The sequence below is a fragment of the Malaclemys terrapin genome, chromosome 9 (assembly GCF_027887155.1).
Source record: "Malaclemys terrapin pileata isolate rMalTer1 chromosome 9, rMalTer1.hap1, whole genome shotgun sequence".
Taxonomy (NCBI): Eukaryota; Metazoa; Chordata; order Testudines; family Emydidae; genus Malaclemys; species Malaclemys terrapin.
The window spans coordinates 51,332,745-51,476,923 of NC_071513.1; the positions used below are offsets into that span (position 1 = coordinate 51,332,745).

General features: G+C 47.4%; 1 protein-coding gene across 1 annotated transcript; it reads right to left on the bottom strand.

Annotated features, from left to right (window-relative positions):
- Window positions 1-277: 277 nt before the first annotated feature.
- SLCO2A1 (solute carrier organic anion transporter family member 2A1) lies at window positions 278-85,503 on the bottom strand. Its single transcript, XM_054038844.1, has 14 exons — window positions 85,198-85,503; window positions 61,096-61,233; window positions 52,394-52,556; window positions 38,266-38,481; window positions 27,983-28,081; window positions 24,609-24,742; window positions 22,130-22,211; window positions 20,595-20,759; window positions 19,268-19,457; window positions 11,447-11,606; window positions 5,727-5,896; window positions 3,584-3,648; window positions 2,301-2,421; window positions 278-1,290 (listed from the first exon to the last, which is right to left on the bottom strand). Exons 1-14 carry the CDS (start codon window positions 85,291-85,293, stop codon window positions 1,170-1,172), a joined length of 1,920 nt encoding a protein of 639 aa, XP_053894819.1. The 5' UTR covers window positions 85,294-85,503; the 3' UTR covers window positions 278-1,169.
- Between the last annotated feature and the right edge of the window lie 58,676 nt (window positions 85,504-144,179).

Below are 144,179 nucleotides of genomic sequence, written 5' to 3' on the forward strand. Positions count from 1 at the left end.
TTAACATCAATAATAATAATTATTAATATTATTAATTAATTAAAATTCAATAAAATTAAATTAAGTTGATAAATTAAATCAACACTACTAACACACCCCAAAACAGGCTACAAGGTGGGCCTGATCCTGTGAGGTGATGGGGTCCTCCCTTCCTATTGACTTCAGTGAAAGGTGCTGCTCAGCACCTCCCAGGATCTGAGTCCATCAGCACAACAAGCAGAGCCCAGGGGAAAGGAAAGGAGATCTCCCACAGGGCATTCAATAAAGCACCCGAGAGTAGTAAACGTGGATTTTATTTAAAAACGTGACATTGCACAGTAAACTACTAGCAGTAACTTCATACAGTTCATCTACCTGTGTCCACGCTGGCCTGCGTGTGAGGGGGAGGGGAAAAGATCTCTGAGCAGAGACTACATTTCTTTGATTGCTAATGCCATGACTGGCCCCCACTCCCTCCTCTGGTCCCCCCGACAGGCCAGGTATAGCATACATGGCATGGGATAGAATACATTGGACTGAAGCAAGCTCTTTAACAGACACAGTGGGTGGACAGGAATTTCTGGAGCGGTGGGACAGGGCTCTCGATCCTTGTCCCTCTTCCCCAGCCTATACACACGGCTTTCACAGCTGTAACAGCTTTACCCCAAGTAGAATTTTTCCTGCATGTTCAAAGTCTTCCAAGAGGATAGATGCTCTTGGGGCAGTCCAGGAGCTCCTCCTCACAGGCCAGACCCCTCTTCTATTTCTCCTTTGGAAAACAAAAAGAACATCCCCTTTTCTTTGGGGATGTGTGACGCTCTGCCGGAGAACACCTTGCTCTCAGATCCCAAATGGGTTCTCAGCCATCGGCTCTTCTTTTCCACGTGTCCTAGGAAATCCACACTGGCACCCCTTGAGGGCACTTTGCTTTGTAACACTGAGTGGCCATTTATGGTAAACGGTTGGCCCCCGAAAGCCCAGTTTGTTCTCCATTCTCTCCTCGGAAGTGCAAAAATGTCTGGCCATGGTCTGCATAGCTGGGTTACAGAACAATTTGCATAGTGGAGCTCAGAGCTCAGCCGCTAATATGGAGTTGTTTTCTTACAAAATACAACTAAAAGACTAAGTACTGGTAGTAAATATGGACAGGCTAGGAAGGGTGCGCTTGTGGGTCCGTTTGCAGGGCATGGCTAGACCAGGCCAGCTGCCTTCTCTTGCACATTGTATTCCTTGTTCTTCTTCACCCGCCAGTTGATGATGACTAGCAGCAGAATGCCAAGAAGTTTATACCCTATCTGGAGGCCTATGTATCTGGCAAGAGAAAGAAATAGAGAAAAAGAGCAGTGTGAAACTGTCAGGAACAAACTCCGATCTGATGGGGCCAGTCCCTGTGCTTGCTAAGATGGCCCTGCTGCTCTCTTGGAATGAGCCCCGAGCTCTGCTGAACCTTTGGAGTCTGCAAGCTGACCGAGGAGAGGCAGTGCAGTGCCATAGCTAGGGCGGTGGCTTCCTGGCTCTGCCACTGAGTGCTGTGACCTCGGGCAACTCCTGGCTCCCCTGTTTGCCTCTCCCAACATCTGTGTGTTTAGCCTGGAAGCTCTTCAGTGCAGGGACTTTCTCCTGCATGGCCAGCACCTACCACAATTCTGCCCCATCTCGACGGTGGGTTTTCAGACCTCCTGGGACACCAATAACACCACTAACTGTTCAGCTCTGATAGTTAGTTGTGCTGCACGGGGGGCTCTGCAATGAGACCGGCGCTCTGTGTGTGAGAGAGGGGTCATCCTAACTCGGAGCCCTCTCCTAGCTACACTTTAGCCTATCCTAAAAGAAAATCCCTCCAGCTAAAATATAACCCAGGCAGGAGACAGGTTACTTGCCTCACATCTAGCAACCCAGCGAGGGAGGAACATCTCTACACTGCTGAGGGGTAGGGTCTTTGGCTTATCCCACTATTTACAGTAGCGGCAGTGCTCAGACCATGCTCACACATGCCCTTCCTCTCCCATAGTCTCCTCTCAATCCCCTCCTTTGGTCTGGTTTGCCTGCCCCCAAGTCCCTGGACTATCTTGAGCATGCAGCCAGTTGCCTGATCGCCCCTGCTGACGTCTTTCTCAATCCTCTGAGCCAACTGAAAAGAGAAAAACTCTCAGGAACCCCCTTCCCAATGCCGCCTTCTGCCACCGCTTGGCTGTCAAAATGGACTCCCCAGGGCCTGGTGCTCTGAAGGCAGTGGGAGCGTATGGCTCCCTGAGAACCACCAGCCTGACCCATTCCGAGGTGGGGATGGGCTTGTCCCCAGGAGAGCTGGCTCTGAGTACCTGCTACGAAGGAAGTCGTTGTTGTAGTAGGCACAGAATCCTCGCTTGCTGCATTGCTTATTCCAATGGAGGCAGGAGGAGTCAATGATGACACCAAAGAGAGCTGGAGCAGGCAACCAGGCTGCCATGGCCAGGGGGAGAAGGGGAAAAAAGCATGTGAGACCAGTGTCACACTCCTTGCCCCACAATATAGACATAGCTGCCTATTTAAATTCCCTCTCCTGTTTGCATGGAGGGTGTTTCAAACCCAGCCTGGAATCCTGCTCCCCCTGAGGGCAGGCCTGATACTTTGCATCTGCTTTACCCCATCTGGAGCACCCTTTCCATTATAAGCCAACCCAGCTGCTTGGGCGCCATGCCAGGACTCTCCCATCGTGCCTATGCTTTGTCTGGTCCCTGTAGCTGGAACTCAGTCAGTGGCTTACTGAGGCTGTATGCAAGACATGCGTTGCAGGCACCAGGACTGGCTGTGTTCATGGGGTGATTCTGCCCGACCCTTGGATGCACAAACAAAATGGCATCCTGTGCACAATGTGACCTTGCGCTCCCTGTGCATGCCAGGTCATGCCACAGGGAGGACGTCATTTTGCATGCAAGAGTACAATTGCACGCCTGACTAAAAACATCCCAGCATGCACTGGCCTCAGTCCCAGTCACTCTCTCTTCAGAGCTCAACTTGAAACCTTCCTCTTCACTTTAACCTGTCACTGAAATTGACCCCTCCATTTTTGCTTTTCCCCAGCCTTCTGTCAGTGGCTACCTACTTCGCACCACTAATGGGGCCTTGAAACGGACATCAGTTACACTTACACTCCCCTTACAGCTGCTTGACGTTGGTGGGAGAGATCCTCAGCTGAAGTCAAGGGAGGTCTGATGATTTCCACCAGCTGAAGATCTGCCCCCCACAGCAGTGTAAAGCAGGGTCAGTGTAAAAGAGAATTGGGCTCTACATTCCTTTCCTGGCTGCATGATAGCGGCTGCACCTTTTTATAATAATAATGGAGATATCCTATCTCCTAGAACTGAAAGGGACCTTGAAAGGTCATCGAGTCCAGCCCCCTGCCTTCACTAGCAGGACCAAGTACTGATTTTGCCCCAGATCCCTAAGTAGCCCCCTCAAGGATTGAACTCACAACCCTGGGTTTAGCAGGCCAATGCTCAAACCACTGAGATATCCCAACTAAATCATCCCAGCCAGGGCTTAGTCAAGCTTGCTTCTTTCCTCCCAGTTTGTGCAATAATTGGTGGCTTGTACAAGGAGCTCGAGTCAGACAGACACTCACCTAACAGTCTCATCAGTAAGAATTGGACTCCAATAGCAAATGACTTTTCATCCTGGTTCACCAACCTGTAGGGGAGAAGTTAGAGAAGATCAGATCCAAAAGCTGGACTCGTCATTTTTGATGTATTGCCCTGTGCAGATAATTAACAGGTTGGAATCTGCATTCTGGTGGCTTGGGGCTCACCACATCTCATGGGATGTGCAAAGCTTAAAGATACAGTCAAGCCAGATTTCTCTTGATATGAAAGATGTGGGGGAAAGGGATGTTTAAGTAATTCCTGAGGGAATTGGCCAGATTCAGAGGGGACGTCACTGGTGATTGGAGCTGGCTGGAAAATGGTAAGTATTTTCTGTGAAAAAAATCAAAAGAAAGGAGAAATATTTCCCCCTAAATATTTTGCAGAATTTTTCCATGAAAAACTGAAAACGAAGGGCTGAGAGAGGATCTGATTGCTGTCTATAAATTCATTAGTGGGTAAACACCTGGGAGGGAGAAGAGCTATTTAATCTAACAGACAATATTGGCACAAGAACAAATGGGTATGAAGTGGCTGTGAGTACAGTTAGGCTGGAAATGAGAAAGTTTCTATCCATCATAGGATGGAGGTTCTGGGATATTCTTCCAATAGGAAGAGTGGGGGAAGCAACCTAAGAGAGGGGGAAGCAACCCAATTATCTTTAAGATGGAGCTTGATAATTATATGACAGATTACACGTCTGCGACAGTAGGTGACTGGACTGTGGCCCAAGTGGTCCCTCCCAGTTCCATGTTCTATGAAAACCCAAAACCTGTTGGATCTTGAAAACTGAAGTATTTCTGGTTTTCAGAAACCTCACCCCAAACAAACATTTTCCAGTTTTTGAAATATTGGTTGTTTTTGAAAACTGAATTTTTTTCCGTTTCTGTTTTTTCATAAACCCCCTCAGAAAATGTTATCCAAAACAAAAAATGTTTGCAAAACTTGGTTTAGAAACAAGGCGGTTTTCTTGTTAGAAACCTGTTTCTAAGACAAATGCTGCTCAGCTCGCTGGTGATGTAAGTCACTCCTTGGCGGTGAGTGGAAGGAACTGATGTGCTCAAGGACAGAAAGGGGAAGTAGCAGGAAAGGCAGCCAGCAGACGCGATGAAGGTAAAGAGTGGGAGGAGTTCCACAGCCTCTTGGTTGATTTTACTGCTGCATCCACTCAGTGGAATGTAACTTATACCACCACTTACATCACATCTGAATTTGGTCCAATGACTTAGTATATTCAGATATCTAACAAGCAAGTTCCATTGGGGCCATGCAGCAATTTCACACCTTCCTTGAGCATATGAAGGACACTATTCTTTTGGAAATCTGGGTCTCTGGACAGGACTGGAGGAGATAGGTGAGTTCTGACCTGGTGAAGAAAGTAGCTTTGGGCTGAAGAGCATGCAGCGGGGAGATGGGGATGAAGGGCAGAGGAATGAGAAAGAGGCAAGGGCTGCTGCATTCAGCTAGGAGGAAGAGGCTCTTGGGGAGCCCTGTGTCTTAAGGGGGTCCAAAAAGTTGGTGGATCTGGGTTGGGTTTAGTCTTAATTCACCTCTGCTTGCGAGCCTAAGAAAATACAGGGCCAGATCCTCAGCTGCCATAAATCCATGTAGCTCCATTGATATCCCTTAGTTCTGATATTGACTTCCATGGAGCTCAGCCAATCAGCACCTGCTGAAGACCTGGCCCATACTTCCTGGCCTTTCTTTAAAAGACAACATACCAAACCCAGTCTCCTAGTTGCCTCTTGCCAGTGATAGACCTAGGCTTTGTGACTCATGCAGCCGCATAAAGTCTAACTCTTTCAGAGCCCCCACCACACACAGACACTCACCCCACTAGCCGGAATAGCATCCCCAATTCCACATCCGGCAGACCACATCAGAGAAAGAGTTCCCCAACTGCCCTCCCCGGGCTCCAATTCAAAAGTCCATGTAGGGGTGCCACAAACAGTCACAGACTATTATACATGGGCAAGGAGGGGTGTGTCACCCCAGGCAGTCAGGAATGAGGCAGCCCATGTGGAGAGAACAAGGAGAAGAACTGGTCATAGATGGGGAGGAAATTTGCCAGTGCTTTGCATGTGATACTTCATATGAGGTCCCATGAAACTGAACTTTGTTGCTTACCGTAATACCATCATGTAGAGGGGATTGTGAGACAGGCAGGCTATCAGCGCAGCACACGAGATGAGGAATATGACAGGAAGAAGTAAATGGGAACAGCTGACCTGACAGGAACCTGTCTTTGCTGAGGACTGTCCATTCTTGGTGTGGATACAGGAGCAGTTCACGTAGATCTGTTTAGGGCATTAAAAAAGGACAGTAAAACATCTCCTGAGATCAGTGTATCTGGAGCAGAATTTCTGGGACTCTAACCATCCCAGTTCTCTTCTCCCACCAGTTTTCCATGGAGTAATGGCACTGGCCTCAGTGGTAGGAGTGAGCAGAATATGGCCAATATTAAAAAAATAATATTGTGAAGTCATCATTCAGTGCTTAGTGATGCTTGCTCAACAGGAACCTGGCATAGCCCAGGAAGACCTAGATCTCACACAGTTACTAAAAGTCCTACTGAAAAACAAAACACCTAAAAAACATATCCAAAATGTAGGCTACATAAAAAAGCCACAAGAGTACAACAGTGCAGGAAACCAGCAGCAGGGCAAGGGGCTACCCAGTTTATTGTGTTCAGAGCAATATGTATGATTATCTGCCTTGTGGGCAGATGGCGTGTGTGTGCATGCGGTACAGGAAACTCATGGCTCTCAGAGAAAGAGTACAGGCTCTGAAGGCCACAGTGGCTGAGCTGGAGGAGCATAGGAGGACAGAGGTTCAGGGAGGAGACCTCCACCTCCTGTCTGACAGCTCGTGTGTCAAGGAGGATGAAAGTCACAGGGCAGGAGATCATAGAATCATAGAACATCAGGGTTGGAAGGGACCTCAGGAGGTCATCTAGTCCAACCCCCTGCTCAAAGCAGGACCAATCCCCAACTACATCATCCAGCCGGGGCTTTGTCAAGCCTGACCTTAAAAACCTCTAAGGAAGGAGATTCCACTACCTCCCTAGATAACCCATTCCAGTGCTTCACCACCCTTCTAGTGAAAACGTTTTTCCTAATATCCAACCTAAACCTCCCCCACTGCAACTTGAGACCATTACTCCTTGTTCTGTCATCTGCTACCACTGAGAACAGTCTAGATCCATACTCTTTGGGACCCCCTTTCAGGTAGTTGAAAGCAGCTCTTCTGCAGACTAAACAATCCCAGTTCCCTCAGCCTCTCCTCATAAGTCATGTGCTCCAGCCCCCTAATCATTTTTATTGCCCTCCGCTGGACTCTTCCACATCCTTTTTGTAGTGTGGGGCCCAAAACCTGGACACAGTACTCCAGATGATGCCTCATCAATGTCAAATAGAAGGGAATGATCACGTTCCTCGATCTGCTGGCAATGCCCCTACTTATACAGCCCAAAATTCTGTTAGCCTTCTTGGCAACAAGGGCACACTGTCAACTCATATCCAGCTTCTCATCCACTGTAACCCCTAGGTCCTTTTCTGCAGAACTGCTGCCTAGCCATTCGGTCCCTAATCTGTAGCAGTGCATGGGATTCTTCCGTCCTAAGTACAGGACTCTGCACTTGTCCTTGTTGAACCTTATCAGATTTCTTTTGGCCCAATCCTCTAATTTGTCTAGGTCCCTCTGTATCCTATCCCTACCCTCCAGCGTATCTACCACTCCTCCCAGTTTAGTGTCATCTGCAAACTTGCTGCGGGTGCAGTCCACGCCATCCTCTAGATCATTAATGAAGATATGGAACAAAACCAGCCCCAGGACCAACCCTTGGGGCACTCCGCTTGATACTAGTTGCCAGCTAGACATGGAGCCATTGATCACTACCTGTTGAGCCCGATGATCTAGCCAGCTTTCTATCCACCTTATAGTCCATTCATCCAGCCCATACTTCTTTAACTTGCCGGCAAGATCATCAAGCTGGAGCAGAGGGACATGATCCCATAGTTGAGACTCACCTTCCGGATGATGTCATGGTATCTTCTTGCACTGAGGATATCCCTCCAGGGCAGGGAACCCAGTTATTAAGATAAGACAGGCCATAATAGTACCAGAAGCAATTATTAGAGCCATAGATAGTTGGATTTGTGATGACCAGGAGAATGGCATGATGAACTGCCTACCGGATGTGAAAGTAATGGATCTCATGAGACATCTAGATAACCTTATAGGTAGTACTGGGGAGGAGCCAGTGGTCATGGTACATGTAGGTACCAATGACATTGGGAAAGGCAGGAGAGAGGACCAGGAGGCCAAATTTAGGCTGCTAGGTAAGAGATTAAAGTCGAAGGCCTCCCTTGTAGCATTCTCTGAAATGCTTCCAGTTCCACATGCAGAGTCAGTAAAACAGGCAGAACTGCAAAGTCTAAATGCATGGATGAGACAATGGTGTAGGGCGGAAGGATTTAGGTTTATTAGAAACTGGGGAACCTTTTCAGGAAGGAGGAGCTTCTACAGGAATCAAAACGTAACCAGATTGCTGGCATGTAAAATTAAAAAGGTTGTGGAGAATTTTTTAAGCTAAGGGCTGGGGCAAGTGGACAGGTGCAGAGGAGCACCCGGTTCAGGCGGAGACATCCCTCAGGGATGAATTCATTAAAGTGGAAACTCCATAGCCTAGTAAAGAGGATAGGAAAGAAGTTGGCAAAGTACAGGTGGAAGCTAGTGAGGAACAGTCAAATGTAGAAAAATCCATTTCAATATAACCAACTGAATATTGATAAAACATACAAATGCTTATATACAAACGCAAGAAGTCTACATACTAAGATGGGTAAACTAGAGTGCCTAACATTAAATGAGGCTATTGCTACAGCAGGAACCATGGAAACTTGGTGGAATGAGGATAATCAATGGGACACAGTAATATTAGGGTATAAAATATACAGGAATGACAGAGTAGGTTACTCTGGTGGGAGAGTAGCACTATATGTTAAAACAGCATAAAGCCAAATAAGGTGAAAATCGGAAATGACTCGAACAGAACCATAGTATCTCTGTGGACAGAGATTTGATGCTTGAATAATAAGAGTCTAGCAGTAGGAATATACCATCGACCACCTGACAGGATGGTGACAGTGACTGTGAAATGCTTAGGAAGGTTAAAGCTACAAAACCAGAAAATGTCATAATAATGGATGATTTCAACTATCCTCATAGTGACTGGGTAAATGGCACCTCAGGACATGACGCAGACATGAAATTTCTAGACACCATGAATGACTGCTTCTTGGAGCAGCTAATCCTGGAGCCCACAAAAGGAGAGGCAATTCCTGATTTAGTCTTAAGTGGAGCACAAGATCCGGTCCAAGAGGTAATGATAGCTGAACCACTTGGTAATAGCAACCATAATGTAATTACATTTAGCATTCCTGTAGGGAGGAAGTACACCAAAACCCCCACCCCAGTGACATTTAACTTTAAGAAGGGGAACTACACAATAATGAGGATGCTAGTTAGATGGAAAATAAAGAGAGCAGTCAGGAGGGTAAAATGCCTGTCATAGCTGGGTCATGGGCGGCAGACCTAGCAGTCAGAACCAGAGTCCACAGTCACAAGACAGGGGTCAAGAGCCAGCTGGGTCAGGACTTCAAGAGGTCAGAAGCAGGAGACAAACGGGAGATCCGACCCACGTGTCAGGTACCAGGGGCTCAGAGGCAGGTGACAAACTGCAGGTCAGGAACCACAAGACAGATGCCAACAGGCCAGGTGGGTCAGTAGGCCAGAAGATCAAGCCAGGGACACAGGAGCGGGAAGCAGGAAGCACAAGGCACAGAGTCCAGAGCAGGGTGGAGCCCACTAGTTCAAATAACTTCCTGCTGCTGGCTCAAACGGGGCCAGCAGGCCAATCAGCCATGCTGGGATGCTACCAATCAGACCTCAGGGGCAGAACCTCATGTGTCTCAAGTGAGCTATTGCTAACATCCGCCAGGTGAAGAGTTGGGGCATGGCTGCTCCCAGGCAGACCTGTAGGTTGTAGCAGCAGGCAAAGTACTTTAAAACACCATAATAGAGGCTCAGACTACAACAACAAAAGTAAGTAGATCAGAAGCAGGAAGCCTGCCAAACAATCAGTGGGGCCACTGGACGATCAAGGTGCTAAATGAGCGCTCAAGGAAGACAAGGTCATCACAGAGATGCTAAATAAATTCTTTGAATCCATCTTCACTGCACAGGATGTGAAGGGGATTCCCACATCAGAGCTATTCTTTTTGGACAATAGATCTGAAGTATTGTCAGAGACTGATGCGTCAATAGAAGAGGTTTTAGAACAGACTGACAAACTAAAAAGTAATGAACTTCCCCAATTTATTAGAATTCTTTGAAGGAGTCAACATGCACATGGAGAAAGGTGATCTAGTCGATATAGTGCACTTGGATTTTCAAAAAGCCATTGACAATGTCCCTCATCAAAGGCTCTTAAGGAAACAAAGTAGCCATGAGATAAGAGGGAAGGTCCTCTCATGGATCAGTAACTGATTGAAAGACAAGGAAACAAAAGGTAAGAATAAATGGTCAGTTTTCACAATGAAGAGAGGTGAATAGCAGGGTCCCCCAAGGATCTGTCCTGGGGCCTGTGCTGTTCAAAATATTCATTAATGATCTGGAAAAGGGGGGTGCACTGTGAAGTGGCAAAATTTGCAGATGGTACAAAATTGTCCTAGATAGGTAAATCCAAAGCTGACTGTGAAAAGGTACAAAGGATCTCACTAAACTGGGTGACTGGGCAACAAAATGTCAGATGAAATTCTACATCGATAAGTGTAAAGTAACGCATATTGGAAAACACAGTCCCAACTATACATATATATGCAATGATGGGTTCTAAATTAGCTGTTACCACCCAAGAAAGATGTTGAAGTCATTGTGGATCGTTCTCTGAAAACTTCCACTCAATTTGCAGCTGTGGTCAAAAACTCCTATAGTATGTTAGAAATTATTACGAAAGGGATAGAAAATAAGACAGAAATTATCATAATGCCTCTATATAAAGTCCTGGTGCGCGCACACCTTGAATACTGTGTCCGGTTCTGGTCGCCTCATCTCAAAAAGAACACAGAGGAACTGAAAAAGACTCAGAGAAGGACACTAAAGATGAACAGGGGTATGGAATGGCTTCCATACAAGGAGAGAATAAAAAGATTAGGGCTGTTCAGCTTTCAGGACATTGGAAATGTCTCCATTTTTCATTGCTTTGATTAAAACTTTAGACATTTTTAATAGCTACACAATGCTTGTTTGAGATGTATCGCTATGCCAAGCAGAATTTGTTCAGTGTTTAACCTGGAACCGATAATCCAGAAGAACAGGCATCCATGGTGATAAATCATGTTTGGTGTGAAGAGGAAGAAAGTCAAATGATTGCAAGCCTCATCAAAGCTCTTCTTTTGCTTTGAGGCAAAATTAATTATACTTGTCCAAGTGTTCCGTGATCACCTTATTCCAAACATGAAGCTCTGGGGAAAGTCCTGCGCTCAGAGAAGTATGCACATGCTACTGGTGAGTCAGAAGCTGGCATGGCAATACCAATGCACACTTAGAGAGAAGTGCCCTTTGTTGGGACTGTTTTGCAACCCGCAACAACGTCACCGCAAAAGCACCGTGGGTTTTGATTCTGAGAAAATGACCACCACAGCTAGAGGTGGCTCCTGACACCTGATCTTATGGGCTTCCAGAAAACAGTTTAGATTCCAGCCCATCAATGTGACTTTGTTGGCCAGATGGCTCAGCAGTGTGTCATCTCCCCAGCCCCTGGAATCCAAGTTGCCGCTACTTACCACGTGCTTGGGAGTGGAGGAATTAACAACGGAATCCGTACAGCCAGCATCGCAGGGAGAGATATACTCCACGTTATTGTCTCCACAGACTGGGTGAAAGAGGTTCTCTGAGCAGGAGCACCCAGTGGGGCACTTAGCTTGTGATTGGGAACTTGATGTACTGCCAAGAAAATGGAAAAAATAAAATAAAATAAAATAAAAAAGGATAGGGAAAAAAACCCACCCTGTTGAATTCTATGCGTGGTTAACCAATTTCCCTGTCTCTGTTTGTGTTGGGCCACTGCCATGCAGTAGCCTGGCCTTGTGCCTGATTCCTATGCCCCGGCAGGTACTGCTAAGGTTTACAGTGAACTTAGCAGTAATTACTCACATGTGCACGCAAACAAACATTCACACACTTTTTTTTGGTGGAAAAATAATAATCAGATAGCTAGAAATTTAACTGGGCTAAGGCCTCCGTCTGAAACCACATAACACTCAAATCGGAAGTGGGGAGGGGGGAAATCAGTTCAATCAGAATTGAAGCTGGAAGCATGCTAGCTCGAACACACAAATTGAGGCAAGGGCTGCATTTAAACTTCACAGGACAAAAATCCCTACACTGATTTTTCTTTCCTTAGCACTACAGAGGAGCAGTAAATTTCTGCAGTAACATATGACCCAGTAATCCATCTTCAGGGATTACACTCAGTCAAATCTGGGGCGTGGTGGATGGCAGGAGAGACTGCTTATGCTTTACTTCCTGCAGCAAATAGCTAACAGTCACCTGGGACTTTCCAGGTAAAGGGATTTTCCACTGCTCATGGGCTGCTGGCACTGAGGTGGGGAAGATTTCCAGAGCAATGTAAGGCATCGGCCAATAGACATCAGACCATAGAAAGAGTTTGACTAGCCTGATTTGACCCAAGCAACCTGTAGGGGAAGGAGAAGAGCAGGTTAAGGGAGCCACTGGGGAGAAGAGACAGTATCTGGAGTGGCTCAAACAATAGCCAGAAAGTGCTAAGCCCAAACCTTGCCCTGGAAGTGGATTGAGTTCACTGGGCCTTCATGATGAGGTGGAAGGGGGCCTCTCTCTCTCTCTCTTTAGAAACAGTCTCCAGTTAAATCCCTTCTCCTGGCCCTATCTGACCTGTAGGATTTTGCCCTCCCCATTCAAAGTGACAAGGAATGTGGATTGTGGGTCCCTCCACTGCTGCCAGCTAGGGGTTCTGTGTACAGTGGATCCCTACAATCAGCAGTGGGGAACTCACTTACTACCTGTCCTGCCCAGGCTGCTTAGACATGGCAGCAAAGGGGCAAATGCCTGTTCTCCACTGTTGCATCTGACGAAGTGGGTATTCACCCACGAAAGCTTATGCTCCAATAAGTCTGTTAGTCTATAAGGTGCCACAGGACTCTTTGTCGCTTTTTACAGATTCAGACTAACACGGCTACCCCTCTGATACTGTTCTCCACTGTAGTCTCCCAAGCTGCCATCTCCTCCCATGCAATTGTAACCCACACACCTCCTGGGTGTAGTGCTCTGTCTCAGCTAGTGGCACCATGACCACTGAGAGACAGAGATTAGAGTCTGCTCTACAGCTGTAGCTAAGGGCCATATGGCTTTTAGCTCATGCAGTAGAGGCTCATGCATTTAGCTCCAGAGGTCCCAGGTTCGATCCCGCCCGCTGACGACTGGAGTCTGTCAGTGTTACACAATTATCAGAGAAACTCCAGCCCCACGCCTTCAAGCTGGGGAGTGACAAACGTGGTCTCAAATTAAATCATAAAATTAAAAACGACCACCCGGCAGTGTATTGGAGTCCAAGGGCCACGTTCCCTGACCTCGCCCCAGCATTTCCAAGGCAGGAATGAGGTAGAGTCAGACTTTAATACACAGCATCACAGTGTAAAGGGACTGTTGCCCCCTTACTAACATTCAGTGGGGTGTTTTGGTTGGCTAGCTCCCAACACTAAAAGGGGAAGGGTCGATGGGAAATCAAGAGCCTGAGACTGACAGTCCCCAGGGGCAATGGGGAGAGGCCAATGCTCCAGGTCAGCCTGATTGACAGGGTGGGCAGGCTAATCAGGGAGTCAGGAGGTCAGGGGAGTCCTGTCCTCCGTGTGAACTGGAATGGCCTGGGTCAGACAGAGTGGGGCCGAGCTAAGGAGAAAGCAGGGGCCCGAGCTAAGCTGCTGGAAGCAGAGCTACAGCCCCAGCCCCAGAACCAGAGCACAGCCCAGAGAGAGCAGATCCTGTACTGGGAGCAGAGATGCAGTCCCGGGGCCAGAGAAGCAGCCCAGGGAGCTGAAGGCAGAGCAGCAGCAGCAGCCATACTGAGGCCGAGTGGAGCTGGAGCCGGGGCTGCAGCAGTCTGGATCTGGGTGCGGTGAGCAGCTGGGGAGAGTGAGGGGGACCCTGGGCAGTGGGACCAGTACAGGGAGACGCCTCAGCCAAGAGGCTCTGCAGGCCAGACTTGGAGGGGGATCGTAACCCTGACAGGGTGGGGGCGACGCTGGGAAGAAGGGTCCTGCCACCTAGAGCCTGAGAGCTGGACACTGCCAGAGCAAGTGTCCAACTTGCAGCGTCTCTGTAGCACAGCCAGGGCCTGAGAAGGAGCCTGGGACCTACAAGGAACAGACTGAACTGCCCTGACATTCCAGAGACACTGTTTGCAATGTTCCCTGCCACAGAGCAGGGTGATGTGTTTTCCTTTAACTTTTCCCATTTTTCCTTATTTTTTTTTAAATTAATTGTTAATTAAACAACTTGTATTTGCTTTAAATTGTATGAAATGATCAGTGGGTCAGGGAGGTGCCCAGTGCAAAGAGAGTACCCCGGACTGGGGACACCCTAGCCCCTGTCCTGGGTGACCACAGCAGGGTTGGGGGTCGAGACCCCCAGGAATCCCGGGCCCAGCCTTGTCAGGGTTTACGAGGACTCTGCCAGACAGGAGAGTGGAAGGGGAGTCCTCAAGGGCAAGGAGGCCTCTGGGTAAAGGAAGTGGGAGTGAGGACTCAGATCCTTTTGCTAGCCCACTTCACCGGGGTAGTGCAGAAGCCAGGAAAGTTCCCCACAATAGCGGGACCATTCCCCCGTGTACAACAGCATGCAGATATCTCTCAGCAGTGTGGCACCTGCTCCCTGCATTCCACCAAAACACAGCAACTTGTCAGCAAGTGATGGGGGCAATTCAACCCTAGGGCCTGGTCAGCAGACACTGCCCCTGAGCTGATTGCGCCCCTCCCCCCCAACAGCGACCGGACATACACAAACATCTTAGTGAATTCTGACACCACTAGAGGGCACAGGTGTGCTGACCCATAGCTCCAAATGGCATCTCCAAAGAGCTTGCAAGCCCCAAGTCTCTGCCGCTCTGCTTCGCTTGTCCAGACTCTGATCTCAGACTGCAAAGAAGGGTGAGTGGCCTGGAACTGCAGCGGTAATGTGCTCAGAGACCTCCAGGTAAGTTACCAGCCCCTACAGAGTAGCCTGCTCTCTTCCTTCAGAACAGCGCCACCGCAATTAACACACAGTGTTGAACTCTAGGCTGGGAGGAATTCTTAGCTGGACCGAGGCTGATGGCCTGAGCTCCTGAAGCAAGCAGTCAGTCTGGCTTCAGCAGCAAGAGAACAGTGCTGAATGAAAGCACGGCCCGTGCCTTACAAATATTGGACACAAAGCTTTGTGCAGCTCAGTCGAGGGGCTGTCGTGACTGGTGCCTTCTAAATGTCTCGACTGAAGAACTGAGCCAGCTATGGCATGGGCCTTGAGGCCTTTGACGCCCTGCCTGCCTGTGAGAGGCAGGAATGGAAATACCGAGTTAGGTACCCGTGCCCTGAGGTGACTGGGATTCTTTTGCAAAGGATTTCATTCTAAGTCCTTTCACTCCTGTCTCTGAATCCTGGCCTCTCCAAGTGGGAGGTGCCTGAGGAAAGCAGCCCAGATGGGAAATACCACTGAGTGCTGGAGGGGGCTTTCAGGACTGTCCCACTAAAATCCTGCCATCAACTGAAGGGAGAGTCAGGGGAGCTCTTTGCCTCTGATGCGGGTCACTCTCTCTGCCTATGGCTAAATCTGCCCTGCCGGAGATCCCATTAAAAACACTTGCGAAGAGGGAATTTTTGGTGTATGGAAGCCTGCGTCACAAGATCCAGCCTTACCCTACTAAGCTATGAGCCGGGGGTGAGAATCTTGGCAGGACAAGCTCTTCAGAGAAGTAGGCTACAAGTGAGATTCCCTTTCCTAATGGGACCAACTTCCAGGATTCTCCCCTTTTCTTTTAGCTTCCTAGCAGGAGCCTGGAGCCAGCCAGGCTGGTGCCTCAGGCCCAAGAGTGAGAATCCTCTCTGTCTGCTCTGTGCAGGGAAGCAGAATGGCAGGTATGTGCTTTTCCCCATAGGAATGAATCAGATAGCCCCAACGGGCAGGAACTTTCCCGAGAGAAGAGTATCTTCTCCAATCTCCCCATCCTTGCAGTATCTGAGTAGCTCATAATCAGTAATAGATTTATCCTTACAACTCCCCGGGGACGTAGGGAAATGCTATCATCCCCATTTTACGTCGGGGAAACTGAGGCACGGAGCAGTCTTGTGATTTGCTCACAGTCATACCGGGAGCCTGTGGCAGGGCTAGAGAATGAACCCAGGACTCCTAGTCCCAAGTCAATGTCCTAACCCACAAAACTCCTTCCTGTCTCCTAGATCCTTTACCAGCTCCCCCACCACCACCCCACAATACAGGCTGAACATTGTGCTGTATGGCTAATTAGAGCTCCTCCACACATGGACAAATATTTTGGGGATCATTAGTAGATTTTTAAAATTGCCAACACTCCCAATGACTATTAACCACCGCTAACGAAGTACACTCAGTGCAGATCTTGCGAGCACCGTACAAATACTGCCAGCCATTTCCTAGAGTTTTGTTTGCCGAGCGCTGGTGTTGCTTTCCTTGGTTAGAAACATGTAAGCGTTTTTGTTTTAACTACGGGAGGATGAAGGGGGGAGAATGAATGGATAGAGTGGCCAGCTCCTGGCCCCTCCTGTTTGCAAGCAGCGCACCCCTGGGACAGAGGGCTTATCACAGGCCAAGAGAAACATCTGTGTGGAAGCCCCTTCATAAGATATTGGCAGTATGCTGGGAAATGGTCTGATTAAGGTGAAACTGACGAGCTCGGGATGGAGACCAAGTGCAACTTTATCTTAAATAAGTAAAAGGAGACAATAAGAGCCAAGAGTTCCCTCTCACACAGCCAGAGAGGCTATTCTCCAAGAGAAGGAGTGTGAGAGCCGCCTGGCTGTACTAACAGCCTTTAGACTGGGCAGGTGTTCCGTTAGCCAGAGCCCCTCTCCCTTTTAGAAATGTAGGGGTGAAATTTACAGAGGTAGCTTTGATTGATGTGGGAGTTGTGACGTTATTGATATAATCAGGGACTATATAGAACATGGTTGCAACCAAGGTCCTGTAGTGGCACCCAAATCTTGTATAAAGGGGGTCAAATGGGGTGTCTAAGAGAAGGTTATGGTTTACTGGTTATGATTATGCTGTCTGTGTGTGTATCAATTTTGTAGTTGAAGTTATGAATATTGGCTCTATACTGTCTGTATTTCAAACTTAAGCTGTGCTTCTGGGTGACATCCCAGACAAGCTGGTGTTAGCTCTGCTTAGCCTGCTTGATGGCCCATTAAGGACCATCAGCTATACAATGGACCCATTGAGAGAAGGCAAATATGCCTTGAGACTCAGCAAAGTATGCAGGAACTGGCCCATGTGACTCCAGACTCCATTTTGCTGTAATTTTCCACAGTAAGAACAAAGAGGTTCTTACACCTGGAAAAGACTATATAAGGCTGATGCCTCATCTCCATTTTGTCTTTAATCCTGCTTCTTACCTCTGGAGGGACTTTGCTACAAACTAAAGCTCTGAACAAAGGACTGATGACCCATCCCAGCTGGAGATGTTCCAGAGACTTGATTTGAACCTGCAGTTTATTCTATCGCTGCTGCAAGTCTGAACCAAGAACTTTGCCATTACTGTATGTAATTGATTCCATTTAACCAATTCTAACTCTCATCTATATCTTTTTCCTTTTATGAATAAACCTTTAGATTTTAGATTCTAAAGGATTGGCAACAGCGTGATTTGTGGGTAAGATCTGATTTGTATATTGACCTGGGTCTGGGGCTTGGTCCTTTGGGATCAAGAGAATCTTTCTTTTATTGGGGTATTGGTTTTCATAACCATTTGTCTCCATAACGAGTGGCACTGGTGATGATACTGGGAAACTGGAGTGTCTTAGGGAATTGCTTGTGTGACTTGTGGTTAGCCAGTGGGGTGAGACCAAAGTCCTCTTAGTCTGGCTGGTTTGGTTTGCCTTAGAGGTGGAAAACCCCCGGCCTTGGGCTGTAACTGTCCTGTTTTAAGCGTTTTGTCCTGAATTGGCACTCTCAGTTGGGTCCCGCCAGAACTGCATTGTTACAGGAGTCCATCAGGTAAACATTATGACTGCACTTGTTTGGAAAGGGGTGCTCTGTGCTGTATACCCTCTCTGTTCTCTGGCCGGTATATCTAGGCCCAGCAGGTTGGACATAGATTAAAGCCAGAAATGACCATAATGATCATCTGGTCTGACCTCCTGTATAGCCCAGGCTATAGAATGTCACACAGTTACCCCTGTATTGAGCCCAGTAACTGGTTATGCTTATAGCCAGCAACTGCAGAGATTAGATGGGAAATGATGCTGAAATAGATCACATGCCCAACAGACACAGAGACCATACTCTGATGAGACTCCTGGAAGGACCACCTCTGAAAGGCGGAACTTCCCAGGATGTGCTAACCCTGTCAGCCAATCAGCATTCAGAGTGCCCTTTTGAAGCTGATGCCATTGCACAGTGGCACCCCCTGGTTCAGAGGCAGCCAGGATACTCGCCCTTTTCCAAACACTCTTCTGCTCGGTCAGTCCTGGGGGAGCCCACCGAGGGGAGGTGTATAACATTCCTCTTCTAGGTGGTTGTGAGACTCTGCGCCGTCACAGCAGGGACATACAATTGATTTGGCTCATTCCAAAATATGCAATCTCAAGGAGCAGAAGGTAGCAAAGGGAGCAACGTGGAGGGTTAGTGTTGCCTGGCAAACGAGTATGTCAATGCTATGGGGGCTGCATATGTGAGAGCCTGCATTGGAGATGGCCTGGTTCCCTCTGCACCTGGCTGACGTGAGCGAGTGAGGAAGAGAGCCTCCTGCAACTGCTACAAGGAGAAGCAGTGAGTGGCCAGGCCTGATTGGAAGCCAGTGTGTGGTATGGTCTGACTATGGGAAGACCTCACTGTGCTCTCCTCATCATGAACTCCTGAGTGGCCCGTGGCAAACATGAAGTCCATAGGTGGCCATGGCCTTGTATGGTGGAGTGTCTGTGGTGTGGTCAAACTGTAGTGTGGCTGGAGTATAAACATACAGAAGGCTGTGGGCTCTGTGTGATCTGTAACTGGGCCAGGGACTGAGTGAGGGGAGAGGAGGGCAAGAAAAAGAATTGGCCAAAGAAGGAAGGGAAGAGAAAAGTAGAAGAAGCAGAGTAAGGGAGAGAGTGAAGGAGAGGTGGAACTAATCTGAGTACTTGGTGGACATTAATTCCCATTCTGCACTTTGGGGCTTCCTCTAGTGTAAGAAGATAAGAGTCTTCTACTGCTGCTGCTGGTTAACAGATTAACTCCTTTGGCTAAAGTTGGAGAGGCTCCTGCTTTTAGCAATGAAGGTCCCAGGTTCAAAACCCACTCTAATGGCCCAAGCAGGATTATAGTCTCAGCCAGCCTTCCTCACTGGCACAGCCCTGTATTACCTGGGTGGATAAATCCCAGCAATGGTCTGTGTAGGGCAGCCCATGAAGAAGAGGGGGAGGCAGCAGAGGATGGAGATGAGGAGCACCACCAATGCAAACCGTGGGATGGCTTTGATGGAGAAGCCAAAGCGCTTCATGATAATTCCTCCTAGAAGCATCCCCAGTGCGGCCGCGGGCAGGTTCACAGCTCCTGCAATGAGAGAAGAGGCAGCAGCCATGAGTGCATGTGAAGAGCTCCCCTGGCCAAGAGCCATTCAGTAGGGGGGAAGGATAGCTCAGTGGTTTGAGCATTGGCCTGCTAAACCCAGGGTTGTGAGTTCCCTCCTTGAGGGGGCCACTTAGGGATCTGGGGCAAAAATCAGTACTTGGTCCTGCTAGTGAAGGCAGGGGGCTGGACTCTATGACCTTTCAGGGTCCCTTCCAGTTCTATGAGATAGGTATATCTCCATATTTAAAAAAAAGAAAAAGCACTGACATTCAGAGGAGCAGAGCTGGCTAGGTATTTGTTGTGGGAGGGGGAACCACAGACCCTTCAATCTCCTGAGGCCAATTAATTGCCACAGTACCTGGTGTGCACTAGTGACCCCAGGCTGGGAAGTTTCATTGTGATATCACATCTATTTTTCATAAACCCTAAGCAGCACCTTTGCACCAATTTGGCCATGCCTCCTTCTTCCCCAGCTGTGATCCTAAGTCAGGGGCTGCAAGGAGGACAATGTACAACCATTAGGCCAGCTCTGTTCCTCTGAGGGATGCTCTCGAGGCTGGGGGAATTCCTAGGTGGCTTGTTAAACTGGCTTGACAGCCCGTTTGCTGTAGCATGGCAGAGGATCTTACCCATGGCAGGGAGATTACATTAATTTTACACATCTACCGAATGTCAAATTTGGTGTAAGATACTTTTCCACTGACGCACTTTCTCTAACCAATTGATTTGAAACAACTACCTGACTTTGCCCTGCCCAAGTCAGTAGGTTGCATGGTGTACATGACAGCAGCCTCTAACAGTAAGGTCAACCATGGACAGCCCAACTGATGAGGTCACCATGGCCTCATCCTCACAAACATTCAGGGCAGGAAAAGGGAAATGACTTGTATTGGCTCAAGACCAGAGAGGTGGAGGTCTCTGAATCTTGCCTACATCCTTCCCCAGCTGCAGTGCCAGGAGAATGTATTTCCCATGTTTTTCCTCTTTATATTTTAAAAAGCTGTGGAAATCATGGACTGGATGCCCCCCATCTGTGAATGCATTTGCTGCATTTCAAATCTTCCCTTTGAATTCAGGGTCATTTGCCTCCTTTCACGGGGACATGGACATGTGTCTTACCAATGAGGAAGTTGGCATAGGAAGAGGTGGTGCCATACTGTTTCTCCAGGAACTTGTTGAGGAAGGTGGCGAGACCAGCTATTACTGAGGAGAAGCTGCACTGAGCCAGGACCAGGAGGATGAAGAGGGGGTTGAGGAGCAGCTTGAGAAAGATCCGAGGGAATTCTACAAGGAAACAAGAAGGAAGAAGTAATTTATCAAGGAAGAGGTCATGCCAACAGCTCGTCCCATGAAAAGAAAGCTTAGAAACAGCCTTTCTATGATGACTTAATACAGGAACCTCTGGAGCACATGTGGGTTCTGCTATTGGAGACAGTTCCCAGAAGAATGGTCATATTGGAATAGGGAGGTGAGCAGTGCTTAATTTGTAATGAAAGAGGTCCCGGAGCTTAAGCAATTATTTTACATTCATAACTGATGCGGCAAGCCTAGAGGTGCTGGGGCTATGAACTGCTGAACCTAGATGTGCCAGGGCTCAGCCTTGGCAGAAATTAGGCCCTGCAGGTAAGGCTGCCTTGAGCCCTACCATCGACCTCTTCTTTCTGTGTCTTTGTTTTTCTGAATTTGGACATCCTGCCCTTCTTGTAATATTGTCTAGCTGTGTCATGCTGACTTGTTAAAATGTGGGCCAGATCCTCAGCTGGTGTAAACCAATGAAACTCCATTGACTTTAATAGAGCCATGCTGATTTACACCAGGTGAAGATCTAGCTCCTGGACTCTGCTTGCAAGGAAAATTAACTGCTTGTTCATTTGAATAAATGACAGAGTGTAATTTATTATTCCGAAAGGCCAATATGAGATGACCTGCATCAGACTGGCCAGCCTAGCGATATGCCACAGACAGCTGACTGACCCCAAGTTACTCATGGACCACTGTCATTCTATTGATCACCTCCTTAACTTTCACCAGCTTTTTTTAGAGGCAATTTGTCAACATGAGGAAGAGGAAACATCCTTGTCTGGAAGCTCCCAGGCAGCAAAGCAGTGGTGCAGTGTGCTACCCCAGGGGGAGGGTGGCACATCCTCTGCTAACAACGTGTAATTGCTATGTGTCAGAGTGCGCTTGTGTCCCTGAGATCCCTTTCCTCTGGAGAGAGTTACGTTTAAACAGGCTGGCTTAGATCGCAGTTACAAGTTTGAAGGTAGACCTAATGCCTACTGCCATTAATCTGCACCTTGTATCCCCTGCAGAATTTGGTAAGAGCAACATGCTGGGTACTATTGTCCAAAGTGCCGAAGTGACTTAGGAGCCGCAGAGACTTGGGCCCTAGGAGCTTAAGTCCCATTGACTTGCAGCCGGGGAGACTAAAGTCACTTCTGAATATGAGTCTTGGGCACACTTTGAAAGATTTGTCCCTCAGTTCCAGATTAGACTAGTTGCGAGTGCTGCCAGCAAGGCCTGAGGAGCGTAGGCAGCAATGTGCCCAGGAAGTTACGCAGTGCCTGCCTAACTGTGTGAGTCACTCCAGTTCCTGAGCGCACTATCAGCTACTCAAACAGTTAAAGTGAAAGTCTAGAACAGGAGCTCTTTACTTTTAATGAACTCCGTCAGGGAGACTTCTTCAGCCTTTGCCTTCTCCATCTTCTTCAGCATGTCTGCCTCAGCACCCGCATCCTGGGGAGAGCAGAGAGAAGAACAGCTTACTCCGAGAGGCACTGGCAGACAGTTGGCATTCTCCAGGTGAGTGATGGGTGCTGGAAACTACCCCATAACTGTATCAGAGAGACAGCTCTCATGCAGTTGTGGTCACGCACAGAGGCACGGATGGCAGCATGACAATCAAGAAAGCTTAGACGCCCCCTTCCAAAGCACTGGCTGGCCTGCTCCGACACAAGAGCCAACTCAGCCCTTGTGGTGCTCAGTGTAGGGAGTGCCTCAGGGTGCATAAAGGGGAAGACAAGGAGATGTGCTTCTCTGGTGCAGCTGGACATTGCCAGCTGTGTCCTGGCATTCCACCTGCTGGAGCCAAGCTACTCTTTGATCTTTCGCCAAGGTTGAGGCACCTGCTCAGCCTGCGGCAGTGAAGGAGTTAATTATCTGAGCGGCTTCTCAAATCTGCCCCCGTTAGGCGCCAGAATAGAGCTGGATGAGAAGCAGTTTTCCTGTCTGAGAAATTTTGAGAGTTTGAAAAAAATTCACACCCTAAATTGGGATGAAAAGTCAAAAATCGCAAAAATTGTCATAAACCAAATATCTGGGGAGGGGGGAGATTCCAGTTGGGTCAGATGAAAGAAAATTATGAAATGTTTTGTTTCAATTTTGATTTTTTTTTTTTTTTTTTACTATAAATTAACTTAAATTTTGAAATGAAGAGCCGTTTCAAACCAAAAAAATGGAACTTTTCATGTCGAAAACATCAAAACAGGACATTCTGACAATTTCAAACCTTTCTCTACCGCCCATCCCCCCAAAAACTGTTCTCAAAATGGGGAATTTGTCCAGACTGGCCCTTTCCGGCAAACAGTTTAGATGAATCCGCATTTCTGACCCAAAAAAATTTATTGTGGAAAAAATTCCCAACCAGCTCTGTTACACAGCTTGGTGTGGTGCTGGTACCCCACAGCAGAGCTCCACTTTGAACAGTTACCCCTGGGAGCCCTGTGCTGGTGTCCCTGTTATCGTTAGAGATAATGATCTTGGAGAAAACAGGACAAGGATGGGGGTGGTGATGCAACTGTAAGGGGAGGAAGAGAAGGGGCAAGAAAGCACGGAATGCCAAGGTGGCTATAGCAGGGAGATGGGAGGAAAGAGGCTAACGAGACAGGTGCAAGGTGCAGTGAAACCTCGATTCCTACGGAGAGGATAGTGTCTTACACAAAAATACAACTAAGTGAATGCAGTGGTGATAAAAGACTGACAGCCTTGGTGAATGAAATAGGAACATAGGAAATGCAAGCAGTCCATCGACTCCAGTATCTCGTCCCCAATGGTAGCCAGCACCAGCTGCTTCAGATGGAAGAACTCCTGCCATGGGCAGTTATGGGTTAACCTGCTTCAAGCCAAAATGTCTTCCTGAAGCCAAGCATTTTGAGCTTGGTTAAAGCCCTGAAGAAGGAGGGCTTATGTCCCTGTTTTCTGTATAGCTCCAGATATTCTCATTATACACATAAATGACCCAAATCTAGGGAGGTTCAAGATCCCTGCCCAGCTAGTGGGATGACATTGGCACCCAGGTGCCAAGTGTAATGGCTGAGTGTGGACTGAGATCACTAACTCGTAACATAGTTTGGTAATCAGATATTCATGCATTGTAAGCTTTAGTTGTAAAACAAGAGGAACCAGTGCAGTGTAGGGTCCCTTACATGTGGGGAAAGAAATCCAATTATTATTGTACATTATTTGTATTACAACACCTGGTAGTAGAGACAACCCAAGCCTGCCGATAGTGTGTGTGTGGCGGGGGGGGGGGGGGGGCAGAGTGAGGGCAGCCAGCTTCAACGGTGTTACTGAGCATGCTCAGTCTGTGTGAGCATGCTCTATACAAGCCAAACAGCAAATCCAGGGTGGGGGGGCATGTGACCCCACATGCCCTCCCCCACGTCGCCTCTGCCTGGGAGCTCCAAGCAAGGACCAGGGCTCCATTGTGCTAGGCACCATAGCGATAAGTAACAGAGAAGACTGTTCCTGCCCCAGAGAGTTCCCAGTCTAGTGTGTGAAAGGATTCACCAGGTGGACAGAACGTACAGACAGGATGGAGTGCAGGGAGGATGAGTTAACCAAATGGACAGAGTAGCAGACAAGAAGTCGTCTCAGCTTGCCACCTGCCTGCCCAAGGCCAGTTCTAGTTTTCTCCTCCGTCCAGGTTAATTGCAAGAAAATGAAGGAGTCTGTCCCTTATAGATTCACTTGCCAAGATTCACAAGCACATATCAGAACGGCCAACATGCTGTCCATCTTCCCTTGTCTCCTTTCCCATAACTGCCCTGGAAGGAGACATGTATCACCACATAAAACACCACAAACCTGCTCTGAGCAAGATGATGTTCTGCCCCTACAATGCCTGGGTCTTACCTGCCCTTTGAACATGTACCGAGGGAAGAAGAAATAGGGAATGGAGGTGAGCAGCAGGCAGCCTGAAGAGATGAGCAGCCCCAGCCACCAGGCTCCAATCCAGCGTTGGTCATGTGGTGTCAAATTCATGAGATCTGAAAACACAGGGCGGAGTGAAGTTACCCAGTGTCCTCATACAACTACCGTTAGCACAACATGACTTTGTCCCCCTAGGTGGCTACACTATATATAAAGATATATGAGTCTGTAACTGCCTTTGACTCACCAGAGCTAGTCTTTTATCTCAGAACCTAGGGACTCATGTTTGTTAGTCTCAGGTTCGATCCCCGTGCATGGTTGTCCTAATTTGTTCTTATTTTTACACATTCTTGGCCCAAAATAAAAGCAAAGAGAAAAAAATTAATCCACTCCAACCCACTTCCTAGAGGTTTGAGGAGCAAGAAGGTTTATATGAAGCCTCCTGTGAAATAGACTAAGGGCCAGATCCCCAGCTGGGGTAAATGAACGTAGCTCCATTGAAGTCACAGAGACATTCTTCATTGAAGTCAATGCAGCTGCATAGATTTATATCAGCTGAGGATCTGTCCCTAAATGTTTCCACACCACAGGTCACTGCTCATGGCCAGCTGATCCTACAGGGGGAGCCTTGCCCCATACACTCCCCCTTTCCTACCAGGAGCTAGTTCTGAATGGCCAAGGCCCATGCTGGAACACTTCCCTCGCAACCACCCCCCGTTATCTGAATGTAGGCAGCAGGGCCGAGGGGGTTCTCAAAGCCAACACATGAGGTGAGGCATTGGAGCCCATTAATCACAGCCAACCAAAGGCAGTGTGCTGACTGGCCAGAAACCCCTCCCAGGGAGTGCGCTCAACAGCTCCGCACAGCCTCATTAACGCAAGCACAGCCAGGCTCAGACTTCGTCTGCCTCCCTCTCTCTTAGGAGTAACAGACTTGGTTGGGGGGTCCAAGCAAGGCTGCGTGTCCAGCTGGTCCGTGGCACAGCAAAGCTGGCAGAGGAGTTGGACATGGGCTTGAGGGTTCATGGTGCTCTGCCTGCCTTGTGTCATCAGCAAAGCAGCTGCTGTCATTTCTAGCAGAGAACCCCCTAGCACCATGACTGTATCTATTCCTGGTGACTGGTGGGGTCCCAAGGCCTGCAGTTAATCTCCAGGCCAAGGCCAGAGTCTGTGCTGGGCTTGCTGTGAGCCTGGGATCTATCTGATGATCTTGTGCCACTGAAGGAAACAGGAGCTCTGTCATTATTTGTAATGGATGCAGGATCAAGCAATAGCAGTGCAAAATGCAGGTTTAACCTTTCACTGTTACTAGAAAGAGCCCATGATGTAATAGAGATGAGCCTAACCGAGGACTCCATGTCCGAACAGCCCTGCACTCGGGGAGTGCCTGGAAAAGTTACATCATCATCTAACTATTCAGGATTCAAAGTTCTTCCCAAGAAGCCACTCAGTGGTGAAGGAGTTAAAGAAGTCTTTATTCCATCATTCTTTGCCTTTGGGTAGATGGCATGCTTGGAATCCAGCTAGACAGAAGGATTGTAGAGTCAAGAAGGTGACTGGAAATTTTAGTAGCCACTTTCCTGGAAAGAATCCCTGTTCCATTGTTCCCAGGTTTGGCAACTTTCTGCTCACTGAGCTTAAGGGAAGAGCCCGTCACCTCAGCTAGCAAAGAGAGAGCCTTAATGAGAGCGATTTCCGAAGGTATTAGCTTCACACCCTTCTCCAGGGACCAGAGGAGAGACAAGAGGGTCATTGCACTTCCAGCACAGACATCCTTTGGCCGGGCAGCATTACTCACCCAAGGTCGAAAGAGCACTGGGGTTGGCATGGAAAGTGCATCTCTACATTGTTAGGCCTTTATGAGTGGAAAAGGAACAAACAGCAGGCTTAAGTGTATGCTTCTCAGCCCAGACTTCCTGCCATCCAGGAATAAACCAGGGTCCAGTGCAAGCAAAGCCCACACCCAGCCAGAACAATTGCCTGGCTGCCCTGACCAGAACCAATCCATTCCTGGGTGGGTGATGTCATCAAGGAGCGACCACAGAGAGGATGCTAAATCTGTCTGTCTCCACGGAGACCAAGCCTAGCTCTTCTAACACTTCCTGCCCTCGACTGATTTATTTTTCTTATCTGGCACCTCACAAAAATGTCACATGGCCCAGATCTTTCTGAAGAAATGCAGGAAAAGCCACACTAATGATGGAGTGGTGGAGAATTTGCTAACAATAGATCCCACATGTACAGTAGATAAAGGACTCCCTGCTGCTGGAAGCTAGACGAATTGGAGGGAACTGGGTTCTCGTTCTACCTTTACTTTGCTGTGTGTAGCATCTCTTCTCAATAGATGTCTGCCTGGCTGGCTGCAGCACTGTGGAAGCATATGATTAAACCCCAAACCAACAATATTCCAGGCCACATCCCCGCACAAATTGTCTTTTTTGTTCTGGGTTTGTACAGCACCTAGAACAATGGGGTCCTGGTCCATGATGAGGGCTCCTCAGTACTACCACAATACAAATAATAATAATCATCTTTGTTCCAGTAGTATCTGAAGGCCCCAGCAGAGATTGGCACCCCATTGTGCTAAGCCCTGCACAGAGACAGTTCCAGCCCTGAAGAGTTTATGATCTAAATAGACAAGGTGGGAGAGGATGTGACTTGGGTAAGGCACACAGCAGATCACTGGTAGAACCAGGAGTAGAAGCCAGGTGCCCTGAAGTCCAGCACATAACACTATCACCTAACCCTGCTACCTCCCCAGCTATACAGCAAGTAAGTGAGCCTAGCCTGGCCCATCCTATGCTGTTCTGGGAGTGGAGTGGACCTTTCAGAAGTGCATTTGCCCCTACCTGCTCAGCTGGGGTAGAGCACCACTCAAGCAGCACCCTTGCTGCCCCTGAGTCTCCACAGTGCAATAGATTCTAGAAATCACTACAAATATTTTCCATTCAGCAAATCAGTAAACCACACAGAAAGTCTACAGATGGGCTCTGGCTCAATACGCTCTTTGCCTGTCATCAAGTGTTATGCTAATCTATCGGCTTTCCCCAGAGAGTGAATCTCGTTAGTGGCCATAGGCCTTAGAATATATTCTGTGTGGCTCTTCCAGACCCAACCTTTCAACTGGAAAAGGGTTTCCTGATTCACTACAGCCAGGGCACATGTTTCAGCCAGCAGGCCTATCAAAGTGACCGTTGTCCTGCTGATGCAGAGAGGAGCCTTAGAAAGTCCAGTGCTACTTGTGGAATACTGCATCTGAAGAAGTGGGTTTTTTACCCACGAAAGCTTATGACCAAATAAATCAGTTAGTCTTTAAGGTGCCACCGGACTCCCTGTTGTTTTTGTGGAATACTCACTCACGTCAGGTCTCCCAATGTCCACAAACAGCCGCAGCACCACGGACCCCAGCAAGTATCCAAAAGACGGGCCGAACACAGCAATGGAAAACAGGATTGCTGAAAGCAAGAGTGGGAGAGCACCAGAGTGAGTGGCAGATTACCGAGTAATTGCTTCATTGCTGATTTGGCATTTATCTTCCCAAGTGAGGCAGGAAGGGTGTCACAACACACAGGAGAGAGAAGTCATCTCTTACCAACTGACAGATAATTAATGCCTCTTCTATTGCTCAGCTGTTATATGCACTGTTTATTCAACAGATGCATTAGAGATGATAAAGGCAGCTGCCATTCAAAAGGATCCCATCCAAACTGTCAAAATCAAGGCCTTGCAGATGCATTTCAGTGTTGCAATCAATGCTTATTGCTACCCTTCGTGCATCACCAGCCACTTATCACAGTGCTATGAAAATCTGCAGTGACGGAAGCAGTGATGAATCATCCCTGTGATTGTGCAGTGCTGAGCACCCTCCGCTCCCATTGCAGGCTATAGGAGTGAAGGGCTCTCAGCACTTCGCAGGATCAATAAGCCAAACCACATGTCAAGGTAGGCAAATAGCCAGGTATCTGCAGGCACCAGGGCCCAGATCCTCAAAGGTATTTGGGCACCTAACTCTCATTGAAACCAATGGGAGTTAGGCACTTAAATACCTCAGAGGATCTGTATCTAGGTACATTGTGGGTTCATGAGACTGAACACCATGTGCCTTTGGCTTCCATTCAGGAAAGCACTTAGCCCCATCCCTTTTCAACAAAGCACTTAAGCACCATCTTAACTTTAAGCATATACTCAAGTCCCATTGATGTCAAGGTGGCTTGAACACATAGTTAAGTGCTTTGCTGAACTGGGGCTTCCATGCAGCGTAGATGTGAAGGTATCTGACATAACCACATTGCTTCAAGTGTGTTACTCCTTTAAAGACAATAAGACAGAGTATTTATTCCTAAAACATAACAAGCAGATTTTTGAAGAGTAAGGCTATTAGGAATAAGATTTGCTTTTATTTTATTAATCATTAGACTGTGGAACACAGAAAGTCATTGAGCCAAAAAATTTAGCACAGTTCAAAAATGGATTGGACATTTCCGTGGATAACAAGAATATCCAGAGTTATAATGTTAATGTTAACATAAATTCTATAAGGAATATTAAACCTTGTGCTTCAGGGTTAAAGCCAATCTCAAACTATTGGAGATCAGGATAAGACCTGTGGTGGGGTTGGCAGGGGCGGCTCTATGTTTTTTGCCACCCCAAGCACGGCAGTCAGGTGGCCTTCGGTGGCACACCTGTGGGCGGTCTGCGGTCACGCGGATTCGGCGGCGTTTCTGCGAGTGATCTGCCGGTCCCGCGGCTTCGGCGTACCCACCGCCAAAACTGCAGGACCGGCGGACCTCCCGCAGGCACGTCGCTGAAGGCCACCTGACTGCCGCTCTCCCAGCAACCGGCAGGCTGCCCCCCACAGCTTGCCGTCCCAGGCACATGCTTGCTGTGCTGGTGCCTGGAGCCGCCCCCGGGGGTTGGGGGGGGCAGATTATACCTCATCTTCTACTGTTGCATTCTTACCCCTTCCTCGGAAGCAGTTGTGGCTTGTCACTGTCAGAGATGATACTGGACTGGATGGGTCTGATGCATTCTGGCCTATGTTCCTATAATCATGGTATACATCTAAATGGTCAATTTAAAATTGTTTAAAATAAGAACAATTTTGTCTCTGACGTGAAGGACTCCAGACTGTGGGATCCAAAAAGGTACTAAGGGCACTCAGTCCTCAAGTGCTGGCTCCTCCTACGGAGTGAAGTGAAGATGAAGGTCGTTTTGTGCATGCAACTGAGCCCTAAATCTGTAACTACTAATTAGACACAGCCCCTTCTGGCCAGCTTTTCAGCAGAGCTCAGCACGTTGGGTGCATGTGGGTGCTGAGCTCTGTGGAGAAGCTGGCCCCACAGGTGGGTACTGAGCACGTGAAAATCTGCCTCTGAGTCTGAGCTCTTCTAAAAATCTGTCCCTTGTAGTTCTCAGCAGGCAGCTGCCATTGAGAGCTCTTGAGGACCCAGCTGCTGCAGCCCCTGCTCCCTATAGGAGACTTTTCTAACCTTTTTGGCAAAATGGGGATGGAGGAAATAAAATCAGAGTATTTAAAAAAACCAAACCCCAAGCCCCTTCCCTTAATTTTGCCCATTCCACCTTATTTTCTACAGAAAGTTTAAGAAGCAGGGATTGCCTACAAGAACCTATGGGCAATGTTTTCCAGAGTGCCTATGTCTACGCTGCAACCTTCCACCCCCTTACGCAGCAGCAAGTGTCAGAGTCAGGGTCAACTGATTCGGGCTTGTGAGCTCCAGGGCTGCCCAGGCACCGAGATCCCTCTCCCACTCTGGGTTTCTGAGCCTGGACTCCAGCTCACATGGGAAGGTCTGCACTGCTGTTCTCAGCTGCATGGTGTACACCCCACAAGCTGATCAGTTGACCCAGGCTCCAATATTCGGTGCTGTGTGGGTTTGTTTGCAATGTAAATGTACCCAAAGTGATTTGGGAGCCTAAGCCCAATTTTTTTTTTCAAAAGTGACTTAGGCACTTCTGGTCTGACTTACACAGATATTTAGGTGCCTAAGGAAGCAGATAGGCACCTAGTGAGATTTTCAAATGCTTAGGTGCCCAACTCCCATTGGACTCACACTCCAACTGAAATCAATAGGGTTTAGGTGGCTAACATGCTGAGGCACTTTTGCAAACCCTACTCAGTGCCTACCTGGGTCTTTAGGTGACTAAATAGCTTTGTGAATCCAGCCCTTAGGCGTCTAAGTGCCTGTTATTTTTGAAAATGTGACTTAAGCTTCTAAGTCACCTTGGAAAATGTTACCTCGAGACCCAGCTGAGCTCCTGGCTATCATCTCTCAGTGCACTTGGCATGGGGGTGAACTTTCAAATGGCATAAATAAGGTGAGAGTTCTGAAACCCCAGCTTGTAAACCACAGCCCCCATTTCCGTGGGAACAGAAGAGCATCTGAGGCTGAGAACTCTCCCTTTGCAATAGGTGGCTACCTGCTGGGTAGTAAAAGTGTCCATTTCAAATCCAAGCCACAGAGTTTCTGAGTCTGCATTCTGTAATGTTTGGCTCCTTGAAGTCTGTAGTACCTCAGCTCGCAGAACAATAAATCTATATTAAATAATAGTCAGGAGATGGTTTTCCTACTGTTTTTCTCCCTTGGATGGGCATAATGATTTCTCAGAGAGCAAACAGAGTAACAAGCTCTGACTCGTGTGTTTGTGCTGGACACCCATGCAGCCTGAGCCGCTGCCAGCTACTCTGATCCTTCTCTTTGTCATGCCCATACGACATAGATTATCATCACAAATGTAAGGAGGGCAGCCAGCTAATAAAGGGAGAGGCAGCATAGCATTGCAAAGGAGAATCTCATTTAAGGGCCATTAGTGCTGTGTAGGGGCATGATCAGTGGCAGGGCAAAACATCAGAGGTCCAGGCCCTGCACAGCTTCAGGTGGAAATTTTGCTTTGTCTAAACACTGTGGCTGCCTTTTCCCTTGTTCGAGTCTGCCACTCTGATTATGGGTTTGCATTGTTTTGAGTCTGATTAGTTCCTTGGGGAAGGTGGTATAAGATGTGCTTCATTTTTCTTTTCCATGCTTGGCTTGTGGCTTCTTTATAAAGTACCATGTTTAATGGGTACCCGCTGTGACGTTGTGCGTCTATATGGTTTTATAAAAACATGATAATAAGTGAATATAATGCAACTGGGATATACTTCGTGCAAAAGGTCTCTTGTAAGGTATCATTACAAAGCTCATAATCTACTGAGTGTGATCATCCTATTTGTAGAAATGTACCACTCTTGTATCTAAAACTAGAAATATAAAACGTAACTTTGAGGGCCTATTGTAATTAGGTAAAGTGTGGGCTATTAATGGTGGTTTGGAATCTTGATGACTCCCATTAACAAGGACCATTGTCTGCAGATGGCTGTGTTTACCTGCTAGTCTTCCTGAATGTGTGTGTGCTGGCAAATGGGCAATGAAGTCTTGCAGTGACATGTGATCATGTCACCTGAACTGGAATCCATCTTTAACCTGGTGCTTTTCCAGTGAGGGGGGGTGGAAACCCAGAGGGACAAAGGGTTCCCGCCTTATGCAAAAGATATATAAAGGGGTGGAAGAGAACAAAGGGGGAGAGGAGCCACCATGAAGAATCCCCTAGCTATCACCTGAGCTGGAACAAGAGCTGTACCAGGGGAAAGAATTGTGCCCAGGCCTGGAAGGTGTCCAGCCTGTGAAAAAAATCTCTGAGGGTGAGATTATCTGTATTCAGTTTGATTAGACATAGATTTGTGCATTTTATTTTATTTTGCGTGGTGACTTACTTTGTTCTGCCTGTTACCACTTGAAACCACTTAAATCCTATTTTCTGTATTTAATAAAATCACTTTTTATTTAGTAATTTACTCAGAATATGTATTAATACCTGGGGGAGCAAACAACTGTGCATAACTCTCTATCAGTGTTATAGAGGGCGAACAATTTATGAGTTTACTCTGCATAAGCTTTATGCAGGGTAAAACGGATTTATCTGGGTTTAGACCCCATTGGGAGTTGGGCATCTGAGTGCTAAAGACAAGCACGCTTCTGTGAGCTATTTTCGGGTAAACTTGCAGCTCTGGGACAAGTGATTCAGACCCTTGTTGTTGGAACAGACGGGAGTGTCTGGCTCAGCAAGACAGGGTGCTGGAGTCCTGAGCTGGCAGGGAAAACAGGAGCAGAGGTAGTCTTTGCACATCAGGTGGCAGCTCCCAAGGGGGTTTCTGTGATCCAACCCGTCACACCCACCTAAATCACTCAGCCACAGGGCTGGTGGAAAAGCGGAGAGCCCACAAATTTAGGCAGAGTCACTCGATGTTTTCTCAGACTTGTGGTTTAAAATGTCTAGTACAGCTGACAGTTGTACAATAGATTTTTCCTTTATGGAAAATTTAGATTTTTTTGGAAAAATATTGAAAACCAAAATATTTTGATTCAAAATCATGCCACGGTGCCTCGTCTGAATAGTTTGGGTGCTTTATGCTCCCATTTTCATCTATGGGCTGGGCTCGGTGGTCATAAGAACATAAGAAAGGCTGTACCGGGTCAGACCAAAGGTCCATCTAGCCCAGTATCCTGTCTACCAACAGTGGCCAATGCCAGGTGCCCCAGAGGGAGTGAACCTAACAGGCAATGATCAAGTGATCTCTCTCCTGCCATCCATCTCCACCCTCTGACAGACAGAGGCTAGGGACACCATTCCTTACCCGTCCTGGCTAATAGTCATTAATGGACTTAACCACCATGAATTTATCCAGTTCTCTTTTAAACTCTGATATAGTCCTAGCCTTCACAACCTCCTCAGGTAAGGAGGTCCACAAGTTGACTGTGCGCTGCGTGAAGAACTTCCTTTTATTTGTTTTAAACCTGCTACCTATTAATTTCATTTGATGACCCCTAGTTCTTGTATTATGGGAATAAGTAAATAACTTTTCCTTATCCACTTTCTCCACATCACTCATGATTTTATATACCTCTATCATATCCCCCCTTAGTCTTCTCTTTTCCAAGCTGAAGAGTCCTAGCCTCTTTAATCTCTCCTCATATGGGAACCGTTCCAAACCCTTAATCATTTTAGTTGCCCTTTTATGAACCTTTTCTAGTGCCAGTATATCTTTTTTGAGATGAGGAGACCACATCTGTACGCAGTATTCGAGATGAGGGCGTACCATCGATTTATATAAGGGCAATAATATATTCTCAGTCTTATTCTCTATCCCCTTTTTAATGATTCCTAACATCCTGTTTGCTTTTTTGACCGCCTCTGCACGCTGCGTGGACATTTTCAGAGAACTATCCACAATGACTCCAAGATCTTTTTCCTGACTTGTTGTAGCTAAATTAGCCCCCATCATATTGTTTGTATAGTTGGGGTTATTTTTTCCAATGTGCATTACTTTACATTTATCCACATTAAATTTCATTTGCCATTTTGTTGCCCAATCACTTAGTTTTGTGAGATCTTTTTGAAGTTCTTCACAGTCTGCTTTGGTCTTAACTATCTTTCGCAGTTTAGTATCATCTTCAAACTTTGCCACCTCACTGTTCACCCCTCTCTCCAGATCATTTATGAATAAGTTGAATAGGATCGGTCCGAGGACTGATCTTTGGGGAACACCACTAGTTACCCCTCTCCATTCTGAGAATTTACCATTAATTCCTACCCTTTGTTCCCTATCTTTTAACCAGTTCTCAATCCATGAAAGGACCTTCCCTTTTATCCCATAGCAGATTAATTTACATAAGAGCCTTTGGTGAGGGACCTTGTCAAAGGCTTTCTGGAAATCTAAGTACACTATGTCCACTTGATCCCCCTTGTCCACATGTTTGTTGACCCCTTCAAAGAATTCTAATAGATTAGTAAGACGCAATTTCCCTTTACAGAAACCATGTTGACTATTGCTCAACAGTTTATGTTTTTCTATGTGTCGGACAATTTTATTCTTAACTATTGTTTCGACTAATTTGCCTGGTACAGACGTTAGACTTACCAGTCTGTAATTGCCGGGATCACCTCTAGAGCCCTTTTTAAATATTGGCGTTACATTAGCTAACTTCCAGTAATTGGGTACAGAAGCTGATTTAAAGGACAGGTTACGAACCTTAGTTAACAGTTCCGCAACTTCACATTTGAGTTCTTTCAGAACTCTTGGGTGAAAGCCATCTGGTCCCGGTGACTTGTTAATGTTAAGTTTATCAATTAATTCCAAAACCTCCTCTCGTGACACTTCAATCCGTGACAGTTCCTCAGATTTGTCACCTACAAAAGCCAGCTCAGGTTTGGGAATCTCCCTAACATCCTCAGCCGTGAAGACTGAAGCAAAGAATCCATTTAGTTTCTCTGCAATGACTTTATCGTCTTTAAGCGCTCCTTTTGTATCTCGATCATCAAGGGGCACCACTGGTTGTTTAGCAGGCTTCCTGCTTCTGATGTACTTAAAAAACATTTTGTTATTACCTTTGGAGTTTTTGGCTAGCCGTTCTTCAAACTCCTCTTTGGCTTTTCTTATTACATTCTTGCACTTAATTTGGCAGCGTTTATGCTCCTTTCTATTTGCCTCACTAGGATTTGACTTCCACTTTTTAAAGGAAGTCTTTTTATCTCTCACTTCTTCTTTTACATGGTTGTTAAGCCACGGTGGCTCTTTTTTAGTTCTTTTACTGTGTTTCTTAATTTGGGGTATACATTGAAGTTGGGCCTCTATTATGGTGTCTTTAAAAAGCGCCCACGCAGCTTGCAGGGATTTCACTTTAGTCACTGTACTTTTTAAATTCTGTTTAACTAACCCCCTCATTTTTGCATAGTTCCCCCTTTTGAAATTAAATGCCACAGAGTTGGGCTGTTGAGATGTTCTTCCCACCACAGGGACGTTGAATACTATTGTATTATGGTCACTATTTCCAAGCGGTCCTGTTATTACCACCTCTTGGACCAGCTCCTGCGCTCCACTCAGGACTAAATCTAGAGTTGCCTCTCCCCTTGTGGATTCCCGTACCAGCTGCTCCATGAAGCAGTCATTTAAAGTATCGAGAAATTTTATCTCTGCATTTCATCCTGAAGTGAAATGTTCCCAGTCAATATGGGGATAATTGAAATCCCCCACTATTATTGAGCTCTTAATTTTGATAGCCTCTCTAATTTCCCTTAGCATTTCATCATCACTATCACCGTCCTGGTCAGGTGGTCGATAATAGATCCCTAATGTTATATTCTTATTAGAGCATGAAATTTCTATCCATAGAGATTCTATGGAACATGCAGATTTGCTTAAGATTTTTACTTCATTTGATTGTACATTTTCTTTCACATACAGTGCCACTCCTCCCCCCGCACGACCTGTTCTGTCCTTCCGATAAATTTTGTACCCCAGAATGATTGTGCCCCATTGATTGCTCTCACTCCACCAGGTTTCTGTGATGCCTATTATATCAATATCCTCCTTTATCACAAGGCACTCTAGTTCACCCATCTTATTATTTAGACTTCTAGCATTTGTGTACAAGCACTTTAAAAACTTGTCACTGTTTATTTGTTTGCCCTTTTCTGATGTGTCAGATTCTTTTTTATGTGAATGTTTATCATCTGATCTGGCCCCTACTTTATCCTCTGCTCCTGATTATAACCTGGAGATTCTCTATGATTAGACTCTCCCCTAAGAGAAGTCTCTGTCCGATCCATATGCTCCTCTGCAGCAGTCGGCTTTCCCCCATCTCCTAGTTTAAAAACTGCTCTACAACCTTTTTAATGTTTAGTGCCAGAAGTCTGGTTCCACTTTGGTTTAGGTGGAGCCCATCCTTCCTGTATAGGCTCCCCCCATTCCAGAAGTTTCCCCAGTTCCTAATGAATGTAAACCCTTCCTCTCCACACCATTGTCTCATCCACGCATTGAGACTCTGAAGCTCTGCCTGCCTACCTGGCCCTGCGCGTGGAACTGGGAGCATTTCTGAGAATGCCACCATAGAGGTCCTGGATTTCAGTCTCTTCCCTAGCAGCCTAAATTTGGCCTCCAGGACATCTCTCCTACCCTTCCCTATGTCATTGGTACCTACATGTAGCACGATCACCAGCTCCTCCCCAGCACTACACATAAGTCTGTCTAGGTGCCTCGAGAGATCCGCAACCTTCGCACCAGGCAGGCAAGTCACCATACTGTTCTCCCGGTCATCACAAACCCAGCTATCTACATTTCTAATGATCGAACTTCCCAATACTAATACCTGCCTTTTCCTAGCAACTGGAGTCAGACTGCATCTCATATATGCACCATTTTCTCCCCTCTTGGTGAGGGGAAGTTGTACCTTATAGGAGTCCCTGGCCATGGTATAACATGGCATATAGTTCATCCAGAGTTCTCAGCCCATAGAGGAGGATGGGAGCATAAAACACCTGAGCTACAAGTTCCAGCAGGCACCATTTTAAATCAAAATATTTTGGTTTTCAGGAGCTTAGGTTTTTGATAAAATGTGGACATTTTCCACAGGAAGCAGACTGGTTTTTGAGGAATATCATTTAGTTGAAAACAAAACTTTCTACTGAAAAGCAGTTTTGATGGAAAATGTTCAGCCAGCCCCATTGTCTAGGCCAAAGATCATCATCAATAAGTATAATTGCTACCTCCTGGCTCCCCATTTATCTCCCTGAGGAGCAGCCCGTCCTTTCTCCAGTGCGGGAATGTCTCCTGAATGGCCTAGGTTCTGTTCATAGAAGGATTTCAACAAGGAGGTGACTGCCCTACCCGACAGAAAGTCTGCACCAATGCAGCGAGGACCAGCAGCCCAGAGTCCAGGCTAGCGGGCTCCTGCAGGAATGTCTGGCTTCCCTTTGTTGAGGTTTAGTAATATCATTTTGGGGGGGTTATTTTTAGGAATTTTTGCATTCTATGTACATGTCCAAAAATTGGGGGGGGGGGTGGATTTCTCTTTTTTTATATTGCAATGAGAAGATTTTTTGTATACTTCCCAAAGTTTGTGTCTAAATACGATCGACTTTAATTTTTATTACATGTAAAAAAAATGACTTACATTAATTTAAGCTTTGTATCCATGTTACTGAACCCGTGGTTTAGTGGGTTTCACATCTCTCTTCCTGGCACTAGGCCTACATTTTTTTACCACCCATATATTTACCATAAGAAGAAGCTAATATTTAATCATTCAAAATATAATAAAAATACATTTACCGTTATCTAAAGAGATTTGTCCTTTGCCATCACAGCAATATCCCAATATAGTCAAAGACGAAAATGTTTATGAAATCAAGAATTGAAATTTACATTGAAACAAATTGGATTTTTAAATTTTTTAATACAATTTTTAAAATTGCATCCAGAGTTTGTAATGCAGTATTGTTTTAAATCTTGCGTGTGTGTACAGCGCTACAGCGTGTCCAACAGAAATATGGGAATATGCTGTCACTCAGTGGCTGAGGCAGGTTTAAAGTACCCAGCATGAATTAATGTTAGATATGAGTCAGGGAGCAGGGACAAATTGCACCGGGACAGGGGGGAAGTCAACATGAAGTGAGTAGCCATTTCTGGTATTTTTCCATTATGAATCAGATAAACACCAATTTTTACTTTATTGTTTCAGGGTATTTTGTGGGTGTTTCTGAGGTAAAAGCCTAGCAGCAGGAGCCCTACAGACATAGGACTTACCAATATACAGCGGAGAATTGTTTGCCTCAGCAAAGTCATCCACATAGGAGATCCCAAAGGGCTGAATGGGAACAGTTCCAATCCCAGCTAACAGCTGGGCTACGACCATCAATGCCCACATGCTGGTTGCCTCTTTGTGGGGGTCCTGGGTAGTGTTGGGACACATAAACATATCATCCTTGTGGCAGAGATTGTCCTTGGTGTGACTGTTGTTACCTGGAATGAGATGGTAGTAGTGTTATAAACCCAAGCACCTATTCACTGACCATTACAACGTGCCATTATGCCCTCTCACTATCTGGCACCTCGTGTCATATTCTGCCCTCAGCACACCCCTGTCTTCTAGGGGTTGTGTAGGTGTTACTGAGGGCATAAGTTGAAGCTTTATGAGAGGTGATGATGCATGAGAAGTGAAATCCTAGCTGGCTGAGTTTGCAGGGCTGGTTTTTGTACTTGTAAACTGAGCAGATCACACACTCAGAGAGAATAAACTCTACCATACCACACGTAAAGTCACCTCATGGAGTAGGACCGCACTGTATGGCTGGTGATAGAAGGTGCACTGCCCACTCAATGCACAGCTGAGGCTGAGCTAACTACCTAGACCCCTCTTTAAACCTCCTTACTGGTCAGACATGCTTGGGTGTTGGTGTTCAGCTAGAACTGGGAACGTCCTCATTTTAATCAGCAGCTGTCATCACCTTAACGTTCCTTCAAGGCATGACATTACCTTTAGTTTCAGGGGTCAGGGTAGAAAGGAAATTGAGCGGGGACTGTTCTGATTAGAGACAGAGGAAACAGAACTCTCCAGTAAGCCACTTTTGGTACAGGAGTAAAGATAACAGTGTTCACCCAGATGTATTGCTCTAAGAAGTTCCAGGTTAGCTTTGCAAGAGAGGATACTGAATTCCTTGCAAAGGCCACAGTAAATCTGGTTTCAATCTATCAGTTAAAGTGCTTGTTGGTTCTACGGTGACCAGACAGCAAGTGTGAAAAATCGGGACGGGGGTGGGGGGTAATAAGAGCCTATATATATATTAAAAAAAAAAAAAAATAGACCCAAAAATCGGGACAGTCCTTATAAAATTGGGACATCTGGTCACTCTAGCTGGTTCTATTTTAAAGCAGGCCAAATAATAATAGATATTTGGGGAGGGGAAAATCTGTATCCAGTGTAGAATAAAGGCATCATAGATGAAATATAATGATTCCAGGGCATTTATTCACTAGCTCTTTTCATTCTAGTTTCTTGTTCACCCCAATTGTTTCAACATTCCCAGCAACTCTTTTTAGTTAAGAAAATGACTCTGTGGCTCTTCTGTAGTTAGAGCAAATTACAACAAAACAGAAACAAATGTTTGTCAGATGATTATGGGTTTTCGCTGGCGTAATAGGACTGTGCATCCCAATAACAGGCTACCACAAAAATCCTTATGCAAGTTCATTAAAAGCAGTTCTTGCATGTGAGTGGTTTGCGCTTTCAGCATGAAGGAGTCTTCTTAACCATTGGAGATTTTTGCTTTAAAGAAAAGCAGAAGCAATACAACCATGTTAAGGATTAATCTCATGCCAAATATCGTTTTGTAAAATCAAGTTGGTTGTAACTTAATGAGTACAGAAATACACGCCAGACCCACAACATTACTATTTCTCTTCAGTTCAGCATTCTGCATTCCTTTCACTTAGAGAAAGCCCCCAGACAGATTTTATTGAAAGCAAACTTAAAATGTGCACAAGTAAAAAAAAAAAAAAAAAACGGCATGCCCAGGGGCCTCGCAATTTAAGAAAAGGTAACTTGTGTGAGACACTCCTAGGATTAAATCTATTTCATCTGCTTTGGCATTGGAGCTTTAGAACAGTCAGGGCCTGGGTACCAGGAAGGGCAACTAAGACTCTGAGCTGAGAAGAAGAGCCAGATCTGGATGGAAAAATTAGGACATGGCTATCATGGCCCATGGAGGGGCTAAATCCACAGGCACTGCTTTGACAATGTCCCCTTATAGCCGGAGCCCCTGAGGTGAATGAGGTGAAGTCAGCTGGAGTCTTTCCATTCACTTCAGTGTTCTCCTAGCAATTCCTCTTCCCAATTCCCTCCCCAGGGCAATTGTTGTAGTTGCTAAGGCTGCTTTCAAATAACCCAATCGAGAGTGAGCTAGCAACATCTTGTGGAGACCTCTGGGTTTTGGGTTGTTTGGTTCTGCCAACCCTCTATCCTGATAGAGATTCGTTCTTACATTTAAAGGGTAGGGTTTCTGTTATATCCTTGGGGACAACAGTTTTAGGGGAAAAAATCACTGGAGACACAGAGAGCTGTAAACCTTGTAGCAGCCATTTATTTCCACACTCAGAACTAACCAACAGCCAGCCAAGCCGGCTGGGCTATCCCCTAATAATCTAACTCAGTTGCCATAGCAACACAAGGCTCTATTACCATGACAACCAAATACACAACATATCCCTCCCCCCTTAATAAGAATGTCCCCTAAATAAAACAAACGCTAAACTAGAGAAGGAGGGTAGACTGCCTCCATTCCCGGCTAAACCCCGGGGATTATTTTGCCCCGTAACCGTGGGTTCGCCCTAGCTAAAGATCCAGCCGACAAGGAGGCCTTCTGTCTCTAGGTGGATTACGGCGGGCTTCTGGTGTTGTTGCACCTGAAAGTGTCTTGGGCACGGGCCTGACAATGGGCTCAGGGTTCGTAGGATGAATGGGTGAGGATGGGGTATCAGCTTGTGCCGGGCAGAGGGGTATCTCTGCCGCTGGCAGTAATGGAGGGGAAAAGTCAGGAACAGGTGACTCTCGATTCGGTGTCTCGCCGGAGGTGGTGAAGTCAGGCAACTCAACTGAAGATGTGTCCTGAGGACTGGTACGACCTGGCAGCAACTGATCTACATGTCACCGCCGGGTAAGATCCTCTGCAGTCCGGACTGTGTAGGAAACAGGTCTCGTTTGAGCGATGACAGTGGCAGGGACCCATTTAGCTCTAGAAGTATAATTCCGAGCCAAAACCGGCTGTCCTGGGCTAAAGGTTCGGTCTTTTGCTCTGGGTGCATGCCTGATGACTTGATCTTGCTGCTGACGTTGCACAACTTGTCGGGGTTCAGAAAGTTTCAGCAAATCAAAGCAAGTGCACAGCTGTCGTCCCTTCATTAGAAAGGCCGGGGATGCCTTGGTCGTAGCATGAGGTGTGTTTCTGTAGGATAGTAAGAAGGTGTCCAGATGCTTTTTAATGGACAATTGTCCCCTTGCCGATTTCAAAGCTTGTTTCATTGTCTGCACAAATCTTTCAGCTAATCCATTGGTGGATGGATGATATGGTGCTGAAGTGATGTGGTGTATCCCATTTGCCTTCATAAACTTTTGAAACTCCTGAGAGACAAACTGCGGTCAGTTGTCACTCACAAGTTGTTCTGGCAGACCGAAACGACTAAAGAGTCCTCGTAGGGTTTGGATAGTACTCTCTGCAGTAGTGGACTGCATTATAGAGACTTCTGGCCATTCAGAATGGGCATCTACCACCACCAAGAACATGCTTCCTTCAAGGGGGCCAGCGAAGTCAACGTGAATACGTTGCCATGGGTTTTCAGGTCAGTCCCATGGATGTAGGGGTCCCCACTGGGGTGCATTCCTCACACCCTGACAAAACATACAAGCTCTTGCCTTCTCTTCAATAGCACTGTCCAATCCAGGCCACCAAAAATAGCTTTGTGCAATTTCCTTCATGCGCACTATTCCACAGTGACCGGAATGGAGCTGTTCTAACAGCTGTGATCTCAGTGGTGGTGGGATAATGACATGTCTCCCCCACAACAAACAACCAAATTGGATTGATAACTCCATTCTCCGGGACCTGTAGGTAACAAGGTCGGGTGAGACCAGAGAGGTTCGTCGAGATGTTCCATGCATCACCAGGTCAATAACTTGGGACAATACTGGGTCAACTCGAGTTGCCTTCTTTACCTGCGTAGCGGTGATGGGTGTATTCTCTACCTGTTCAAAGTAAAAGATTTCCTTCTGGGCACTATTTTGACGGTTGACTGGCAAAGGCAGCCTTGAGAGACCAGCCGCATTGCCGTGCAGAGTAGATTTACGATATTTGATTTCATATGTGTGCGCAGAAAGCAACAGTGTCCACCGTTGCATATGACTAGCAGCTAATGGAGGAATGCTGCTGTGGGGTCCAAAAATTGAAGTCAGGGGTCGATGGTCTGTGAGAAGAGTAAACTTCCGTCTGAACAGATACTGATGAAACTTCCGAATTCTGAAAATGATTCCCAATGCCTCGTGTTCGATTTGGGCATAGATAGTTTCTGCTTTGCTTAGAGTGCGTGAAGCAAAAGCAATAGGTGCTTTTCTCCCGAAGGCATGATGTGTGACACGACTGCTCCCACTCCATAAGGGGACGCATCGCAGGCCAACTGTAGGGGTAAGGATGGATCAAAGTGCGTCAGAACTTCAGAATTTAGCAATGAATCCTTAGCTTTGTTAAAGGCAACATCACAGGCTTCAGTCCACTTCCAGGCCTTGTTCTGCCCAAGGAGTTCGTGAAGTGGTTTCAGCAGTGTGGCTAACTGTGAGATGAACTTTCCATAATAGTTCAATAGTCCTAGAAATGAGTGAAGCTGGCTAACATTTTGAGGAGGGGGAGCCTCCATAATAGCCTTAACTTTGGCAGGGCCTTACGAAGACCTGTAGCATCAATGATGTGTCCCAAATATTCAACAGAGGGCTGGAAGAATTCACACTTGTCTTTGCGGACTCGCAGTCCGTACTCTTCCAGTCTTTGTAGGGTAGCCTCTAAATTCTTTAGGTGATCCTCCTCATTCCTTCCAGTGACCAGGATGTCATCCAGATAGCACTGGACTCCTGGCAAGACACACAAGATCTGGTCCATAGCCCTCTGGAACAGGGCGGGAGCAGATGTTATTCCGAAGGGTAGGCAAAAGTATCGATAAAGCCCCTTATGCATCACAATAGTCAACAGCTCTTGGGACTTTTCAACATGCATCTGTAAATACGCTTGACTCAGATCAATCTTACTGAACTTTTGTCCCCCAGCCAGGCCTGCGAAGAGGTCATCGATGCGGGGAAGCGGGTATTGCTCTGCACACAACACTGGGTTGACAGTGACCTTAAAATCACCGCAAATCCAGAGGGAGCCATCTTTCTTCACTATTGGAACAATAGGAGTTGCCCATGGGCTATGGGTAACTGGTATTAGGACTCCATTTGTGACCAGGCGCTCCAGGTCCGCTTCAACCTTCGGCCTGATGGCATATGGCACAGTTCGGGCTTTCAGATATTTTGGATGACTGTCAGGTTTAATGTTCAATGTCACAGTGATTCCCTTCATACTTCCCAGATCCTCTCCAAAAACAGCAGCATGTCTCCTTAGTACAGTGGTCAGACCGGTTTCTTCTTTAGTCACTCAGTGCACTTCTGCCCAATTCAGCTGGACCTTCCTAAGCCAAGACCTACCCATTAAGGCTGGGTAATTACCTCTCACCACAAACAGTGGCAATTTAGCAGCCTGTCCATTGAGCACCGCCTTAATGTCAGTAGTGCCCAACATGGGCACAGCTTCTCCCATATATGTCTTCAGCACTGTTTTTGTTGCTTTAAGCGGAAGATGCTGTAGCTTTTCTTTATACACAGTCTCTGAGATGAGCGAAACGGCTGCACCGGTGTACAGTTCCATGCATATAGGTTTGCCATCCAACAACGGGGTTACCCAGTATTCATGTAAGCCCACTGCCAAAGACAAAACGTGGAGCGGTTCCTCTTCTTGTGAGAAGGTGTCTCCTTGGCCATCCTGGGTCTGCTCTAGGGTATGCAGATTTCCCTTTTTGGTTGGCCAGACCACAGGCCTCTTTTTCTTTTGTTTACAGGCACACGCAACGTGTCCCTTTTTGCCACAGTGTCGACACACCAGGTCCTTACACCAGCATTCTGATGCAGGGTGACCCGGCTTACCACAGCGATAACATTCCTGACTCCGCACAGTTTTGTGGGTAGGTTCTTGTGACACCTTATGCACCCTAGGGGATGCACCGATGGATTGTGCTTCCTTTGTAGCCAGTTCCATGGAGACAGCAATATCAATGGGCTTCTGTAAGGTAAGCTGAGCTTCTGTCAACAGGCGCTTCCTTATAGCTTCACTGTGCAGGCCACACACTAACCTGTCACGTAGGGCATCATTTAACATCTCCTTAAATTCACAGTGTTCTGCAAGCTCTCTCAAAGTTGCTATACGTTGTACAACTGTTTCATCATCTTTCTGGTCTCTTTTGTGGAACCAATATCTTTCAGCAATTACCAGTGGTTTTGGAGAAAAATGGGACCCCAGAATTTCCACAATGTCACTGGAAGATTTAGTCTCTGGCTTAACAGGGTGCAGTAAGCTGCGTAACAGGGAATAGGTCTTAGCCCCTACAACACTTAAGAATATTGGCACCTTCTTCACTTCTGTAATGTCATTTGCAATAACAAAAAGCTCAAAACACTCAGTATATACAAGCCATTGCACTATAGTCTCCTCAAAAGGTTCCAGAGTCCCTGTAAGTGCAGCCATGGTTTTAGTTTCAGTTTGCACAGTCAATGCAAACAAGCCAGGACTCATAGACTCATAGACTTTAAGGTCAGAAGGGACCATTATGATCATCTGGTCTGACCCCCTGCATGATGCAGGCCGCAAGACCCTTCCCTGGACTCTGCCGTTGAAGTCCCCAATCCTGTGTTTTAGTGACTTCAATCGGCTGAGACCCTCCTGCTAGTGATCCCTGCCCCATGCTGCGGAGGAAGGCGAAAAACCTCCAGAGGCTCAGCCAATCTACCCTGGAGGAAAATTCCTTCCCGACCCCAAATATGGCGATCAGTAATACCCCGAGCATATAGGCAAGAGTCTCTAGCCTGACCCTTGTTGGCCATTATGCTATTCATGTACCATTGCTTGGTCTTCCTTGGCTACTATGTTTTACCATTAAACCATTCCCTCCATAAACTTATCCAACTTAATCTTAAAACCAGACAGGTCCGTCGCCCCCACTGTTTCCCTCGGAAGGCCGTTCCAATATTTCACCCCTCTGACGGTCAGTAACCTTCGTCTAATTTCAAGCCTGAACTTCCCCACGGCCAGTTTATATCCATTCGTTCTCGTGTCCACATTAGTACTAAGCTGGAATAATTCCTCTCCCTCCCTTGTATTAACCCCTCTGATATATTTGAAGATAGCAATCATATCCCCCCTCAGCCTTCGCTTTGTCAGACTAAACAACCCAAGCTCCTCTAGTCTCTTTTCATACGACAGGTTTTCCATTCCTCTGATCATCTTAGTCGCCCTTCTCTGCACCCGTTCCAGTTTGAGTTCATCTTTTTTAAACATGGGAGACCAGAACTGCACACAGTACTCCAAATGAGGTCTCACCAGCGCCTTATACAACGGAAGCAGGACCTCCCTATCCCTACTAGATATACCTCGCCTAATACACCCCAAGACCGCATTGGCTTTTTTCACCGCCACGTCACATTGTCGACTCATAGTCATCCTGCGGTCCACAAGGACCCCTAGGTCCTTCTCCTCTTCCGTTACTTCTAACCAATGCGTCCCCATCTTGTAACTAAAATTGTTATTATTCATCCCCAAGTGCATCACCTTACACTTTTCACTATTAAATTTCATCCTATTTCTGATACTCCAATTCACAAGCTCATTCAAGTCTCCCTGCAGAATATCCCTGTCCTCCTCCGAGTTTGCAACTCCTCCCACCTTCGTATCATCCGCAAACTTTATCAGCCCACTCTTGCAATTGGTCCCGAGGTCAGTTATAAATAGATTAAATAAAATGGGTCCCAAAACTGAACCTTGAGGCACTCCACTAGTAACCTCCCTCCAGCCCGACAATTCACCCTTTAATACGACCCGCTGCATTCTCCCCATTAACCAATTCCTTATCCACCTCTGGATTTTCATTTCGATCCCCATGTTTTTCATTTTAACCAATAATTCCTCATGGGGTACTGTATCAAACGCTTTACTGAAATCCAGGTATATTAGGTCCACCGCATTTCCCTTATCTAATAAGTCCGTTACTTTCTCAAGGAAGGAGATCAGATTCGTTTGGCACGATCTGCCCTTCGTAAAACCATGCTGTAATTTATCGCATTTGCCATTAACCTCAAGGTCCTCAACTAGTTTCTCTTTCAGAATTTTCTCCAGCACCTTGCACACTACTGATGTTAAACTAACAGGCCTATAGTTACCCGGGTCACTTTTTTTCCCTTTCTTGAAAATAGGAACCACATTGGCTATTCTCCAGTCTAACGGGACCACCCCCGAGTTTACAGATTCATTAAATATAATTGCTAATGGGCCTGCTATTTCCCGCGCCAATTCCTCCAATATTCTCGGATGAAGATCGTCCGGTCCACCCGACTTAGTCACATTAAGGTGTTCTAGTTTTGTTTCTACCTCGGATGCGGTAATCCCCCATCCTGTATGCCCCTCTGTAACGATGCTAGTATCCCTAATACCTTCATTGGCCTCATTAAACACCGATTCAAAATATTCATTGAGATATTGCGCCATGCCTAGATTATCTTTAATCTCCTCTCCAGCTATAGTCTTCAGCGGTCCCACTTCTTCTTCCTTTGCTTTCTTCCTATTTATATGGCTGTAAAACCTCTTGCTATTGCTTTTAATTCCCCTTGCTAAGTCCAACTCTACATGGCCTTTGGCCTTTCTCACTCTATCTCTACATTCTCTGACTTCACTAAGGTAAGTTTCCTTACTTATCCCTCCCCTCTTCCACTCTTTGTACGCTTTCTGTTTTTTCCTAATCGCCCCTTTCAGTCGGTCGCTCATCCAGCTCGGTCTAAATCTCTTGCTTAGTAATCTTTTTCCCTTTTTGGGGATACAGGCCTCTGACAGCTCATGCATCTTTAACTTAAAGTAATCCCAGGCTTCTTCTGCCTTTAGATCCCTTAATACGTTTGCCCAATCCACTTCCCCTACCAGTCCCCTTAATTTCTCACCCCCTTCCAGCAGCAAACAAGGTTTGTTTGTTATTTTTTTTTTTGTTGTACCTTAACTTCTACTTCCTTCTGTTGCTGGGGCAGCACAGATATCCCATCCTCATCGCCACGTTGTTATATCCTTGGGGGCAACAGTTTTAGGAAGAAATCACTGGAGACACAGAGAGCTGTAAACCTTGTAGCAGCCATTTATTTCTACACTCAGAACTAACCAACAGCCAGCCAAGCTGGCTGGGCTATCCCCTAATAATCTAACTCAGTTGCCATAGCAACACAAGATTCTATTATCACGACAACCAAATACACAACAGTTTTCAAAAGGACCAAAGGGTCAGGTTTTTAAAGGTATTTAGATGCCTAAAGAGGCATATAGATATCTAATGGGGTTTTCAAAAGTGCCTATGTAATATCGACAGACCCTGGTCATCGGCGGGCGGGATCGAACCTGGGGCCTCTGGAGCTGAGTGCATGAGTCTCTACTGCATGAACTAAAAGCCAACTGGTTGTTAGCTAAGGCTGTAGCACAAACTCATTAATTTCTCTCTCTAAGTGGTCTCAGTGCCACTAAATGGGACAGAACACCACACCCAGGAAGTGTGTGGGTTACACCTACTCCAATGGGAGTTAGGTGCCTAGAGCCTTCAAAAAGTTCACTAGGCATCTACTTGCCTTTACAAATTTGTCCCTAAGTGACTTAGGAATTTTTCAGAATGCCACCCAAAGCTCCGTGGGGCAGGAACTATACATTCTTGTGTGTTTGTACAGCACCTAGCACAACAGGGGCCTGATCCTGATTGGGGTATCTGGACCCTATACATTCTAATCATAAGAATAAGAATATCTTAACCCACAGAGATCCTGGCACTCCTGACAACTGTTCTGAGCCTTCCAGCTAAGCCTGTGGCAATGCAATCTGTAAATGCACATAGCCAGCTGTCAGGGGATTGCCTCTGGAAACCACACTACCACGGGAGCAGGCAGGAGTCTGGCACCAATAGAAGGTTTCCTAGTGCAGCATGGCAAAAGAATCTGTCCTCTCTTCTCACTCCCTGAAAATTTATCTCAGAGCCAGTTGATTATTCAGTGCCCTCTATTTCTGGGTAACTAAAATAACCAATAGAGGCCAACTCAACTCTCCAGAATACTTCATGGTGCTGCTATGGGAATTCGCAGGCTTATGTCCGTAGAGAGGAATGTAACTGTGCCACCCTTTCATATCACCACGTAACAGCACAACATGCAGGACAAGTGCAGCACCACATCTAAACACAGAATCACAAGGCCTTCTCCATTACTGGGCCCAAAGCAGTCTGCAGTGTAACAGCATTCGTCACATCGGTGGGGAGCACAGGTAAGGCTCATGCTATACCACAACCCCAGTGCAACAGACACAATTTATGCACCAGCACAGCTTCATGAAACGCCCGGATCAAAACGGCCCTGGTGCACAAGACACGCTCCATGTGAACACACCTGTCCATGAATGCCACAGCTGGAAGTGACAAGGCTTTTAACATCTGAGGCTCTAGTAAGAAAAAAATCAGAGTAGATGACACCTGTTCCCTGATCCATTTAATTGGTCAATAAAGTACAATTCCTGTTGTAAATCCAATCATCAGTTCACAAACTGTCTAGCTGTGGGACCAAGGCTCCTTGGTAAGATCACTGGGACGCGTGGCATTTGTCTGACATCCTACCCATGGGCTAGTCTGTTAATCAGCCAACTTTTCAAACAAAAATGTTTGGGTGTGGATGGAAGTAAAGCAGCTAATGATACAGGTAAGAACCTGGTTTTCATACTTTGCAGAGGATGAACTCTGGAAAACGCGGAGTTCAGTGGTGGAGAGTTGTTTTTTAATTATGTTTAATAGAACCTGGACTTCAGAAGAGCACTGGTCATGGCAATTTGCCCAGAGCAAGGAAGCACTGACCTGGAATAACAGGGGGCTTTGCCTTTAGCTTTCCCTGTCCCCACACCTTTCAGCAGAGTTAGAATGAGTCAGATACCCATTATTATTTATATTTCAGGAGTGCCCAAAGGTCCTCACTGAGCTTGAGGTCCATCACACCAGTTGCTGGTACACAGGGCCGGCTCCAGGCACCAGCCTGGCAAGCAGGTGCTTGGGGCGGCTGCTCCAGAGAGGGGTGGCACGTCCAGCTATTTGGTGGCAATTCGTCGGACGATCCCTCACTCCCGCTCGGAGCGAAGGACCTCCCGCTGAACTGCCGCCGCAGATCGCGATCGTGGCCGTTTGTTTTGTTTTTTTTTTGGTTGCTTGGGGCAGCCAAAACCCTGGAGCCGGCCCTGCTGGTACAAACACAGAGTCAGAGACAGTCCCTGCCTAGGTTGCCAGTTTTGGTTGGACGTATTCCTGGAGGTTCCATCACATGACATATTCTTTAATTAAAGATTAATCTTTAATTCCTGGAGACTCCAGGCCTATCCTAGAGGGTTGGCAACCCTATCCCTGCCTCAAGTTATTGCAGGAGCGACACACGCCCTCTTGGAGGGAGACTTTAGTGAATCTGAGTCGGTGTCTCCTTTTTTGCAGAGAAGAACAACTAAGTCTAAGGGCTGGGTTTTCAGAATTTCACAATTTTCTTGTGGAAATCTGGCTCCAACTGCACGTGCTCACTTAAAAGGCTGGCCCTGGAAGGAGGAAGTTACAGATTCCTGATGGGCGCTGCCTCCATCTCTAGCCAGCCTGAAATGGTACCACCAGCAACACTTTGTCAGGCAGCAAACTGGGGCTTTTGCTGGCACATGTAAACCTAGGATTGCTCCTGGTATGCCTGAAAATGGGAACGTGCTTGCGAGAACGAGAAGCCAAGTGGATTGCATTCAGATTAGAGTTCTGGATGCCTGCCCTGCATCGTTCCAGGATAGTCACCCCAGAAGGGGGCTGAGCACAGAGCACCATCATGTTTCCAGCTCTTCCTGCTTGCGAAGAGAATTGCTCTGGCAGCAGGGCACAGGAAGACTGACACATGACAAGCAGAGAGACATTCACGCATGTCCATTAACTTCTCTGGGCAGGCAACATATATACACCATATAAGACCCGGGGGGCTCCTTTGGCCCTAATCCAGCTTCACATTCACTTAAATAAGACATGATAAGCAAGTTATTTCACAGAGATTGCAGCATGCCTCACAGGTGTCAGAAGATGTGAGGGCGGAGGGCCAAGTGGGGTTAAGCCCTCTAAGAAGTGCAGTGATTGCCCTGAAATGCACCGCTTGAGATGCCTCAGTATTACTATGCAACTGAATGAATATGTACGCGGAAGTCAAAGCTGTGCATTGGCATGGCTGTGACGAGCTGAGATCCACAGTCCTAAAGCCATAATGTCATTTACAAAGGCATCTCCTCACTGGAAATGTCTTCACGCCTTCTTGCAGGACAACTGCATTTGTTTTATTGTAGTTATCAGCTCCTGAGGCAAGAACATTAGCAATGCAAAGCTCCATGTGTATGTACAGGGGTCACTAAATGATGCTGTGTATTTACATTACGGCAGTGCCGAGAGGCCCAAACTGACATTAGGGCCCCATTGTACTAGGCGCAGTACACAGACATAAACCCTGCCCCAAACAACTTGCAACCTCAGTAGACAGGGGAAACAGAAGTGAAGTGACTTGTCCCAGGAATCAAACCCAGGTCTCCTGACTCCAATCTCCCCTGGCCCCCACACGGCCACTCTCTAAACAAACATCTGGCAGGAGAGCATTTGTTTTCAATAGGTCGCTTAGTCTGTTCTACTGATCCCTGAAAGAAAACAGTAACTAACAACAACAGTGCTGCTGACTTTAGCAAAGGAATCACGCGTCTCATGGTTGCGGAGCCTGCAGTAGCAGCTCTTGTGATGATGCATAAAGTTCCTCTGTTCCCACCATTTTCAGGGCTGGTTTGGAAACATGGGCTGTGCTCTGAGTGAGAGCTTGTGGGGCGCAGAACCTGGCCCCAGCCTTGCCACATCAGACCCTATGGGAGTAGAATGGAGCAGAGGGTTGTGGAGTTAGGGAAGAACTACTGCAAGAGCCGGGGCAGGGAGAAAAGGAAGCTGGGGTGAGAGGGGGAATCTGGGAAGCAGTTTCTGGATCCCAGGGACAGGGGTGGTTCTGGGGCAGCGGAGAGGAAGGATAAATAAAATAAAAATGACGTATTTTTAGCTATTTCTGCAATTAATTATAATTGGATCCATTTTTGTAAATAAAACATTGTCATTATTACTGGACAGTTTATCTAGTAGATCACAATTATGCGAAGCAGGCAGAAGGATTTAAAAGAAATGTATGAAATGCATTGAATATGGAGGAGGAATTCAAAAGAAATAATGTTTAAGGATGATAAATGTAGTCACTGCACTCAAAATGGGTTGTGTAGTTATGTCAAAATGGCCCAAAACCATAAATCTCTCTGGTCTTAAATCTTATCCAGCTAAGCATCAGTCTTGAAGTCAGTCCACATTGTCCATCTGTCTTAGGGTTTGTACACTGGCCCATCATAATTGAGGTGTGAGGGGCACATACAGCTCATGTTTTCTGAAATAAGGGCATGATTCTTTGTGTCTGACTTATGAATGAGCAGGTGACTGTACCAGAGAATGAGAGGGAAATCTGGGGGGAAGGGTCAGGGAGGAATGGGGTGGGGGACTGGGTGGAGGGGAACTAGGAGGGCAGAGCTCAAGACAGTCATAGGAAATTAATGACATTTTGCCTGTCTTAAAGGGTCAGTGGAGTCAGGGAGCAGTCAGGGAGAGGGATGCATGTGTGTGTGTGTGCATTAAAGGTTGTCTTTTCAACCCAAAATGACCACACGCTCACTGGCAGAGGAGCAAAGGGGAGTCAAACAACAGAGTAAAAGCCATGATTTGGTGGGTTTTTCAAATCTCAGGATTTGGGGGCTAATCTCAGGATTTCTGCTCTCTTGCAGCTGGCAATACTGCAATAAGTTCAGTTCTTTTACACGTTCTGCACCCCCAGTGCATTCCTGGCAAGGAGAAGAAGAGGGTGAGCATCCTGACTGGGGAGGCTCATGCTGCCCCCAGCAGATGTGGTGGGGAGTTACACCCCCCAGGAGGAGATCAAGTCACTTACCCGTGTTCATTTGGGCAAACTCGTACCGGTCAGAGAGGAAGTGTGGAAGGGTCACCAGGAAAGCCCCCAGAGCCAGCAGCAGGCCCCCCAAGCCGATAAGCCGGGGGCGGTGAACTCGATTGCCAAAGTAGCTGACGAAGATGATGAGGGCGACATTGCCAATCTGGGGTGGGGAGAGCAAAGTGGAGAGAATGTCATGGAGGGCAGGAAGGAGACGCATGTCTGAGGGTCTATTCTTCATTGGGGCCTCTGGATGCTACAATCAGCAAAATGAAAAGCACAACAGGCACCATGCACTGAGAGAAAGGGGTGGGGGTCACTACAAAGGCATCATTAGCTACCCTGTGCTGAGACAGCACCTCACAGCATCTCCTCTGACAGGATAGACTTAGGGTATGTCTACACTACAAAGTTAAGTCGACTTAATTTAAGTTGAGGTCCACCCACCGTAGTAATTAAGTCGGTCAGGCATGTCCACACCACGCTCACTGTGACAGTGGAGTGCGTCCTCACTAGCAGCGCTTGCTTCAATGCAGAGAGCAGTGCACCATGGGTAGCTTTCCCACAGTGCAACTAGCCGCAGGTGGGGTTGGAATGGACTTGCAATGCCTCATGGGACCAAAACATAGTTGCAGGGGGAATGGGAACATGGCTTGGACCTCCCATGATGCAGCGTCCTCCCTCCCTACCCTGCTATTAATGGCAAACCCATGTTTTTTTGTGCCTTTTTTCAAAATCCAGGCTTAGCCGCATGTAGCCCGAGAAGCATGGACCCTGCTCAGCTGTGCAATATTGTTGTGAGCATTACAAACACCTCGCGTCTTATCCTGCAGTATTTCCAGAGCTAAGATAGGAGCTATCACATAGAACATTGTGATGTCTTTCAAGCAGCGCTGCTGTAAGCCATAGAATGAAACAATTCCTGGTCGCTGCTGGCAGTCATGCAGCAGTTGAACACAGTGGAGCAGCATTTCTGGTCCTGGGAAACAAGCACTGACTGGTGGGATCACATTATTATGCAGCTATGGGATGATGAGCAGTGGCTGCAGAACTTTCGAATGCAGAAGGTCACTTTCCAGGAATGTTGTGCAGAGCTTTCCCCATCCCTGAAGCGCAGCAATACTAAAATGAGACCTGCTCTGACAGTGGAGAAGCAAGTAGTGATTGCTCTGTGGAAGCTTGCAATGCCAAATTGCTACTGGTCAGGGGGAATCAATTTGGAGTTGGTAGATCCACCGTGGGAGTTATTGTGATCCATGTTTGCAGGGCCATTAATAGACTTCTGTTAAGAAGGGTAGTGACTCTGGGCATTGTGCAGAACATAGTGGATGGTTTTGCATGATGGGGTTCCCTAACTGCGGTGGAGCTACTGATGAAATGCATATCCCTATCTTGGCACCAGACCATCTTGCCAAAGAGTACATACACAGAAAGGGGTACTTCTCAATGGTGTTGCAAGTGCTGGTGGAGCACAGGGGGCATTTCATCGACTTCAACTGGGATGGTCAGGAAAGGCGCATGACGCACGCATCTTTAGGAACATAGATCTGTTCAGAAAGCTGCAAGTAGGGACTTTCTTTCCAGATCACACAATAACCACTGATGATGTTGAAATGCCAATTGTGATCCTGGAGACGCAGCCTACCCCATGGCTTATGAAGCTGTACACCGGCCACCTGGAAAGCAGTAAGGAGTGGTTCAACAATAGGCTGAACAGCTGCAGAACAGTGGTGGAATGTGCCTTTGAATATTTAAAGAATCACTGTCGTTGTTTGCTTATTAAGTTAGACCTCAGTGAAAGCAGTATCCCTATTGTTATCGCTGCCTGCTGTGTGCTCCCTAATATCTGTGAGACAAAGGGAGAAACGTTTCTGTAGGGATGAGAAGTGGAGGCAGAGAGGCTGGCAGTTAATTCTGAGCAGCCAGATACCAAGGTAATAAGAAGAGTCCAGTGAGGAGCTCTGTGTCTCCAGAAGGCTTTGAAAACCCATTTCAGTAATGAGCCACAGTAACGTGCGCCACTTATCTGTTTTGTGCCTTCCCATACCATCCACGCCATTGCATCAATTTCCCTGTGCCTCCCCTCCTCCCCAAGGTCCCCATTCTTGGAATAAATAAAGAATATTTAATTCTCCAAATGTTGACTTTTATGGCACAAACATAAAGAAACTGAAAGAACAGAAAAATAATTTAACCTTGGGCAAGCAGTGGGATAAAATTGGAAGGGGAGAAACCAAGTCAGCTTGTCTGTAAAAACACAGAAGTCTTGACCATCAAAGGTCTTCACTTTGGGTCGGGATCTCCACCATTACCACACTGTGAAATTTCAGATGTAAACATCTGAAAATGTGAAATTGACTAATTTTAAAACCATATGACTGGGAAATTGACCAAAATGAGCCATGACCTTGCTAGGGACCTATTCATGTGCTAAAGCTCCGCAGGTTTCCTTAAAACACCAAAGTGGAGCATCTGAATTCCAGACTTGGCTTCTCGTTGTCTGGGTTGTCATGGATTGGGGCAGACTCTGCCAGAAGAAAGGGTTCCACTCAGCTTCCAGCTAGTTAACAGCTGTTACTGTTGGATGATTTAGGCTTCTTCGTATCCTCAGCTGATGTAAACCACCCTGGCTCTATTGACATCAGTGGGGCTATGCTGATTCACATCAGGTGACGATCTGGCCCTAGATAGCTTTCAACACGCGCACAAAAATATGCTCCATAACAATTCCCTCAATGTTGTGTTGATAAGGATTTGAATATACGACTAACACAACTAAATCCCCACGTGATGCTTTGGAAATGTCCCTTTTGGGAGCTGGCATAAACTCACAACCTTCCCTCCCCCCGCAATTCAGTGATAAAGTCACAATCCATCACCACCTCCTTTCCCATTTGTTCCTGGCAGAAATATGCTCTGGCATCTGGAGCTCTGTAATGTGAGGTGATGTTTGGATCTAGGTGTTCAGTTTGAAGCCATTTCCCTAGTATTGCTGTAGAGATCTCAAAACAATTCTACAGAGCATACGATTCATAGCCAAAATGGGTGAGTTGCATAAAGTTATAATTACATGGGTTTTGTCAGTTTGGAACAAACTTAACATTATTAAATTAGTTATTTGTGTCTAAATATCCTTTTTTATATATTTGTGTGGCCTGACTCATTTGTCCCTTGTGATTCTTGGAATTTCTTTAATAGTAAATGAGAAAATTTTATAATCCCAGAAAGACAGGCAGGGGAGCTCACATAAAAATCTTATAAAGCATTGAAACAAAGACAACTCTGTTGTTTGAAAATTGATGGTCTCTGAATAAGATGACAGAGACTGTTATTTCAACTACCTCACAGTTATTGCTGTAATGGAATGTCCCACATGCTGTTGTCTGCCTTGCTTGAAGATAAAGTCTCTAAGCACAGGGCAATATCTTTTATGGATGAGAAGTACTGGGGACGTTAGTATGTCCCAGCTGTGAGTGTTAGAACATGGTTCAGGGCTTTGCCAGAACATTTCAGGGGAACCGATGTTACAATCACTTAAAGCTGGTATTTGGCACATTCAGATTGGAACTTGTATGTTTCACCACATTTTAGGTCTGAGTCAAAACCCAAAGTCAATTAAAAGAGTCCCACTCACTTCAACGGACTTTGGATGTGGACTTGTATCTAGAATGGTTTGGAGCACAGGAAATGCACTTTCCAGAAGAATGACCACCCGGCATTGGCAGGGTGCACATTGTAAACCCATATGGATGTGGATGATGGGTATAATTTGTGACACTAGAAGCATAAGGTGGGATTTTCAAAGGTGATCAGCATTAGCCTAATTCTGCTGCCCTTGAAGTCAGTGGTAAAACTCTCATTGACTTCAAGGGCACCAGAGTCAGGCCAGTGCTGAGTGCTTTTGAATATCTGTAAGGCTAGAATTTTCAAAGAGGGAGTAGGAGAGCTGGGCAACCAACTCTCCTAGGCTTCTTTGAAAATCCCATCCTAAATCCATAATTTGTCAGTTAAGCACCCTACGTATATACAACAAGTACCATTCCAAGTAAGCAGAGCGCCGGCATTTGTCCCAGAAAATGCTGAGAACATGAATGTGAATAAAATATATTAGACTTTCATAGGAACCAGATAATCTGTATTTGTTTATTTCACAAAATAAACCCAATTATGCATTCTGGGGTGCATGTGTATTTTACCATTGGTTACACAGCAAGAGAAAAAAATAATTCCTCAAAATTGAGCAATCACTAACTTCCACTCCCCACACAAGAACCTGGGAAAAGAAATGGGCACCAGGCCCTAAAGGTTGACAAACATAGGCTCAGCCAGACCAGTGCAGGAAGTAAATTCCAGAGATTAAGATTTTCCAATAAGAACATTTAGTACCCAGACAATTACATCTCAGGCTGTTAGCTGGCGTGCCCTAGTGACCTCAGAACCAGAGAGCTTTCCAGTGAAATGCAATAATCTAACCTAAAAGTCACTGAGGCAGAGATCACAGTGGTGACATCCAGATCTGAGAGAAAAAGCTCACAAAAATCTGGCCTGGCATAAGTGAGAAAAAGGGGCTTGGAGGTACCAATGGCACCAGTGATTCCAGGAGGAAACAGAGATCCAAAAGTACTGCTGTGAACTGCTTTGGAACAGAGAGAAGATGCAGATGGAACCACACCTTCACCCCACTTATTACTTATCCCCAACCCACTCTGGGCCAGATTTTCAGAAGGGCTCAACACACAACATGCTGAACTCTTGAAAAATCTGATCATATGGAACCTATGCCTGTCCGGATTAAGCATCAAAATCTTGCCCAGAAATTGGGTTAGACTGAAAATCTGTGCCATCCACAACCCATAAGAACAGGACAGAGCTGCATGATATCACAACATAGAGGTGATAGTATTACCCAAGTCATTTCAGTACCTTCCTCAGCAGCTCCACATACACATTGAACAGGAGGGTCTTACAGGACCTCATGTAAGCTAAATACCCCATACAAGACTCCTAGCAATCACTCCAAACCACCCTCTAGGACCTCATGAGCAGGAAAAAGCTGGAGCCATTCAAAAGCAATAACCAAAACAATACCAAAGGTAAGGACCTCAGGCCAGCCAACAAAATATCATGGTGATTGCTGTTGAATGCTGCCGAAAGATCTAAGAAAACCAGCATGGATGCCTAACTTTCATCCAAAGCAAGGAGGAGATCATCAGCCAACAAGCCGGTATGTGGCTGGGCCGGTGCTATCTGGATGACTCCATAGTTGCCTGGAGGTGATAGGAGAGGGGGAGACAGCTGGTCAGACTGCTAGAGATAAGGCATATTTATGTGAGGGGTGGCCTAACCATCACATATGTGAAGGAAGCTGGCAACCTGCCTTTCCAAAGGGAAGTGATAATTATCTTAATGGGCCAAATTAAATTTATAGAGAACGAATGAACGAGCTAGAACAGGGGTAGGCAACCTATGGCACACGTGCCGAAGGCGGCACATGAAGTGATTTTCAGTGGCACTCACACTGCCTGGGTCCTGGCCACCGATCTGGGGGGCTCTGCATTTTAATTTAATTTTAAATGAAGCTTCTTAAACATTTTAAAAAACGTATTTACTTTACATACAACAATAGTTTAGTTATATATTATAGACTTATAGAAAGAGACCTTCTAAAAATGTTAAAATGTATTACTGGCACGTGAAACCTTAAATTAGAGTGAATAAATGATGACTCGGCACACCACTTCTGAAAGGTTGCTGACCCCTGAGCTAGAAGGTAAAAGGAAATAAAATGTTTAGGATGAAAGGAGGAAAGAGAAGCATTAATCTGGGTGTCTGACCAGTGCTATCTAGCTAGCTACTGTCTAAGGCTCTTCTACACCACATCTCACCATACCTAGTTAACTGTTGGCTTCTACATACCACTGTGCACTGATTTCATGCCAGGACCTGCATTACAATGTGAATTGAGTTTCTCCAATTGGAGCTTCCCATTTCAGGAGCCATATGTGTAATAAGGAACAGCCTTGATGGAATTCTTGAAGAGAATGCTCTGTACATGTACAGCAGCCACCTTGTTAATTAAACACCTCTTAGGTTTTACATTTTTCCTTTCCAGACTTCCAGACTTGACTCTGCCCTAGCCAAAGACCAACCACTTGCCAAACTTCAGGTTTAAATCAAAGCTGTTCCTGAGTCATGAGGAGCTGAGTTATAACTCGAAAACAGCCAAATTGAGGCCAGCCCAGTAATACAGTGCTACTGCTACCAGAAACCATGCAGGGAATGCAAGTTCAAAGTCAGTCCGTTGCTTCAGGGTCAGCAGGAGCTGGGAACACTGGGGAGCAGACTCCATTCTTTGGGCTGTTGTTGGCTGCGTCTCTTCTTAGCAATGGCCAGAAGGAGCTGAGAGCATAGGCACTGACTCTGTGGGTGCTCCAGGGCTGGAGCACCCATGGGGAAAAATTAGCGGGTGCTCCACCCCCACCGGCAGCCAAGCTTCCCTCGCCCCCACCTCGCCTCTTTCTCCCCACCCCCCGAGCCCGCCGTGTCCTCCCCCTCCCTCCCAGCGCTTCCTGCCCACCACCTAAGAGATGTTTGGTGGCATTTAGGAGTTTCCGGGAGGGTTGGGGAGGAGCAGGTACATGGTGCGCTCAGGGGAGGAGGCAGAGAAGAGGCAGGGCAGGGGCGGGGACTTGGGGAAAAGGGGTGGAATGGGGGCGGGGCCGGGGTGGGAAAAGGCAGGGTGGGCAGAGACTTTGGGGAAGGGGTGGAATGGGGGTGGGGTGAGGGCGGTGCAGGAGCGTGAAGAGACGGTGCAGGGGCAGGGCGAGTGGTGAGGTCGAGCACCCACCAGGCAGAGGGGAAGTCAGCGCCTATGGCTGAGAGTGTTTAGTGAACAGAGGCACTGATTCACATTAACACTGCTGCAGGAGGGGAAGGGGACCAATTACACATTCCCTGTTCAGGGGCTGTAGGGCCTAGTGCATCACTGGTGCAGAGCTGAAGACTGCCTTTGCTCTTGATTCAGCAGCGTGCTTCAGTATATGCCTAACTTTAAGTGCCTTGCTGAGTCAGGGTCCTAAGTTGTGTCCCTGTTTCAATGTCCCCTATGGAGCTTTGCAGGGGCATGGAATTGCCGGGGCTCAGGTTTTCCCCAGACATGCCTCCCCCACCCCGCCATGCTTGGAGCCCTCCTTCCTCTAACCTGTCCCCACTTTGACACCGCTCAACCTTCTGCCCACCCCAGAATGCTGCATCCGTCTGCAGCTGCTGCAGAGATGGCACAGAGCAAGCAGAACTGGCTTTGTGCCTGGGCAGAGGGGCCTATGCACCTGTGGTATTCTCCAGGGGATTCATACCTGCCCTACAGCCCCTTTTGCACCAGTCTAGCTGGATCTATGGGCCCTCTTGGGCACCAGGAGTGCAGGGGAAAGAACAAAAAACCTACAATTCAGAGACTAAACCACAGCTGTAAGCCATGTCCCAGCCCAGAGTGAATGACGACATGTGAGTTAGGAATGCCTGAAAACAGGGATTTCTTATGGAAAATGCTGACAGATCCCTAATTATGGTGGCACTACTCCAGCGCTGCTATAATAAAACCTAGCAGCATTTAGTAATGCTCTATTTTAGTCCCAGGTAATCCGAAGGATTCAGTAATGTTTTGACAAATGCCCATGAAACAAATTGGGGGTTGCACCTTCATGTAACAAGACATCACACATTGCATCCAGCAGTAATTCTGAGGGCTTGGCATGACGTTCATTTCAGTTAAAACCATGGGAGTAGCCTGCCTCCACTGCAGATAGGCACCAAGATTTGGATCAGGTTCTCTTCCCAGCAGTGATTAAAGGGGGAGAACCATGTTCTAGCTTTAGCGGGTTCTCTCTCCCCTTACGTCTCTGCTAAGACTATCCCCTTAGGAGGAATAGAGTATTCCAGGTCACAGTGGCCTCTAATGAAGAGTCCCACTAGCTGCCATCCTCCAAAGCTGTGTGCAAACTATACTTCTTTCCCTGAAATGGCCCAACCCCACAGTAGCAAATGGTGGGAGCACTAGTGTAGACAGGGCTAAGGCCACCCTGGAAATTTGAAACGGTCATGCTTGTCAGAGTATGACACGATGGGCAAAACGCAAGCACCCAACTGAGCCCGGACTACACTGGCATTCCCACCATTGCTGTCATAGCCGGGTGTAGCAGCCACGGGGAATTTTAGGGACACGAATGTAGTGCATATGAGGTCCAAATGTCCTGCTGCTGGCTGCTTCCCCTGCTGTCTCCCAGCTTTCCCACTGTGACCCTGCAATCATGCAGCATCCCTGCTGGTGGGAGGGAGTACTGTATGTGGTGTGGCAGAGACGGAGGTGGAGCACCAAGGCAGATGGCCCAGTCCCAATAAGAAGCATCTGCCCTTTAAAAGTGAGAGGAGAGGAGAGGGTAAAAGGAGAAGGAAGACAGTGGGGTCTGGGGCAATACTCTGCTCCCCAGACACCAATTCTAGTCTCACAGTCCCTTAGACTTCTGCTCCTCCCAAATTTCTGTTTACCCCGATAGTGGCAGTCTCTGGCAGGCAGACCCAGTAATCAGCTCATCTGGCACTTATAGGCTTTGCTAAGGAAACACAGAGACAGGGCCCATAGAGAGCAATGCCTCCACCTTCACGTCTCCCAGCCGAGCCCATTCACGTGTGTCTCAGGCAATTACCTCATGCAGGCTGGAGATGAAGCCGGAAGAGAGACTGGAGAGCCCAAAGCGCTTCTCAATGGTGGTCAGGCTGCTCTTGAAGTTAGCACTGTAAAGAAGCTGGAATAACTGGAGGAGGCCATGGCAAATCACAAACACCTGTGAGCAAAACAACACAGCATTACAGTTAGTAACTGAGCCACACCCCATGCTGGCGTGTAACCAATTCAACAGTCATGGACACATCCGCTTTATAACCATCACACACAGCATGTATGAACATAGCAATCAGCTCGGTCCAGGAGTCACCCTCACAACCTTGTCAGTCAGAGGCCTTCATTTAGGAGAGATTTCATTAATTTCTTTGTGCATGGGCACAATTCCCCAACATGTTATCTGCTCTCAGGGCCCGGTCTCTGCTACATCCGACCTAGGAGACCAGGATGGAGCTTGACTTCTGGATTCATTCGCCTTGCTTCTGGCTTGTTGGCACAGTGACATGAGGTTCATTCTCAAGCTGGCCTGATTCCCCCAAAGGCAAGCATCCCCCTCTGCAGCACTCCCAGCTCACAGACTCAGAAAGGAGCTATGGGCAGAGCAGCACCAAGAACTATACAGACCTCCTGCACTGTGCAGGCTGAATGCCTTCAATGAGGGATTGTGGGAGGATGGTAGGAGGTGGTAATGTGTGTCCTGAAACCTATCTAATTATTCCTGTGCCGCCCAACAACTCCAGGAGAGTCACTCATCAGTTCTTAGCCATCTATACCAAGACAAAACCAAAGCTCCATGTTATCTTTGTGGCTTTCCCTAGAGCTGTGTGTTCCCTGCTCCCTGCCAGCTAACAGAATAGGCCCTAGGCACATTGACTCCTTAGCTAAAGAGATCTGACACCCTTCTTCCCTTGTGCCGATGCATCCAGAGCCCTACCCCTGTCTCACCACTGCATGCCTGACCTCTTTTGCTCCCCAATGGACCTCACAGCTGCAGAGGTGCTTCGAAGGAGTCACTGTGCCAGCTAACACCAAGGTTTCTGGGGTGTAGCTGAGGCCCAAAGCCAGTGAGACACAGCTGAGCAGAAGTGGGAACACCATTACGGAGAAAGGAACTGCGGCAGGAGCAGTAGGAGTGCCGCAGCCGGAGAAGAGTGGTTCAGCACTGGCCTACTGGAAGGTGACTTGTTGCCAAGCCCCTGTACTGCACTGGTACCCAGGTACCACTTACGGTCTCTGTAACCCTAGGGCTACCTCTCTCCCACAAGCTTTTGTTTTCTTTGTAGCTGACTAGCGAAATCAGAGCCACTTGGGTAGTGGCAGCATTGTACAATGGGTAGGGCTGACCTAGGATCCAGGAAGCCTGTCTGCTATTCCTAGCTCTGCCACTGACGTGCTGTGTGCCCTTGGGCAAGTCTTTCCATGCCCATTTAAGCTGGGTGGGGACCCACAGAGACAAAAGATTCCCGCCTTATATGTAAGATCTGGGGACAGGGACTGTGTCTTATTCTGTGGCTGTGCAGTGCTCAGCACAATGGGGCCCTGAACTCTGCTGATGGTGCTGAAATACTAATAGTGATTATGATTTTTGTATTTAATAAAAAATAAATTCAGAATTAGACCCAGGGACCAATACATTGTTTTGACCGGTTTAGGAGCTAGGAATCTCTCAGCCAGCAATTTGCCTAGTAAGCTTCACCCAAATGTACTCTTCCATGGCAAGGCTGATAGGGGAACCATTAGTAAAAAAGCCGTAATGGGGGCTAGATCAGGCTTGTGGTAAGCATGAGTGGCTCAGTCCCTATGTGGAGGCTGCAGGACGGGAAGGCTTACTCCTTCATATGGTGGGTGATGTGGTACAAGCTGAAATGGAATCTTCCACTTTATCTATTGTGGGTGTGAGAAATTCTGCTGTGGGCCCCCTTCCCAGGACATCTGTGTGCTACGTAACAAGACGGACTTTTAACTCTGTCTGGAACTCTGGACTTGAACACTCTCTGCAAGCAGTTGCTGGGCAGTCCTGGCCTGATAAGTGGTTTACTGCCTCGACTGTGGCTGCTTTACAGACTGACTTTTGCAGCTGAACCTGCTTCCTTGCTGCACCATCAGAATCCTGGAGTAGGAAAACGCATGGCTGGGAACTCTGGTTCTTTAGCAGCAGGCTGGCTATAGATGCTTACGAAGATGGAAAGGGCTCCTGAAAGGACTGCATGCATTATTCTTTCTTAATTAATTTGTTAATGTTTGTGCATGGCATTGAACATGTAATTATGCAACAGAAATGCTAAATATTATGACTAAGTAGTACTATGTATGTGTTCACTTTTATGGCTGCTGGGGATTAGGGATTATATACTGTAGAATATTTATTGTGTTTATATAACCCGGAATACATAGTTTTATTGAATTTTATTGGTTGCTGCAAACAACTTATCCTTTCTTCCCTGCCGGGAAGTAATTGATTTAGTTTAGGAAGGAGTGTTGTCTAGTGGTTAGAAAAGGGGACAGGGAGTTATGTTCTTAACTCTGCACTAATTTATTATTTGTATTACAATCGTGCCCAGAGGCCAGGGTCCCATTGTGCTAGGTGCTGAACAAACGTCTAAGAAAGAGACAGTCCCTGCCCTGCAGAGAGAGACTTGCTGTGCTATCCAAGCAAATAAGTCAGTGCCAGATTCTCAACTCATGTATATCGGTGTAAAATGGAGTATATCGGTGTAAAATCAAGATGTGCCATCATTTCAGTCATATATAAAACAGGTGAAACAATCCCCCATCTAAGAGGTCAGGTTATTGTTTGTAAAGAGCTTTAAGAACCACAGATGAAAGGGATTGTATCCGTGCAAAGTATTATTGCTACGTAAAGATCTTTATGGCATGACAAGAGCAGCAGCGAGCTGGGATCCCTAGGGCCACGCTACCTAAGGGGCCTGGCGTGAGGAAACCAAACGTATGGGGCTAGCGCAGCAAATGGAGAGTTAGAGAGGGAATATGTAGGCTACTTGGGACGGGGCAGGAATACGATCAAAAGAGCAAGGGTAAAATACAGCAAGGAAGTCATCCGCTTCCGGAGATGGAATAGGACTCTTTCAAACCTCTTTGATCTATATTTAGCCAGATCAGTTTTCCTTTGTTTTCTTGGGAATGTGACTTGTCCAAACTGTGCCAATACTATCTAAAAAATAACTAAAGATGGGGAAAAGTCTTTTTATGTAAATTCTCAGGAAATCAAATATTTGCCGGACTCCGGAAGAATGCCCAGCAAAGATAAAGTTGGGAAGCCTAGACCCGCACATTGGGGATCAAAGGTATCACAGTGCTAACAAACTCCTCAGGTCTTTGGCTGGATTAATAATAAGGATTATTCTCTATTGGTACCGTGGTAGCGCCTGAGAGGCCAGACACGGCTGTGAGGGCGGATGGGAAAGGCCATGGAGATCTTATGCAATGTTAATGCAGCAGTGTCCTCCGGAAATGAAAATGAAGCATGTGAAAGGAAACTGGTGATTTTCCCCAAGCTGAACCCAAACCAAAACCCTACCTCCAATCTTTATATCTCTGCCATGAGCTGCACCAACACCCCAGATCCAAACCCATGGACTCTGAAGGTTTCATATCTGGATCAACACCTGAACTTCCCCAAATGTCTTGGGGTGAAATCCTGACCCCACTGAAGTCAAAAGGATTTTTTTCCATTGACTTCAGTGGGGCTAGGATTTCTCCCTGGCTGTTCAGATTTGGTTTATTATTCTAGAACTAGGTTCAAGCTGTGAACTTGGATTTGAACCAGGATCCAGATCTGGGGTTTTGGTTCAGGCTCTTTCTAAACTCAAGAGTAAGGCTGTAGGATAAGAGGAGACTCCATGGGGCCATTGATATCTGCTACAGTGGATACAGTAGCATGACTGAAGGCAGAGAAATGGGAGCCAAAAGAAAGGGAGAAGTGAGGGAGGGGATGCGCTCAAGAGGTCGAGTTGTGGGTCAGAGGCCAATAATAGAAAGGAGAGCTCTGAGTCAAGTCTGGGCCAAAGGTGGCTCCTCATGGGGAGGAGGAATCTCATTGACAGTTGATGTTCAACTAGTTTTTGAAGATCTAGCTGGATCCTATTTAAGGAGGGCTAATTAGGAAACATTAGGGAGGCAGAGGAGCAGGGCTGGGAGCACCGAAGGTAAGTGCAGCTGGTGAGAGTCTATGGTGCAAAGGGCTAGGAAAGAGAAGCAAAGCTGTACACGAAGGGGAGGGCGGAGTTGAGAGGATGAATTTACATGGAAAGAGTCAGCAGGATCCCAAGCCCTTCTCCAAAAGTCCTCAGCAGCATGAGAAAAAACAGGAAGGTCCAGAGCTCTGGGGAGAGCCAAAGGTGGGCAGTGGAAGGGCGGACAGAGCTGGGAGATGAAAGCCCAGGCTCCGAAACGAAAGGAAAGGTTGAAAGCAGAAACCTTGATGGCACCAGAAGGCAGTGAGGATGGGGAAGGAAACCAAGGGCTGGATCCCGAAGAGGAGTCCAAAATGGAGAGACTGGACATCACAATTGACAGGATAGGGGAGTGCAGGAGAGATACACTTGTTGAAGGAGAGCAAGTGGTGATGAGAGAAGGAATCCTCTGCCCTCTTGCCAATGATCCCCTTCATTAGGAGTCACTAGCTGGATGGCAGAAGGAACCTCTTGAGGGGTGTTGACTAGAAGTGAATCCATCTGACTCTCCTCGGCCAGACCCCTGACAGGCTAAGGTGGGGTGACAGAGGGGGTGGGGAGAGGTGTAGCAGAGGGGCCTGAGGCAGAGCGATGCAGGGAGGGACTGTGGGAAAGGAGTGCTAATGGGGCCAAAGGGAGACAGATGGAGGAGTGTAACCACTGCTAAGACAGGGAAGTGCAAGCACTGGATAACACCTTTTCCCCTGCCCCCCACTGAGTAGCAATGCAAAGTACGGGGAAAACTGAGGCACCCACAGGATTCACAAAAGATGTGATACAAAATACAGCCCAGAGTCATAGGCTGTAGCTCAGCAGGCGATGGTTAGAGCAGGCTGGGGGCAACATGCTCTGGTGGTAGCTCAGCAGGCCAAGGGTCCATTTGTGACTGCCACTGACCTCCCTGGGCACGTTCCTCCCCCTCAGGTTAGACTGGAAGCTCTTTGGGGCTGTCTGTCTGTAGTACACCTAGCGCATCTCAGCTGGGGCTTGTTAGTGCTACTGTAATATAACCAATTATCCATTTTACAGCTGAGACCCTAAGGGCACATCTACATGGTGAAAAACCCCTGCGGCAGCGACTCTCAGAGCCCGGATCAACGGAGTCAGGTGCAGGCTGCAGGGCTAAAAATAGCAGTGCAGACATTCTAGCTCAGCCTCGAGCACAGGCTCTCAAACCCGGCTAGAGGGAGGGTCTCACAGCACAGGCTCATCTACACGGCTAGTTTTAGCCCTGCACTGGGCGCCCGTGGTAGCTGACCTGAGGCTCTGACACTCACTGGCAGCAGGGGGATGCGGGGTGTTGGCTGCGTAGACTTGCCCTAAGTCCCTGTTTCTATGCAGCAGCAATTTGATCCTCTCCTTTCCCCACTACTGTAACTGATGTGCAGGATTCTCCTCCCCCCACAGGAGCCTGGGTGACCCCAGCTGAAGGGGCTGCTTTAATAATACTGATTTGTATTACTCTTTGCTGCGGGCCTCTGTGTGCAGAGTGAACAACACTCGGGGAGGTGGAACCATCCCAAGCGAAGGTGGGCATGGAAACCAGGCAAATGCAAAGAGCAGCGCCTGATGTGAATAGCTATGAGGCCAGGGGATGGGAACTGAAGGGCAGGGGAGTTTTATTACTCTAGAAAAGCTGAAATTGGAATACCATCCACAATATTACAGAACAGCCTCTGATCTAGGTTAGTTTCAGGAGCCAGGCTGGATTGTGGAATTTTCCAGATGTGCTTTGGTCAGTCTCGAGCTGATATTGCCAGGTACCTGATCCAGGATCTCCCTCACATCCAGCAAACTAGGCATTTACTGGACTAAGAATGTCCAAATCCCACAGAGGCGTTGTGCGTAAGTAACAGTGAAAGGCGCTTCTTGGACGACTGGAGTATCCCTGAGCATCGGCCTGAGGAGCTGGAGTGAAAGCATCACTCTGAGGAGAGAAGGTACGTGGCTTGTGATAATGAAGAGGAAGTTGTTCAAAGGCACAAATGGGAGCTGGGCATCGAACTCCCACTGTAGCTTCACACGTCCCTTAGCAGGTCTTTGACCTCCTATTTTTCTCTCACTATTCCCTGGTGTCTTTCTATGTGCCGGCCTCTCTGCACTTGGCTTCAATCTCTCTCTTGTCCCTCAGACTAATTTGTCTATAATTCGCCCTCTTCTTTAAATGTTGCTGATTTTTCCTCTTTCCTCAAGAGGTTCTGCATTTATTAATTATTATTATTGATGATGATGAGGTGGATCACAGCAGTGATATCCAGCCAAGCTCAGGGATCGCTGGGTTAGGGGCTGTCCTGACACATAGTGGGTGATAGTCCATGCTCTGAGGTGCTTACAATCTAAATAACCAAGGCAGACAAAGTGAACAGCAAACCAGAGGCAAAGTGACTAGCCCACGGTCACACGGCAGGTCAGTGGTAGTGCTAGGCATAGAACCTAGTTGCCTGCGGCATGCACTGAGCACCTCGGTGACAGGTCACTCAGCTTTTATAAATCTTTACCAAAAAGGGTTTAAATAAGAACAAAAACTAACTCTGAGGGAGGTGAGATGTTGACACAAAGTGCGAACAATGGCACGGGGGAAGGGGGAACCACTCGCATGCAAAAATCCTGTGTGCATCTCACATCCACAGTTCACGGACCCTCCTCTAGCAGAGACAGCAGGGAGCCTGCCCCTCTCCAGCAGGATTTTCAGAGCTTTGGGCGAATTCCTGATCAAGGTGCAATAATACAGGCACACTGAGTGAAGTGCAGAAAAGCCAAGGCATGCACCCACTCGCATCCGCAAACATGCACATGCACAAACTCCTCCCTCAATCCTCTTTTAATCACCTTGACGTTTCCCTTCAGAGTGGCTGAGTGCTCATGACTGCAGGCTGTTTATACAAGATGCTTGACTCCCTTCCAAGCCACACTTTACATTAAAAGGGAAGCAAGCACCTGGGGAGAGGAGCCTCACACACATACACACAACTCCCACTGCCAACTCCAGACCTGGAGCTTCCAGGGCAACATTTTTGCTAAGGAAAAACACCCACCTTGTTGCATGGTGCAGAAGAAATGTTTTCCCCACATTCTTGGATCCTTGGGACTATTCCCTCTCCACCCCCAGGTGTCCGATTCGAAATGGATAGCATTGTTGGGCATTAGGGAAAGGCATCGAACCCAGCAGAAATCTACTCCTCCAGACTTACTCCATGGGACTGACTGGCACAAGGGGAACTACACAAAGAATCCGCATGCTGCAGCTACCACACAGCAGCCTGATAACTCACCAACTCATCTGGGGAGCTGGCACTGGGATCCTGGCATTCAGCTTCAGTGACAGGCTGGGGAACTGCAAGGACACAAATCTATATCCAGGAATTGTGGCCAGCCGCGTGATGGGACTCTCCCTCTGCACATGGCTAGCCCATCCCGCCTCTGCAATGATGACAATTGAGCCAGCTTCCACTCTGCTGCCAGTTGGCTACTGGGCTGCCAGCTACACTGTGTGTCACTAGTAAGGGGAGTCTCACAGCAAGGAGGATTATTAATGATGCTCCGAGCATTAACTGGCCCTGGCTTTTAGACATGGAATGTAATGCCTGGTGCTGGGGGAACGTGCTTCAAGCAGCCCTGTTTTCCTTGCCAGCAGGGTCTGTTGGCCGCAAGGATATTTTATGGAGGAAACTGAGGCAGCTACTGAGGTGGAGACAGGGGAATCTCCAAGCAGCACTATCTTTTCATTCTGCATGGCCCCACTGCAGTCTCCTATGTGCCATGCAGAGAGGTACCAGAGAGGTCTAGCTCGGTGGGGCGGGCGGGGGGGGAGGTCTACCTAATTAGGACTTGGCCTAATTATGAAACCAGGATTTAGATTTGGTTTATCATTTTTACAGAACTGTCACAAAGTCTAATCGTTAATATGTTACTTAGAGAAGACAATTTTCGGTATATTAACAATACATTTAGCTCATGCTATATACTGGGTCAACTCTGCCATATTCTTATCTTGTATTTATTTCTATTACTGCTTATGTAAGATAACGCACCATCACCAATTTTGTTTACGCTTAACAGTCACTAACTAAAGACATTCTGAGAATGTATTTTAAACATCCCTGTTATGAAACGTGGACTATTTTGTAACAGTTTGGGGGGGAACATCCACTGGGTTAGTGAAAACCAGTCAAAATGCTTTTGAAGTTGGCTCCCAGGCAAAGCAAAGTTGAGACATTTGATAACCCCCCCCCCACATAAGTTTATTGCAGGTGGGTCAGAGTTAAGGTCATTGTGCTGTGATACACTCAGAATTGCTTTTCATGTAGTGAGAAAAGGGCACTGACTCCTCAGCTGGCATCAATCAGCATTGCTCCACCAAAAGGAGTAGAGCTACGATGATTTACCCCTGCTGAAAATCTGGCCCACTGTGCTTATGGTTATTGTGTCGCTGATGCAAGATTTATTCTGACCTTAGTTATTCCCAACATGGAGGAAACTTGTGCTGTGCCTACACACATTCTCACCTGCTTTGAGAAGACTGCACTAGGTGCTGGTTCTCCACCCTGCTACAACAGCCACACATTAGCCCAGTGCCATTCCAGAGAGCTACACTGGCGTAACGACATGGACAATCAAGCCATTAGTCTCCAGGCCATCAAACTCTGGCACAAAGCAGCCAGAATCTGACCCATCATCCCCAGGTTATTATTCATCCAATAAGCTTGGTTAAGATTTAATTTTAGAAACAAACAAGCCCCACCCCCAGCCCTGCTTCTTCACATAGACCCGGAAGCTTCTTACAACGTCCTTAACGCACCCCAGTTTCTCCCCCGGGGGAGCTCTGGGCAGAGGAACTGAAGATTGAAACCCTATGCGTACAGGGTCACCATGCCTCAGGAAGGTTATTATCAGTGTGAAGAGTGTGCAGCACAAGGCAACAGATAATTCCAAGCATGAAAAATCTAAACTAATTAGTAAGAGGGAAATGGAAGCTTTTTCCAGGTATGAAAGAGTGTTAAAGTCACTGTATATTGTCTCACACTACCATGGTTATTACTTTACAGTAACACCAGGAGACAGCAACACAGATCAGGGTCCCACCATGCTGAGAGACAATCCTTGCCCCAAGGACCTTACAGTCTAAATAGACAAAGAGCGGGAGGGGGAACTGAGGCACAGAGTGGGGCAGTGACTTGCCAGTGGACTCACAGCAGAGCCATGAATAGAGCCCAGCACTCCTGAGACCTAGGTCTGTGCTCTAGCCACTAGATCATGCTGCCTCCTTGCCACCAACAATCACTTCCAAAATGAAGGGACATAATCTAAAACTTTGGCCCCCAGGCAGAACTGGGATAAATATATAGATTGAAGTACTGGAGAGAGTCATTGAAGCCAATGGAAAAACATTAATTTGAAAGACAGCAAGGTGTCTTCCCAGAAGACGGGACCAAATTTGATGAAGTAGCAAGAGTTTTTAAATCATAGCTGGCTGAATAGCCCTTTACCGTGCTCAGCTAGTATAAATTGGTGTCACTCCTTTGCCTTCACTGGGCCTTCCCCAGTGTACACCAGCTGAGGATCTGGCCTGTTTTGCTCTTGCAAAATGCTTACCTGTGCCACTCCATTACCCATCATTTCAGTTTTTACAGGCACTTGTCAACACCCATGTAAGTGCTGAGGAGATCTGCTATAGTGATGCGGCTACCTAACCAGATGGGAAGAGTCAGAGCCTCCTTTGTGAAACAGACAGAACAGCTGTCTCGGGAGCAGTAGAAGGAGTGAAGACACTTAGAGAATTCATCTGACTATTCTCATCTGATTGAAGACACTCCAACTTATGACTTGGCCAAGCATAGTTGTGGTAAGGAGACATGCTCCTAAAAATGAAATGAATCGTGGGGGAGGAAATATTTGGAAAGGGCTGGCCTTTTCAGGAAGTTTGTTAGCTCTTCTGCAGTAGATATGCTCCTATTATAATTGTACAATGGGCTCAAGGGAGCTGGTTCAGAACCTGCTGATTTCAATGGAAATATTATCTACTATGCTGTGCTGCTACAATTCCAGCCATGCTATTTTGTGCTTAGATGTGAAACTATTTTTCAAAGCTTTAGCCACACCCAAGAAGGTACCTTTCACTTTCAGCCACTAATTTTGAATATAGTTAGGGGCCTTAATTGGGCGCTTGGTCTAATTCAGCCAGCTTACTCCATGGAGAGGATGAGTCAATGGTGTAAAGCTGTAATTTAGTTTATGAAGATGGTGGCATAGGGCACAGGCTAAGCCAGAGACAGGTCCTACCATCAGAAGCTGCAGTGATTCGGATGTTCCCAGTTTGGAGAGAACTATCAGCTTTGCCGTTCACAGGTAATTCATTGCTCACGCAGCCCAGTCAGTCTGGGGGTTGTGTGCGCGCGCTTTTGTTGTTGCTGTTTAGTACTCTGGGCTCTTTCAGTGGGGTTCCATAGACAGTATCCATTGGTGCCTATCTAGATTCACATCTACTCTGTGGGTCCCACTGAAGGCAAGGTGAGTAGTTCTGTTGCCTGCAGCAGGCCTGGGTCAGCTTGCAGAGCAGTGTTCTCACTGCCAAAGTGACAAGCTGTCACATAAAGGCGGAACTCCAAAACAAAACAGGGTTTCTTCTTTCTCGCTTTGCTCTTTTACAATGCATAAAGGAGGCCTCAAACTGCTGCCTTTTTAAAAAAGTAATCGGCTTGGTTTTTTACATTAGAAATAACAGGTCTTGACATCTCTATTTTTGCTGGAAGACTAATGTGATGATGACATCCGAAGATCTGAAACTTGCATGGGCAGCGGCTGTGTAGCACCAGCATGGTCTAATGAATAGAGAATCTCAGTAGATGTCAGGAAACTCACATTCTGGTCCCAGCTCTGCTACTGATCTGCCATTTGACCTTGGGCACGTCACTTCAGCTCTGTTTCCCCTCTCATCCTTCGTCTTGTCGATTTAGACTAAGATCTTTAGGGCGGGGACTGTCTCTTTCCACCTGTCTGTAGCATAATGAGGCCATGATCTTGGATGGGACCTCTAGGCACTACCATTTACAAATAATAATGTTTAGTCAGATGTGTAAAACACTCTTTATGGAGTGTGTGTTTGTGTATGTTATACTCTGTTTAACTCAAACGCCTCACCAACTCTTGGGACAAAAGTTTTCTCTGAAAGACGCAATATTGTCTTCTCTCCAACAGAGCTGAAAAATTTCCCTGCTCCTCCAAAGAGTACTCCAGTAAAAACCAGAATAGCAGAACTTGATATTCATAAGATTTCTAAGGTAAACAATGGGAACCTTTAAATACAAACTTGATAAGGCCATCTTTATATACCACTAATGAGCAGCAAACAGCAGAAACAAGAAAGAGTTAGCTCCTTTGCAATCTGTCTTTAACAGTCACTGCTTAATACACCAAGGGAACCTTTCCATGTATAATGGATTGAGTCATAAGGTGTCAAAAATGTCTCAAACAGAAGGAAATGCACTCTTCTTTTGTAAGACGAAACTTGACAAACACACACACAGGCGCACCTATGTGTCAAGCCTTTCACAGGCTAAGCCCACTGGTTTTTGATGTCATCTTCACTGGCTTGCCACTTTGTACCAACCAACATTCACTTACAATGTTCAGTTATCCAAGCAGGAGTCCCAGGAAGGCTGCAGCAATGCTGCTTGGGCAGGAGTTCACAGCCACTCCAGCAGGGCCTCTCACAGCCCTGCTACAAACAGTCATTTGCACTGGCATGCAAATTGCATTACAAACCATCATGAGGGACAGTAACTGGCTCCCTAGTAAACCATGTACATTTGGGGGTGGGGGGAAAGGGGTGCAAATTGCCCTTCATGCTTGTGGCTCTCACTACAGTCAATAGAAACCAAGGACAGAATGTGGCTCTTAGATTATTTCTAATATAAGAAACTAAACTAGACAAAATCTGTTTAACTGATTTTAAAGCCCATCTTGACCATCCTCTTGGCAGTATTATTAGCACTAATAATGTTTTCCTATTGCTGAATAATCCATATTTTCCTGAAGTCACACTTCAAATGCAAAGATGATATTTGTCCTTTCCTGGGCTAATCAATAACTCAAGTGTGCATGTGATTTTCCAGAACAGTGCTACATGCTGCTCCCACTAGGCGAGAACTGGGGGCACTGACAGAGCTATAAGTGGAAGTGCTACTGTGCTCACTTGTCCTATTGAGATGTTACAGGGAAGCATTGGGCCCGAGCCTCACATTTCAGATCCAGATTTCAAACCTCTCCAAGGCTGGGGGTGTTCAGATCTGAAGTTTAGTTTGGATCTATCTCTAACAGACACCGAGATCTTCATTTGAAGAGCATGGGCTGTTGTTGATGCTCACTGAGGCGCTGATTCAGGAAAGTATGTCTGCACATGCTTAAAGTTAAACCCACACTAGTCAAGCACCTCACTGAACAGGGATACTTTCCTGAATTAAGGCCTGAGAGAACTGGTTGCAGAGTGTCTGCCTGCACTAATCTATGTTGGGGCTCTTCTCAGTCCAGATGGGTTCCTAATGAATCACCAACACCAGTTCCAGTACCAACTGAACTTTTTGGGGCTGACTAGATCTGAACCTGCATCTCTTCAAAGAGCTAAAGAAATCATACTCCAGAGTCTTCTCTGACCCTTTTCAGAGTGGTAGCCGTGTTAGTCTGTATCAGTAAAAACAACGAGGAGTCCTTGTGGCACCTTAGAGACTAACACATTTATTTGGGCATAAGCTTTCGTAGGCTAGAACCCACTTCATCAGGTGCATGAAGTGAAAAATACAGGAGCAGGTATAAATACATGAAAGGATGGGGGTTGCTTTACCAAGTGTGAGGTCAGTCTAATGAGTTAAATCAATTAATAGCAGGATACCAAGGGAGGAGAAAAAACTTTTGAAGTGATAAGAGAGTGGCCCATTACAGACAGTTGACAAGAAGGTGTGAGTAACAGTGGGGAGAAATTAGTAATGGGGAAGTTAAGTTTAGGTTTTGTAATGACCCAACCACTCCCAATCTTTATTCAGGCCTAATCTGATGGTATCCAGTTTGTAAATTAATTCCAGTTCTGCAGTTTCACGATGGAGTCTGTTTTTGAAGTTTTTTTGTTGAAGAATTGCCACTTTTAGGTCTGTTATTGAGTGACCAGAAAGATTAAAGTGTTCTCCTACTGGTTTTTGAATGATAATATCCACCCTACCATCAACCTCAGCCTGGACCAGTCCACACAAAAGGTCCACTTCCTAGACACTACAGTGCTAATAAGCAATGGTCACAAACACCACCCTATACCAGAAACCTACTGACCGCTATATTTACCTACATGCCTCCAGCTTTCATCCAGACCACATCACACGATCCATTGTCTACAGCCAAGTTCTAAGATACAACCACATTTGCTTTGATCCCTCAGACAGAGACAAACACCTATAGAATCTCTATCAAGCATTCTTAAAACCGCAGAACCCACCTGCTGAAGTGAAGAAACAGATTGACAGAGCCAGAAGGTTACCAAGAAGTCACCTACTACAAGACAGGCCCAACAAAGAAAGTAACAGAACGCCACTAGCCGTCACCTACAGCCCCCAACTAAAACCTCTCCAGCACATCATCAAGAATCTACAACCTATCCTGAAGGACGATCCCTCACTCTCACAGACCTTAGGAGACAGGCCAGTCCTGGCCTGGCCTACAGACAGCCCCCCCAACCTGAAACAAATACCCACCAGCAACGACACACCATACAACAAAAACACCAACCCAGGAACCAAACCCTGCTACAAACCCCGGTGCCAACTCTGTCCACATATCTATTCAAGGGACACCATCATAGGACCTAACTACATCAGCCACACCATCCAGGACTCGTTCACCTGCACATCTACCAATGTGATAGATGCCATCATGTGCCAGCAATGCCCCTCTGCCATGTACATTGGCCAAACCAGACAGTCTCTATGCAAAAGAATAAATGGACACAAATCTGACATCAGGAATCATAACATTCAAAAACCAGTAGGAGGACACTTCAACCTCTTCACTCAATAACAGACCTAAAAGTGACAATTCTTCAACAAAAAACCTTCAAAAACAGACTCCAATGTGAAACTGCAGAACTGGAATTAATTTGCAAACTGGATACCATCAGATTAGGCCTGAATAAAGACTAGGAGTGGTTGGGTCATTACAAAACCTAAACTTAATTTCCCCATTACTAATTTCTCCTTACTGTTACTCACACCTTCTTGTCAACCGTCTGTAATGGGCCACTCTCTTATCATCACTTCAAAAGTTTTTTTTCCTCCGTTGGTTCCTGCTGTTAGTTGATTTATCTCGTTAGACTGACCTCACACTTGATAAAGCAACCCCCATCCTTTCACGTATTTATACCTGCTCCTGTATTTTTCACTTCATGCATCTGATGAAGTGGGCTCTAGCCTACGAAAGCTTATGCCCAAATAAATGTGTTAGTTTCTAAGGTGCCACGAGGACTCCTCGTTGTTTTTTCTTGACCCTGTGACACAAGTCACAGACATGGTTAAAAGAATCTGATCCACACTGCCAGATGGAACTGAATTTCAACTATGTCCCCCAACACTGTTGACTTTTGTAGACTAGATGGGACCTGTCTCTTTCATAGAGGCATGAACCAGAAGGGATCAGGAGTTGAGATGTCCCTTAATGGTGATGTTATTAACATTCACTGCACATTTTATGCAGAACACAGATGTAAATATGTAAGTAAGCCCATTCTTTCATTTAACATTCACACTAGTATCTAGTATTAACTATGGAGCGGCTTCTGCCATTCCTCAGTGTGATGAAACATTTCACCACCTTAGCCCAGCAAATAGTTACCATGGTCTGTTCTACCACAACTCACTGAGCTTAGATTGCAAGCTCTTTGGAGCTATATGTTTGAACAATGGGGAGTGAAGCCTCTGGCTGCTACTGAAACATGAACATGTAATTATAGCAACACCACATCAAGTGCTATTGACACATTGTCTAGCCAGATGGTCTGATCAAGGTCTCATCTACCTAGATGTCACCATTTGCTTGGCCAGTAGAATTTCCCCCAGTACCTGATATTTCCACAGTTCAGGCTCTCTCACTCTAATGGCTTCAGCTTGTCATTTTGCTTTGCAGTCTTCATTATCCCATAAGTTTATTTTCTTGCCATGTGGTTTGACCCTTGCACTTTCACTGTTTATGAGCAATCTTCTCTCCACAACATGCCCGTATCGGATATCAGCTTCCTCCAGAGCTTCAGATCCCCTTTGCTTTCCTTGACCCACAATCTTACACAGCCTCTCCCCCTCACACCCATATGCCAGGTCATATCCTAGCTCTCACTATCAGCAACACTCCTCTTCCATTCTGCTCATGATAATCTTATCTACACTGACCACTCCTTGGTTATGTTTGGGCACTGAACCACCTCACCCCTCATAAAATTACCCTGTTTCACTGCTCCTAGCAACTTGATCCCACTAAACTTTTCATCTTAGCTTGCTCTCTGGATCCCTCCTTTCTTGACCCTTCTCTTACAGTTATCTTACTTATGGTGCTGTCCAACTCTTTGCCTTTTACCAATCCGATCCTATCAAAAAACCACCTGTAGTTCATGCCAGCTCCAGATCATTACAAGCACGAGTTGAGCTTTATAAAAAGTACACACACATCCCATCACGATATCCACTAGGAAATCTGTTCACATACAAAGGGATGCTCGCAGCAATGCAAAATCTCCCTCTCCGTCACTTGCTTTCTCTTCCTTCACATTAATCCCCTTCTCCACCCATCCAGCTCATACGTGCTTCTCAGCATTTCCTGGCCAAGTACAAGGGATTTGCTTCCTTCTTTAAAACTGTGATCTCCCTAATTTGCCATGATATCTCCTCCACCCCGACATCTCCTCCTGGCTACCAGCCTGAAATCAAACTATCTACTGAGCAGGTGCCAATGATTTTGTTAATATTTTGTTCTTCTACTGATATTTCATCAGCTAAATAATAGGCAATCAGTGCATTGCAACAACTTTTTAAACAGAGTTCCACAGCATGACAGGGTAATAGCTACGTTTATAGAACACAACATTTCTTTCATCAAATCTTTAGTCTCATTGAAGTAAATGGCAAAACACACATTTACATCAGAGGGACCAGGAACAGATAGCAACTTGGATGTATATATTCACATATTATTAAACAACAGAGTCCTGTGGCAGTCTGGATCTGTAAATAGCAACAGAGAGACCTGTGGCACCTTTAAGATGCATCCGACGAAGTGGGCATTCACCCACGAAAGCTTATGCTCCAATACATCTGTTAGTCTTAAAGGTGCCACAGGACTCTCTGTTGCTTTTTACAGATCCAGACTAACACGGCTACCCCTCTGATACTTGACATATTATTAAAACATTCAAAAAACAAGATGTTCCACTGCGTGGGTTTCTTCCCTTGGGGAAAGGATCAGAGTGCAAACACATGCCAGATGTTAGTCACATTACTTAATGCATGTCTGGAAGGTGCTCAGATATACTACAGTGATGACTGCAGCGTAAGAACCTATATAGAATAGATTGGGGAGTTAGGAGCTCAAATTCCACTGAATTCCAATGAGAGCTGGAGCATGGATAGTCACTTTCACAGTTGCAATACCATAAAGGCAGTAAGGGTCAGACTCTGCCATCCCTACTCATGGGGGTAGCACCTTACTCCAGGAGTACTCCCACTGAACTCAGGGGCACTACTTTTGGAGTAAGGCACTGCCCAGCATGAGTAAGGATGGCAGAACTGGCACTAAATACACAGAAGTCTTTTTTTTCCCTTTATTATGGATGTTGTGGGCCTGATTCTTGTTTATACCTCTTGGACCATGTTAGACTTACCCCGCTCTGGTAGTGCAAGGGGGCCTTACAGCAGCTGTACAGAATTAACACAGCCAGAGCAGTGTGAAGGAGTGATTGGGAACCAGGCTCTGGGAGTCCTTCCTTCACTTTTCTTATGAACTCCCCACATGTTTATGGACAAACAGCAGCCCTGCTCTTCACGCATCTCACCTACTATTTTCTCCCTCTCCTTCCCGACAATGCCGTTGTCCCTCAGACATTTCTGACATAAGCCAGTCCCTCAAAACCCCTTTCTTCCCAGACCCTCCCTTTCTCTCCTAGTTCCCTACTGTGCTTTGCTCCCTTTTTAAAAAACCCTCCCTAGATCCTGAAACACTTCACCTGACATCCTAGCTACCACCTTTCCTACCTCTGCTAATTTCCTGAGATAGTAGCCCTCATCTCTCCAACCACTGCAGCAACACCAGTATGTTTCTGTGCTCTGGCCCCGGCACACAAACTGATTTGCTCTATGGACCAAACACCTTCTCCTTTCCAAGGACCAGGGTTCATTCTTCTCCTTGAGCCTTCAGCAGTCTGAAGTCCTTCCTGGACCTCCTACAAATCCATGCAGGTGTCACGGTCTCCTTCCTTTCAATGTTCCATTCCTGCCCTCTTTTCTCTGGTGGTAATTGTTCTGTACCACAGCCCTCTTTGGTAGAGTCCCATGAGCCCATTTTTGATCCTGTGCTATTTCCCAGCCACCTTCTTTCTCTCTCTCATTATCTTATCGAATGGCTTTAGTCTGAGGCTACTCCACCATACATATATATTTCTACACCTTTGATGACCTGTGTCTTCATCGTAACTTCCTTAAGCTAAATGCCTGAAAAACTGAAGTGTTTCTCTTAAGCAAGAGCTTAAGAGACCCCACTTCTTTTCCTCCATTCCCCTCTTGGACTTGGATAGCCTGAAGTCTCCAGTACCAAAACAAACTTGAAGTGAGCCTTGACCCTGGCTTTGCCTTCTCCTCCCACATTTCCAGTATCAGCAGATTTGCCTATTGCCGCTATTGTTGTTTATGTACAGCATTGCCTTTACCTCAACTCCACCTCTGTTGGCATCCTCCTCCATGTCTCCATCTCACCCTGCCTAGATTATGTCAGCTCCATTTTGTTGGCCTCTCTCGTTCTCCAGATGGCAGCATTGAACCGAGTGCCACTGACCACTTTCACAGATGGACAGAGAAGCATGACCTCATCACAGATATGTTAAATGACTCCACTTGCTCCCAACTCATTTCAGGATGCCCTCCTTGGTTTTTAGGCTCTCCGTGGATTTGCTTCTACCTACATCACTATGTCTCCTCCCATCATCTCGCTCAGGCCTTCTCTCTTTCCCATTATGCAGTCTCAATGGGTTGAGAATATAATGGTACTTTAGCAGCCTTGACCACTGGGCACCGCCTTTCTGCGTCTCCAGCTAGTTTCAAAGCCCATCTGAAAACGTCTCCTTTCGCTTTGCCCATGTCTCTGAATTTCTTGCTCTCTGTTTTTTTACTTTCACTTTGGAGCTGTTATTTAACTCTATAAAACATTTAAAACACTCAACACACTAAAGAAACGCACTCAGTTGCGGTGCTCACTGAGCGCAGACCTGTCCATCTAAGTTAATAAGTGTTTTGTGTACACAGTGTCCTGGCCCATCATAGTTCTTGGGGCATTGCACGGACAATGCTAATTAAAACACCATAAACTAGACAAGATATAGTAAATAAACCACAATAGAAAGGTGCAAAACTGTTTGCCATAAGGTGCAGGGGCAATTTAAATAGAAAATGACTCTGCCAAAGTAGTTTTCAATTGCTGTTTAAAAGGATGGAATGAACATCAGTAGGGTGATGAGAGGCAGCATGGTCTAGTAGTTAAGGCACTGGACTGGGACTCAGAAAACTGAGGCTCTGTTCCTTGCTGTGCCAGTGACCTGCTGAGAGACCTCAGGCAAGTCACTTCATCTCCCTATACCTCAGTTTCCCCTCCCTATCTTTATGTCTGTGTTATCTACTCAGACTGTAAACTCTTCAGAGCAGAGACTATCTTCTGTTAGGCTGCTCTCAGTGCTACTATAATTTAAATATAGTGACACTAATAAATAATAAGGGGGAGTAACTGCTACACCCTAAGGGACCAACAACACTTACAGTAAGGTGCAAAGGGGGACCCCTCAAAGGCTGGGGGGCCAGAGCACAGTTATATGCCAGGACAGTTATTAATGCAGGAGCAATCACAAACCATGGACATGTCATCCACAAGAACTTTCTCAATCCCTGCGCTCACCCTATTCCCCCAGCTTCCTCAGTGATGCTTTCTAATCCATCCATAACAGGAGAAGTCCCCCGTCCTACCCTGATCTGCAAGGACTTTGCAGGACATTAGAAGCAGCCTGTCGCAGAGAGCTGTTGTGTTCAAATCTTTATTTTCATTCTATCAGCAACAGCTGGTTCCGCTTGACACCCAGAGCTTCGCCTTGCTTCCTCTTACCCACAATTCTCCAGGCCAAGACAATGAAGCAGCAGGTGAGATTGCTCAGGGCTTTGGCTAACACAATCCTATTTCCAAACACAGAGATTAAGGAGTGCTAGCCCCTTCTGACTGAAACTGCACAGAGTAGCTGCACAGCCCATCCCACCTCAGAATGAGGGATGATACTGCAAGCTCCCTCGATAGTAGATTAAGGGAGGGAGGGAGGGAACAGGATGCTCTGTTTTAAAAAGCTGTGTTTGTTATTTTGGGAATCAGTCTCAAGCAAGGCACTTTGGAAATGCTGGCCTGTGAATACTGCCACCTCTAATAAATATGGGCTTCATTATCAGTACCTGGAGTGCATGGTTAGAACGGCCATACTGGGTCAGACCAGTGGCTCATCTAGTCCAGTATCCTGTCTTCCAAGAGTGGTCAGTGCCAGATCCTTCAGGACATCCAGTCTCAGCTTCTAGCAATCGGAGGTTTAGGGACACCAAGAGCATGGGATTGTGCCCCTTAGCAATTTTGGTGTATTGGAATTACAGCCGTGTTCAGCACTTGCTATTGTTTACATGAGGACACTTGGCTTTATTCATTGACACCCTGATCATGTAATTGTTTCTGTGCAGAGCCCAAGTGAATATTGGTACAGAACCAGCTACTTATTTAATACATTATTTGTAGTGCCAGCATGTATCTTTTAAATAAGGGGTAGAATACTTTTATAAACTGGGGGGGGGTTACTCTGCCGGGCAAACTATTGCTCTTGGGTTAAAGATGAAACCCTCATGGCACAATAATGCTCTCAGCCATTCCTGTTGCATTTGCCACTACATCTTTTGACCGAGGGCATTGGTGGCCACTGTCAGTCACTTTTCAACCTCAGGGGCAATCATTTTTGACCCAGACTTCCATCCCATCTCTACAGAGAGAGACAATCTCAGTATTTCTGGTTAGTTAAGATGCTTGTAGAAAATATATATACACAATATATTGTCTCACAAAGGCTTAGCTATTTCTCTGTCTTGTAAAAAGCGTTAACTTTTATACATGTTTACAAGGCAGAGAAACAGCTAATATTAATAATACTAAACTCCTTTAGTTCACTGTTTCTTCATTTGTAAATGTTAATGGGTCTGACTAATTTATTCAAAGGCATCTTTGCAACACTGGCAAGGAGGGTAATAGAAGGGGTGGTTCATCTATTGAGTGTCGCTTATGGTAGAAAGTCTCTCAAAAGAGGAAGGCCTCACATTTCCTAAAGATGGTGAGACTCTGGATTTGCAAGATCCCCTCAACAGAGAATGCTTTGCTCTGAGCTCTCACATGCTTCCTTCTGGGCTTTAGGTTCTGCATTGCTCCAGAAGTGTACAGCAGCTGTGGTGGTTCAAAGATCAAAATTGGCCTATGGTGTAGCTGGGGCTTGATCCATTAATAGCTTTGAAAATTAGGATTAAGGCTTTAAATTGGCGTTGGAAGCTGACTGGGAAACAGCGGAGGGACGTGAACACAGGCCTGATGTACTCACCTTGGCCTGAGCCATGTAGACAGTGGGCAGTAACATTCTGTACAAGCTGAACCCATTGTATCATCTTCACATTCAGATATGAGTTACACTGATCCAGCCTGGTAGTGACCAATGCCTGGATCACTGTGTTCAGGCCCTCAACCAGGAGGAAGGAACAGAGCTTCCTAGCAAGTTGGAGGTGAAAGAAGGCATGCTACCTGGTTATCCAGGCTTAGCAAGGGGTCAAACAGGAGCCTGAAGCTTTGCACACATCAGCTCCACTGACAGAAGGTCCCTAGGTCCATCAGACCCAAGCCATTGTGAATGGAGCGGTATGGTGCAGAAATTACTGTTTGAAACACAAGGAAGATCTGCTGCTTGCAGTGTTGTTGTAGCTGGGATGGTCCCAGGATATCAGAGAGACAAGGTGGATGAGGTAATATATTTTACTGGAAGAACTTCTGCTGGGGGAAGAGACAAGCTTTCGAGCTACCCAGACCTGAAGAAGAGCTCTGTGACACTCGAAAGCTTGTCCCTTCCACCAACAGAAGTTGGTCCAATACAAGATATTCCCTCACCTGCCTTGTCTCGCTCATGAAGATCTGTCGGATTTGGGTGGACACTAGTTAGAAGGATATTAATGTTTAGGGGACAATCCTGTAAAATAACTGTTTCCACTCTAACAAGTTTTTCAACCTTAAAACAGCCTTGAGACCAATTATTTCTTTAAGGTCTCAGATATTTTTCCCCACCTCCTTCCGGGCATCCAGCAGCCTTTCATGCCAACAGGAGTAGTACATACTGCCCTGTGGAACAGATTCTGCTGTTAGTTATAACTGCAGAAATCTGCACTAAAGCCTAGGCCCAAATCTGGGCTGCTGCTGAGGAGCACGCACTGCAACTCAGGACAGCCCAGTTCTGATGGTTTTTAAGAACCGTTTTCAGACTTCCAGTCCTGGGCTGGCTGTACCCTGAGTCTGTTGCTTGGTATAAACTGGAGTAACCTGAAGGCTGCTCTAAATTAGACTAGCTGTCAACAGCCCAAGGTGAATTTCATAGATTCATAGAGTTTAAGGCCAGAAGGGACCATCTGATCATCTAATATGACTTCGTGCATACCACATTTCAACCATTATGGTAGCCAGAGATCAGCAGGGCATTGAGAAGCCCTGGAGATGCCCCTTTCCCTGTCCCATACCTTTCTGGCAGCAACTGGGAGACAAGATGACATAGCCAGCTCTGCACCACAGGAGACTCCCCCACAGTCCATTCAGTGGGGTTAGGGCCTCTCTGTGCTAGCAAGGCAGTCCAAAGCAGCCGATGCAGCTGACAGTCAGGACTAGGACTTCAGGGGAGTTACTGTGGATTTACACGGGTGTAACCGAGAGCAGAAGGGGTGGTACAAATTAACTGACGTTATTTATTCAGTGTTGCTGTAGGGCTGCCCAAGAAGCATCAGACCCTCAGAAGGGGCGGGGGGGGGGGGGGAAGAAGAGGGCTTGTTCTTTGCCCATCAGAGGAAAAGGAAATGATTAAAAAGACAATCAGGTTAAAAAAATGTGTGCCTGGGAGCTTAGTGCCTGGTTTAGCCTGGGGGTTCGGTTCCTAAAGGAAGTGCTGACAAACCCTTCCTTACAGAGCTACTATCAGATGGTAAACAAACAACTATTATCTGATGCCAGTGGGAAGTCACCAGCCCCAGGGGCAGAGTGCACCAGCACTGACAACTGCTGCCAGCCTGGAGATCTATGGCTGGTCTGCTGCTTTGCTTCTCAGTGAGTCACTTACATCGGGGAGTCAGATCTTACAGGTAGCGATGCCACTGATGTGCCACACCGAACCCCTGCAGCCAGCCGCATACTACCCAGCCCATCTGTTCTGTCGTCTCTCCCACACACATGCCTGCTGGCTCATGGTCTCACACACACTGGGCTATTTCCCTGTTTACACAGTGCATATTATTCCCTTCCATTCATGCTACCCACATCAGTAGAAGGATATAGGCATGTGTCTGTGAAATAGAGAAAGCTTCACATGGTTAGTTTAGAAATTGGATCTCTCAGCAGTTCTCTAGGAGCTGTTGGCAGTTTTTTAGACTTTGGGTTGGGGGAGCAAAGAATTAAAATGTCCTCGGGGGAGGGGTTGGGGGGTTTCTAACCAGCAAAACAGGCAGGGCCAGATCCTCAGCTGGTGCAAGTCAGCACAGCTCCATTGACACCTGTCACACCATTTACACCAGCTAGGGTCTGGCCCAAAGAGTGCACTAAAGCACATGGGGGGAAAAGGTGCATTTCAAAAGGTGCGTGGTCGCTAACATGTTTTAAAATGCTAGCGTAGACAGGGCAAGTTGTAGTTTTAACACCTCTAGACCTTGTCTATAGCAGAGTTTTAGCTGTGGCATTTTAAGCAAAACACTGCTCTCTCCCACTGTGGACATCACCTTCACCCTTCATTTACAGGGTAATAAATCCACCTCTTTGTTGACTACAGGAAGGAAGAACTAAACCAGTTGAGAAATCTCACACTTTTAACCGTATTAACAACTGAGTTGTCCTTGCAGAGATTTTCCAAGCAAATTAATATGATTTTAAGGCAGTGTTTTCTTTTCACACCATGATCCTAAGAATTCTCTAACAAAAAGAGATGCTGTGGGTTAAACAGTAGGGGACCAGATCCGTAGGTGGTGTAAATCAGCATAGCTCTCCCACCTGTTAATCTGGTCCTATGTGTCTGTGCCTCTCTTATTGTGAGCAACTATCTCAACAAGAAACTTGCATTGCACTATACTGCGGGTATTCACTGTGCCAAGAACTACTGTACCCCCAAATCTACATGTATTGCCCTGCCACATGCTTGCCAGCTTCTCTTAGTACTTGGTATTGCAGGAGGACGAGGGAGTTTGAAATGCTGCGTTTTAACAAATGCACTGAGTTCTAGGAGCTAAAGTGTGAATCAGGACCAATGCTGCTGTTGGTAAAAGACTTGGGAAAATTTGAAAAGCAAACATGTCTTCATTCTCCCAAGCAGCTAAGGAAGAAAAGTAATACAAAGTTAAGCTCCTTACCTTGATATTGCAAAAGATGTTCCGGTAACAGGTGCGACAGCTTTTGGGGCTACTGCTGACGCCTGGAGCTTTGCTGTTTTCAGGCTGAACTCCCATTGTTTGATTAGAATTGCTGTTGGAGGCCAATGCACACAGTTAGTTTCCTCTCTCTTTTCCCTAACTTGCCAGTAAATCAGAAGTGTACCAAAATGCCGAAATGCTCAGCTGTCTGTTGATATAAACCTCTCTCCTTCCCTTCCTCCAGCCTGGATTCTGATAAGTCACAACTGAAAGCTGTCCAAGCATGTGAGACTTAGTGAGTGTGAGCATGAAGTTTTTATAAGACTGTTCTCTGGAATAGTGATGATGAAACTTTATTTCTCCTCCCTCTTTTCTTGTGTGTATAAAGAGAACTTTAAAGGCACAGGGAGGCTGAGCCAGGCTCACACACCACCCATCCCGAGCAGGTATGGGTAACAATCTGTCACACACATGACATTCCAGTGACAGGTCAGAGCTCTGTCTCCTCCCTTCTTCTCCCCATCCCCCCACGCCATGTGGATCATAAAAGACACCAATTCAGAGTTGGATCCCTTAGGCAGTGCTGCAAAATATTTGACACAGCTTTCCCACCATAAAGATATTCATGGCCTCAATCACCCTCTTCTCGCCCCCACAAAAATCCCCTTTCCCAGCAGAGTTTGTATAACCTAATGAAAGCCAGAGGCTCCTGGAAGAGGGGCTTTGCTATTGCCGATCTAATTAACACAAAAGGCACCAATATATCACAGTGATGGGCAGCAGAACAAAGCCCTAGAAGATGGGAAAGGATGAAGGGATGCCCGTTTGTTGTGCGGACTATGTTTGTGCTGATCTGCCTTTCATGTCTCTAGCAGGTGAGATTGGCAAAGGGAAACTTTTAGAAGTAGAGAGCAAGAGAAAGGAAGAAATCTCTCTCTCAAGCAGGTGGGAGGTTTGCAGCACACACAACACTAGTATGTTCTGCTCTCTGCTTGTTTTCACTTGCAAAAAACCTGCGTTTGTAAATTTCCAGAGAGCTGTTCTTTCAGAGACCTTACTGGGGTTATGTTTGCACAAAGAATTGATTTATTTAAACTGCTTTACCAGGGGTGGGGGGTGGGGAGGAGGAGTGGAGGGCAGGTTTTCATTTGCTCAGGAGGAGGAGCTGGGTTTCAATTTGAATATTTTCTCAGAAATGCCAGACTGAATAGATGATGCCTGAGGCTTTCCACTGTGTACAATCATGCAGGGGAGAGAAAACCTGGCAAAGGGATCCCCTAGGAAATAGCGGCACAATAGCAGTCTAATTTACTTTAGTGTTCTTCAAGTGCCTTCACACCAAACACACCAAATAGCCTAGTTGTAAATTGCTTCTTTCTAAGGGCTGTGCTAGTAGGGAGGTGATCTTGGGGATGATCAGACGACCTGTAAATAAAGCTACACATGATCCTGCACACTGCTTCATGTGGCCAGATCCCTGTGCCCACACAGGAGCCCTTTGACTTCAGTGGGGCTCTGAGTAGGGTGACCAGATAGCAATTGTGAAAAAACGGGACAGGGGGTGGGAGGGTAATAGGCGCTTATATAAGGAAAAAGTCCCCAAAAATGGGACTGTCCCTTTAAAAACAGGACATCTGGTCACCCTAGCTCTGAGTGGATACTGGAGTCTCCCTGCACAAAGCAGTTTGCAGGATTGGGGGCACAGCTGGTGCTAAACACAGAGCTGAGTGAATAATTCTCTTGAAGCAATTTATGCAGTTAATTTAGCCTCTTTTTGCACACAATTAACCTGTGGAACTCATTGAGAAGATATCACAGAGTATACCCCTTTAGCAGCATTTATTGAGATATTAGACATTTAGATAACAAGAGTATCTTGCGTCTGACGAAGTGGGCACTCACCCACGAAAGCTTATGCTCCAATACTTCTGTTAGTCTTAAAGGTGCCACGGGACCCTCTGCTGCTTTTTAAAGAATATCCAAAGTCATAATAGTGAATACCAAAAAAATAAACAAGTGTTTTTGAAGGGCTTCTACACTTCAGTGAAGCTCTGGGTTAGGAAAAGCTTTTCCTGGGGAAGATTATACCTCCTGCAGAGTTTCTTCCATCTTCCTTTGAAGTACTTAGCCATTGTTACAGACAGGCTATTGGACGGTCCAATCTACTCTGGCTAGTCCTATGTTCTTTTTTCCTTCTTGCAAAGTGTCCATGAGCTGATTGTGATATCTTTATATTCATTCATTATGAACAGTCAACAAATATCTTTTTTTAAACTTTAGACAGCTCACAAATGTAAACTTGACCAGAACTGATTAGCTGTGATTGGTCAGGTAAGTCACATGGCATTGTTTCTACTTCCTGATTGCAAAAACCTGCAAACACTTCCACCATGAAGACTAGACTTTGCTTTCCAAGAATGTTTGGGCCAGTAACCTTTGATTACTTTCCTTAGCAGAAAGTAAAGACAGTAAGGGAGGAGCAGAGCAAAGCTAATACTTTAAAATATCCCAATTAATACTTAGGAACTCTTTTTTGCAGTACTTGGCCAACTTTAGTAAATAAACTTCTGGGTGAGCTGCTGGGGCTGCTCTGGATTTTAAATTGGGAGCCGCTTAACATCAGTTATAGTGGCTCAGCCAGGGAGAAACTCCCCATTAAGTAACAGAATTGCTGCCTGAACAACACAGGGGCAGGTTTGAATTTGAGACTGAGGTGAGTTAGAGCTGGATTTGGGGCCCACGACCCTGCACTCAAGGATCCCCACTGATTCCAGGGGCCTAAGAATACTCAGATTTCCTTTAATCTCTTCCCCCACCCCCTGTGCAATTACAGCCTTGAAAACATAGATCACCAAGGCTGAGAGCCAGCCATGGATTTCCCCTAAAGCTCCTCAGCCTTGGGCTGACAAGACCCTGGCTCTAGCCAGGGCCAGCTCTAGCTTTTTTGCTGCCCCAAGCAGCAAAAAAAAAGCGTCGCCCCCCGAGGCCTCCCGCCGACGGAACCCCCCCCCCCCCCGAGCACTGCCCTCCCGCACCGCCCCCCCCGCTGAGCGCCGGAACCCCCGCGCTGCCCCCCCCCGCGCCGAGCTCTGCCGGACACCCCCCCCCCCGAGCGCCGAGCCCCGTGCTGCCCCCCCACCCGCCGAGCTCCGCGCTGCCGGAACCCCCCCGAGCCCCGTGCTGCCCCCCCCCGCCGAGCTCCGCGCCGCCGGAGCCCACCGAAACCCCCCCCCCCCACCGAGCGCCAGGCCACGCCACCGGAGCACTCTCCCCCCGCCCCCCCCGCAGAATGCCGCGCCACGCTCCCTCCGCCGCCCCTTACCAGGTGCCGCCCCAAGCATGTGCTTGGGTGCCTGGTGCCAGCCCTGGCCCTAGCTCCCTCGATGTTTAGGAGAACTCCAGATGAGTTAGGGTTACCATACGTCCGGATTTTCCCGGACATGTCCGGCTTTTTGGGCTCCAAATCCCCGTCCGGGGGGAAATCCACAAAAGCCGGACATGTCTGGGAAAATCGGGACATGCGGGGCCGGCGGTGCTGGGCCGGGGACCGGCCGTGCTGGGCGGGCCGGGGGTGCTCGGCCGTGCTGGGCAGGCCGGGGGTGCTCGGCCGGGGACCGGCACCCCAGGGCCCAAGCCGACCCAGGCTGGAGACGTCGGGGGGGGCCAGACTGGGCTGCGCCTCCTCCCCCCACACCCCCCTTACCTGCTTCAGGCTTCCTGCGAATCAAATGTTCGTGGGAAGCAGGGGAGGGGGCGGAGTTGGGGCAGGGACTTTGGGGAAGGGGAGGGGGCGGGGCTGGGGCCCCGTGGAGTGTCCTCCTTTTGGAGGCTCAAAATATGGTAACCCTAGATGAGTTCATGACTATGTGGAGGGCAAGGCCAGCCAGGCTGCTGAGGTGGGCACTAGGATGAGCACAAGTTCCCCTCCACTCCAAGGCAGGTCCTTGGCGAAACACCTAGTGCAGTAACCTCTGGCCATAATAGCAGGAGAGGCAGCATGTTCAATAGCGGGAGAGGAAGCATTGGCAGAGCATGGGGCTGAGAAAAAGGGATTCCAATGCTCTAAACCTGGCTCTGTGACCTTGCTCACATCACTTAACTCTCCTGCCTTAGTGTCCTCATTGGTAAATAACAATGCTGACTTACCCACCTCCTGGGAGGATAGGGGGAGCTATGCCAACCAGGTAGCTAACATCTGAAGCACTTTGCACCTGTGTAAATGACTTTATAGGTCCAAGGCAGTGAGGGTCAGGCCCGATCTCTGTACAAGGAGATAGTTACACTTGGGATGTCAGCGCCCTGTGCAAACTGCTCCTCATGGCTAGGAGCCAGTTGCTTGTATTTAGGTGGGGTGGGTGTCAAAATTATGTCACAGTCCCCCAAGCCCATCTCAAAAACAGAATGGGCCAACTGGGTCTGAAGGTACCAGGCAGACACCCCATTTTGTAACAAAGGGTGTATTTCCACTAATCAGCTAAGCATCACTCTGTATAGCTCTCCAGTAAACAAGCGACATAACACCCGCAAAGTCTGATTCTGCATTGATGGGAGTGTTGCACCTCAAAAGTGTGTTTTCTGCATTAATGAAGATAGCAGCAGGTTGCACTGTGCAGGGAGTAACTTTACCAAATGGCCCATGTGGAGCTTAAGTGCTTTGCTGGATCAGGGCCCAAATGCCTTATCTGGAAAGGGTTTTTTTCCTACTTTATTTGCACACACACACACACACACACACACCCGCCCCAAAAAAAGTCTTCACAGATGGATTTAAATTCACCAGATCTACTTTAAAATAAAAATAAAAACAACAAACAGAAAACTCAACAGCTGCTGGCAAAGAGCATCAGCCCACAGTACAGGGCACATGGCCTCTAGCCAGGTCATCAGCAATCTCAGAGGTCTGATGTTATTTGCAAACTGAGACACTGTATCATGGAAGAGAATAACAATTAGAGATGGGAAGCCGATTGTGATAAAATAGTCCCAGGCTAGATGGGCTACTGGTCTGACCCAACATACTAATGCTTCTGTTCCCAGGGCTCAGCTACAGTCCTTGTCAGCAGGACATTCACTTACCATGCTGTACTTACCAAGCGAGACTCCAATCCAGTTAAAGTGGGTACTTAAATCCCTTGATGTTAGGGTTGGGCCTTAAGTACATGCTGAAGTGCTTTGCAGAACTGGGGCCTTAATCTTGGCCTGAATGTGGATTAGCACCTGTGGAAGTAACAGCCTCGAGCAGTGCTTGCACCTGCACAGTGCCATTGCTATATGTGGTTGAGCCTGTGCAAGGGGTTCAAAGGAGGGAAGGCTCCTTACATCACACACTTGTGCAAGGGCCACACACAGGGGTGAAAGTAAGGCGGTACGACGTGCCGGTAAAAAGTGGCCACCGGTACCAGCTCGTACAGGTGACTTTAAAGTTCTGTTGTGGCTGCGCTTTAAGGACCCTGCTTAAAGCACTGCAGCAGCACTGCTTTTGCCCCTTTTGCCCCCACCCCTGGGCCTCTGATGGGTGGGCAAAAGGAGCAGCTGCCCCAGGGCTGGCAATTTAAAAGGACCCAGGGCTCCAGCCACTGCTGCCAGAGCCCCGGGCCTTTAAATCACTGCTGGAGCCCTGGGCAGCACAGGCCAGGCAGCATGGATGGGCTGGCTGGGGGACACTGACCCCCAGCCCCACCCCTTCTACCAGGCCCGGAGCCAGCCCCCATACCAGTAAGAGTTCAATTTTACTTTCACCCCCGTACAACCTGCCAAACAATGACTGATTTGCAATGAATATTCAGTGGCTACAGACAAAGCCATTTGAGCACCTTTATGTAAGTAAGGACAGATCTCCTCCCACTACGCACAATGGCTAAGACACTGTAACTGATGTATAAACAATCAAAGCATAGCCATACTAAGTACCAGCCCAACAAACTCACACTGTCATGGTAGGCTCTTTCCCTCTTAAGCATCACCATCTATGGCAGAGATTCTGGAGGCCAAATTTATACCCTTAACTACACCTGTGCCACCCCATTTTCTTCAGCAACACCTGTGCAAACCCACTCCAGCCTAAGAGGTTACGCAGGTGCCACTGAAGGCATTATCTGCAGAAGGTGCTTCATTACTCAGTGAATAGTCAACTTAGCCCAGGCCATCATGGAGGTGTGGTCATACCTCTCAGCTATTGTCTACTTATCAGAGAAACCCCAAATTCTGGACCCAAATTTACCCCCATTTGGCACAGAGCTTGTGGTCTTGCTCTTATATTATTTTAAATTACAGCCCTCAAAACAATGAGTCATGCAACAGAGGCGGAAAACATATTTCTGCTGAGAATGTGAATCCTGCCTCATCTTAAGAATTCTCCATATCTTCCTAATTTTGAATCTTTGCCCCACAGTTGAGTCTTGACAAGCTGAGTGGTATAGCTTGTGGATTTAGTGCAGAGGAAGAAACTGATTTACAGCACAGAGAGGGAGAGGAATTTAGTTTCAAATTCTTATTATTACACTTTGTTATGTGAGATTGGCAAAATTAAGTACTAGCTGGAAAAATCACAGTGTGTGGTTTGGTTTGGTTTACAGTGCCTCAGAGATGCATTTCTTTTTGAGGCTTTGAAATCAGATCCTCCTTAAAATGGTCATACTTTTTGCACTGCCACGGGATGACTTCACACTGAATTAAAGAAAAAGGAATCATTGCAGTAAACTGAATGCGAGCCAAACCACTATTGGCATTCCCACCTGCTGCCAGGGCTGGCTCTAGGTTTTTTGCCGCCCCCAAGCAAAAAAAAAAAAAAAAAAAAAAGCCAGAATGCCACCCTTGGAATTGTGCCTAGAGCCGGTCCTGCCTGCTGCTCTAAGATTGCCCTTACCAGCTGGTCACATGTGGGAGGTGGTGATGGGCAGCAGAATAGGATTATAAAATAGTTAGCTAGACAGTATTCCCAGAGGGTAGAAAGCAGGAAGTTGGTAGCTTATTTCAGAAATGTACGGCCAGAATACTAGAGGTACTGGCCCCAATCCTCAGGTCTGGGTGAACTCAGTCTACATCACCTTGGCTACTCCCCAGTTCTAAAGCCTCAGGTCTTCTCTAAATTAATCCCAGCTCCCCATTGCCCCAAATGGCCATTCAGGGGACTGGGAATACTCCATCCATGCCCCTTTTTCCCAGCTATGGTAGGGACTTCAGGCACCCAGCGATTCCCCTATGCGGAATTTATTCCCATCTGCTGAGATCCACCAGCTTTGCAGTCCCTTTGTGCCATGAGAGTGGCTCAAGGAGGCCATCAAAGATCCTAACATCAGGCCCATTTCCCCCCATCAGACTGTTTGCCCCACCTCACTCTCCTCCAAAGCAGCAATCAGAAAGAAGTATATCGGGCCTGATCCACCGCTCCATTATTCCAGTTTCTGGCTGGCACCACCTCATTGATGGCAGAGAAGCTACACTGGTGTAGAAGTGGAGGGACACAGTGGGGAATCAGGCCTTTTTAAACCGGTAGAAACAAATATGGTTAAGTGGAGCCTGCATCAACCAAAAACACGAAGACTCTGCCCAGCCTGTAGATTGCTACGTCCCCTCTAAGGGTATGTCTGCACGTGCACAGCAGTGGGGAGGTATGATCACAGCATGTGTAGATGGATCTCAGCTAGTTTCTGTCTAATTAGATCGAGTAGCAATAGCAGTGAAGCTGCAGCAGCATGGACTGTGGCTACTTGAGTATGTACCTAGGGTCTGGATTCTATGATTCTATGATTCTGCAGTGGGTGGGGCTTCACTGCTATTGTTACTGGTGATAGCGTCGATCAACATGTGGTGTAACCGCATCTTCCCATTGCAGTGCAGACATACCTGTAGCAGCTTGTGCTACACAAGGCTGGTAAAGAGTCTTGATGAAATCTGCCTGCCTCCCCAGCCCAGGCAGCTTTAATAATAACTGGAACTCTGCTCATTTCCTTCATATTTGTGCCAAAAAAGTTGGGGGTGCCTCTAAGGGGTGAGGCCCAGACTGGCTGCTCTCCTCCATCTGGTTTTAATCGGGCACTGGCCGATAACTGGATTCCAGGTCTCAATTGGACTCCATCCACTCTACCCAACCCATTCCTCTCAGTGATCTTTGGCCTGCAAGTTCTCAATAGCAGCACCACACACACAGGTACAAGGAATTAGCAGCAAAAATAACACTGCTTGTTCCTGAGGCAAGATGAGATACTGCTGTTTGTTCTCTGGGAGGGACCTTTGTCCACGACAGCAGCAAGTGGTATAATTTCACAGTGCTCTGTACATGCTGATTGGGGGGGGGGGGGACCAGCTACACTGGAGTTGGGCTTAGCAAAATGTTTGTTTAATTATTATTATTTTAAAATAAAAGGCATTTCATTCACTGCAGCCTTCCAATTAGCTTCTAGAGAATGGCCTGGCATTTTAGTATAGCCACTGACTGATCTTCCAATGCAGAGACAAAGCCACTTGGCACCATCCATACAGCAGAATGGAAGTATAGTGACTCCTGGGGGGAAAGCAAGCACTTCAATCATTATTGTCTTCCCCACAGCCAGCTGGGAGAGGGGCAATCTACAGCTGTATATAACACTTCATGGAATATTTCTTGTAACGTGTTGATGCAAAATTGCAAGCTAGCGAAGATACAACCAGAAACCTTTGGCTTCGGCTCTGAAAGGCACTGCACACGGAGTTGCACATTCTTAACAACAGTGAATATTTTGGTCTTACTGTTTTTTCCCTCTTATGGCCGAGAAGATTCATTGGTACAGGAACACCTGGTATTATTATTACTTTTATATTACATTGCAGGAACCTAACTGAGATCAGGGCCTCATTATGCTTGGTGCTGTACAAATACAGAGTAAAAGACAGCTCCTGCCCCAAAGAACTTACAGTCTAAATAGACAAAGGAAGGACTTTCCCCATTTTACAGCTGGGGAGCTAGGGCAGATAAAGCGACTTGCCCAGCATTGCCTATGGCAGGGCTGGGAGCTAAAGCCCACATCTCCTAAATTCCAGTCTGGTGACTTAACCATGATGTTCTGATAGTGAGACACTTCGACCCAAAGCTGAATGTTTCTTATTATTGTCCATGGAGCATTGTTAATATGATCCACACTGTACAACACAGAGACACACAATCAATGCTAGTCAGGCAGGATAGGTCTGACACACAGAGCTGATTTGCAAGAGATTCAGCATGGTGCAAGCACACTGACTGCTGAGCTCTCTTGAAAATCTGGCTCCCTAGTTAGGTGCCTAAATGGAAGCTGAGTACTCTGTAAATGGAAGTATCAGGGGGTAGCGGTGTTAGTCTGTATTCACAAAAACAACGGGGAGTATGGTGGCACCTTAAAGACTAACAGATTTATTTGGGCATAAGGTTTCGTTTTCGAAAGCTTGTGCCCAAATAAATTTGTTAGTCTTTAAAGTGCCACCGGACTCCTTGTTGTTTCTGTAAATTGAGTGAGTGTGCTGAGCCCTTGGAAATCTGACCAAGAGCTCTTTTGAAAATCTTGCCCACAATGCACCAGCTGATAAGGTGAGAGATAAATCTCAAAACAGTGGAAACATTGCCTGTCATTTTATGTGAAATTATCCACCCTGATGGATTACTGGCGCTAGGCTTTGTGGAGGACATGAGCTAGAAGGAGGGGGCTGAGTGAAGAGAGGTTGGTCATTCAGCACAGGGCCAGGAAGGGCGCTCTGAGATGTGGAGAAGACTACTGAAGTGCACCTGGGTGGGAAATGGTTTCCCCATCCCATTAAACTTTTTCAAAAATATTCCTATTCTGTATCAGAGCAAAGCTGAGACCTTTGGAAATTTTTCATATAAAAAGAGAGAGAGAGACACACCCCAAAATGGCCAAAAGTGAGGTGGCTAGGGCCCTCACTTGGGATGCAGGAGAACCAGGTACAAGTCCTTCCTTTGAATCAGACAGATTAGGGACTTGAAGCTGGGTCTCCCACATCCCAGCTAACTGCCTGAATCACAGAGCTGCAGAGTTAGTCTCTCTCTGGCCCAGTAAACATTTAATTATTTATATAAAGCAGAACAGATCAGGAGGAAAATGGAGATCATCCTGTGACACAAAGGCCCCTTGGCAAAGAGGCCTCTCATCTTTGCAAACAACTCTTAGACCTACAAACTCACTACATCAAATACATTGCTTACAGAGTAATTATCCATAAAAGGTAACATGTAAGGTCTCTACTGAAAGCATATCCTAGCACAATGTGTGTATGGGTGATTGATATTTAAGGAATAACATAACTATATTGATGTTTATGCCCTGATTGTCGTGAGGTTAAAAGGTGTCACCAGGCAGTAATATTATTCAGTGATGGCCTATTCATGCAGAGGAAATGGCCACCCCTCCCTGGTCAGCCAGCAATGTAACCAGCCAACCAGGCTAAATTGTCCACCATTGCTCCATCCCAGAACAGTCAATGGAAAACCATCAAAGTCAACTGCAAACAATCAAAACCCCTTGGAGCTCAAGAAGGAACATTACAAGAGACAGGGGTTGGCCCTGTCTATGGATAAAGACAGACTGTTTCAGTATAACTCAGAGTGGGGAGAGGCCCTCTGGATCCATTCACTGAGGAGCCATCTTGTTGAGTGGGTGTGTTTTTCATGAAAGTTTGGATCCTAGTTCCTGGGAAGCCAGCCAGCTCTGCAACAGACTGAACTTTGGGGGAATGACCAACTCTATTAGATAGGCAAGGGAACTATTGATAAGTGTAGTCCATAGTTCACATTTTATTATCTTGTTTTGTATTGTAACCATTTGTTTCCATCACACCCTTTTGTTCCTCTCCCTATTCATTCTTAAATAAACCTTTTGTTTCATTACAAGTGCTGTATGTTACACAGGAGCAGTAGTTTAAGGTAAAACTGGGATAACACTGCTCCTTTGGGGCAGAGGATCTGGGATGTCTGTGAGTAGCCAGTGTCAGGGGCTTGGTACCACAGGGGGATGCTTCAACGGGACTGAGGTGCACTTTGTGTTAACCTGAAAGGCAAAGTCAGGGCTGTCATAGACCGAAGGAAAGTGCTTGAGTGACTGAAAGGCTGGTGGTGTCAGGGAGCTGACACCCTATTAAGTACCAGCACGACTCCCTCAAGCTGGAGGCTGGGGGCAACAAGGTGATTCACAGTCCTGGAAACATCAAGAACTGTTACTCCAGTATAGGCAGTGGTTTGGGTACTCCACGGGGATTTAGAAGACCCAGATTCAAGTCCTTGCTCTGATTTGACCCGAAAAACTTTTCCTGGTGAAAATTTTGTTGGAACTGATACGTTCCCATGAAAAGTTTTGGCTGTGATGAAATGGCATTTTCCAACAAAATCCTGTTAAGTCAAAAAATTGCCAACCAGATCTATGCCAAAGGGGCATGAAGGCAGATTGCTTGATAGAAGGGTAGACAGCAAGAGTGGGTGGGGGATTATGGCATATTGAATGATCTTAGAGAAGTAAACAAAGAAAGCCCACTATGGAATTGTTTGGGGTTTGCTGGTCTCTCAATTCAAGGGCTGGGCCATTCCGAACAGCATTAAGGCAGATACTACATTATCCCATTAGCTTCTAAAAATGAATTTGCTGCAGCTGCATTTGTGCCCTTTCTGTAAGTGTTGCCCATGAACATCTGAGTATAACTGTTCACTGAGATTTCACTGTGAACCCTGCAGGCTTGAGTTCTCACGGGCAGAGACTTTTAAACTTGCCAGTGCAAGTAGTTTCCACTGGAAATATGGGATGGGTCATTACATGACACAGCAGGGGGTCAAAACTCTGCCTCAGAGCTCTGGCACAGAGGCAAGTAAGGAAGCCAGACAAGGATCTACCCACTCTCTTCACAACCAGGGCTGGGTGCGTGCACACAATTACCTTGTGTCAGTGACTGTGGTGATGACAGCAGCTTACAAACTGTGACAGACAGACTGGTTTCACTCTACCAATAATCATCTTTGATCAAGATCAGAATTGCTGGTAAGAGGAAGCAACTCCTGTTGCTTGAAAGACAGACTGAGCTGACTCACAGGCTAACGCCTTCCTTCAGAAACAGCAAACATTTGCAAGAGGGCTTATCAGCATCCCAAAATGACTTCTTCCAACAGCAGACAACCAGTTCCTCCCAGGGTGGTGGATTGCAAATGTTATCTCTACCTTCCGAGGAACATTTGAGAAAACAAAGGTTGAACCCAAAAGAGGAAGTGACAGTGGTTAACCCCCTTGGGGTGTGTCTAGATTAGGAGAAGAGGTCAAGGTTAGGTTGGGGTCAATTAACATGGCCCTGACCATTTTCCTAGCACAGATTCATAGTAACACTCTAGGCTCCCCATTAGAGTTGATCTCGACCAGATAATTCAGGGCAACCTATTTCTACATTAGGGAAAAGGCTGGAGTTAGCTAACGTATTAACTGACCCTGCCTTAAATTCAACATCCTATTCTAGACAACCCCTGTGAGGGATGGTGGTGCAGACAAGCCTTTGTAGATAGTAAATCAGGAACATCAAATAAACTTGAAAGGTACAACAAGCCTGTGAGGATGATTTGGGAGACTGGATACCAGAGGGATGTGACTTTAGCAGGCTGAGATCCTGGAAGGGCCAGGGTGGGAGAAAGAGAAGCCTTACATTTCTAGAGAGTAGTGTAACTGAACACCAGGGGAGCCTATCTAGATGAGCTTTGCAGAGGTTCAGACTAGATCTCTTAAGCAGACTTTTTTTGTCTGATCACTGTATGCTGAATGTCTTGCTTATAAATAGGCTACTTGAGTTTCAGGGTCAAATTCCTCCCTGCTGGTAACTCCTCTGAAGTCAGTGGAATTACACAAGGGCGAAGCTTGGTCTTTAGACTGTCGGGGGGGAGAGGGTATGGATACCCATTATTTTTAATGGAATCTGAGCATATAAATCCTCAGACAGATTTTAAAATCTCAGCCTTTGAGCATTTCACTCTGAACAGCCCAGAGAGGAAAATAACCTTCAACATTCAGAAAGAGGAAGTGAGAAACGGATGATTGGAGCATACCTCACTTGGGATTCTCAGTAGAAAGGGCAGGGATTAAGAAATCATTTCCCATCATTTGCAAGTCTGTGGCCAGATGGGTGCCTGGTAAATGTCTGCTGACCATGAATGAGAACCTAGCATAAGGGCGACAGGATAGACCAGTAAATATGGTCCAGACTAGTACACCCATTGTAATACTTTAATGAAATAATAGTTTGTTTTGCGGTAGCACCTCAGAGTCCTGCTCACAGAGCAGGAGCCCATTGCCCGACAGTTCAGACCTCAAAAAACTTACAAGCTAGAATGTCAGTGCCCTGTACCAGAGGCAATTACGTGACTCAGACAAGAATCTAACTACCCCATTCAAAGCAGGATTGCATTTTCGGGCAATTGCTTTGTGTGAATGCGATGAGAAAGAATTTAATATAACTCGGTTCCTTGACAATACATTTTACAGTCATCTCATTATGCTAGGAATGATGCCTTAAGCAAAGCTGGTGTGAGAAAGATTTAACATTTTGCTAAAATTCCCTATTCCTGTTAGTCTGCTACCTTGCTCTACTTCTACTTCTGCAGGAGAAATTCAAACCCTTTCAGGCTCTGCTGATTATAAGAGTTATGCTCCCACAGTCAAGGAACAGAAACAATAATGTGGTTTATGTGCCTCGTCACAACTCAAATCTCAAATATCAGGGAACAATAGCAGCAGCTAAGTGTTTGTGATCCAATCATAGAGGGACATAAGTGGGATGAAAAAAGTAAGTACAGTTGATTAACAAAGAATACTCTAGAAAACTGCATTCTACTCACCGCAAGTCGAGAATGAGGCTGAATTAATCAATCACTTTAAATTATTCACTCAATCCTAGTCAAAATGGTTGATCTTATTTCCACACTGGGAAGGTAATGGAGTGCCTGCGAATACGGGTTGTAAGGTTTGCAAGAAAATGGATCAGAAAGCTCTGGCTTAGTTGTTGACCTTACACCTGCCTTTCCAGCAAGCATCATAAGCCAAATTCCAGGTTCCCACCATTGACCCAGTTTTGTTCCTGCAGCTGTGGTAGACTGTAAATTGCAAGGCAACACCCAGCTCAGAAATGCATATGAGGCAGGAAGGGACAGATGGGAGTGAGGGTTGTCTTCCTTGGAAGGCTATTGAAAGGCAGCTTAAGTCATTTTTGTGATGTCTTAGGGCTGAAGTTTTACAATGTGCCCTGAATAAGGGGTGGCGCATGGCTGTGCAGCACCAGCCACCCCGAGGCATCAAACTGTGACTATTCTATAGGGGCTGTTACTCTGTGCCCATCGCCGTGGTGTTTGAGTGCCAGCCCGTAGCACAACGCCTAACATGCCCACTCAGGCACCCCTCGCTCCCCGGGGCAGTAGCCTGTGCTGACCCCTCTCCTCTACATAGCTCCCTCTCCACAGCAGTTCCCTGCCCAACCGCAGCTCCCCCCCCACCCCCCGAACCAGCAGCCAGGCACAAGGGGGCGCCATGTGCTCCCTGGCTGGGCCACAGGGACATGACAGAGCCCCTGAGCAGCTCCCCACCCAGGTACTTGGGGGACTGGCAGGGTGCAGAGAGGACCGCTCCTTGGGCTGCTCGTGGGGGGACAGGGCAGGTCCCCAGCACACCAGGTGTCAGGCCCTCCTGGCCCTACCGCTGCGCAGGCTCCATTGGCTCCAACCACAAGGCCACCAGCCCAGCCGCCAGCCTGGCCCCTCCAGGCTCAGAGCCACCCGATCCAGCAGGGCCCTGCCACTGGCTGTTGCTTTTTTCTGATGGGAGGGGGCAGGGGCAGGGGCAGGGGCAGGATGGGCTGCTCCACTTTCCACGGAGGGAGAGGTGAGGGCGTGGAACCTCCCAGCCTGGGAAGCTCCCAACAGTTCAGGGCCTGCTCCCCCCCGCTGTGAAAAGTGAGCTGGCCCAGCCATATCCCTTCCCTCCTCCCCTGTGTATAAATAACTGCCATCTCCTGCAGGCATTCCCTCTGGAGTGGCCTGGGTGTGGGGTTCCCCGCCTCCTCCCTCCCCCCCCTCAGCCCAGCTGGCTGCCGCTCCCTACCCGGCAGGACCCTCCCATTCTTTGCAGAGCTGGATTGATGCAACCCAGGTGCCCAGGCAGGCTGGCCTTGTGGTTGAAGCCAATGGAGCCTGCGTAGAGATAAGGCTGGTAGAACAGGGCCACAGTACTTACCCCAGCTGGCAGGAGGTATCTGCTTGGGTGGACTGGCTCAGCCTGCTGTACTCTTCCCCTTCTGCCCCACACAAAAGTCCCCTTGTTGGGCCTTCTTAGAGCAGTGAGTCTTAGCGTTAACACTCCATGGAGATGCATGGGGTAGATCCTCCCTCTTAGAGCTATTGTGTCAGGATCTCTGCAAATTCAGGCAGGCATCGCTCCATCGGTTCCTCCTCTCAAAGCTATTGTGTCAGGTTCTCTGCAGACTCAATGCTTGCGTACATGGGGAAAGTTAGGGTACATCTACACTACAGGGGGGAGTCGATTTAAGATACGCAAATTCAGCTACGTGAATAGCGTAGCTGAATTCGATGTATCGCAGCCGACTTACCCCGCTGTGAGGACGGCGGCAAAATCGACTTCTGCGGCTTTCTGTCGACGGCGCTTACTCCCACCTCCGCTGGTGGAGTAAGAGCGTCGATTCGGGGATCGATTGTCGCGTCCCAACGGGACGCGATAAATCGATCCCCGAGAGGTCGATTTCTACCCGCCGATTCAGGCGGGTAGTGTAGACCTAGCCTGACTGTCATAACTATACAGGAATAATTATACCAGTATAACACCATATGTGGACATACTTATTCTGGAATAAGTGCCTCTTTATGGTTTAGCGCTTAAACCACTTCCAATGCGACATAAACTAAAGCAAAAATAGGCCCTCTTAGGCCTGGTCTACACTACGGGTTTAGGTCGACTTTAGCAGCGTTAAACCGAATTAAGCCTGGACACGTCCACACAATGAGGCCCTTTCTTTCGACTTAAAGGGCCCTTTAAACCGGTTTCTTTACACCACCTCCGACGAGGGGATTAGCGATAAAACCGGCCTTTGCGGGTCGGAATTGGGGTAGTGTGGACGGAATTCGATGTTATTGGCCTCCGGGAGCTATCCCACAGTGCTTCATTGTGACCGCTCTGGACAGCGCTCTCAACTCAGATGCACTGAGCAGGTAGACAGGAAAAGACCCGCGAAGGTTTGAATTTCATTTCCTGTTTGCCCAGCGTGGAGAGCACAGGTGACCACGCAGAGCTCATCAGCACAGGTAACCGTCATGGAGTCCTCCCAGGATCGCAAAAGAGCTCCAGCATGGACCGAACGGGAGGTACGAGATCTGCTCGCCATATGGGGAGATGAAGCAGTGATAGCTGAACTCCGTAGCAGTAAAAGAAATGGAAAAGTATTAGAAAAGATCTCCAAGGCCATGAAGGACCGAGGCCATAACAGGGACACACAGCAGTGCCGCGTGAAAATTAAGGAGCTACGGCAAGCCTACCACAAAGCCAGAGAAGCAAACAGAAGGTCCGGGGCAGAGCCGCAAACTTGCCGCTACTACGCGGAGCTGCATGCGATCCTAGGGGGTGCAGCCACCACTACCCCAACCGTGTGCTATGACTCTCTCACTGGAGAAACACACAGGGAAGACGGTTCGGGGAACGAGGAAGATGACGATGGAGGTACTGTAGGTAGCTCAAAGCAGCAAGGAAGCGGAGAAACCGGTTCCCCCAACAGCCAGGATATGTTTGTGACCCTGGACCTGGAACCAGTAACCCCCGAACTCACCCAAGACCCTCAGGGCACACAGGAGACCTCTGGTGAGTGTAACTTTGTAAATATTTGTAAACATTACAAAAAAAAAGCAAGCAAGTCTGTTAACGTGTATGGGGATGGAGCGGAAATCCTCCAGGGACATCTCCAGAAAGCTCTCCTGGTTGAAATGGGGTGATTTTATTAAGGGGGACATTCAGAGGCGCCCGTTTCTGCTCTTCTGACCAGAAATGTTCCCCGCTGTTAACCACGCGGTGGGGGGGAGGGGTGAAGTGATCATCCCAGAGAATCGTGTGTGTGTGTGGGGGGGGGGGGGTGGTTTACTTGTGTTTGTGCCGCATGTTAACCGGGAAACCGCAGCCCCCTCCTTTTACATTGAAACCCCATTTTAAATGGACAACCCAATTCATCCTTGATATGGGAAATGCGCTGCTGTTTGCAACCTTTCCCGCATGTTAAGAAGGTTAAAAAAGCCAAAACACTGTGGCCTACGATGGCTGCCTGCAAGCCGAAATATGCGACCTTGTAATGAAAGAGTGTACCCATTGTTCCCTAAAATGTGTCTTTTTTAACCACCTCTCCCTTCTCCTCCACCAGCTGCAAATGTTTCTCCTTCGCAGAGGCTCATGAACATTAGAAAGAGAAAACGTAAGACGAGGGACGAGATGTTCACGGAGCTGCAGATGTCCGCCCAGGCTGATAGAGCACAGCAGAATGCGTGGAGGCAGTCAATGTCGGAGATGAGAAAAGCCCAATATGAACGAGAGGAGAGGTGGCGGGCTGAATCGCGGGAAGAACAGAGCAAGTGGCGGGCTGAAGACGATAGGTGGCGTCAGCTTGCAGACAGACGGCAAGAGGCAATGCTCCGTCTGCTGGAGCATCAAAGTGATATGCTCGAGCGTATGGTTGAGTTGCAGGAAAGGCAGCAGGAGCAGAGACCGCCGCTACAGCCGCTGTGTAACCAACAGCCCTCCTCCCCAAGTTCCATAGCCTCCTCACCCAGACGCCCAAGAACACGGTGGGGGGGCCTCCGTCCACCCAGTCACTCCACCCCAGATGATCGCCAAAGCATCAGAAGGCTGGCCTTCAATAAGAGTTAAAGTTTTAAAATGCAGTGTGTCCTTTTCCATCCCTCCTCCCCCACCCATCCCAGGCTACCTTGGCAATTATCCCCCTACCTCTGTAAGGAACTAATAAAGAATGCATGAATGTGAAAAAACAATGACTTTATTGCCTCTGCAAGCGGGAGGGGAGGGGAGGGTGGGGTGGGGTGGTTGGTTTACAGGGAAGTAGAGTGAACCGGGTCGAGAGGGGGGGGGGTTGGAGGGTTCATCAAGGAGAAACAAACAGAAGTTTCACACAGTAGCCTGGCCAGTCACAAAACTCGTTTTCAAAGCTTCTCTGATGCGCACCGCGCCCTGCTGTGCTCCTCTAACCGCCCTGGTGTCTGGCTGCGCGTAATCAGCGGCCAGGCGAGTTGCCTCAACCTCCCACCCCGCCATAAAGGTCTCCCCCTTACTCTCACAGATACTGTGGAGCGCACAGCAAGCAGCAATAACAATGGGGATATTCTTTTTGCTGAGGTCTGAGCGAGTCAGTAAGCTGAGCCAGCGCGCTTTTAAACGTCCAAATGCACATTCCACCACCATTCGGCACTTGCTCAGCCTGTAGTTGAACAGGTCCTGACTCCTGTCCAGGCTGCCTGTGTACGGCTTCATGAGCCATGGCATTAAGGGGTAGGCTGGGTCCCCAAGGATCACGATAGGCATTTCAACATCCCCAATGGTCACTTTCTGGTCCGGGAAGAAAGTCCCTTCCTCCAGCTTTCGAAACAGAGCAGAGTTCCTGAAGACACGAGCATCATGTACCTTTCCCGGCCATCCCACGTTGATGTTGGTGAAACGTCCCTTGTGATCCACCAGGGCTTGCAGCAGCATTGAAAAGTACCCCTTGCGGTTTACGTAGTCGGTGGCTTGGTGCTCCGGTGACAAGATAGGGATATGGGTTCCGTCTATGGCCCCGCCACAGTTTGGGAATCCCATTTCAGCAAAACCATCCACTATTGACTGCATGTTGCCCAGAGTCACTACCCTTGCTATCACCAGGTCTTTCATTGCCCTGGCAAATTGGATCACAGCAGCCCCCACCGTAGATTTGCCCACTCCAAATTGATTCCCGACTGACCGGTAGCTGTCTGGCGTTGCAAGCTTCCACAGGGCTATCGCCACTCGCTTCTCAACTGTGAGGGCTGCTCTCATCTTGGTATCCTGGCGTTTCAGGGCAGGGGAAAGCAAGTCACAAAGTTCCATGAAAGTGGCCTTACGCATGCGAAAGTTTCGCAGCCACTGGGAATCGTCCCATACCTGCAGCACGATGCGATCCCACCAGTCTGTGCTTGTTTCCCGGGCCCAGAATCGGCGTTCCACGGTATCAACCTGCCCCAGTGACACCATGATTTCCACATTGCTGGGGCCTGTGCCTTGTGAGAGGTCTATGTCCATGTCAATTTCCTCATCACTCTCGTCGCCGCGCTGCAATCGCCTCCTCGCCTGGTCCGTGTTTCGCCTTGGCATGTTCTGGCTCTGCATATACTCCAGGACAATGCGCGTGGTGTTCATAGTGCTCATAATTGCCGCGGTGATCTGAGCGGGCTCCATGATCCCAGTGCTAGCTATGGCGCCTGGTCAGAAAAAAGGCGCGAAAGTAGTATCTGATGGACCAGGAGAAGGAGGGCGGGAGGGAGGGAGGGAGGAAGGGCCGAATGACGACATGGCGTACAGGTACAGGAACAGGGAGAAACACAAACAACTGTCACACAGAATGGTCCCCCCAAAGATTAAACTGGAAACCCTGGGCTTAGCAGGCCGTTGATTTCACGGAGGAAGGGGAAGCAAATGAACACAGAACAAATCTATTTTTTACATCTTAAGGTGGCAGCCGACGCTGCAGCATGAGTGACAGCCATACCAGTACGATGACGATGGGTACCAATCATAATATACCATCATCTGCCAAAAGGCAAGGGGCTGCTGCTGTGTAGCAATGCAGCCCCACGTCTGCCAGCCCCACGTCCGCCAGCACCCAGCATCGCCCTCGGCCTCTTCTGGGTGCTTAGCAGACAATATTGGGCAATTGGCAGAAAATAGTATATTATGACTGGTAACCGTCATCATCAAAACAGTAGCATGTCTGCCCAGGTGGCCATGATTGACAGCCATACCAGTATGACGATGACGGGTACCAGTCATAATATACCATCGCCTGGAAGGGGCTGGTGCAATGCAGCCCTACGGCTGCCAGCCCCACGGCTATCACTCATGCTACACCGTCTACCGCCAAAAGGCAGTTAGCAGCTGCTGCTGTGTAGCAATGCAGTCCCATGTCTGCCGGCACCCAGAGGACATATGGTGACGGTGAGCTCAGCTGAGCTGAGCGGGCTCCATGCTTGCCGTGGTATGTTGTCTGCACAGGTAACCCAGGTAACCCAGGTAAAAAGGCGCGAATCTATTGTCTGCCGTTGCTGTGACGAGGGGGGAGGGGCCTGACGACATGTACCCAGAACCGCCCGTGACACTGTTTTGCATCATCCGGGCATTGGGATCTCAACCCAGAATTCAAAGAAAAGGCGCGAACCGCTTCTCGGCTCGAGCTGTGGCGCAAACGTAGTATCTGACGGCCTAGGGGAAGGAGGGAGGGGGGCCGAGTGACGACATGGCGTACAGGCACAGGGAATTAAAATAAAGAACGGTGGCTGTGCATCAGGGAGAGACACAAACAACTGTCACAGACTGGTCCCCCCCAAAGATTAAACTGAAAACCCTGGGTTTAGCAGGCCGTTGATTTGACGGAGGGAGGGGGAAGCAAATGAATACAGAGAAAATCTATTTTTTTACATCTTAAGACGACGGTGCAGCGTGACTGATAGCCCTCGGCATCTTTCTGGGTGCTTGGCAGCAAATACGGCGCGGTGTATGATGATGGTCTTCAGGCCTATTGCACGAGCTGCTGCTCAGGGAAGACTCTGCTAACGTGCGATGACCCGACTTGTAATAGGCCGGCTAACAGTCATAATACACCATTTACTGCCAAAAGGCAAGCCCCACGGCTGCCAGCACCCAGATCGCCGATGAAGGCTACCAGTCTACTGCACCGTCTACCACCAAAAGGCAGTTAGCAGCTGCTGCTGTGTAGCAATGCAGTCCCATGTCTGCCGGCACCAAGAGGACATATGGTGATGGTGAGCTCAGCTGTGCTGAGCGGGCTCCATGTTGTCTGCACAGGTAACCCAGGTAACCCAGGTAAAAAGGCGCGAATCTATTGTCTGCCGTTGCTGTGACGGGGGAGGGACGGGCCTGACGACATGTACCCAGAACTGCCCGCGACACTGTTTTGCATCATCCGGGCATTGGGATCTCAACCCAGAATTCCAAGGGGCGGCGGAGATTGCGGAAACTGTGGGATAGCTGTGGGATAGCTACCCATAGTGCAATGCTCCGGAAGTCGACGCTAGCCTCGTACTGTGGACGCGGTCTGCCGACTAGAGCACCTAGAGCATTTTATTGTGTGGACATACACAATCGGCTGTATACAACCGATTTCAATAAAACCGGCTTCTATAAATTCGAACTAATTTCGTAGTGTAGACATACCCTTATTGCAAAATGAGTGTCAACACAGGGAGTAATAGTGGTAAAACTACAGTGGGGTAATTATTCCAGTATCGTTATGCCAGTAAACTTCCGCATGTAGACAAGCCCTGAATCTGCAGAGAACCTAACACAATAGCTAAATTATGCTGCTAAACTTCCCTGTGTAGACAAGCCCTCAGGCGGATGCAACTGCATTAGTTACACTTGGGTCATTGTTTAAGCTTATCTTTGCAATTAAGAGGGTTAGAACCCTTCCTCCCCACCCCTTATTTTTAATGACAGTTGAGTACCTCAGGTTTTTCTCCTCTTTTGTTTTTCCCCACTGTTCAGTGGATGCTCCCCCACTCACTTATTTGGATCTTTCCCTTGCACCTGTCTATTTTACTGCTCCCCTCCTCTTTTGTTCCTGGCGGCTCAACTCTTGCTACTGCTCCAGTTATGGGTCAGCAGGAAAGTGAAACTGACAAGTAGAGCTGGTTGGGAATTTTTTTCTTACCCTTTTTGCGAAAAATTATGACAAAAAAAGAACATTTTTTTCATTTTCATCAACATTTTTTCTTTGAAAATTTTCAGGTTTTGGTAAAAAAAAAACCAACTCCCAAAATGATAATCCTCCAATATTTAAGGTTTTTGGTTTCTAAAAACAGAAAGACAAAAAAAAATCAGTTTTTGATTTTTCAGTGACAAATGTGGACATTTGAGTTCAGAGGAAAAGCCATTTTCCATTGAAAAAAATGTCATGGAAAAGTTTAGATCTCCCGTAGTGACAAGTTTTCCGATCTTTGCTGCACTTCAGACAGATGAAATGTTCTGCAACAACCCACATCCACAAAGGATTAAAACCCAAAGCTGAGATTTTAAAAAGCTGTCTAGGAGATTTGGATACCCAATTTCCATTCATCTTAATGCTTCCAAATCCCATAGGTTGCTTTTAAAATCTCAGCCTAACAATCATTTTATTTCTAATCTGCTTGCTCCCCACTTCTGCCCTTTGCCAAATAACAAGTAGTGCTGTACAAGCCACTAAAGAAAGTCGCAGTGATAAATGAAATAAATACAAAACACTTATAAAACACCACCTGGTGGAGGCAGAAGCCAATCCAAAGCTAGGCAGTTCCAAGAGAATGACTGCTCATGTTTGTTCTCTTAGCACTATTTTATAAGGGCAGGTAAGCCACATTGCTGGGTTGTTTATCAGGGTGTCTTGGAAATTTTTTGGAAAAGGTCTGTTTCACTAGGGAGAGAATTAAAGAAAGATCCAGCACACTTCATTTCTAATATCTGGCTTCAACAGCGGGTTCATGAAGGTCTTTAAATTCTAAGTACTATTCAGTATGTAACAGCAGGTCCCTTTAGATGAGCAGTGCACAATGTAAACAGTAGATAAGAGAATTCATTCTTGTAGCAAAATACATATTCTTATAGTATATACTCATTTTATTAGTGTAGCAGCCATCACTGTAGTTCAAATTGCACAAGCATTTAAGTCCAACCCTTTGTTTTCAGTTCCTAATAACTTTCCAAAACGCTTCCCATTTGGGCTAAAAATCTTCCAGGTTTGATCTCTGCCAGAAAGTGACATTTTCTGAGCAAAATTAATTCAGCCACTATTGAATAAGAAGAAAGTGAAAGAAATACACTTTCTCTGTTATTAAAAAACCCCAAAACATTCTTTCCACCTTTGTTTTGTTTTGAACCGCAGTCTCAGTGAAACAGTTGGGGGTAGAAAGTTGAAATTTGGCAGGGAAATAGCCATCATTGATGAGAAGTGCTTCGGGGCATTCTAGTGCAAATTGGTTTTGACTGGACCACGTTATGAGCCTTTGAAAATCGTATTTAATGAAGGCACCATACAACAGGCATGGTTTCCTTTCAGCAATATTTGAAGCATGTATGAAAGGCTAATTTCATAGCACTATGACAAGCTTAATAAATCAGTGGAGTGAGTCCTCTGACTCTGTACCCACACCTGCTATTAATATCTCCTCTTCCTCCAGTTCTCTTCCATCTGTCTCATTATGGCAGCTGCAGAACTTTGCACATCTTACAGTGGCCCTTTCTTAGAAGAACATTATCTCCTCCCTCTCTGGCTCTGCTTTGCTCTACCAGCTCTGAAGATCCCCTTTTCACACACTGATGGCATGCAGCTGGGCACAGTCTCCATGGACCCTGGGGAGTCTTGCCACATCCTCGCCACCTCATTTTCTATTCTTTGTTTCCTGGTCCCTAAGGCTTCTCCTGGAATCACTCAGGTTTTCTTCTTTCCATTCCTGTTTGCTGACCCTCACTGCACTGAAATCTGCATCGTCACCTTTCCTTTGACATTCCAGTAGGGGCTGCACACTTTTCCTAGGGAAATATAACATCAGACAGCTTCTTCACTTCAGCTTCTTCACTGTCTTCTGGTCTGGAATTAGGCCTGATGTCATCAATGTGAGGTCTGCACTGGCTCCTATAGTGAGGATGAGGGAACGTACTTGGTACTCGTTAACAGAGCTCATTGGAAAATAGAAATCCATTCCTGTGAAAAACTTACCTTAAAAAAAAAAAAAAAATCCTGAATCATGATGAAAAGTCAAAAATGTGAAATTTTTCACATGAAAGGATTTCCAGAAAAATTTCATTTCAGGAGAGACTAAATGGAATTTTTTGTCTTAGCAGCAGCCTTCCTGATGGATGGGCAGGCTGGATGCCTGAGGAAGGGGCTAGCCACAGAGCCTGGGAGCCAGTCTCCTGGCTACCCAAGGAACTGGGGAGCTAGCTAACCAAGGAGTGAGCCAGCCCTGTGGACCTGGGAGCCTGGCAGCCCACCAGTCCCAGCTAGTCCAGGGAGAAAGAAAGATGAGTTGCCTGGTTTCCATCTAAAGTTTCAACAGAATGGCCAGGTTTCCGCAGAACATTTTGATTCCATCGAATCAGCATTTTCCCACAGAAGAGTGGCTGGGTATTTTCCTACAGAACAGTCTTCCATCCAGTCATGCTAATTTGATAGAATCAAAGCCTTCCCCAGGAACATGGCAATTCTGCTGAAACTTTTGACAGAACCCAGACCCTGCCTACCTCCCCAAGAGCCCTTGTTTCCCATGACCCTCCCTCCCCAAAAAGCATTCACTCCTCTGTTGATGAATCAGCGGGTCCCAATGTGCATGTGCCACTGTGAGCAGTTTTGCGTTTCTGCAGAACTCCTTGCAATGGCAGACCTACTCTGGCCCTGCTCATTCCGCAGCTTTCAGAGAGGGTCACAGACAACACAGACTTTTCCGTTTGCCTGGAAAAGCAACTCCTGAGCCTCCACAAACTCTTATTTTCAATTCTTTTATTTGCTGCTTCTGCACCTTTTAGCTAGTTTCCTCCCTCTGCTCCTGTGGAGAGGGCCCCTCCCCTTTTTCCCCATTGAGATCTGGGCCTCTTTGCTGCAGCTGCTCTTCTTTTGTCTTGCAATCCCATCTTCCTGCAGACATTCCTCTTTGAGGTGGGACTTTTCCTCTTGTCCTCACTTTCCTTCCCAAACCCTTAGCAGCTGGCTTCCTACTTGAAATCCTGGACAAGCCCCCACTTGTAACACCAACAGACCCCAGGCGTCGGCAGGCAGGATCAAACCTGGGACCTCGGGACCTTAGTACATGAGCCTCTACTGCATGAGCTAAAAGCCAACTGTTTTTTAGCTAAGGCTGTAGAGCAGACTCATTTAACTCTTTCTCTAAGTGGGGTCTCGGTGCCACCAGATGGGACAGAACACCACACCCAGGAGGTATTTGGCTTACACGCACACACAAGCGATTTTATAACTGTGTGGTTGTATGCTGACGTAACTTAAGTTAACAATTTTGTAGTGTACATATGGCCTCACTCTCTTGTCCTTTATTCCTTTCTCTTTTGTTTTCTCCTCTTTCTTGAGGTGGGATCCAGCCAGGAACGATGCCCTTGCTCTCAGTTTTCTCAAGGGATACCAGGGTATTTACAATTCACTAATAGAAATCCAAAGAAACAAAGAACTGAACTGGGAGAGAGACTCCAGGGTCACTAGCTTGTCCTCACAAATGAGCGTGTAGTGCTGTGCACGGTGGGGAACAATTCATAATAATGACTCAGATGTAAAGAGTTTGCTTTATCAGAGACTAGTGTGGCCTATGACCCTCCAAGGGTATGTCTACACTGCAAAACAAGATGTGTTCTTAACTCGGGTTCACTAACCTGCATTAGTAAACTTGGGTTAAAATAGCAGCGAAGACATGGCAACTTGGCTTTGAACTTGGGTTAGCGGCTTGAGTTCAACCCAAGGCTTTGCTACAGGCTAAACTGAGTTAAGAACACCGCTTTTTGTACATTCCCTAAAAGCACAGAGCCATGGGAGAAAGTTTGCATGGAAAGCAAAAGGGTCACAATGGGCTTTTCAACAGCTGCACGATAATAGACAAAAAGGAAAGGGCTCCCAGGGCCCTCTCTGCATCCATGGAGAGTCTGTGTTTGCAAGAAAAAAGGGGTCCAGCTCTTCTATATGTTCTTCCTTTCCCCGCCCCCAACAGAACTCCCTGCACAAGGTTCTTACTCAGTGGAATGAGGAGGGATGAGCCAGGGGCAGGAGAGGACGAGGCTAGGGAGCCAGCTATGCTTCTCCAGGTTTTTCCTCCCTCCCCAACACAAGTTAAACTGCTTTCCCCTCCAGACGGTGGAATCTCCCTTCATTATTTGATTATTTCATTATCTAAAAGCCCCCACCAAGCTCTAAAGCTCCATCGCACTGAGCACTAGACACACACTTTGTGAGACCATCTCTGCTTGGAACACTCGGACCCATTCCAGAGCTGTTTGGAAAATGGAATTTCCATCCCACAGGAAATTCTGATCATTTGACATTTTTGTCCCAAATCAGGATGACAAGTTGAAATATCCAAAATGTTTGTGGGATGAAAAGTTCTGAAAAAATGGCAATTTAGAAACACAATAATCCACTTCAAATGTCAATTCAAAATGAAAAAAATTGATATTTTGACCTCAAAATGAGTCATTTTTAGGTCAACATAAGTCAAAATGCCCATTTGAAACCGTTTCCTTTGAATCCATATGTCAAATCTAAGTATTTTCTATTTGATGTTGTGAAACAGAAAAATTTAATTTTATTTTGCAATGAAATATTGTGTTTGGTTTTTCTTTACAAAAAACTGAAGCATTTAGGCAAGACTGATATTTTTCTGCAGAAAGTTTTGGTTTAGATGAAACCACACTCTCCAAGCGGCACATTTCCTGGGACTAGTACTTAGGTGTCCTGAATTGCAAGCCACTCTCCTATCCACTGGATCATGCTGCCTCTGCCCTGTGGGGGCTTCCAAGGCAGTTGTGGTAGAAGGCGCCATGCGTGGAAGCACAATACCCACAAGAGCTGTGTCTAGAGCTGGAAGGAACTGTTGCACTGGTCAGCAAGGCAGAGGTAAGAGGCCACCAAGGATTGATGGAATAAACCAAAGAACAATCAGATTCAGAATAAACTCAAGTGTCCTCTTTCCCCTGTGGCAGAGAATAAGGGTCAAAATTGGTTTCACATTAGTGCAGGGATCGGCAACCTTTGGCACACGGCCCACCAGGGTAAGCTCCCTGGCAGGCCGGGCTGCTTTGTTTACCTGCAGTGTCTGCAGGTTCGGCCGATCGCGGCTCCCACTGGCGGGAAGCGGCGCGGGCTGAGGGATGTGGGATGTGCTGGCCGCGGCTTCTCACCACCCGCATTGGCCTGGAGCGGCGAACCGCGGCCAGTGGGAGCCGCGATCGGCCGCAATCGGCCGAACCTTCAGATGCGTCAAGTAAACAAACTGGCCCGCCTCAATACTTTTTTCATGAGGAAATGACAGTAGGGTTGCCAACCCTCCAGGATTGTCCTGGAGTTTCCAGGAATTAAAGATTAATCTTTAATTAAAGATGTCATATGGTGAAACCTCAAGAAATACGTCCAACCAAAATGGGCAACCCTACATGACCGTCTTTATCGCAAGAAGTAAAAATAACCATTCAGAAATGCTGGCCCAGCTTTGCAGGGGTCCTAGTGACTGGGAGGATGTGGCAGGAGTGAGCTAACTTCTCATCACAAACACACTTGAGACATTCCATCCAGCCTGCCATGATAGGTAGCTCTGGGCAGAATCAGGGGTGATGTTTCTCAGGGACACTCCAGCCAAGGCCAGCCTTTACTACAATCATATGTAGAGTCAGCTCACCGGCTAGCCTGATCCCTTCCTTCGGTGCACGAGTACCCCTAAATCCCAACTTCTAGCATCTTTGGACCCTTCACATTGTAAAGCCATCCCCAACAACAGCCAGGTAATCGTTAGAAATACCTCAACAGGTCACCCTCAGTGCTTGAGGCAGTTAACAACAGTACAGTTGTATCCAGTAGCTGTAAAGTACACAAATGTAGCAATGAAGTCTCATTATCATCTGTACTAGCACAGAGAGACCTGAACCAGGTTGGGGCACCATAGTGCTAGACACACTTCAAACAAACAACAAACAGTCCATTCGGTCCTGACTCGCACAGCCTGAGACAAGAGAAACCGTCTCATTGAGAGACAGAATGTCAATGAGGTCCTCCAGAGCTGGGTACCAGGGATCTCAGTTAAATGTCTCCTCTGGGGAAGCAGCACTTAACAATGAAGTGATGGCTCCAGGGCAGCATCGCTCCTGCTGTAACTCCGTCACCCTGGGACGTCACACAAGTATTGCTGCTGACAAAACGAAGAGCCGGAGATGTTCAGCTTGGCTGCTCCCTGCCCCTGAGGGACAAGAAAAATGACACCACATAAATATTCCCTCAAATTTCTCCCATCCTTCTCCTTTCCATTCCTATAGTAGTGGGGGCAGGCTGGAGAAACCCCACGGAAGCCTGCATCTCAGGGGAGATAGGTATGCACATGGATCTGTTGGTTAGAGATTCCAGTACAGCCTAGATTCTGCACCAGGCTCGGTCCTCATGAAATACCAGTACTGTGGTACCCAAGACACTTGCAAGAAACTAGAGACTTAAAAAATGATGGGGGGGGGGGGCAGAGGGTTACATGGAAATTGTCCCAGCACTGAAATGTTTGGTATCCACATGCTGTTCACGAGACTTCTCTGAAAGCCTGCCCTTACTCTTAAATCTATTCAAATTTGCAAACGCCATCACAATATGGTGCCTATCCCAGAAATGCCTTGATGGCCACATACTTCCCCCTCTACATTCAGTCTAATGAACTGCTTCAGTCCATGACGTCTGGGGACCGCTGCCTCTGCTGTGGGGAAGCTGAGGGAAGGAATGAATCATAGATCAGTTCTTTGGATCAGTTCCAGCAAGCACAGTTCCGCACTCCTGGGGTATCAGCAAGGTTAAATGAGCTTGGGCTTTGTGTGAAGAAATCAGGTTGACTTATTTACAGCTATTGTGATGAGTGTGACAATCACTGACCTGACAGCACAAATAAGAAAACTCAGTGCCAAGAAATGTAGATTGCCTTGTGAAGCATCAGTATTATTATCTATACTGAAGCTCCCAGCATATGCTCACAGTTCACATTAATATTTGTTTTAATGCAGTTGCACGTAAGGATGAATTAGCTCCTCATCCGGATCTGTCTTTTCATTATATGCAAGGTCCAATAAGAGCCAATGGTAGGAAGCTGAAGTTAGACAAATTCAGACTGGAAATAATGCTGGTATATTTTACAGGAAGGGTAATTAACCACTGGAACAAATCACTAAGGGACGTAATGGGTTCTCCCTCATGTGAAATCTTTAAATCGACATCCGATGTCCTGCTAGAAGATAGGCTCTAGCTCATCCAGATGGGATGGGCTAGGTGCAGGAATTATTTGGTGACATTTGCTGGCCTGTGTTATCTAGGAGGTGAGCCTTGATGATCAGAAAGGTCCCTTAGACTCTATGACTGTCCATCTGGTCTGGGGATGCTGTGTTCCTAATCAATGGCAGGTAACTGTGGTTGGAGCATAGCTCCTGGACCTAATCAAAGATTTTATTTAAACCCAAAATAAGAGCACTTGCAACCACCCCTAGGATGGAGTCAGGAGCAATGGTGAGAGGCTCCAGAGAAACCCACTTCCAGCACTCTTGGCATCACAACCCAGAGACCAAAGCTGGAGGAGTTAAAGACGGGGGAGTCATGAGAGCTCAGGTTATGCCCAAAAAGAAGACAGCATGGCTCATGGGCTCTGGATGGCCTGCAGGGCACCATCAAATAGCAGCTATTGCTGCAGCCAACTGACGGCTCAGTGAGCTCATACAGCATGCAGGCTGGGCCTGGGGAATTATCCCTTTAGAGCAGCACAGCCCATTGTTTGCTCCCCTCCTGTGGATCTGGGAAGCTCCAGGAGGCATTGTCTGTGTGTGATGAAGAAACCCTCCCTGAATCCCCTGTGGAGTGGGGTGGCTCTGTACTCTGCCCCAGCATATGGGCTGGGTCTTAAAGGCAAAATCGACACCTCTAGAATCCAAGGAAGGTTGAATGTTGTATGGTCCTTTGGGGAGACAGAGAAATTCTTTCTGTGTGCATTGACCAATCCCTTTCCTTCTCCTCCCCTCGCAGAGCCTGCCTGAGGGAACTGGAGTTAGGCTGGACTGTTTACATTTGTCAGAGCTGGCATAAGCCAGCATCACTGAAGCTTGGTAAGGACAATGGAGGAGGAGATTTCCACAGACACAATTTGCATCCAGAAGCCTAATGCTCCAGAGGGACATGGGCACCAACCTGCCCTTTATGCCTATGGAAATCTCCCCCAACAAGCCTAGGAACAATGTTACCAGGGGACTCGGACCTGGTGTTCACAGCCTGATCATGTGCACTGCCTTTGTTCTGAGGAAATCTCAAACTCTCCTCCTGGTCGGGGTATACTAGGCCCCAAATGCCGTCAAAAAGATGATACTCCCTCCCTCCTCTCCCCCCTCCGCCCGCAACACAGACACTTGTGCTTCAATCACCACTGAGAAGGAAAATCCCATGACTCAAGCTCAGCAGCATGTTATCCTTGCACATGCACTTAATTAAAGCTAGGTATCATTTCCTCAATATGTGTTCCTGTTGTTTGACCCCTGACCCCCCCTTTTCTTTCCTTTCCAAGGACGGCTCTCAGTCTGGGTCGCAGCAGTGAGAAACACCAAGCCCCTTCTGGGAATAGCATCTTGAAAAGTGTCTGTCCGTCTGTTTTATCTTTCCGATAACATTGTTTTGAAAGTGTCTCTTGACTGGAAACACTAAGTGGTGTCTCCACAGCCAGATGGGAACAGACAGAGGTCATCTTATTCCTCTGCTTGCCTCTCCTCTCTGTTCCTTCAGAGAACCGTTACTAAGGAAAGTAAATACACGCCTCTCAGCCAGCTCATCAGGGCTGGGGTGGGGTTCTTCTGTCCAGCATCAGAGTCAGGACAGTGCCCGTGGCCTATTCCTCCACCACATCAAGGCTTTGATAAGAGCTTCCGCAACTGGCTGTTAGGAATGCTTATAAATAACTTGATACATACACAATGAAGCTGTCAAGCAAACAATGGCCATAAAATTTAGATAGAATAGACTCAAAGGCACCACTGACATTCCTCCTTCTGGAGACAGCTCTCCACAGTCATCAGGGAAAACACAGGATAGCCATAGGTTATATTTGCCATGAAGCTAGGCAGGGATAGATGTTATGCATCTCTAAGGGGCTTCCTGAATGATGACTGCCTCAGAACTATGGATGCAGGCAAGATCTCTGTGCTCATACTACCTGGCCTCTGCTAGACAGGATAGGTCAAAAGGTACTGCTAACTTGCTCACAGGATGTGACTGGAGTACCTGCTGTAGTTCTGTGCTAACAGATCCTTTCCAGCAGACCTGAGAATGATAGTACGTAATGGCTCCTCTTCCATGAAGGCCCTCACTCGTGCGGTTTCCCAGGGATCCATTTTCTTCCCCCTTCTTTTCAACCCTTCTGCTCCCAACAACATGATGATTGCATGCGGTTGTATATCATTTTTCTCAGATGCAACCAATACTGTTACTACGATGTCCCCACAAACGTACTGAAGGTCAGCTCTCGGCAGGACAGTAGCCAGCTCAAACTCAGCTCAGGCAAGATCCAAGAGATGCTGAGCAGAAGAGGGGAAGCGCTCTAACAAACTAGCCAGGAGACTGTCCCCATCCCCTTCCACTGAAAGCATCAGTTGTCCTTTCATTGTCAAAATACTGTGAACACTTAGGAGTCCTGATTGTCTCCTCACTGAGCCTAGATGATTAGGTAGCAACAGTGACAAAATGCACTTTCTGCCACTTCCAGCTCAGTAGGAAACTCTCCCCCTTCCTCCTGGGCAAGGACCTGGACATGGTGGCTCATGCATTTGTTCCCTCCAGGCTGAATTACTGTAACTCACCTCACCTGACGCTGAATATGAAAATAAAGCACAGGTTACAGCTGGTGCAGGACATGGTGGCCCACCTCCTTTGCAATTGAGGCTGCCATAGGCACATCAAGACAATGCTCCAGTCCCTTTACTGGCTCCCAGTCAGCTTCCAATGCCAGGTTAAGATCTTGTTCCCAATTTTCAGAGCCATGAATGGATCAGGTCCTATCTCCCCAAGACAGCTGCGTTTCTTGGAAAGAAGGTGGATCACAGAGGCCAGGAAGAAGCACTGGGGGGCTATAGAAAAGTCATTCTCGATGGACAGTGTCCAGCTATGGAGCGACCTTCCAGAAGAAATGTGACTAATCCAGTCTGAGCCCCTTCTAGATCTCACTGTATGACCTTCTTTGGTCAAGCTTTAAAAGTATAAACAGGATGATGCAGTGCATTTACAGCAACAACTGCCCCTCCAGGAAGGGAAAAGAACCAAAGACTCCATCAAGTTCACTAGGGCCCTTATTAGGCCTTTCCATTAACTAGGGAGCTGAGCTATGGTAATGGGTGCAGTCCAGAACCCTAAAATGGAGAGATATAAACAGGAAGGGACTTCATAATTTCCCTTTATATTACATTTGGAGCTAGAAAAGGAAATGATGTAGTCTTGCCACAGACAAACAACTCTTGGAACAAGTGACTTAGGGCAATCTTAGCTCGAAATGGAAAGGGAGTGCAGGTACAATAAATAAAAGCTGGCGCAGCTCAAATACAATTAACAAAATAAGCTGTAATGATAAGTTAGGGAAAGTCAAGGAATGAGGCGATCATGTGCCCCAGAAGGAGCACCATTGGCTGCCACTTCCTGGAAACTCAATATAAATTGTTACAGAGACTCATTAACAACCGCAGCAAGGCTGCGGTCTGTGAAATTGCTGCCATGCAAACAGTGCCATAGGGAAGGAAACTTAGGCCATACAGCTTGGTGTGGGCCCCGGAAATACAGATTCTTGGGCAAATGGTTATGTGACCAAAACTGGCACTGGAATGAGAAACATGGAGTTCTCCCCACAGGAGGTCGTTCTTAGGAACAACAGACAATACGGAAACGGCAAACACAAGAGCATTTAACATTGGGGGCTCTTGCAGGGAAATATACTCTGGGAAGAGCTTGTAAATCCTGAGTGCGCCCTCCATTGGCTATGGAACCCCCACCACCTCCTCGGCCACTGAAGCTGCACACAGGAGTTGTACAGGGGTTGCCTGGCAGAGAACCAGCACCCCCTTTAAGGTTGGTGGCTCAGGGGCTCTCACTCATTGTGTGGGCTGAGCTCAAGCGGAACCTCCAGGTGCTGCTGCCATACAGATAATTCTCAGTTACCACAATGAGTTATCCTTGGAAAGGAAAGAAAAGGGGGGTCAGGGGTCAAACAACAGAATTTGCTTTTCAGGCTAACATTCCTCCATGTGGGAAATATCCCCTCCTCCAGATGGGCAGGGTTTACTGCGCCGCAGGCCTCAGCCAGGAAGCAGAAGACATGGGTCTTGTGGGGTCTGGCCAGGAGTATACATGGGAGTACCAGACCAAAGAACATGTTTCCAGCTGGGGACACAGTCCTTCCACCACGTGTGCAGGCTTCCCTCCCCGGGGACGTGTCCCAGGGAAACCCAGCATCACCTAGTAATAAGAGCAAGTGATTTGGCTGGTCGGGTGCTCAACAGGAATTGAGCCCCCGGGTTCTAGCTCCAAAGCACAGGCCTGTGCCGCCTGAGCTGACAGATCAAACCCACTGGCTGGGAGCAGCAGCTGGCATCTGTCCCTGGGGGATCAGTAACAGAGGCCTACATGGCCACTCTCACTGGTACACCACCAATAAGGAGGCCAGTTAAGGCCTAGAAGAAAAGCAGCCAGCCTTGAATGGCTTTGTTTGAATGAACAAAGGTAAGAAAGTGAAAACAGAGAACTGGAAGCAAGACTGGATAAACAACTCTGCTGCAAATAGACTAAAAACTAAGCCGTCCCTGCCTGAACCCCATTGGATAGCCCCCCTTATGCAGAAGCTAACTTCCACCTCTCTGGGAGGAGCGCACTGCCCTGTGGCTACGGTCTGCTGCCCAGGGCCCAGGGCAGGGCAGGACCCTGCACCCCCCACCCCCGACCCCGATTGCAGGGACAGCAAAGGCAGCTTACAGTCATCTTCTCCCCCACCACTTCCCATGCCCCAGGTGCAGGAAGAGAGCAGCTGAGAATCAGGCCCCTGGTTTGAGATTTTGAGACATCCCCTTCTGCCTGCAGGAAAGAAGGAGTCGCTATTTCTCAGGGGCTGGTGGAGTCCCACCCTGCTGAGTCTCTGGGTGCCTCCAGATGGTGGCCCAGGTTTGGTTTGATTTGATATATTCAATTAATATTTATACAGGATAAGGTCCACTGAGATGCAATATCTCATTCACAGGGACATCCTGTTATCAAACAGGCAGGGTTAAATCAACACTGCAGAGCCGTAGAACAATACCCAGGCAGACACAAAACACAGCCCTGCCAGCATCAAACTCACCAGGGAACACAACCAAGCACCGCACGCCCACAAGGGGTTTAGCAACTGGCTTATTTCAAGCTGATCTGACGGTGACACAGAGCAGAGAACACACACCATTTCTAGCATTATCATCTCTCTCTGTCATTCACAAGAGCACTGTTTTGTAGTGATCTCCCTCCCCCCAGGCCGTTAGAACTAGACCCAGAAAAAAGCCCTGGAAAACAGGCTGCAGTGAATAGCCCTGCGTTGACAGGGACATAACATCTGAGGCCTTCCAATCCTTTTCCCCATCTTTAGAATCAATGATCCTGAACATCTCAGCAATTCTCCATGCCATCCTGTGTTACCCTCTGCAATTTCCCAGTCTCCTGCCAGGGTTGACCAAGGTCCAGAGGGCTGTGCCGTGTATTTTTCTGTCCTCCATAGGGAAGGAATTCCCTGTCCTAGAGGAGGCAACTCTGGAACTCTGGCCTGGTTACAACAAAGTGCATGGACTGCAACCAGGTGCTTCCATGGACTGGGCAAAGGGGACTAACCTGGGGTTTGCAGCCTTTTTTTTTTTTGAGATCTGAGAGGCTGCGAAATAAAGAGGTTAAGAATTTTTCTGTTTGTTTTTTTACATTAGAAAAGTGGGCCTTGCCAGCCCATCAGACAGCTGGGGAACTGGCAGGAGTATGATCCTACAAGGACCAAGGAAGTGAAACCTAGTGTAGAGTCTCCTCTAGCTTTCATCACAAGCAGTGCAAAGACTCCCCTCTCTTTGAACCTGGCTTGAATGGAGGAGGGGTGTATTCTGGGGGCGGGCCTGTTTGGCATTTCTTAACACTGACTTAAAATTAACACTTGGGAGAAAAGCACTCGTTGGGAAGGCTTCAGCCTTATGCTGAAGTCAACTTCAGGAACAGGAAAGAAGTGACTGAAAACAAATAATATAACTGGCTAAAAGCCAGACTGAAGGCTCTGGGGCTTCTCAAGTGATGCATGGCACATTAAATTTACCTCCAGCAGCATATTGTGCTAGAACTGAATGGAAAATTACTGAAAATGAAAAAAAGGAGGCAGAGTGGAAGGCAACTAATCTGGATCTTAGAGCAACAGGGAGAGGAGGAAATACAAGGTTACTGAGCCATGAATGGTGCAAACTTGGAAAGCGAATGTGCAAGCACAGCTGTGCTCTAGAGAAAACCGTTCTTATAGTCAGCTTGGGAAGGTATGCATGGCAGAGCAGGTGCTCTCTTCTAAACGGTCAGCAGTGGTGATAGCAGCCAGCATGCAGCAACCTCTGCAGAGTGCCCATGTTTCAAAAAGTTATCCAGCATAGATTCAGAGACTTGGAAACCAGCCAGGACTCCTAAGCCACTCCCGTACTGTTAGAGATCAGGGTGAGAATTATGTGCGGGACAGATTGTCCCACATCTGCTACTGCAGGCAGCGGCGGCTCCAGGCACCAGCGCTCCAAGTGCGTGCCTGGGGTGGCAAGCCAAGGAGGGCGCCCTGCCGGTCCCTGTGAGGGCGGCAGTCAGGCTGCCTTCGGTGGCTTGCCTGCGGGAGGTCCGCCGGTCCCGCGGATTCGGCAGCAATTCGGCAGTGGATACGCCGAAGCCGCGGGACCGGCGGACCTCCCGCAGGCAAGCCGCCAAAGGCAGCCTGACTGTCGTGCTTGGGGCGGCAAAAAAGCTAGAGCCGCCCCTGACTGCAGCGGTCTTACACCTTCCTCTGAAGAATCTGATGCTGGCCCCTGTCGGAGGTGGGATATTGGGCTAGACGGGCCTTGGGGCTGATCCAGGCTGGCCAGTGCCATGTTCCATTCTGACTATCTAGTCCAACCCTCTGCATCACACAGGCCAGAGGGCTTTACCCAGCAAGACAGACTCAAAGACGGGTTGAGCGAGAGCGTGTTTTCAGAAAGCTGTCCAAATCTGGAGGGAAGGACACCAGGGATGGAGAGCATCCCACATCCCCTGTAAACTGCTCAATTACTCTCCCTGCCAAAAACTGGCATTTCATTTCCAGGTTGAACTTTGCTGATTTCAACAGCCAGTCACTGGCTCTTGGAACTGTTCTGCCTGCTAGAGTAAAGAGCCCTCAAGCATTAGAGCTTTCCTTCCTGTGATGGCACCTATAGACCACTCTCAAGTTGCCTCTTAACTATTAGCTAAATAGATGGAAGCCTCTAAACTCCATAGCAACAACATGTCAGAGTTAATCTATCAGAGACTGGGACATGGGTGGCTGTGCCTACTGGTGAAAGTGTGAACCAGGCCTAGTGATTAGAGCAGGAGTCGATAGCCAGGAATAGGAGCCCAGGATCAGAGTTGGAGTCAGAGGCCAGATGCCAGCACCAAAGTCAGGAATTGGAGCCCAGGGTCAGACCCAGTTTACCTGGCGAGAGGCAAGGCTGTGTCCGAGGCAGGCGCAGGGCTGGGAACAAGCAGGCACAGGAGCTATCACAGCTGTGGGGAAATGCTTTGAGCCGGTCTGCTGACACTTCCCATGGATCAGTGGTGGACCCAATCAGGCAGCCCAATAGCCTGCTTTGCTTGTTAGGTAGCCAAGAGACTGGCTCTGCTGCAGGCCCTGGTTCCTGACATTCATTCATGCAATAACTAAATTGACCTTCTGGTTCCCTGACCAGCATGCAACTCCCTGCCTTGCTTCTTTCTCTGTTCCAAGCCCCGTGCCCCTGGGTCATTCACAGCTATGAGATGTGGCTTGTGCTGTTCTAGAGGTCCGGCAGAGGCAGCACACCAGCATAGCGAAGTAAGAGTATGGAACAATCCCAGCGTTTCTCAGTTCTGTTATTTTGAAATAACTTGCTTCACCCACCCCTGCCAAGGTTAAAAAGTCATTGCGTTCCCCTGGGCAGCCCAGTGGTTTTCTATACGGGATGGAAACAGCATGATGTGACTGGGGCATTTTTCCTGTTTTGTTTTCAAACAATTTCAGCTATGCAGAGCAATGCACAATGCTTTCCAGGCATCACCATGAAGAATGTTATTAAAGTGAGTAACCTCTGGAGGGTGGAGGAACAAATGTGCCTTTTCCAAGGGTGATTAATTATTTATTTTACATCAGTGCCTAGAGGTGCTCACCGAGTTCTGGCTCCGCTATGCACGGGGCTCTTCAACCACAGAGCAAGGGATGGTCCCTGCCCCAACCAGTTTACAATCTAAAGAGATAGGGTGGGAAAGGACCCAGAGGTTCGGCGAGGTGAAGCAATTCACCCAAGGTCACACAGCAGATCAGTGACAACGCTGGGGAAAGTACCCAGCTCTCTTGACTCCCAGGCCAGAGACAGATGCACAGGACCATCCTCCCCAGAGAGCAGGGCTGTTCATTAAACATTCTTTTTCCTGTCTGGGGTAAACCCCGCTGATGACTGGTTCCTGTATTCTGGGAGGCAGTATCCACATGGAGAACACCACCTGCTTGTCTGCTCTCCAGGAGCTGCTGTGCACTTTCTCCCTCACCTCCCATTACACAGGGCAAAAACTCTCCTTCAAAAGCTGGACAGCCACCATTACTTCTCCTCCCCCTAATGCTCACCCCTGCCATGATCCCTATAGAAAACTGCCAGGGCATAACAGTGAGGCTGGGTCTGAGTTGCAACCACTGCTATTGACTGGCTGGGAAGTGCACACACAGCCAGCCTGTGCTAAAACATCAAATTATTTTTATTACCCCCTCTCCGTCCACATGCCGCCCACTTGCTTGTTTCATCTGACTGTTCTGACCTGTCTCTTAGATCACAAGCTCTTTGGGAACAGGGATGGTCATTTACCTAGCACAGCGGGGCCCCATGTTGGTTGATACCCAGGCAAGCTATTTCCAGAAAGCTACCACTCAGAATACCTCTGTTGCTCTCCAGTTTCCATATGCCTGGGACAAAAGGGATCACGTGGCCAGCCCCTCCCTGGGGGCTGGTATTAGAGCTGGTGGGGAAATGACTGCTTTTTCTGCCAAACATTTCAACTAACACAAATGTTTTAGACTTTTTGTCGAAACAAACCCATTTTTTTTTCAATAAACCAAAAGTTTTTGGAGTTCTGGTTCTTCTATAAAAACACAGATTTTTCCCAAGAGCTGATTATTTTTTTGCCCCCAAAAATGTCTGTTTAATCAAAAAATCCATTTTTCATTAGAAAACCCAACAACATTGTGATGGAAATTTTTTGTCCAGCTTTAGTGGCTCTTAACAGCTCAGATGATCTCACTTTCCAAGAAAACTGCTGCCTGAGCAACTTCAGATCCTTTCAGTGGAATTTGTGGGAAAGGGGGGACCCCTAGTGTTCTGCCAGCAGTGTCATGGGGACATCTGAGCACGGAAACCTTGGAGAAAGACTCGCTTAGAATGATCTTTACCTCCCATTTCCTGGTGTGCTAGAAAAGATGAAGACAGATGGAGAAGCCGGCCTGCAGCGACCTTTGTGGAACTGATCGTTATTAGCCTCAGCTCCTTCACGTATTGATGGACGAACAGAAGCATGTTTGTTCAATCCAGATGTGTAGCCAAGGTAGATATGAAGGACACAGCACATTCCAGCTGTCCACAAATGATGTCTGTGACCAACACGGTAGCTGAGTCTCTCTGATGTATTTAAAAGTAGGAGTAGCATGAATGACAACTGATGATGACAGCTCCTTTTCCCTCTGTGACCTTCTTGATTTCAGGGAAGCATTAGACACTGATGCTCTGGTCTGCAGCTATTCTCACTTCCTTCAGATCCTGGCTCTGCTCCTACTTATCACACCAGTCCCCCTTATCTTGAACTGTCCCCTCTGCTGAAGGTTTAAATGGGACTTCAGTGGTGCATGGCAGGCACTCCACACAGGGGATAATTTCACCAGAGCACTCAAACCATGCATGGGCAGGACAGTCACTGGTTGTATCCCTACTGTGTATTGGGGAAAAGGGTGAGGAAGACATTCAGAACAACCTGGGGCATATATATGATATATATTAGGGAGGATCATATAATCCCTCCCCCAGTTCGTAGTTGCCAGTACCCTAATGACAACGAAGGCTCTATATAATAGCTGGGTCTAGGATGGAAGAAAAGACATCTCTCATAAATCAGGTTTTTTTGGTACAGGTGTATTTTATCGCAGGAATTCCTGCTGTTGTTCCTGGTCCTCTCTAGGAACCGGAGGACCAAGAACCCTAGAGTTGAAATTCTTCTTCCATTGAAGTCAATGGGAATTTTGCTATTGACTTCATTGGGGCCAGGATTTCACTTTATGAGTTCATTTTAACTTCATGGTGTGGACAGAGTGAAGTGCCAAGTTATATAAACTCTCTTAGGGCAGCTTGTGTCTCCCCATGTCTGAAGAAACATTCATGGTTGACTTCTCATGAGATTTGTCAAGCCATGGCACTACCTTGGCCCAGGCACTGTAACGTGTCTCTAGAATGATTGCTGAGACAGAGGAAAAGTGACTAGCCCTCCACCGTTAACACACAGAAGCGTTTTTGTTGTACCATACACACTGCATCATTCATTCCTGTTCTGTATCAAACGGGATTGTTCTTTAACCATGCTCTTTTTGTGTGCAAACAGTTTAGTTTTTTATGTTATAGATGTAGACTACTCACAACACATGTTCTTCTCATCACCTGGATTAAGGCTTAATCCAGGATAAATCTTACTAGAAAAAATGTTCTCGAGTTTTTTATATCAAGATTTTTGCAGTAAATCTTTCCAATTCCATTGATGCAATGGCTGGCTTTTGTATGTGCTCTAAAGACACATGAGAAGTAGTTTTGGCTCACAATTTAAAGTTTGCGGTGTTTACATTTAAAAAGCTCCTGACTATGAATAGAAGACTTGGGATTTCAAAAGCAAACCAACTAAAACAGGTTTTGGAGGTTTGAACAATGCTCCCAGTGAGGGAGTTAACTCTTGAGATTAACTCAAAAAATTAATTGTGATTTTAAAAAGTAATTGCAATTAATCACAGTTTTAATTGCACTGTTAAACAATACAATACCAATTGAAGTTTATTAAATATTTTTGGATGTTTTTCTACATTTTCAAATATGTTGATTTCAATTACAACACAGAATACAAAGTGTACAGGGCTCACTTTATATTATTTTTATTACAAATATTTGCACTGTAAAAATGATAAAAGAAATGTATTTTTAAATTTACCTGTAGCAGGGCAAGCACCCCGCTCCGGAGAGAAAGGGGTTAAAACCAGCTCTGGGAAAGGGCTGCCCCAAGGACCCAATCAGGTGAAGGCAGGTAGCAGCCAATCCAAGCCTGGTAGGGCTGGTATAAAGAGGGCTGTGAGCTAGGAGACAGTCAGTCTCACTCTAGCTTTGGGGTGGGAAGGACTGGGCTGCTTGGGAGCACAGGGTACCTGCAACAGAGCAGTGCTGGGGAAGGGACAGCTTGAGCTAGGGAGCTCAGGTCTGGCAACCTCCCAGGCTGAGGCCTGCCAGGAAGGCTTAAGGAGGTCCTGGGGCTGCAGGGAAAGGCAGCAGGTCCAACCCCCTAGCCAATGATGAGTGGCCATTGCAGACTGCAGTTTGCCCCTGAGCAAAGGGACTAAATGAAGACTGGCAGTGGGTCACTGAGGTGAGGTGGGCTCAGGGGAGTGGGGTTCCCTGGGTGAGGGGCACTGTGGTCCGGGAGGGATGTGGGGCCTATATGTGGTGGAGATAAAGGGACTGGGGCGGGGCGGGTGTAACTGAGGGCAGGACACCAGCCCATAGAGGGTGCTCCAGGGCTGAGAGAGCTAATTCCTGGATGACCAGCAGGAGGTGCTGTGCTGGTGAGTCAGTGCTCTACTACAACCTCATACAAGTACTGTAATACAATCTCTTTATCGTGAAAAATGCAATTTACAATGGTGGGGGGTTTTGTGTTTTTGTTATGTAGCTGCACTCAAAAACAAAACAGTGTAAAACTTTAGAAGCTACAAGTCCACTCAGTCATACTTCTTGTTCAGCCAATTGCTAAGACAAACAAGTTTGTTTACCTTTACAGGAGATGATGCTGCCGGCTTCTTATTTACAAAGTCACCTGAAAGTGAGAACAGGCATTCGCATGGCACTTTTGTAGCTGGCATTGCAAGATATTTACATGCCAGATATGCTAAATATTCGTATGCTCCTTCATGCTTCGGCCAACATTCCACAGGATATGCTTCCATGCTGATGACATTCATTTAAAAAAAAAAAAAGCATTAATTACATTTTTGACTGAACTCCTTGGAGGAGAATAGTATGTCTCCTGCTCTGTGTCACCCACATTCTGCCATATATTTCAGGTTACATCAGTCATGGATAATGACCCAGCACATGTTGTTTGTTTTTAGGACACTTTCACTGCAGATTTGACAAAACACAAAGAAGGTACCAATGTGAGATTTCTAAAGATAGCTACAGCACTTGACCCAAGGTTTAAGAATCTGAAGTGCTTTCCAAAATCTGAGAGGGACGAGGTGTGGAGCATGCTTTCAGAAATCTCAAAAGAGCAACACATCAATTTGGAAACTGCAGAACCTGAACCACCAAAAAAGAAAATCAACCTTCTGCTGGTGGCATCTGACTCAGATGATGAAAGTGAACATGCGTCGGTCTGCACAGCTTTAGACTGTTATCGAGCAGAATCTGTCATCAGCATGGACGCATGTCCTCTGGAATGGTGGTTGAAGCATGAAGGGCATATGAATCTTTAGCGCATCTGACACGTAAATATCTTACAACGCTAGCTACAACAATGCCATGCGAACGCCTGTTCTCACTTTCAGGTGACCTTGTAAATAAGAAGCCGGCAGTATTATCTCCTGCAAATCTAAACAAACTTGTTTGTCTGAGCGATTGGCTGAACAAGAAGTAGGACTTGCAGGCTGTAAAGTTTTACATTGTTTTGTTTTTGAGTGCAGTTATTTTTTGTACATAATTCTACTTTTGTAAATTCAACTTTCATGATAGAGATTGCACTAGAGTACTTGTATCAGGTGAATTGAAATATACTATTGATTTTGTTTGTTACAGTGCAAATATTTATAATAAAAATAAATATACAGTGAGCACTACACTTTGTGTTCTGTGTTGTAATTGAAATCAATATATTTTAAAATGTAGAAACCAACATATTTAAATAAATGGTATTCTATTATTGTTTATCAATGTGACTAATTGCGATTAACTGACTATACATTTCACTATTCAAGGTGGGATAAAAAAAATTAAAAACTTTATCTAAACCCCTGGACTTTGGACACTACCCTTCATAAGGGACATGGTATTAAAGGATATCTCCCCAGTCTTTTCCCCTCTCTGTGTCTGTTTTTCCTTCTGTTTAGACTGTAAGCTTACACGGAGCAGGGACTGTCTATTACTATGGGTTCACAGAGCATCTTGCACAACTTGGCTCCAATCTCAGTGCGGGTCTCTAGGTGTTACCTTCACACTTAATACATTTATTCAGCCAGCCCTACTGTTCACATTACAGTGCACTACAGGCTAAGCAGTGGTTTCTCTTCTTTAAGAAGATAAAAAGGTATAATCTGACCCATAGATTGGATCTGAGACTCTTTTGTCCTGTGTTTCAAAAGTAGCAGTGCATGAGCTGGTTTGGATAAAATAAGATTCACTATACAACTTCCAACCTTTATCCAGTCATCTCACCAAAACTTTTTTGAAATAAAACAAAAAACACCACACTAAGTGGAAGGACATCATAGGGTAAGGGATATTTTGGTTCTTGGGTTTTATTCTTTTTACTGATATCTCTTAAAAATCCATGACAAATTTTTGAGGAAAACAAGAACAATGGCATTTTCTGTGAATTTTTCCCTAGAAAATAAAGAACATTTTTTCCAGCTCTACTAAGTAGTTAAGACAGTTACTGTGGAGGGGCTGAATGGCAAAATGCCCATCATCTCTTCAATACATCTTAGGGTGGAAGGAATTGCTCCCAGGGAGTAAAGGACCATTACTTGAATCCCTTGCTTAGTGCTGTAAAGAACATCTTAAACTAAACTATTCCCAATGCCAAGGGTGTCTCAGAATATCAGGGTTGGAAGGGACCTCAGGAGGTCATCTAGTCCAGCCTCCTGCTCAAAGCAGGACCAACCCACAGACAGATTTTTGCCCCAGATCCCTAAATGGCCCCCTCAAGGATTGAACTCACAAGCCTGGGTTTAGCAGGCCAATGCTCAAACCACTAAGCTATACCCTATCTCTATCCCTCTCCCGCTCAGCTGGCTCTGCCTTCCATCCAGCCGTACACCCTCTCACCAGTCTGGGTTACACTGCATGGTGACCCCAACACACACCCCCGACTTAGATTTTCCCCCAGAAATGTATGTCCTGTACTGCTCAGTCCTCTCCTGGACAGTCCAAATATATTAAGCCCTTATTCTGGTAAGGGAACAATTTGCCAGCTTATTATCTGAAATAGAGTTACCCAGTTTAAACACATTGAATTAGATAAAGCAATAAAACAAGTTTATTAACCACAAAAAGAGAGAGATTTTCAGTGAGTACAAGTAATGAGGCATAAACGTCAGAAATGATTACAAGCTAAAACATTTGCTAGTAGCTACTTAAGAAACTAACACAGTTGCAAAGCAAACTGTCTCACCACATGCGCTGCCAGCAGATCACTGACCAAACCATCATGTCAGGACCCCATTCCCAGAGTCCAAAGCTGTTTCCTTTTGTCTTCTCAGGTGCAGAGAATGGGGTGGGTAGGGAGAAATAGAGGGTGCCTTGTCTTTGCCACTTCTCTTTATAGTTCCAGTCCCCTTCTTGAAAAACCATTTCCAGCTGAGAACCGAGAGACAAAGAGTCTATGGGAAGGTCTACACTTGTCACGGAGTATTGGGGGACTCAGGGCCCTGCACCCCCGGCTTCCTGCGATTCACCATGACTCTCAGCCAGCCAGTAAAGAATCATAGAATCATAGAATTCTATGATTCTTTACTGGCTGGCTGAGAGTCATGGTGAATCGCAGGAAGCCGGGGGTGCAGGGCCCTGAGTCCCCCAATACTCCGTGACAAAAGCAGAAGGTTTATTTGGATGACAGGAATACAGTCCAAGACAGGTCTTGCAGGCACAGACAACAGGGCCCCCCCCCCCAGTTAGGTCCAGCTTGGGGTCCCAGGGCATGCCAGCCCACCCCCCTTTGGGGGGTCAGAGCCATCTCTGCCTCCCAGCCATCTCTCCAGCCTCCTTCCAGCCTGCTTCCAGCACTCTGCTTTCAGCGACCCCTCCCACAGCTTTTGTTCAGTTTCCCGGGCCCCGGAGTCACCTGACCTCCAACCCCCTCCTGGGTTCTCATGTTACAAGCTCAGGTATGTTCCCTCGGCAGACTCCCATCCCCCGATGCAGACCATCCTAGTCACACTCCCCTGTCAGCATTCACACACCCCAGCAAGAACAGTCCCAGTTCGTCACAACACTTAACCTTGCATTGTGTTGCATCGGCGCTGCTGTAGCGCTTTAATGAAGATGCTCTGTGCCAATGGGCGAGCACTCTTCCATCAGCATAGTTAATCCACCTCCGCGAGAGGCATTAGCTATGTCAATAGGAGAAGCCTCCCGCCGACATAGCACTGTCTACACCAGCGCTTAGGTCTAGGGTTGCCAACCCTCCTGGATTGGCCGGGAGTCTCCTGGAATCAGACTGAATCTCCCGTTTGCTATTGAAAGCAATCTGGGAGATTTTAATAGGCCAAAAGCCCAGGCGGCAGTGCAGCAGGGCTAAGGCAGACTCCCTACCTACCCTGACTCCAAGCGGCTCCCGGAAGCGGATGGCATATCCCTGTGGCCCCTAGGCACATGGGGAATCAGGGAGGCACTGCCCCAACCCCGAGTGCTGGCTCTGCAGCTTCCATTGGCCAGGAACCATGACCAATGGGAGCTGCAGAGGTGGTGCCCGCAGGCACGGGCAGAGCCCCCTGGGCACCCCTGAACCTAGGAGCCACAGGGACATAGAGGTCGCTTCTGGGAGCCACCTGTGGTAAGCACCGCCCGGCCGGAGCCTGCACCCCAACCCCCAGCCCGAGCCATGAGCCCCGTCCCACATCCAAACTCCCTCTCAGAGCTCGCACCCCCTCTTGCACCCCCTCCCACACTCTGAACCACTCAGCCCCACCCCCAGCCCAGAGCCCACCCCCCCTCCCACATCCCAACCCCCTGCCCCAGCCCAGTGAAAGTGAGTGCGGGGGGAGAGCAAGTGAAGGAGGAAGGTGGGATGGAGTGAGAAGCGGTGGAGCAGGGGTATGGCCTCAGGGAAGGGGTGGGATGGGGGCAGGGCAAAGGTGTTTGGGTTTGTGTGATTAGAGAGTTGGCAACCCTACTTAGGTCTGTATAACTACATCGCTCAGGAGTGAGGATTTTTCACACCCCAGAGTGACGTAGTAATACCCAAGTAATTCTGTAGTATAGACCTGCCTTAGGTAGAAGGATGTTCCCTGCTGTTTTTCTTTACTTTTTGAGCTTCCTTTGTTTTCCCTTCCTGCTTGATAACTCTGTTTACAGCTTAAATGCAAATTAAGTCAAACACATATTCCTTCCTTTGTTTAGAACAGACCTGACATCTGCTGGGGCAGGGCTATGGTGTTTGCAACATGTGTTAATAATGGGGAATCATAACTTCACATACAATGTTATCACACATATTGTGCCAGGACGATACTGACCAGCAAATTGAGTTTTCAGATGATACCTTACAAGGCATCCTTTGTACAAAGATTATTACAATAGCATGTAGGGTGTGAATACAGGGTTGTATGCCGCCACTCAGGTCCATCGGGGTTTGGGGGGAGTTAATGGTGATGCTGAGCTCCCCACTCGCTCTGTTCTGAAAGAATGTAGGGCTGGGAGGGGGCGCCTGGGAAGCAGCACACCCCCATCCCTGATTGCTTTATTTATCTTTGGTAACTCATTTTCCCCTGCTTGCACTCATGGTCACCAATCTGTTACTGATCCCAGCTGGACCCAGAGTCTGTTCTGCCAGTCACGCTGCCAAGGGACTGGACAGCCACACCTCACTAGAGGAAACCTTCCTCCTGGTGCCAAAAACTGTGCACAACGTGGGGATGGAAATCAGAGCTGGCCATAAGGCTTGGGGCAGGAGAGAACCCCACTAAGTGAAATGCCTCATCTTTTGCTTTCCACCTGGTTCTTCTGCTAAGGCAGTGGGGCCCAGCTATTGGGGTCACAGTCTATGCAAGCAGAGCTGCCAATGTTTGAAATTGTGTTTCAAATCAGCCCCAAGACCCCCTGCACCAGAGCTGCTGTGCACATTGTGCTGTCCAGGGTGCCAGAAGCACATTTAGCTGGGACTCGGCTGTACGGATGTTTGTCAGACTACTTAGAGGAGAAAGGCAAGCACTGGGTCAGCCATTTTGCCCAGCAGGATCCCAGAGAGGGACAACAGAGTCCCAGCATGAAAAAAAAGCAGAATAAAGTAGAAGTAGACTCACTGCCTCAGGCCTCTTTTCTTGTAGTGTTGTGGATTCTCTTTCACGGCTGCAGGGTTAGAGCACTGACCCACCTCATTAGCTTCACTCTGGATGGGGTGACTTCCGCTGCTTGGCCAATTCTAATCGCCTTGTCAAGGATTAATTCTGGGTCTTTCAGTAGTTAGTCTCTCACTGAGATTTCTGTTCCAGATTCCAGTTTTGGTCTGGTCTCCTATTAGGGACATCATTAGCTTCCCATGATTGCAAAATTGGCTCTTCATCCTCAGATAGATCACAAATTCTTCTATAGTTTCACCTTCCTTTTGTACCTTGGGATTATAAACATACCTTCCATCATGCTCATTTTTCCATGGAGCGCAGCACCCCTCACGTTTGTCCTACAGTTTCATAGCTTGCCTCTTCTGCCTGAGTTCACAGCACAAACTGTTAAAACATCACACGCTTCAGACCCAGCCATTGCCAGGAGTAAGGCTACCTTCTGAATGCCTCCTTTTTCCTGGCACCCATTTCTTGCAGATTCAGAGTGAAGCATGCTTTGAACATCTGGGCAGGGGACTGGACTCGATGACCTCTCGAGGTCCCTTCCAGTCCTAGAATCTATGAATCCTCCAGTTGGCTTCTCCATCTCCAGGGAGTTCCTGCTCCGGTAGGGCTTTCAGGCACTCAGGGTATTTTGTTAATCTCTTTTTACTCCTGGTACCATGTGATGTTCAGTGATCACTCAGGGTTTAAGGTGCTTGCAAGAGATCTCTGCTTTGGTTTGTGGCTGGTTCCAACTGACCATGCACACCCACCCAGACTCTCTGTCTGGGAAGCTCAGTCCCTAATACCCCAGAGAGAACTGTTGGTTGGAAGTTAAAGCCAGACCCATTCAAATTAGAAATAAGGCTCCTGTTTTTAACAGTGAGGGTGATTAACCAAGGGAAATGGTGGATTCTCCATCTCTTGCTGTCTTCAAATCAAGACTGGAGGCCTGTTTGGGTGACGTGTTGGTGAAGTGCAAGTGCATCCCATTATCCCTGTGCTCAATCCAGGGGTAATGGGGTGAATTTCTCTGGCCTGGGTATACAGGAGGTTGGATGAGACGATCTAATGGTGCCTTCAAATCCATGGCACTACAAGAGAGATTCAGCCAGGTTGTGTTCAGAGCCTATTTGGGAGGAAAAGCCAAGAAGGCACAAACCCGTGCTCCCTTTCTGTGTGAATGGAAGTAGGTGGCTAAGACAAGTTCTCGGGTGTCAAGTTTGTCAGGCAAGCAGGCGCTAGACTTTTGTGAACTGCACAAGCACACAACTTAATCTGAGACTATTCCAGCTTTGAAAGCATTTTGTTCGCACTGGGCACGCTCAGAAGCTTGCCAAGTGTTAGCAGCATCACTCCTGTACTAGTAAATGGATCCTCCTTGCTGACTCTGTGGCCAGGAAAGGAGAGACGAGCTGACGCAGGCTTGTCAATCCCAAGCATTCTAAAAGCATGAGCCAGGCATCCAAAATCACAAGATTCGCTTCACAATCATGAGATTTAAAATAAGTGAGTAAATGATGGATTTTTTTATTCTGATGTGTGTTTCTGGGCTCCCCAGGTCACGTTCTGAAGCTTTTCTCCTCAATTTACACTTTACAAAATCCAAGCTGACATTCTCCCCTCATGTGACTCCAAAAACACCCAGTATCACAAGAGTCCTGATAAAATCGTGACTGGCAACGCTACGCCATCAGAGCTGTGTGAATTGTTCACCAGAAATAATTTATGCAGTGGGAGCTCAGGGAGTGCGCATGAACAGATGGCAGTGTCTTCAGCTTGATTAATTATTCTAATATATTCAAAAAAAATCTGGTTGAATTTTTGACTCTCTGGATTGCTCACAAATAACTAGGCAATGCAGCTTGGATTTCAGTTATGACTGGTCAAGCAAGCCGTGTAGTATTCGATGCGCTCGCCAATGACGGACATAGACTGGCCATCCAGCCAGGCGGTCTTAAAGACCTAGCTAGACAGCAATCCGGGTGACACTCAATCTGCAAGGAGGAGATCCCCTTTGGGGATTTGCCTTGAGGGGGAGGATACATAGCGGTTTTTCTATTCCTTGAGTAGGAGCATGCATGCTGTTCCTGTACTAGTACATGCATGTGCAAATTGAAAATTTGGTGTCTGCGCAGGTGGCTTTCAAATGTGTTTTCTGTGGCCATTATTCTTATTTGGTAGCAGTTAGAGTTGGGGAATCAGACCTAAGGGTGTGAGGCAACTTATACACATATAACAAAAAGTTTGTGCCAGCAAATCTCTGTCACTTGTTTGTTCGTGGAAAGTAAGCACTGAAGGGGCGTAAACCCGGCTTGGGCAAATTTATTTAAAAATTCAGACAAATATTTGTAGGAAATGTTTTGCTGTGATTGCCCCAGGTGAAATTCACCCCTAGGCAGAGAGCCAGAAAGGGAACTATGATCCACTTAATACCTGCTTCAGCCTACGGGGTGCTGAGGCCTTGTGCTACACTCATTCAGAGCAGCCCACTCTCCCGGTCTCATTGTGAGTCTCCCGAGATTTGAGGGTTTTTTTCCTTAAAGCCCCAGTTTAGGAGTCAAGTGATTGTGAGAATCTCAGCTTATTTTGAAAAACATAAGTTTCTAGACTTCATGGTTCTAAAGAAAAGCTTGAAATATGACCTAAAGGTTCAGAGACCAGAAGGCAAAGAGAAAGCCCCCCCCCCAATTATTTTTAAATCTCATGATTTTTAAGCCAATCTCATGATTTTGGGGGCATGATTCATGATTTTGGAATGCCCAGAGTTGACAGTACTGCCCTCTGCATTGGGGTGGAATTCTTCCCCATTGGTGACATTCATAAACCAATCTCTCTACTGTATTTCCAAAAGTTCTGAAACTCACATACTTCATTGCTAATCTCGACCTCAGGATCCTGTTCAGATGTCAGTGTCCAAGACCTGTAAAATAGTCAGGAAGGAGCATAAACATATGGCAGACAACCTAAATAGCAAAATGAAGAAATAATTAGCTCCCATTGCTGATTTAATTGCCCATAGCAACACCAGTTAGTTTGGTTTTTATTATAATTATTATTTTACTGCCTTGCAGAAAGAAGGGGAAATTGCTTAGCTTATACATCTGTTTCTTTGAAGTTATCACACAGCAGTGCCACTCCTGGGTCTTGTGCTTCCAGCTCCAGTCACATGGGAAACTCTCATCAGTTGGCTTAAGGGATTGGCTGACTGAGCATGATCCAACCACAGCTACATCGGGGCCTGCAGATCGTTGTAGTAAGTCCCTTGCAAGGATAGGAAGAAAGAGCTCCCCTAAAAGCTAGTTTACTAGAAACATGGCAACATTTGTCACAAGAACATTTCAAACTTCCTTTCTCACGTCTGTCTGTCATTATGTTTCGAAATGAGGGGCTGGGGAATAAGAATCCTTTGTGACTATGTCTTCAAAGAAGCAGAATTACAAATTTAGTCATTTCCCCTTCTTGAAAGACACTGGTTGGCATGGGCGGTGGGCATCATAGACTGGGGGAGGCTGAGCCTCCCCAAACAGCCTGGTGTGGCCCCACCCACACTCTGCCCCCAGGAGTGTCTGTGAGTTCCCACTCTTTCGTGGCCCAGGCTGGGGCTGGGCTGGGGCCGGACAGCCTGCTGCTGGGAGGGGGAGGCTAGGGCTGGTGCCTGCCCGGTGCTCCGGGGCTGGGGTCAGGGACGCTGTGGCTGCGCCACCCATCCCACACTCTGGGGCTGGGGTTTCTCCAGTGGCTGTGGTGGGGCGCTGCAGCTCTGGGCTCCAGGGTGGGAGGGGGCAGAAGGGGAGGGGCGTGGCCTCGAGTGGAAGGTGGGGGGGCCTAGCCTCCCACAACGGCTGGTTCATCCACCGACCATGCTGGTTGGGATTTTCAAAAGAGCCTAAATGACTTAGAAACACAAGTGAATGGGACACACTGGATTCCCATTCGAGGAGAGTAAGTACTTTGAGGGGTGTGTCACTAAGGTAAGAAGAACTGCAGACACCTACACCAATCAAAGCCATTTGGGCTACGGGAGGGTGACCACTTCTAGAGTCTGAAAAGGTACCTTTTCTTGAAGCTGAAAGCAAACTACAATGCCCCGCAACGCTGAACAGAACTGCAAACAGCAACCAAAGCCGTTCTGCCTTGATTGGTACAATAAGCATGAAGTTGTTCCTCTTACTGTGTGTGTCCTGATAGCTGGGTGAGTAAGACAAGCAAACAGGAATGAAAATCACAGCTCTTGACAGCAGCAGAGTCTCTGTTGTCTTATAAGAAGAAACAAAGCAGCTGAGTGGACTTTGGACAATCCTGAATCAAAGAAATCTGAACACTACTTCCACGTAAAGTCATGGAATAGAGTTTCACTCAGGATAGCTATCCTGGGGAGGGACAACATGGACAGGAGTTGTGGTCCCTGTAAAGATGTATGCCAGATGAAGGGATTCATGGTACCAAGAATGCTTTCCTTGTCTTGGGCCAGGTGGTCTGCCTTGTCCCAGACAGTGCAACTGCCTTGGAGACTCATGGATGGAGATGCAGCCACTCACATAGGTGGACCCTGCTTATTACTGGCTTTGAAGATCAAACCCAAGGACTCGATGGGCAGTGGAAGCCAACTGGGAGTCAGTGGAGCAGTGGGGTGAAGTGCCCGTGTCAGCCTCACATGCAGGTTCCTTTGACCTTTGGCCCAGGAGGCAGTGAATTGCGGCTGGAGTGCTGAATACATAGATACCTGGGACCAAGTCCTTCCCAGCAATCCAAAGATGGGAGCAGGTGCTTTCTCATCAGTGACATCAACTGATAAGCTAGCCCAGCGATGAGTCAAGCAGGACTCCAGAGTCCGCCCCCCGTTGAAGGAGGTGCAGCTGGCTCCACTCTCAGGTAGCAGCTCTCTCTTTCAGAACGTTGTGCTCCGGGGGTTTTGAAGTGCGGTTTTTTGTTCTGTTTCTCTGCTAGCTCTACAAGTATGCTTCTGTGGAGACTTGCCCACTTGTCCCTGGAAAGCCCCCTGAGCCACGGGGCTGACGTCAGAAGGTAACCAGCTGTCAGACACTGGAGATTAAAGCTTGGCAGGTCACGCCGAGTGAGCGTTCACACCTGGTTGGGAAGGTGAACAACATTCTCCCACTGAACAGGAACAGACACATTGCCTCAACGGGATGTGCTGCTCATAGACCCATCGCCAGGGCCAGGGCCAGATCCAGCCCTGCAGTGCAGTGCTGGCTGTAAGGTCCTGCAGACACCCCTGCATGGCCTACCCATACCATAGGTGGCTGTGCTGGAAGGAGAGGAGCCCCTGCTTGGACACTATGGCTCTTCCTGTTGTGCATAGGGGTCAGAATGGGTGGGGACTAGGTGGATCCTTGGCACCACCCCCCCATGGCTCCAGCTCACATAAGCTGTGTTGACACCTCTGGGGCTATCCACTGCACCAAGTCTGCCCCACCAGAGCATGGTGAAAACCAAGAGGCAGCGTGTGACCTGCAGAGACATCATCTGTCTCCTGGTCTGCTCCTGGGGTGGTGCAACAACACGCTGCCCCTTGTGCAGACTTGTGGTAAAGCTACAATCGAGCCCAAAGTCACTTGTGACTAGCCAGGTCCCAAAGGGTCCATCCCAGACGGTACGAGAGAGGCCTATGGGGTTAGCTTGGCCCAGGGCAGTTCCTTCTGCATAGAGCTTTAAAACCATGACAGCAAAAAGGATAGAAACATGCTCATTGATGCCAACCCAGCTTTGTGCACCTCGTCGAGGGTATCTCTGCTATCACTGCAAGGTGGCAGAAACACAAGGAACATTGGACTAGAGGCTAGAGAAACACAAAACAGCATGAAGTCACGTGCTGATCTCTAGCCCACGCTGCCCCCTTTACATGGCAATATCCAGCCATCAAAGCCAGCCTGGACTTAGAATCCTCCTGCACTTCTGATTGCACACAGCCCTCCCCTCTCCCTTGCTCCTGACTGGACATGCATGCTGCTCTGCCTTCCTGGGGTCTGTGGACGTGGGCTAGGAAAGGCAGCCGTGAACAGAAGGCTTTTTGATGAGTGTCTTTCCTGCCCTCCAGCTAATGAGGTAGAACAACAACAAGGGTGGAAATGCAAACGCACGCCAAGCAGGAGCGTTTCCGTGCATTTCCCCATGTGGGACTGTCACCATTCTGTCCCTGGAGAGCCGGGTGAGATCTGAGATCTTTTCGGTTCAGGGATTTCAGCGGATGAGGATTTGCACAACCAGTTTCTCAGTTTAGTCCACACTGCTTTGCATTTTGGGTAGGACCAAACCCCCCAGCTCAACACGCCGCCAGGACGGTGCCCAGACTAATGAAACTTGGCAAACTTGCCAATGAATCCAGGGCTGAGCTTCACATTTCCAGGTGGTTTGGGGTTTCATTACAAATATTTCCACTGTAATTGATATACAAGCAAGCAATTGGGTCGGGGCACCTGAGGTCAGAAGGCGGGTTTCCAAGCTCTGAACAAAGATGAATCTATATGTATTTGACTGAGCAAGCTGCAGCTGAAGATCCTGCTGCCTTTGCCTCCTAGTGATGTGGAGATATTTCTAGGCTTAATATCTCAGTTGCAAGAAAGCCATGTCCATATTTCTGTGTCATTGGAAGGTCCTGCTTCCGAGTTTCACTGGGATCTATAGCTGAGGAGGGCACCAAACAAGGAGAAGGGGCAAACAAATGCCCCGTTTCTCCAGCTGCTGTAAACACAGAATATTGATTTACACCAGCTAGGATCTGGCCCAGAGCTCAGCCCCTACCTTCTGCCTGGGTCTGAGAAGATCCTGCTCGGTGCCTCTGAGGTATCCCTCTCAGAGCAGTCACAGTCGACATCGGACTGCCTCTCCACCCCTACCTATTGCCAGTGAATTGGATAATTTGGCTAATGATGCCAACCTCAAGCATATATAAACCACTGGCCAGGCCACAGAAGAGATTGGCTTAAAAAATCATGAGATTAAAAAAAAATACTTGGTTTTTTTATTTGCCTTCTGGGTTTTGAGCCTTTAGATGCCAAGTGTTCAAGCTTTCCACCAGAGCCACGAGGGCTAGAAGTTTCTCTTTTTTCAGTAAAAGCTGAGATTCTCCCATTTTACCATGACTCCAGGAGCTGTGACTTTAAGAAAAGCACCAAACGTTGTGAGAGTTTGCTACCTGGGGACTATCAGCTCAATGGCTTCCCTACCCTGTCTGGTTCATGTTCTGCCTTGGGATTTACAGCAGTGCTGGTACTGTCTCCAGTTTGCTCCTGTGAAAGAGGCCCCAGCTCTGAGAGCCCATTGTGCTAGGCACAGCCAGCCAGCTCCGGCCCCCAGAGCTGACAATCTAGAGCACCGAAGGATGGGGGGAAGGCAGGATTGTTAGCCTCACGGGGCAGAGCTGTGTGGCCCAATTGCCCAGGTTCTCCAAGGAGCTCAGCACCCAGCGTGCACCCAGTATGCTGAGCGCCTGGCAGAATCTGGCCCTCTGGGTTTCTGGGTGTCCAGACGTGGCAGGTCAAAGTAGGGGATAGTTTTAATAACATGGGGTGAGCGCCTACAGCCCCGATCACCCCTCCACTGGCCAAACCCGCTGCAGGGGGGCTCATGGCGGGGGTGGGGGAGGAAAAACACCTCCACCAGGGATTTATACCCCGAGTCATTCCACTGAGGGCAAGGTTTGCTGCCCCTTCCCCCATAGACCAGGTCATGGGGGCTTTGTGTGCACCCCACAGCTGCCAGAGAGTCATGAGAAAGCCAAGGCCAGCTGCATGCTCCCACTCCAGGCTCCCCTAGCCGGTGGCTGCCCTAGGGGAAACTTCCTTCAAGAGGGATCCCCCCATGGAGTGGGGTAAAGAAACACAATCCAGCCTAGCTTGGCTAGGGCACGTGTGTGGATGAAGGGGGATGCGCATCCCCCCCAGCCCTGCCCTGCCCCTCCACTGCCCATCTTGCCCCTGCTGAGATCCAGTGTGTCCCTGCTGGGCTCTGGCAGGAGATAGTGGCTGCCATGGCGATAATGGAGACAGGAGGGATGGCTGAGGAGAACATAGCTAGACCCCACGGACGGAGCAGAGCAGGGACCCAGCAGAACCCCAGTGGTGTCGCATGCAGCGCGTCTGAGGCTTTGCGATGCCAAACAGGGACAGTCAGCAGCAGGGCTGGCCCTCCATAAGTTAATGTTTTTGGTGCAACCCTGAGCAGGGCCATGCTGCTCGCTGGCCCCTAGGGCCGGCCCTGAGCAATAGCCAAGAGCATGCAGCGCAGAGGGGAAGAGCTGGAGGGCCTGATTCTGACCTCCCGCAGCCCAGGAAAGCCAGGAGCAGCTCCCCAGTTACTCAGGGGTAAACCCCATGCAAGGGAGACCATACAGGGTAAGTGGAACTGGGAAAAGGAGCAGACGAGCTGGTTGGAAAGTGGAGGGAATTTCTCTCTTCCTCTCCTGGTCCTTAGCAACATGACCCTTTAATGGGAGGCTGGGAGGGGACGTTACAGTGTCCAGCACCTCTAAGCCCACAGTGAAGCCAGCAAGGAGTCAGAGCCAGCTTCTTCTGCAGCAGCACCACCATCATGTGCACTCCCCCATGCTGCCTCTTCGGCTTCCCCTGATGAGAGGCCCAATGGTAACGCAAGCCAAGCTCTGTGCATGCAGCCATGGGTGATTCCTCAGTGCCCGAGGTGGGAACAACTCCTCACTGAGTCCACAATTCACGGCTGGATGGCAGCACAGAGTGGGCACAGCACGGCCACCGGGGGAGGGAGCCCTCTAGGTCAGTCAGCGTGGGAAGCCTGTGCATACGTGAACCCGCCATGGGAGGCTATTGACCAGTGCTAGCTGGTGTGTGGGGAGCTGGCCCCATCCCATGGACCCTCCCCAGGGAGACAAGAACCAGCTGCCACAGGAACCGCATTAACATCTCCTGGCTCTTACCTCACTCTTTCCATCCATCCATCTCAAAGCGCTGCACACAGGAGGGCAGGACCATTAGCCCCATTTTACAGATGGTGAAAGGGAAGCGCAGAGCTGGGTCAGGATTTCCTCAGCTTCCCCCAAATTCAACACATACCAGGACTCTCACATAGCTGGAGGCATGTGCAATCACGTCTCCCTACGCAATGAGGAGCACAGTGCATAGTTCCAGGGGGAAATGAAGGGATGGAGGTTTGGTAAACATTCTGCCACTCCTTCCCGGCAGCACTGCCTGCGGCACAAGCCTTCATCAAACTGTCCCTCTGCCCAAATGTCCTTGTGCTGCAGGATTTAACTGCACTGACAGAGGGACACAGAGAAATGCTAGACCAGGGGTCGGCAACCTTTGGCATGCGGCTCGCCAGCATAAGCACCCTGACGGGCCTGGCCGGTTTGTTTACCTGCTGCATCAACAGGTTCAGCAGATCGTGGGTCCCACTGGCCGCGGTTTGCTGCTCCAGGCCAATGAGGGCCGCGGGAAGCCATGGCCAGCACATCCCTCGGCCCGCGCCGTTTCCCGCAGCCTCCATTGGCCTGGAGTGGCCATTGGCCTGGAGTGGCGAACCACGGCCAGTGAGAGCCACAATTGGCCAAACCTGCGGATGCAGCAAGTAAACAAACTGGCCCAGCCCGCCAGGATGCTTACCATGGCGAGCCACGTGCCAAAGGTTGCCGACCCCTGTGCTAGACGCTGCTCAGGAACATCCGAGAGGAGCCGCTTCTGATTTATCAGGCTTTTAATCGCAAAGTGCTTGCTCAATTTCTTTGCAGATTTCTGGAACAATGTCCCTATGCCCTGCTAATTCTCCTTACAATGCTGGGAGTGAGTCTGGAGCTAGAGGGGACTGAAAACCAGACCCCTGACAATGCAGCCCTGGCTGCAGTGGGAACATGAGGCTAGAGCGGGGTGCCATGCACACTGAAGGCGGGATCTGTCTCCCTTGGTGCATTTGTGGACCGTGGGGCATGTTCAGATTCCACATAATCTCAGGTTCCATTTAAAAAACAAAATGAAATGTCTGCCCCTTAGTGATGTGAAGGAAAACCTCCCAGCTGCGCCCACCATCTAACGAGTCTGCAGCCAGCCTGGAACAATGGCTCCAGCCACCATCAATCTCACTGAGCCTAATGATGCCACTTTAAATGTCACCATTAACAATTTCCTTGCTGACCATTGTAGTGGCTGGAATGGGGTAGGGGGTGAAGGGGAGATTTGGGGCGGGGGGTTAGGGGAAGACAGGAGGAGACAAGTGGAGGTGGGAGGGAAGGAGAGGAAGGAGAATGGGGAAGGGAGAGAAGCCAGGGGAAGAAAGGGCCCTAAAGAGGAGCAGATTTTCCCACCAGGTGATGCTGCATAGACAAGAATAATGATGCTGACAACCAACCATTCAGTCCCTGTGTCAAAGGCAGACCATACTCCGGTCTCTGCCTTTGCCAATGGTGGGAGTTCTGCTGGATACCAAGGGGAGTATGGAGCCCTAGAGTTTTATCCCAGCCCATCGGCATCTCCAGGGGGACACGCAGGGATGGATTATCTGTGCCTTGTCCACAGCCATGCAGTGGGACTGGTGTGGAGCTGACTGCCCCAGGGAGAGCTTGGCAGTGCATAGTGGACCCATCCTTTACCCCTCGTGCAGTAGGAGGCGGGGCAAAGCCTTGCTGCTCCCACCACTGCGTGGTAGTGCCCCCATGCTCCCCTGAGTTCAGGGACTGCCATATAGATTCATAGATTCATAGATTCTAGGACTGGAAGGGACCTCGAGAGGTCATCGAGTCCAGTCCCCTGCCCGCATGGCAGGACCAAATACTGTCTAGACCATCCCTGATAGACATTTATCTAACCTACTCTTAAATATCTCCAGAGACGGAGATTCCACAACCTCCCTAGGCAATTTGTTCCAGTGTTTAACCACCCTGACAGTTAGGAACTTTTTCCTAATGTCCAACCTAGACCTCCCTTGCTGCAGTTTAAACCCATTGTTTCTGGTTCTATCCTTAGAGGCTAAGGTGAACAAGTTCTCTCCCTCCTCCTTATGACACCCTTTTAGATACCTGAAAACTGCTATCATGTCCCCTCTCAGTCTTCTCTTTTCCAAACTAAACAAACCCAGTTCTTTCAGCCTTCCTTCATAGGTCATGTTCTCAAGACCTTTAATCATTCTTGTTGCTCTTCTTTGGACCCTTTCCAATTTCTCCACATCTTTTTTAAAATGCGGTGCCCAGAACTGGACACAATACTCCAGCTGAGGCCTAACCAGAGCAGAGTAGAGCGGAAGAATGACTTCTCGTGTCTTGCTCACAACACACCTGTTAATGCATCCCAGAATCATGTTTGCTTTTTTTGCAACAGCATCACACTGTTGACTCATATTTAGCTTGTGGTCCACTATAACCCCTAGATCCCTTTCTGCCGTACTCCTTCCTAGACAGTCTTTTCCCATTCTGTATGTGTGAAATTGATTTTTCCTTCCTAAGTGGAGCACTTTGCATTTGTCTTTGTTAAACTTCATCCTGTTTAACTCAGACCATTTCTCCAATTTGTCCAGATCATTTTGAATTATGACCCTGTCCTCCAAAGTAGTTGCAATCCCTCCCAGTTTGGTATCATCCGCAAACTTAATAAGCGTATTTTCTATGCCAATATCTAAGTCGTTGATGAAGATATTGAACAGAGCCGGTCCCAAAACAGACCCCTGCGGAACCCCACTCGTTACGCCTTTCCAGCAGGATTGGGAACCATTAATAACAACTCTCTGAGTACGGTTATCCAGCCAGTTATGCACCCACCTTATAGTAGCCCCATCTAATTTGTATTTGCCTAGTTTATCGATAAGAATATCATGCGAGACCGTATCAGATGCCTTACTAAAGTCTAGGTATACCACATCCACCGCTTCACCCTTATCCACAAGGCTTGTTATCCTATCAAAGAAAGCTATCAGATTGGTTTGACATGATTTGTTCTTCACAAAGCCATGCTGGCTGTTCCCTATCACCTTACCACCTTCCAAGTGTTTGCAGATGATTTCCTTAATTACTTGCTCCATTATCTTCCCTGGCACAGAAGTTAAACTAACTGGTCTGTAGTTACCTGGGTTGTTTTTATTTCCCTTTTTATAGATGGGCACTATATTTGCCCTTTTCCAGTCTTCTGGAATCTCTCCCGTCTCCCATGACTTTCCAAAGATAATAGCTAGAGGCTCAGATACCTCCTCTATTAGCTCCTTG

Bases quoted from the DNA above. Each gene is read 5' to 3' on its own strand.
- SLCO2A1 (XM_054038844.1), bottom strand. From the start codon at position 85,293: ATGGGAGTTCAGCCTGAAAACAGCAAAGCTCCAGGCGTCAGCAGTAGC. The intron at 52,557-61,095 runs GTAATTGCCTGA...TCCCCACCCCAG, and splicing joins TCATCTCCAGCCTGCATGAG to ATTGGCAATGTCGCCCTCAT. The intron at 20,760-22,129 runs GTAAAGAGCTCC...GTTTCCTTGTAG, and splicing joins CCTGACGGAGTTCATTAAAA to AATTCCCTCGGATCTTTCTC.